Raw genomic sequence first — 121,896 nt, 5'->3', positions numbered from 1 at the left:
AAAGCTATAGGTGAGTGGGTGTAGTGATACTGACATGCAACTTGGAGGCTGTAGTTTACTTCTCTTCACACACTCTTGTAACTTTTACTTCAAGAACTAGATATATTTCCAACAAAAGTGGTCACATTTTGTACCGATGTTAAAACTTAAAAAAGTCTAAAAAAAGTAGGCTACAATATATCTATCCCAGCATTCGTACCGTCAATCAATAAATGACGGTACGAATTAATAATAAATGATCTACCATGAAAGCCGTGTACAAAGCTATAAACTTGACCTTGAGTATTAATACTCCAGAATGCAGCTTTGTTTACAGTTGGATTAGCAAGGACATCTCAAAAATGACTAAGGGACCCATGTTAAAGAGTAGCCCTAAGCCCCTAGGAAGGAACTCATAGAGTAGCACCAATCCAATTCTGAGCTTGTTAGGAGTGGTTTATTCTTTTCTGTTGGATTGACACAATGAAACAAATTTCAGGCAGAAGGAGGAGGAGCTTTAGTCAATCGTCTTCTACTGACAGTCATGGACGACACCTGCTACTATGTGTACAGACAGAATAGGCATGAACCTAAAGGCAGAGGTCAAAGCAGGCATGTGACTAATTCTCAATAAAACATTCTCATTACAGCTTCTTTATCAATGTCATCCACAGCAACCCCTGGCTCATGTTACAGTAAGTAAAACGATCCAAATGAGCTCAACATGATATAGTGTATATAATTGGAATTTAAGAAAAAGTATTAGAACAGGTATTGGATGACAAATAGGTATTAGCAGAAAATTCAGTTATGTCAGTTCCCTTAATTTTCCAATACAGACTAAGTAACAGTTGTGTGGGGAAGATGTATTTTAGGATCTTTTCTTTTTTTTTAAGTATATTTTTGGGGCTTTGTATTGCATTTAATTGATAGGAAGGAGAGCAAGCTGTGAAGGGGGGACAGAGAGAGACTGGGGAAGGACCTGCAGAAAATGGCCACAGGTCGGAATCAAACCCAGGTTGCTGCGGGTTGAGGCCTTGACTCGTTGGGGCGGCACCTCTACCAGGTGAGCTTTACACCCTATTTAGATCTTTTGATAAATTATTTGGACTCCAAATACACAAAAATATGAGCGCACTGAAAGATCCCCACAAACAACACAGCTGTCTGCGATCCAGAGGAAGCTCGGCCTCCACTTCTCATTCCTTTCCCTTCGTCGTACCCTCCCCTCATCGCATTTGCTTCTGTCTATGGAGCCTCCCCCGAGTCTATTCGGACTTCACCTCTACATCACTACTACCGCTCAATATCCAGCCAGGGCAACATTGAGCCGGGGTAATGAAATGGCCACTGGCTGCCAGAATCTGCCTACCGACATCTGTCATCTGATTATAAGGAGGTAATCTCCTCATCTGGCCTCTTTTCTTTTGGATGGCCAAAATTTGATCTGGTCTCATAATGGCTGTGTAGTTCCCTTCAGGGGTAGTGTAAGTCTGCATGGGTTGTTTTTCTGTAGATGATGATCTAAACTGCCTTAAAAAAGGAAGTAAACAGGAAGGAAGAGGAGAGCGTCTAAGCTTGGGACAGTGTTTTCAGTATTATCATGTTTACGTTCCCAGGGCGATTATCTAATCTGCTCAAAGGGAAAACAAAGCTTGTAGAGCTTTGTCATGCTTTCGCACTTCTAGCTTTCCACTGTGTAGGTTGTCTCGCCCACTTTTGATTAATAATAGGCTTGAGCATCAAGAACTGGCTTGGAACATGTGTGAAGAGACAGGGATCGAGCTTCGTTTGACTTGTGCAAAGTGAATGTTGAAATATCCACTCCAATATAATGACTAGTGACTCAGCGGTAGAAATGATCTCATCTTTTTTAGCACAGTGTTCAATTTGGGTATATACTCCTGCCAGTTTCTTAAATGCTGATCATTGAGCATGTTGTTGGATTATGAATTTCTATTTCAAGTGAATTGTGATTTAAAGAGGTTGTAACTGAACGCCTTGTAAGACCATAGCGATGCTTGTTGAAATTAAAGCAATGGTAAACCTCCTCCTCTTCTCTGTTTGGTGATTTTAAAAAGGCTGCACTCCCCTTGGGCATTGTTTAGTATCTCAGATATGGCTGTTGTCACATGATGGTTGCTGTTAACTCTAAGAGCCTGCGAAGAGGACATGCTTTTTTGTCTCTAATACTCTTTGGGCTCCATATTACTCACCTGCAGTCAAGAAGTATAATTCATCGCCGAAAGTAAAATGGCACGGCACATGCATCACAAGGTAATAAGAAGGTTCATAGATGCAGGTATCTGTGGAAAACGTGTGATCCCCTTTGCTCATCCAATCCGATTAGGACAGTAAAGGCCCTGGGTCAGCAAACAGAAAGCGCTTCAGTTGCATAAAGAGGATGAAAATTATCACAAGAGCCAGCATCACTACAACCCTGTAGTAGTAACACACATTCAGCCAAATACTCCTGAATTTAGGGGTCATAAAAAATAATTGAGCCAAGCAGGGGGGTAAGAGTGCAAATTTACATGAAAAAAACTCTGCTATTTACAAGGAGAAACTCAGAAATTCTGAAGTCACAAATGGATGAGACAGTTTGTCGGAACACAATAGAGAGATACAAAGATTTTTTTTTTTTTGAGTGACCTTTATTTCCTCAAGGGTCGTCCTCTAACAAGAAGGTCAACCACATTGTTCCCTTTCTGCAAACCGAAATGTCCTTGGGGAAGATACTGAACCCCAAATTGACCCTGATTGAATCAAAGTGTTTCCCATAGATGCACTGTATGAATGTGTGTCTGAATTGGTGAATCACAGTAAAAAGTAAATAAGAATAAAAGAGCTTTGTGTAGTCATCAAGACTAGAAAAGTTTGTTTACCTGTTTGACTTCCTGCCTTCTTTCCATTACTATGTACACACTGGTCTCCAGGTTCATTCAGCCTCCCACCTGCTCAGTCATCCAGTCCCATTCGCAGCCAGACCTCCCTCTTCACTCTTTGCACTCAGTCTTGACCTGCCAACAAGTCTCCACTTTATTACTTTTAGCTGTGTTCTGCATTCCCCTATTCAAACAAAACCAATTAAGATTCTGGACTAAAAACACTTCCTGCTAAATCAAATTAAAAAGTATACTAATCTGATTAGATAATGCTTGGGTCCCTGCCAAAACAAACACAATTTTGTTTTGTTTTGTATATTTTTGACTATTCTGACCTTTCTCTGACTATTCACTTAAAAATGTATGACTTTACAGTCTGAATATATCATCTATAGTGAATATAAAAAAAATTCCAATAAGTTTATCATTTTAATTCTTTACTTACAGGCGAACCGTGGTCTGAATCTGAACCCTGACACCTTTCTATCAAGACGTTAACCTTTTCAGTAATATATTTTTTTACAATTTGTTTAATGTGGGACATAATTATAGTGTCATCAGAGAAATATCTGTTGTATGCTAACATTTTTACACTGCTTCATTTTGGCATTTGCATTATGTGAATTTTGTCAGCCAGTAAATTGGTCAAGTAACAGTCAATCTGCAAAATGCAAAATGATCAAATACACAGTACATTTACATAGATTTCTCTAATCAGGCTGTAAGGGTTTCTCCACAAGATTTTCTGTTTATAATCTAATGATGAAATTGCAAAATGTGAATATACACCACCAATTAATAACCCATTTTCCTCTCATTTATCATTATACTGTTACATGTTGTCGGCATGGCTCTGCTCTTTGAGTGAACCCTGAAACCATCTGTGCAGTGATAAGCATTCTGCTGGAGAACAAAGCCCCAGGATATACATACACAGATTACAGTCCATTTAAATCAACAATAGCAAGAATACAGCACATTAGGATTGGACGTTAGTGCTCAGTTGGCAGCCAGCAAAGCATGAAACAGTAGATGGCAATCAGCTAATGCAAACTCTGATGCCAACACCTTCAAGGCTCCGTTTTGTGATCCTTATATGTGTTCAGACAGAAATCCAGAGTAATTCTCACCTTATGAGTAGGCTTCCAGTCTCTCCTCCTTCCCTCTCATCACTGTTTGTTTATAAAGTGGAGTTGTTAAGCCCTGAAGTACATGCAAATAGATTGTGTGGGTTCCATTCATCAGATAATTAGTGAATAGTGTTTGCTGGGAACTCTTTTAATAACAGTAGACACACGATACCTGATGACGTACCATGAACTTTTTTCAGCTATCATCCTGTCTTATTGTATATTATTTTGGAACATTTAAATGACATGTCTTCCTCTACAACACAAGATTTGATGTGTCTCTCTTTCGCTTAACACCTATTCTCCCCTCCCCAGCAGCGAGCCCCAGTTGTGGCCGGTGGGCATGGTTTTGGAGGGCAGCTCAGAGGCGCTGTGTCCCCCCCCATCTCTGGAGCTGCGCCCATCCTGCAACAAGAGCCAGTCCTCGCCTCCTCTGAGCACCAGCTCACAACCCCACGACGTAGTCTTCCCTGAGGACAAGGAGCCCGTCAAGTACGGCGAGCTCATCGTCTTAGGGTGAGTTACTGTTCGTGTTACTGCTGCTGTGTGTTGTCTGTATATCTGCTCATAACTCACTATATGTTTGTGATATGAATGAGTGGGTGCCATCATAAGAAAAAGTTCTTAAAGACATGCCTGTCTAAATAAAGTGTATAATCTAAGGTTAAATATATAATTAAAGAGACCCAACTCAGGACCCTAATTAAGCCGGATCCAAATTATATTCCATCTGTTTGGGTAGGGTCTCATTGTATTTCTGTGGGCCTTAGGACTATATGTTTCTACCAGGGTTCCTTCTTCTTAGTAAAAAGCTGCACTTTGGGTCCAGGTTGATTATCCACAGTTCTGCGTTAGATCATGTCCAAAGACCTCTGGAGTGTTTCATGAGTGCTTGCATTCAGTAGCGCTGAATTCTACTGAGGTGCTGTAAATATAGGTCCTCGTACATCCACCTCATTTCTAGTACCTGTGTGTGTAAGTGTGGGTCTGTGTGTGTGCGCGTACATTTTAAACTGCTTTACCAACTGCTATACTCTCATGCCTGTGCTGTAACATTCCTGCTACTGTCAAGTGTTTATTAAAATGTTACTTTCTGTTTATTTAAAGTGCATATGTTATAAATCAACCTGAATGTGTAATAAACCACACATTCATACCAAGATTGGCATCAATCTTTTCATCCATGTCTTGGTAGAAAACTGATTGGGATGATTTTGGTATTTGTCAGTGAGCTTCAGAGGTGCTGCTCAGGGTATTTGTTAGGTGTTTTTGTACTTGCAACTGAAGCAAGCCAGGTGTGTACCCCTGCTTCACTCTTTAAGGAAAGCTAGGCTAACCACATTCAAATTTTTGTGTCTGATCTATTCCTTTACAAAATTAGCAATCCAAGTAGTCTGCAAATGCCAGTGACTATAGCCAAACAGATCATATTCAATGTCGGTTTTGGCCCAACAGCCTAATAACTTAGTTTGTAGAGCAGATCACCCCAACCGGACGAGGCAGATGATTTCTTCCAGGTAAAAGGGAGTTTTCTCTCTCTCTTGTGTTGTTATGGTTTCTCCATAATGTTGTAAGGTCTCCACTCTACTACTTGAAGTACCTTGAGATAATGCATATTGTGATTTGTTGTATATAATATTGAATTGAATTGATTCGATTCTGTGACGTAGGCAGTTCAGGTGAAGGACTATATTCATCTAAGTCAGTTAATCAGAGGCAAAAGGGCTTATTTGACTCAACACAAAGAACAGTGAGCCACAGTGGCAAATCCAGCGTTAAACTCCAGGAGGAACCACCAGAGGACAGAAAAAAGATGTGATAGATTACACACATGTGTGAGAGAACGATATGTCTCCCACTGGGATGCTGTGGTGCTATTCCAGGCAGAGACACAGACATATGCTTCCACTCCTCCACCTATTGATCCATGCATTATTGGATGATGAGCATATCATGCGTCTGAGGTGAAGTGATCACAAGTGGACAGCTCTAAGTACATCGGTTCACATCGAGCATCAGATAGTGTCTCTATACACATCATCTTTATCTGGGAACGGATCTGACTTCCATGCACTACATGCAAAGCAATATATTTCCAAAGACTGTATTAATCCAACTGTATTGTTCATTTTAGCAAGCCTGACAAACAGGATGTTCAGACCTGGTATGTATCTCTAATCACGGGTGGACTCACCATAGACACATTGAGGACACATTTGAGATCCGATCTCTCAGACCACATTCATTTTGTTTTTTTTTCACGATATGATGGTAATTGTGTCCTGGGCCACATTGAATGATCGCCTGCTTATTAGTCATCCTCTGATCCACTATAATTGTGTGAAGTGTGAACTGACAATTGAGAGTTGTACACTTGTGATTGGATAACTCTAGATGCATGTTAGGCAGGAAAGAAACCAGTATGGAAATAGCTATAAAATGAATTCACACATGCCACTGTAATAAAGTGAAGTCAGTTTGGCTATGACATACTGATCTCAGTCGCTCAACATACACTGAAGAAGGACAGCTGTATCATTTGTTGTTTAAAAAACTAGGAGACCCAAATGGCAAATTACAAGTAAGTGAAATCTATTAATGAGTGAAAATGATACTTTTGAATGATAAATTTAGGAAATGTTATTCCTATACTTCACAGGCACAATGGTTCACTGGCCAATGGAGACAAGGGTCGTAGAAGAAGTCGTCTGGCCCTTTACAAGAGACCCAAAGCCAATGGGGTCAAACCTGATGTTATCCACAATGTCTCAACACCTCTGGTGTCAAAGGTGAGGAGTCGTAACACTTGTGTCCTCGACTAGTCTTTAGTCGAGGACACAAGGAAGATCTACTATGAAGTACATCTTGTGAATTTATGCATGATCTTTTTTTCTGACCTTTCTGACATTGTGACATCACTATGAAGTCACAAAATGATGTCATATAGTGAACCATTAACGTTTGGAACTTATAACAGTAGAAACACAATGTTCAGCTTATTGAGATCAACCATGCATCGTCTCATAAAGAAAGACGGAGAGTATTGTATTTATAATTCTGTACCACTACTTTTAGGTATTGTAAAAAGCCGTCATACAATGTCTTGTTTCACTCCGTCATAATAATATGTTTTAATTATAAATGATGTCAGTGAGAGGGGTTGTTCTCCCAGAATAGGAAATATGCTCTGGATACATTTTCCTGGAGGCCAGACCTTCACTTCTCCTTGCCATAATGTCTTTTCTATTGGCAGGCACTCAGCAACAAAAGCCAGCACAGCATCTCCTACACACTGTCACGGAGCCACTCTGTCATTGTGGAGTACACCCATGACACCAACACAGACATGTTTCAGGTTAGTGTCTAAACACACACACACACACACACACACACACACACACACACACACACACACACAGACACACACACACACACACACACACACACACACACACACACACACACACACACACACACACACACACACACACACACACACACACACATACACACACATGCCAACTCAACATTTTAACTGTGTGACCTATTGTATAAATATCCCTCGGAGTCAGATAAGTGAAAAGTTGTCGGATGAAATCATTTAAAATGGTCATTATGAAGAAGGAATCACACCTTGAAACTGCCTTTTACTTTTAAGTCCTTTACTTTACTTCTGGAGGGGCTGTAGGTGAGAAGATGTTTTAGTGAGACTCTTTTCGGACATTCACCGGAGTTTCTAAGGCCAGCCCCCTAGTAAAAACTCTGGTGAATGTCTGTAGGAGCCAATGTCACATGGGACAGACGCAACAATTGAAAAAAAACTCAAGAAAACAAATATCTCTGCAGGAAAAGGTGGTGCCATAGATGTAGAAGACACAGATGAAGATTTCAAGAGAGCTCTTGTGCCCGATCCCTGTGTTGATGTGAAAAACATGTGATCTCTGCAGCAGAATTAATACCCCATCATGCCTCTGGCTGCTGCATCCCCCCACACTTGAACGCCCTGGAGATATCTCTATTGTTCTAAACCCCTCTCCTGCTGTGTTGCTCATGTGTGAAGGGCAAATTCCAGAGAATGTCCAGGGCCACTTGTCCAGATTATGTCTGAAAATGGCTTTTGGTTGAGTGCTCAGTACTCAGTAATTCATACCCCACGACAGTAGAGAACTGCTCCTTGTGGTAGATCATGTTGCAGTGTGAGAAACACACAAACAAACAAGGTAAAAACAACACCTGCTCCACTCTCCTAGGTGGTAAAAATTCCCTGTGGCCCTAATGCATTTTCCCCTTAGACCTCAATTATAAAGGAGACGTCTGCACAGATGAGTGAGTCTAAGCTTTAGGCTATAACCAAGTGCTGACAAGCTCTGTACACACAGAGATCTTGCATGAGATTTATATAATCTTCATTGTGGAGGTAATCTGTAAGCAGATTTGTCAGCCTACGCAAGAATGCAGCCTCATCAGAGAGCAGTGAGGGACAAGAGGAAGCCCAGGAAAGAGAATATCTGTCAGGAAAGAAGACAATAGACTCAGGAGATAAAATATACAAGAGAGGATGAGTCAGACTCGTCTGCCCTCAGCTCACAGTTGTTTTTAACGGCACCTTATTCTCTCATCATCAAGGAGATCCACACAAAGCTGAGACTCCAGGAGACAGAATCAGCAGGGCTTCAGTCCAGTCTATCAATGTGTGTTATCTCACTACTGTGTTAAAGGGTCAGGTCACCCACAGACAGAACATATACTTTCTCTCTTAACTCTGGTGGTATCTGTCCATGCAGATTGTGTTGGTCTCACTTTTTTACGGTATGAGATAACTACCTCAGCTAAATTAAATTTGTCCTGCTCAGGTGAAACACAAACGCTGTTAGATTAATTCTAGTTTATTTACCTTTTTAATGGACTTTGACTGAAACCCCCCACAACCTGGTGCTACCCGTAGCATAGCAAAGACTGTTTATCAGTTCATCATACTTATAGCCAACTTGCTAGCAAGGTGCATCTGTAATTCACCTATATGCTACAAATTGTGATGCTGATTTTGACTAGCAAAAAACTGCCATAAAATGTAAGGGAAAAACTTTTTTGTATTATATTTTTGTACAACTCAGCAATTATAAGACATTTTAGATAAACAAAATGTCAATATTAATCTACATGAGCGGAAATAAAATGACAGTTAAACATTCTTAGGTGCATCCCTCTTTCCTGGATGATGTCTTAGGTGGCACAGAATCCTAACATGATTGAATGTTGTTAGTCATCGAATAACCCTAAATGACAATCTCTGCCATCCAGCTGGCAGGGAGTTAAACCCAGTTGTTAAAGTGATCATCATGCTTTACTGATGCAGTGATCTGAAAATAATGAAAAGAGAAAACCTTTTCCCTTACATTACAGCTGCTAGCCCAGCAGTCATTCACTAGACTTGGCTGAGCCTGAAGTAAGGCGAATTTCAAATACGTCTGTAATAGGCTAACATCAACAGGTTACGGAGGTTAAGAGCGACTTCTGATCAAGTCATTCCGACCACCTTCAAACACAGGCACTGTCTGGCAGGGCACATTTCCAAAGGCTCAAGTTCTATATTTTGGTAAAATGGCGTAACACTATATACTTTAGGATGAAATTACCAAAGCCCAGTAATTCCTCTCTAACAGCCACTCCTGTCTGAATCATGGCATGTTTTTAGAGCATTCACCGTTCTTCAGTAAGCTTTTAATCACACAGTGACTGCAGTACTGTACATCACAGCTGAACTGTCAATAGCACTTTGAGTCACCAGTGAGAGGAGCTTACCGGTTTGGCTCACTATAGCTACGGACATGGTTCATTATTCTGAGGGGGGAATCCACTAAGTTCCTCTTGAGAATTCAGTGTTAAAGATGTGGTTGATCATTTACTGACCACCTTTAGAACGTGGTTCCATCACAAATCTCAAAACTGGAATAATTACAACCAAAATCTATCTTCATAGACTGTTACAACAAAGATAAAGGGCAAGATCTGTGTTTGTCATTTGAATGAACTGAAACAGATTACTTAATCATTAGTGTTAATGTGTCTGCGTGAGGATTCTTTAAAGCTGTTCATCTTTGATATCAGTGTTTCTTTGTCTTGGTCCTCTCTCCTCTTAGATTGGCCGGTCCACAGAGAGCATGATCGACTTTGTGGTGACGGACACGACAGGCAGTGGCAGCAGTCAGGGTGGTGGTGGTGCGGGTGGGGAGGGTGGTGGCGGAGGACAGTCAGCTCAGAGCACCATCTCCCGCTACGCATGTCGCATCATGTGTGAACGCAGCGCTCCCTACACAGCCCGCATCTACGCTGCCGGCTTCGACTCCTCCAAGAACATCTTCCTGGGGGTGAGTGTTTTTCCCACTGGGTGACCGGCTTCTACTGGTTAACTCGACCATGGTTACCATAGCAACCATAGTAAGAGCAACAGCAGGGACGTGACTGTGCCACCCACGGGTGACATCATAGCTGTGATGCTGGGTGTCAGTGCATGTGACCTGGCATGGGAGAGGAAGGAGCTTTTTGCTCCGTGTGTGTGTGTGTTTGTGTGTGTGTGTGTGTGTGTGTGTGTGTGTGTGTGTGTGTGTGTGTGTGTGTGTGTGTGTCTCTGTGTGTGTGTGTGTGTATGTGGTGAATAGATGTGGTGGTGATAGTAGTCATGTGTGTTATGAGTGTCTCATGTGGTTACTGCTTATGGTTGTCATGTTACTGTCAAAGTTACCGCAGAGCCATGTGCGCTTACATAACCAGTAGACATGACACATGTGATAACATACACTCTATATCAGTACGTCTTATAACACTGTATTGATGTTGCTGTATGTAATAAACCAAATACAGTTGTTCAGGTGTTTTGAAGATACGTTTTGTCCATTGTTACAGTTAAGATAATATCATACTGACCAAACTGAATGTTGACATCTTTATTAAACCACGGTGTAATGATCCTTTAAGGTGATTTGTTAAAATAAATTTGTCATGTCAGAAAAATAACATGGCACTATGATATCTATATGTCATGACAATAAATTGCATCATTGGTAATGTGACGTACGTGCAAGCCAATAATAGCTCCATTCTCGTGGCAGCATGACTTCATCCAATGCAAGATTCATCAGGACCTCCGACAACTAGGTCAGACATAACACACAAACATGCAACTGGGGTGTTACTGCCCCAGCCAGTGAAACTTAATTTACACTGATTTGGAGCAAATATTTCCTTTTATTCAAGATCAGTTCTCATTCGGTCTCTGTTCTTCACCTCTGAACTCGACGATGGATGTGATGCAGATAAGACAGTTGTTGTGAGCCATAGATAACTTATGCATCTGTGTATTAAGTAAGACCTTAACATAACAGTAGCCAGACATATGTCCATTCTGTATTTGATTCCATAGGCCTTTTCACAGCAGACATTCAAGTCAATTTAATTAGTTCAGGTCCAAATCACAACCGAGCCAGCATTTGCTGACCGTGGAGAGTAAAACAAGGCAAATGAAAAGCTGACAATGTCTGTTGAATTGTAATCCCACTAAACCACAATGACTGTAAATTGTCATGATTTACAGTCATTGACAATTTACAAAAATTACAATAATTCTTGAGGAGATTGCCCCCTGGTGGCTGGCTGCAGTATAGGTCATACACCCCACCCCCTCCATGTTAGCAGTTGCAAAATTAGCATTACTCTGATGAATGTTCCATGTTCAACTGTGTCTGTCTGTTCGCTGCTTGTCAGGTGGAGCACAGTGGGTTTTTATCAGAGTTGCTGGATAAAAAGCTGATGAGAGTAGCGAGGCTCAACCAGAAGAATAGGGTCGCCGTTTGTAAAACCAAAACAATAAGTCGAAAGGTGCTACAAAGCTCTGTACAGATTAGAGGAGATGTAGAGTTTATGACAATGGTGGATTCATCACAGGAATGAGCCCTTTCCCATTACACATCACCATTTGAACCATTCCTGACATTAACACACTGATTAGTACAGCTTAACATTTGCTCTTGTCTAAATTATGATTTTTCTTTCCTCAGCAGCAACAACCTCAAAAATATGTTTCTATATCTAAATCTCTACGTCTAAATCTGCATGTTGCAATTTTCTAAATATTTGACTAAACATGCCAGAAATGTGTTGTTACCTCATGAGCTAATTTGTGTTCGTATTACACCCGGTCTTTCTCTTAGGAATGGGATTATTCTTTGGCGAGGGTGCTCTGCTTTGCACTAGTCAGTACAGTAGTCACTCTGTACTGAGCTTAATATAGAAGCAGAACAAAAGCAACGTAGGCTGTTATTTTTTTTCCGCCTGCCACCTCTGACATCCACCTCCACTGTATCCCTCCGGCACCCCATCACTCCCCTAACCTTTACGTCTGCCTGCTCTGTGTGTGTGTGTGGGTGTCTCTCAGGAGCGGGCAGCCAAATGGAGGACGTCGGATGGCTTGATGGACGGCCTTACCACCAATGGGGTGCTGGTGATGCACCCAGCAGGGGAGTTTGTGTCTGAGCCGGCTCCAGGCGTCTGGAGGGAAATCTCAGTGTGTGGCAACGTCTTTGCCCTGAGAGAGACACGCTCTGCCCAGCAGAGAGGAAAACTGGTAAGAGCAACAAGGTTTGGTGGGAAAAGTTCTGTGAAAATTGGTTTGTCACAGCTGCACATACCAGAATAAGGATGAAGAACTAAGATCGGTATTTCATTAGTATGATGGTATGCAGAAAAGATTCGACATTTAACACTGTGTACCATTTTGTGCATACCATTACAAGGACAGAGTACTGAAAGGAAGTTGTTGTTGTTGAAAGAGCTTTACAAGACGTGCAGAAAGTAATTACATTTGTCATGTCAACGAATCGGTAGATCTCCATCAGTGGACTATCATGAACATATGACCTGGGGTTAGTGGGCAATGGGCATGCCAAAATATTAACTGTTGTGCAGCACTAGTGTAAATCACGAAAAAAATAAAGAATGTCATTCCCTGCAACAAGTTAGCTTCTCTAGTTTTCTCAGAAGACACAGGAAGGTTTGAGCTCCTAAAACGCCTCAGGGCCTTATCTTAAATCCTACATTACAGCTGTATCTTCAGGGTGTGAATGCATAGAGAAGTGCCAAATGAATGCAGTCCATTTACCATATCATACCTTCACTCACTTCAACAGAAAGACCAACAAATAAAGAATAAAAAGTGTGAGGTATCTGGGAATGGTGTACTGCAATATCTCTACTTCAATAAAAGTTGATTTTCTTCTTAATTGGACAAAACCCACCATTTCTAGGGATGCATGCATCTACACTACTGGACTGTTATCTGGAGTGAAAAGTTGGATCAATGTATCCCCTCTTTTTTAATACCAGTGATGTCATTGACCAAAATTGATGTACCCTCTATTTCTATCCTGCTACATCTACTTCTTCTGTACTTCTCTTAAGGTTGAAAATGAGTCCAATACCTTACAGGACGGTTCACTGATTGATCTGTGTGGGGCTACCCTGCTATGGAGGACCCCCGCCGGACTGCGCCACACCCCCACTCTCAAACAACTGGAGTCCCTTCGCCAGGAGCTAAATGCTGCCCGACCACAATGCCCCGTGGGTTTCAACACCCTGGCCTTTCCCAGCCTGGCCCAGCGTGAGATTGTTGACAAAAAGCAGCCCTGGGTCTACGTTAACTGTGGCCATGTGCATGGCTACCACAACTGGGGCTACCGCAAGGAGAAGGGCCCAGCCGGCCCTGGGGGCACTGCACCGGCCAGCACTGGGGAGAGGGAATGCCCCATGTGCCGGCGAGTTGGCCCATATGTGCCACTGTGGCTGGGCTGCGAGGGAGGATTGTACCTGGACGCCGGGCCGCCCACTCATGCTTTCTGCCCCTGTGGCCATGTATGCTCAGAAAAGACAGTGGTGGGGTGGAGCCAGATCCCATTACCCCATGGCACCCATGCCTTCCACGCTGCCTGCCCCTTCTGTGGTACCTGGTTGACAGGGGAACAGGGCCACATCAAACTCATCTTCCAAGGCCCTGTCGACTGAAGCCCTGACCCGAGAACCACTCAGAGGACAGTGATGTTGGATTGGACAGAGGTGAGACAGAGTTAAGACTGTGTGCTAGAACAAAAATCTGAACATTTCAAGTATGAGGTAAAAGAGAAAGCACTGATGACAAGTACAGTGAAAGGACTGTTGATATGATGAACTGAAAGCGACCTGCAATAGTAGATGCCAAGGCTTCACATGGACTAAGAGGTGTATGGAGGAGATGTAAATAAACTGTGTTGAAATGAAAATGTCTTTAGTGATCATTTCTTCTCTTTCAGTAGCTGCTTGGCCTCAGTGTTTAAGTAGCTGGGTTGCTCATCATGTTGATCTACAGTAGATATGAATGAGCTGTCAATTATAATTCTAGCTTACTACAGGAGGTCTAAAGCTAACATACTTAAACAACTCGCCAAATGAATTAATGAGAATCAGGAGCACAACACCATTACGAAATGAATCTTGAATCTTGAAATAGAAAGGGGGAAAGAAACAAGAAGGCCACATAGTCTGGTAACAAACTCAAGTGGTTTGTCAAACTTAGGCCTCATTCCTCATTCATTTGAATCATGAGGGAAGTGCACTGATGCAGTGGGAATCCAGGGTGTCATTCGGACATGGTTGAGAATGTGGACGGATGTGGAAGAGAAAATGAACGACGGTGGTGAAATGATAACCCAAACTGTCCGCTGTAAACACCCATCAGAGTGTAACCATTTAATATGAATAAAAGGCAAAGGTACGTCTACGCATCTTCGCAAAGAATGTAAGTTTGAAGTCATGCGTGTCAATCAAGCAAAGTTGTTTATGTCAGGAAGTGGATTGAAAACAGATACACTGATTTTAAGGGGCCAGTATACTCTTTTTACTTTTTGTCCACTGTCATTCCTATTTGAAGCGATACTGCAGCGGTCATCCTCTGTGACAGTGGCTCTTCAACCCGACTCGAAAAGACAACTTGGTCAACTGTGAGACATTTGCTTGGCTGTTGCTTGCATGCAGATGGAGAGATCATGTTCCAGAGGTTACTACCTGGTTCACTACCTGCGAGGCCTCAACAATCCAGCAGCCGGGCTGTTCTATACCCATCCCCATAAAGTGCAGGCTTGCTCTCAGCTGGATGAACATTGAGGCCTCTGCCTGTTAGAAGCCCTCCATCTGTAGGTGCGGCCAACACACCGACTACGCAGTAGTAAGCTGCAGACTCCACAGTGTCTCTAAGCCTTGCTCCCAGTTTGCAGTGCCCCCATTGTGCTAAAAATAACTCAAGGTCGCCAGAAGCCCCATGCCTCCTCACCGGGAGAGAGGGAGAGAGAGGCAGCTTTGTGATCAGAGAGGCTGCACACATCACCTATTCATCACCTCCGGAAATGTTACACCAACACATATTGAAGGCTTGTCCAGATTCAAGAACTCCACAATGATGTTGCACAAACTGCACTTTTAAACATGTTTTCACAGATGTCGATCAACATGCTTTTCTGCTCTGTAAAGGTCTCAATGCATAGTGGATACAGAGACTGTAGTCTCACCATGAGCTGCCACAAGGTTTTTATACCAGTGCCAGAAGCACAGCTGGGACAACTGGCAATATTTAACATCCAGTGTGTCTTCATTTGTCTTTAATAACATCTCCATTTGACACAGTGATGCCTGCAGCTACAGATCATCTGCTCACTGCTGTGTGTGGTTATTTAAAGGCCCAGAGGGAGAGGGAGAGGGATGGGGTACAGATCAAGGGCGTTCGCCACATGGATGGCAGGAAGCAGAGCAGATCTATAGTATGTTCAGTGATGATATGTTGAGCAGGGACATGTGTCCTGTGGGCGTTCCTGACAATATACAACAGTGCACCCCTATGGAGAGGACATACTCTATGTGTGCATGACCCTGACACCAATTAAGAAAATGACTGGGATTTCGTTACATTCAGTCAATGCAGCTGAGATCAAATATAATATAGTAAAAGAGCTAATCCATCCAGATATAAAGGGGGAGAAACTTAAATAACTATAAACAAATAAAACATTATTTACTATTGTTTTTCTTTTACTGCCTGGAAAATAAAATCCTGTACATGCTCTTACAGACTCTAACGCCACCTACTGGCCTGGCAGGCTTGTCTGTGTTTTTTTGTGTATTTGGAACTGAATGTCCTGATTTTCTGTGAATCAAAGGTCAAAGGTCGTGTGGAGATGTTTTTTTCAAACAGAGCGGCTTGGTTTAAAATAATTGTATTCGTGTGAACAAAGTCTCAGGCAGGTTTTATTAAACCTCAGGACACCAACTTGAAAATGTGCATAGTTGCAGCACAACATTAGGGTTAAGTAGGAGAATGTTGTTTGGCCATTTGGGTGAACTATTCCTTTAACTTCACACTTAATCACCGGAGTAGTATTAGCTCATTGACTCCCCCACCGTGGCCAGAGACGGTGCTGAGCCTCACTGGTGTCAGAATAACGCCCACCACCATAACGGTGCATCATCTTCTATCAGTGCGTTTTTGTGTTGCATTGTGTGTATGTATTTCTCTGTGAGTCATATTGTTGGTTGTCTACCTGCAAGCAAACAAGCAAGAGGATGACACCATAAAATCCATCATAAGAAAATGGAAAGAATATGGCACAACCGCAAACCTACCAAGAGGAGGCCGTCCACCCAAACTGAAGAGTCGGACAAGGAGAAAATTAATCAGAGAAGCAACCAGGAGGCCCATGGTTACTCTGGAGGAGTTGCAGAGATCCACAGCTGAGGTGGGAGAATCTGTCCACAGGACAACTATTAGTCGTCTACTCCACAAATCTGGCCTTTATGGAAGAGTGGCAAGAAGAAAGCCATTGCTGAAAGGGATCCATAAAAAATCCCGTTTGGAGTTTGCCAGAAGCCATGTGGGAGACACAGCAAACATGTGGAAGAAGGTGCTCTGGTCAGATGAGACCAAAATTGAACTTTTTGGCCTCAATGCAAAACGCTATGTGTGGCGAAAACCCAACACTGCCCATCACCCTGAGCACACCATCCCAACAGTGAAACATGGTGGTGGTAGCATCATGCTGTGGGGATGCTTCTCTTCAGCAGGTACAGGGAAACTGGTCAGAATAGAGGGAAAGATGGATGGAGCCAAATACAGGGAAATCCTTGAAGAAAATCTGATGCAGTCTGCAAAAGACTTGAGACTGGGGCGGAGGTTCATCTTCCAGCAGGACAATGACCCTAAACATACAGCCAGAGCTACAAAGGAATGGTTTGGATTAAAGAATGTTAATGTCTTAAAATGGCCCAGTCAAAGCCCAGACCTCAATCCAATAGAGAATCTATGGCAAGACTTGAAGATTGCGGTTCACAGACGGTCTCCATCCAATCTGACTGAGCTTCATCTTTTTTGCCAAGAAGAATGGACAAACCTTTCCATCTCTAGATGTGCAAAGCTGGTAGAGACATACCCCAAAAGACTTGCAGCTGTAATTGCAGCGAAAGGGGGTTCTACCAAGTATTGACACAGGGGGGTGAATACTTATGTGTGACGCTCAGTCATTTATGTTTATGGTTTTCTATTTCCTGTTTTATTTTGTAGCCCCACTGTCACTGTCTTGTTTCAGCTTCTCACTTCCTGTCGTTAATTGTCTTCTCAATCCTCATGTGTTTCACCTGGTGTAATTGCCCCGGCCTTCCTGCTTGGTATTTAAGCCTCTGTTTCCCTTTGTCTGGTGTCGGGTTGTACTAGTTGTTTTCTCCCCACGTCTTGAGAAATGGTTTGTTTGTTCCTGCGGTTTCGACCAGCTTCTCCTGCTTCCTCGTTCCTTGTTCTCAGTGCGCCTTTTGTTAGTGTTCTTGTTTTGTTTTTGTCTTGTTAAAGACGTTTTTGTATATTAAATCCCCTTTTTGTTATAACCTCTGCATCCTGGGTCCATCTCCCCCTTCAAACCGTAACACTTATGCACCCAACAGATGTCAACTTTTTTGTTCTCATTATTGTTTGTGTCACAATAAAATTTATTTTGCACCTCCAAAGTACTATGCATGTTTTGTTGCTCAAACGGGAAAAAGTTTATTTAAGTCTATTTGAATTCCAGTTAGTAACAGTACATAATGGGAAAAAGTCCAAGGGGGGTGAATACTTATGCAAGGCACTGTATGTGTGTGTGTGTGTATATATATATATAATATGTACAGAAAAAAAACATGATCAAAATCAGCAGGAGACAGCACCAAGGTCAGCAAGCCGAACAGAAAAAAGACAGAAGGTGAGTGACGGGCATACTCCTGCCCAGTGCCTTTTATTAACAAACACCTAGAGAGTGCCTTTATTAAGCCATTGAACAGCGTCGAACAAGTGTGCAAATGACAAACAAACCCAAATGGATACAAAAAGAGAACTAAAGAAAATAATGTCAAGCATTGTTTCATCAGAATCACATTCATAAGCAAAAGCCACACCCTACATCTGTTCAATCCCACCCAAAGCAGACATCCAATCCTACCCAGTATCCCTGCATACTTCCATGGACTAGACAACACAGTATAGAATACATTAAAATCAGTAGAGTATCAAGACATGTCGACAGAAAATTAAAAAAAGAAAAAGGAAATCAGTCAAAGCACAATTTATCCAGTATGTATATATATATTTATTTTTGTGTGTGTGTTTGTGTGTATAGGTGTGTTGGTGTATGTGAGTGGGTTTGTGTGACTTGAGTGTTCATTTTGAAATGATTGCTTGTTTTGCATCTACTCAAGTGAGACTGGCATGATACCAGGATGTGTCCAAACAGCTTGGGAATGTTACACACATCCCTGCCCTGTTCCACACACACAAACAGACACACACATGCTGCCTTCCCTCCCCCTTAATGTGAGAAATCCCTGCACATCAAACTACTGTGTTCCAATTTTAAAAGACATTAGTGTAAAAAGATGGCGAAACACACTCGAACTGGTGCTGCCACCATTACCAGAAGTGGTCACACCTGTATAGAGGCTTTCCGTCGGAAAGTCAGTTATGGGGCATCACTAATGGAAGGCTATTGTTCCCAAGACTAAACTGATCCCTCTGGAATTGCACTTTTTCCACTGCATTTGGGACACAGCACCACAGCCCCAGGTGGCGTTGTACTTATAAAAGGGGCAAGGAGAGGAACCAAAGCCCAGGTGAGTTTCTCTAATTTGAATAGATAAGCCAATCAGACGGGATCTTCAGGAATTGGTTAAGTTGCAGTGACATGGTCGGCTGGAGGAGGAGAGGAGGGAGTTCATATCCGGTCAGAAAACCAGACCAGTCAGTCCCTGAACTTCTCAACAAACACGACCACACTATGGGCTGCAGCAGGACGTGCATCTCCCTGCTGCGTACTACCACACCACAGATTGCTAGGAAAACTAAAAGAGTGAGGTATTTGAAGGCCCTAACGTTACTCCAGTACAGTATGTATATCATCTGAAGTGTAACCAGCTTTCTACATTATCGCCACCTCGTTTTACAGTTCTTTTTAAAACAGGGCAAAAAGTTGCAGATTCTGATAATATTTCATGTACAAATGCTAAGGAGTCGTTCGAGTGCGGAGGCCCCTCTTTTTCTTTCACATTCCTTTCTGTTCCCGGGAATACCAGAGCTAACACGCATGTACACAGACTCATACTTGTCTCTGATTTCAGCGTGACCCTGCCAACCGTTGACAGTCATGGTGAACAGCCTGATACCAATAGACAAATGTCCAATATGTAGTCGGATTTATACTACTGACAAAAATATCCTGATTTTTGATCAGTTTCTGATTGAAATTCCAACTTTGATAGTTGTACAAAAACCTCTTAACTCAATGTCAACTTACAATCCTCTTCCAGAGCTTTAAGTCACATTTACGTAGTAGAGCTGTTGGTTTGTAACTGGGAGGGGTGTGTCTCTGTTTTAATGCCATTTCGTACTTAAGAAGCCATTCAGTGGACAACGTGTTGTTCTACTAATTTAACCACTTTTAAACTATTTTATTTTGGTCAAGTTCTTGTTTGGCTTTTTGTTGTGTATAGGTGTCAATATTCCAACACTGTATCAGCACTAGAGCCTAACATGTAATCATCATATTTTCCACTTGATGCTTTGAAATTGATTAGTCATTTATTCAGAGAGGTTTGCCATCATGTTCATTAAAAATAAATACACTTAATGGGACAAAAACACCCAACTCAATGTCCACTTACTAGCTTTTTCCAAAGAGAATTCTCTGGAGAATAGACCTAAACTTCAGATAAACTTGACATCAAGAATGAACTTTGAGAAGTCAAATAGAAGATTGACTTGATCACACCCAATCACATTTGTAGAATTTGAAGGAGAGGGGAAGTTTTGCATTGTCCGTGTCTGTATAAAGATTATGGAAATGTCTTCTAAACCTCGCCGAATGTAAAGGCATCAGTAATCTTCAGAACAATGTGCTCATTGTTGAACTCCTCAGGCAGGTGGAGCTGTGAGAGCAGGCATGGTTTGAGCTGATGAGGAACCAGAAACATGGAGGACGGGTGTCAGGATATTTATGTTTGACGAACAGGTCCTTCTCGGGGGAGAACAGCAGCTTTTGTAAGACCTGTAAGACCCCCCCCCCCCCCCACCCTCTTAGCCAACAGACACACCCACACCACATCTCTACCCCAGCTTCATCTGCAAACAAGCATGAATGAGACCACATCCTAAAACATTCTTTGTTGTTTACTGAATGAGACTTGAAGCGACGTGTACAAGTTGTCTCCTTCAGAAGCATCAATGAAAACATAAAAAAACAATAAAACGACAATAATAAAACAGTAATTGTAAGATCAATGCAGAATATTGCAAATAGTTCCGTTTGTCAGAACTCAGTCCCCACCCCCCTCCCCATTTTTGAATCATACTTTGTCATCTGTGTCCGACGCTATCTGCCCTCTGACTGTAATATTTAGTGTCATTCCAGCAGGTCACTGTGCTAAGTGTTACGTTTCTTTCAATTTTAAGTGAAATTATTACTGTGAGGACTAAAGAGAAAAACTAACAGTATATTTAAGTTCTCAAAACAACTGCCTCCATCCCAGCTCTATTTATATGAGGATTTAACTGAGCCTCCAGCTCCTCTTCCACCACAAGCGTTGAGCAGGGAGTTTGGTTAAGGAATCCCTTGATTAATATTTCTATCATGCTGTCTTTGCATGTAGATCTTCCTTCAGTGAGATCTCATTTCTGGCTCATACTTCGGTCACTAAATCACTATGTTCCTTTTGAGATAATGCAGAAAATGTCACTGCGCCTCTTTCTTTTGTGTAGAGGCACTCGAGGCCTCAGTCAAATTTTACAGAGTGGAATTGCATATAAAATCAATGAAAAGACAAGTAATGGCAGATAGATGAAAATCTGTCACAAACTTAGCAGAAGGCGTAAGTTGAAAGTACTTGAGATTGAGCAAAAGATGTATCTGCTTCATAAACATACAGAGACAACAGAGGTACAGGCTGAGAAGCTGAAAAGAAATAACAAAAAGAACAAGAGTTCCTGCTGAACTCTGAAATCAGTCAGAGAGGGAGCTGAACACAGACACACACAAGCACATTCCCATACACGAAGCCGGCGCATCTACCTACAGCTAATGTCTGTACAGCTGGTATATTGGATGGTTGGGGCCAATCAACATGGACTACACTGACGGTCCGCTGATCACATTCACACTAATGAGGTGAATGTTCCTCAATTAATGACAATGATGAGTCACTGTTAGCAGTGAGCACTTCCTACTGTGTACAGAGCATCTACAGAGAGCGACGCAAGCACACTACACCTGGTGGTGTGTTCGTGCAGGTAAATGATTCCAACAACCAAAAGTTTGGGCCGTGGGTTGGGGGGCACATAAGATGAGATCAGCAAAGATAGATGCAGTCTGAGGAGAGAAGTATTTGACAAAAAGGCTTATATTTCTTAACCCCATGCCATGTGAGTGTATGTGTGAGTGTGTGTGTGTGTGTGTGTGTGTGTGTGTGTGTGTGAGTGGTATCTAAACTTCATCTTCCACTGCCTCCACTCCACTATAAATCAATATCAATTTGCCCCATATCTGTTTTCTTTCTGTCCTCTTGGCCGAAAGAAAAAGTTTCCCTGGTGTCTGTTTTTGTTCCTCCCTCACACACTGGTTGTTGTCTTCTCTCTGTTGTTTGTTGCGCATACAGGTCTGAATAAATCCTCACAAACTTTAAATCGGTTCTCTGATCTTAACACTCTTACAGTTCAGTCCGTTGTTTGCCTCAGCAATCCTGTGTCTCCAGGCAGGCTGGCAGAGGGGGGTCAGAGGGCTGGGTGTGGGTTACAGGGTGGAATGGTGGGTGTGGGAATGGCTGAGATGATGGCAGGGGAACACAGAGGGAGAGGAGAGGGATATGTCGAAGTGGAGATGGTGATTGTGGGGGTCCTTTAGCAGCAGCCCCCTCCAGACTGCCTGACGGGAGTGCTCTCGATTTTTAAGTTGGGTTTGTCGCTACCAGCTGTGGCCCCGGGGCCCATGCGCTTCTTGATCTCTGCAGCCATGGTCATGAAAGCCTGCTCTACATTGGTGGCGTTTTTGGCGCTTGTCTCCAGGAACGGGATGGCCAAAGAGTCAGCAAACTCCTGTTAGAAAAGAAGAGGAGAGATTTAATAGTCAATCCTATCACTCATCTCACAGACCTGGTTCTGGAGTTTTATTGTTTTGCTGACAGACCTGCCGGCAACATATGTCTCTAAACATATTTTATCAGATATCTGTGTGCACAAGTGAAGTGTGTACAGACGTTGCAGTCATAATCATTTTAATTATTGATAAATAAAAACACCTATCCTGCTCTTGTTCCAGCTTCTCAACACCAAAAATCTTTGGTGATTGGACTTGTCAGATAAAACAAGGTCACAGAAGAAAACTGTGATGGGTATTTTTCACCTCTGACATAGAAGGTGGGAGATATGGCAAAAACATATCAAATTTTTTTCAGGCAGGATGAAGATCCACAATCTTATCACGATTACATTTTTTTGTTGATTTAAAAGTCTATTTTGCTAAATACTCAACATTTCAATCAAATTTCCCCTACAAAAAAAACAAACAGGCCAACACGAAAACAAACCATTTGAAGGTAAAAAGAATAACAGACCGTTTAAGCCAAACTGTTGTAATTAATGTAGTAATTTATAATTACAAGATTTTTGCTAACTTTTGTAAATCAGCTTCTTTGAGACAGATCTAAATGTCTCTCTTAACAAGCAGATGTAGAGACATTTACATTTTTCACAATCTAATATAGTCATATTGCACACCCCTACTATGACATTTTGTACTCCAAAAGATAAGTCCATTAAATTACGAAAAAATGGACAGATAAATCTGTAATGATATTAAAAATCCTTGCAGGCAGATGCAGAAATTATCATGGGTTTTCTAACACCCTGTGTGTGTATTTCAAACAATGGTGACTGACACTGAGGAGATCCTGTTTGAGATGGAACCGATAATGTTGAACAAGCTACTTCTAGAGAGAGAAGACGTCAGAGGAAATTATGTGTTAGACCATTGAACTGAATAGGGCAGGGTTTTTTCAATTCCTCATCAATGAATTTGTTCCCATGAAACTAGGAGAAAGGAGCATTACCTTGGCTGTTGTGTAGTCCACTACTTTCTTGGTGGTCAGGTCACACTTGTTGCCCACCAGAAGCTTGTTGACATTTTCACTGGCATAGCGGTCGATTTCCTGAAGCCACTGCTTGACATTGTTATAGGACTCCTGCCAAATAAGAACAACAATATTACCATGACGCTCCAGAGAAAGTGCGGAGAATCTCTGGAGTTCAGCGCATGTCTGAAAGCAGCTATAGTAGCATTATTGTTGTATATTCTTCTGCATTATTGCCACCTTGTAGACTGGAGTGAAACAGTTTGTTGGAGTTGTTAGTTGTTCATATGTCAGCAGGCTATATGCCTAATCTCCTCTGGTCTCTAGACCACAGTGGAAATACAGGCGAACAACAGCCTGCAGGAACTTTTAGTTCCTTGAAAAAAAGTCAAAAATGTCTGTGGCGGAAAAGCCTGATCTGGAGCTGGCAGGGTAGGATTAGGAGCTTTCTTCGACAAAAAGTAGCTAAACGTCAAGTGTTGTTAGGTGCTTTTTTTTCATTTTTAAAGGACCCATTTACATGTCATTTAGCTGACGCTTTTGTCCAAAGCGACTTACAATTAGTACACTCAACATTTATGAGGGGCCATTTAGGGGTTCAGTATCTTGCCAAGGACACTTCGGCATGCAGATGGGAGAGAGTGGGGTTTGAACCGGCAACCTTCTTGTTGGAGAACCACCACTCTAACCACTAGGCCACACACCGACCCATCGTATGCCCATTTTACCACAACTTGATATGGTTCCTTGGGGTCTTAATGAAACGTCTGTAACACATTTTGGTTGAATTACCACAAGGATCATTTAAAACAGCACCCTTTTAACCCTGTCTAAAACAGATTGAACTGTTTTGAGTGCCCCGCCCCCAAGCTTGCGAGCTAACCGGGCCGGTAGAGCCCGGGCTCCACTGTCTCTCCCCGAGGGAGACGGAGGAGTACGTTAGCTCGCGAGCTAATGGGAGCCGGGCCTTCTCTACCCGGAGCCGGTGAGATGATGGTGGGGGGTGGTCCAAGGCCAAGTAGTGACACTCCCTAGATGGGCATGGTGTGACTGATGTATTTTTCGCTCGTAATCCCATTAAACGCACTCTAGCGTATAGTTTCTGACATAGAGGAACCACAACAAATCGCGGGAGTTATTTTTTTCCAGAGTTTTTGGGACGGTAGACATGCCAGATAACCAAATTAATGTGTAGAAGCACTACAAAAGTGGAATTTTCCTAATATTTCCCCTTTAAGAAAAGATTCTCTAAAAGAACCTGAAAATTGTGAAAAACAATTGTAGAACTTCAGTCAGTCATTCAGTGACTATTTCATTTATAGGGCTGGCTCCTCTGCTGTCTAGCTAAGAGCTGGTTGCATCCCTTCACTGAGGAATCAGTCCAGACCACCGACTCACCTGATCTGTAACATCATACACAACTATGATTCCATGGGCTCCACGGTAGTAACTGGAGGTGATGGTACGAAACCTCTCTTGACCTGCAGTGTCCCACTGTCACAGACACACAGAGATACAAAGAAAGGGAAAGAGGAAGGTGTTAGAAGTCTGTTCATCAAAAGTCAGCCAATTTGATAGTAAAGAGCAGTTCAGGGAGAGTAGGATATTTACATAAGAATTATATTTGACAATGCAAGATCAAGAAAGTTTTTTATGGTCAAGTTCAACCCATTTTAATTCACGGAGACAGATGGATAAGTTGTTTGAGCAACATTAGTAGCTCAGTCAATCCACCCCTGAAAAGCCTGAACCTGACAACTTCAAATCAATTTCAATTTAAAATATGAATTCATGAAAACCTGTGCATCTTTTTTACTTTTGTTCGTCTTGCCATTTATACTGGTGAAAATTGTTACATCCTTCATCAGGATTAAGATCAATATGTGTACAGCAATCTCAATCAGACTTTCAAACCGTTCTAAACCTCTCCTAGGCTTTCAAAGTGAAAAATCTGTGGACAGGTTGAGTTTCACTGACAACACTTTAACAAGAGAAACAATAGAAGTGGTTAGAAATAATTTGTGGATGACAAAAGCTTGTGTTAAAGAAAACTAGGGGCAGCAGATTGTGAGCATGACATGTCTCTGTTGTTCATCATACTGAACTTACCATTATGACTGAAGCTGACAGAACAGTTAACTTCACCTCTGTCAATGTTTTTATTAGCAGCCTTTCTTTGTTCATTTTGCCATAACTGGATGATCGGCATTGTCTTATTTTAAGCATCTTTTAAAAAAAAGATTAAAGAAACTACTTTGAAGTGTCTGGCAGTTGACTGGGGGGCTACATCTCTGTGCGGGTATATGCCACATTCTGTATTATTACTCTATTTCTGGGCCTGTGACAGACAGTGGATTCTTTTGTAGTTTTCTCAGAAGGGAAGTTAGCATTCCTCTACACAGCATGCTTAACCCAACTCAATTAGCTTATTTTAGTCAAAACTATCTAAGCCAGAGTAAGTCATGCTTAGGGAGAAAGGTCTTCCATTGCCAAGTCCTTACTGCCATGGTGTCCTCGACCATTACAAATGGCAGCATTAAGACTCAGTAAATCAAAATAAAATTGTAGATGGTCTGTATGTATATTACTAGTCTGGCTGACCACTCAATGCGCTTCAAAGTACAGATTATTGCCATTCACCCATTCACACACACATTCATATAGTGCATCTATGGCCAGTACTTTTTCTATGAGGGGCAATTCAGGGTTCAATGTCCTGGGCATGCAGATGGGGAGGACTGGCATCGAACCGCTGACCTTCTGGTTAAAGGACGATCGCACTACCATGTGTATTTCTTCATTTAACATACATTATTGCAAAAATATTATTCTACTTTGTGGTAATTGAATTGTAGCAGGACAACATTTTAAGTTAAGAAAATAAAGTTAATGATAGATGCTATGTACGAATAAGGTGGTGGGTTTCATTATTTGCGAGTGGAAAACCAAGTGGAGGGAGACAGGCAACTTCAAAGACGTCCTCAGAAGTTTAACATTTGAGGCTACAACAAGCCATGAAATGAACAGACTGGACTGATGAAATTGCCCTGGTTGGTGTCACACAGAAGCTGAATCAATGATGTAACTACTAACTATAATAAATACTAACTAAATTAGTGACATCAGCAATCACAAAGCTGACATTCTCAGTAGATTGTTTCATAATAGTAAGCATCATCAACATAAGCAATATTTGCATGTCAGCAGAAATACCATGTATACAGATCAAAGCATGTGTAAGGAACATGACACCAGATACTTTGAAAAAGACAAACCCACAGGTCTCAGCTATGTGGGAAGAGGAGGCTGAGGTCAGGGGTTATAGACTAAAATATTGCTAAGCAATATAAAAAGGCTAGGATAAAAAACTACAAGATGGTTTTACATGCTGCACCCCATGTTCAGCTACAGCTGTGCCATGGGCCAATGTACATTTACAATTTCATCAATATCATCATACACATAGTGAATAAAGTTGGAACACAAGAGGAACCTTGTATCAAACCAAGCCAAACCTAGGATCTTCAGGCTTTAGGGATATCCAGGTTACTAGTAGTCAAATTTAAAAAACACCTACAGATGCTCCATTTATCTCCAGGTGTTTAGACTGACTTATAAATAAGTGAAAAACAAGAGTGTGCTGTGAAATATGTGCTTTTGTGCTAGTGAATGAATTAAGGAAAATCTACGTCTGCCTTACAAACTACTGCATATCTCTTTCAGGAGGCACAGCCTGTTCAATTACCTAAAACAGGATCCAGTTACAGCTTGCTCTGAATGCACAAGCACACTCGCACAGGCACGCACGCTCAGTCTCTCATGTGTTTGGATCTACACCCTGGCTCATATTGGGGTAATAACGTTGGTTGTGTGTATGCTCACAATCTGCAGTTTAATGGTCTTGCCATCCAGCTCAATGGTGCGGATCTTGAAGTCCACTCCAATGGTGCTGATGTAGCTCTCTGTGTAGGTGTCATCCTGTAGGAAGAGTGAGGGAGAACAGGAAGGGATCGGTTCAACAGCAGTTTGAGGAAAGACGAAATGTTTGACCTGGTACAGAAACGGAAGGACATGTTTTTGAAGTATGACACTACTTACTGCAAATCGCAGCAGAAGACAGGACTTTCCTACTCCAGAGTCTCCAATCAGCAGGAGCTTGAACAGATAGTCACTGAAAGAAAAACAAATCGGGTCAGAACAGGGAGGGCACTTTTAACTCTCAGTCTCAGTTATAAAAACAATCAGAAACTGACTGAATCAAGCTTTGAAGCCACCCTCCTGACACAAACCGGATTAGACAAACCTACACAACACGTTATACCGTATTTTACTAATCTTTGAGGAACATGTTTTACCGTTTTTAAAATAATCGACCTCCCAGCTCAGAGCTTGCATGTGTGTGAGTGAAAATAAAATACAGTGTGTATGAATGACAATAAAGGAACAAGTCATTCATTGCAGCAGTATGGCTCACTGAGATGTTTACATAGATTTTAGAACAATGGAGCTCTGTGGCTTAGAGGAGAAATAAAGGTCCACAATATTTGTAAATAGAATATAATTATTATTGGTTTTGGTGGGAGATTTAAATTGCATCAACCTGTGTGCATCATAAGCTGCAAACTGGGGTCAGTTATGGTTGAAAGCTCCACAGAAGTGAGTTATACAAGACCTACTTGATAGACAATACCATTCATAGGTAAATAAGTTTATTGCTTATTTGGTGTTTTATTACATTATCAAGTCTGGAACTAATGATCATTCATCAGTCCTAACCAATATTTTTTTTTTTAATATATATTGAAAGTTTAGCTTTGCCTCTTCCTGAAACACAAAATAAAATCTGAAAAATTGTGGCATATATGTTAATGAAGGAATTATTTTGTTTAACTTATGTATACTTTACTATTCATCACAAAGGTTAAGATTTTAGTCAGTTTTGTTAATTTTCTCCCCCCCAGCTATAGTTTCACTTATGCATCTCTTGCACTTAAACAGATGCACACAAACACACACTTTTGTAATGTATTTTGATATCTATCCATGTTATCTATAATGCTGATGCATTGTTTCAACCCTAATTATCAAACAGCAATTCTAAAACCACTAAGTAACAAGTATTGCAGCATTAGAAATGAGTGGGAGCAATGGGTGCAGTAAATAGAGGCTGGCCAAGCAGGTTAAACAGGGATGGGGTTATAGCTGGGTTTGAGACATTTCATTTTAGTGCCCATACCTGACCACTAGTACTGATACCTAAAAAATACTTTATTAAGCCTTGAGGAATATTAACTGGTTTTAATGTTGAGGTTTGTTGCTCGTGAATAATACTTACAGGATCTCCCAAAAATAATAAAACATCCCGCACCTGCCGCCACAACCCTGAATCACTGAGAGGAACACAACCTAGCAAGAATTTCATTCACAGCAGCACTGACAGCCAAGGAGAATTACCCAATGAGCATGCTATTCTTGTGTCTTAGGAAACTGAGACCTGCCATGTATCACAGCCTGACACTTGTCAACTGACAATATGTCATCAACACTAGATGCAGCAACAGCAGCAGTGTTGCAATCAGCCCAGTTCTTATTTCAACATGGCTCCAGCTTGTGTTGATGTGGCTTGATGCTGGGGGCCACCAGGACTGCTTATCATTATTTTGCAACATACAACACAAAGACCACCTTAATGCACAACCTCATATATTCTTCAACTGATTACTACGAGATATGTAGTTAAATTGAGACCTACCAGCTCATAGTGGCCATTGTAATAGCATTACTTAATTAGCTTACAGCTGAGGTTTTTCTCAAAACACTTTTCCTATTATAACCAAAAAAGCTAAAGATCTTCAATGTTAAAAAACAAACAAATAAGGCTTCCCAAAAACTTTTCAGAAAGTAAAGTGTAACATTGCAAAGTAATGGAAACAAAATAGGGAACTAGCTGATTTTGTTCTAATCAGACATGTCATGATCGTCTGAATCATAAATGTACAAGTAATTATGGTTAGTAAATGCTTTATAAGTATGTCAGTTATGTTGTTAATAATTAGACTGTGGTGAAGGGTAGCCATTTTCTTTATGTCAAGTGATAACTGATCCTTCCTGATGGGTGATGCTGAAGGAGGACAAACACTGTTATATTTGACAAGCCAAAGGGTGTTCCTAATACATTTTAAACTGTTGTATAAAGTATTAGTAAATAATATGTCAATAATAATAAAATCATTATAATTACAACTTTGACAGTGTGCCTTACTTGAAAGTTTTGCCAAAACCTGGTGGTTGTCTACCACGATTCAGTGGATAAAGACAGGGAATAATCAGGCATTTTTAACCAGAGCAAAGTTCATACTGTGTATGTAAACATAAAGGTAAACAAAGATTGTAAGCCAAGGGTGTGGGATGTTAGCTAAGCTAGTTTGACCGGGTTCTACGTGGATTCAAAGGCAAAGCCTCAGCTGTGAGCCACAGGACGCTCGGTGAAACACTGGGCTGTTCAGCCCCGACAGAGGGATTCGATGTCAGGCGGGTGTCCTCTCGTTTCAGGGCTGCGGGTTAAACATCTGCTAGCTGTCGTATCACCTGACGTTAGCCCCGACACGCACCGCGACGGAGAGAATCATGTAGTAGCGTTTTGTCTGCGAAATTACACGGGATCAGGACCCTTCACAAAATGGATGGTAACCATGTTAAAATGCGACACCAACCACACAGGTATACATGTTCACTGTTGTTGGATAAGTAACGCATACAGTCAACTTTGCTCGATGGTAAACGGATTTCTCGAAGCTAGAATTTGGGGTGAATTTATTTTAGGGCCAAATTATGTATATACAGTATGTAGAAGGAGGATAAATTAGACAGACACGGTCGTGTGAAGCAACAAAAAGGCTTGTTTATCGAGGTTACAGGTCAGCCATCCCACAGACGTCGCTTCACTACTTCGCGTACCCGACCTGTCGAGCTAACGCTAATCGTGTACATTCTGCTTCACACGGCGAACAATGTCAGCACTGTTCGCATTTCTCCGGTTCCACAACTGGATCGCTCGTCCACTTTGTCCCGTGGAAGGTCGCGTGTCACAGCACGAGCAAGCTGTCAGCTGACGTTCACGGAAAAACACGTCCGCGAGACTGACACATTAAAGAAGCTGTCCGCGCCCTGTTCGCGAGAGCAAGCTAGCCCCTGTTTGCCAACACTGTTCAACCACATAGCAATTAGCCTAGCGTTGTTTAGGAACGATTACACAGCAGATAGCACAACGTGTAACGATGCGTTCGAGCTGAACACAACGGAAGCGGCTTTACAGCTGATGTCAAACTCACTATTCTGGATTCATGGTTTCACTCTGGATGTGTTTTTCAGTCGGTGACTCGACTCTTCCTTCCTACTCCGGCAAAAAAAAGATAAGACTTGAAGGTCCGGGTCTCTGAGGCACTTAGAAGGCTGTAGTATCGTCTCCGCAGCTGTTCCCTAGTTTGAATTCAATCTTAGCTCGTTCGTATATCCTCGATTCTAGTGGACATGTCCGTGTTTCGTCGCGTTAGCTCGGCGTATTTAGGTCCGTTTTCTGCTTTTCTGTGTCCGCTGCTGACAAGAGGTTCAAGATGGCCGCGCAGGTGCGGTAGTGACGTGTGGTGACGTGGCACTACAGAGAAGTCGGGAGCGCGTTCAGGTCCCGGAAAAAACGTCGGAAAACCATTTGGCAATGTCCGTCTTTGTGGGCAGAACGGTTATCTAAGTGAAAACGGCGGTGCGTTCACGAACATGCGTCGAACACCCTGTTGTGTTGGACATGCGCACTTAATTTGAATACGGGTATTTGTGACGTTTAAGGATTTTGCAATGCGTCCGATGCGCCGTCCTCCGCCCTTTCCACCCAGAGGGTTTAAAGCTGGGGTAAGGTTTAACTTTCATTTCAAAACACACACACAGAAACATACTCAACAGTCGCAGAGAGCAAATATCTATAGACCAAACTGTGAAACATGTGAAAGGTGGACATGTCTGTGGCTAGGAGCAAATACTTATTTATGATTTAATACTTACTTATATTTACATAGATACTGGACATACAAAAGGGGGGACAGGGATCAAAATAAAAATAATTTGCACATGTACTTAATTATATTTATACATTTTTAAATCATTTGTAAAACATTCAAAAGTGAGCTTGGGATCTCTCCATTTACTACAAAGAATATGATACTTACCCAAAATTATTATCATGTTAACCACGTCCGAAACAGATGAATTAATATGATTAATATGATTCATATGATTATACAATAACAACAAGAACAATGTCAATAATAATAAAAAATAATAATTAGAAATTAGAAAATAGAAAATAAGGAAAGGTCAGACTGTCCTTTGCTTTTAGCGATAACAAGTTTGTAATGTCTAGCCAATTCTTTTTAGGAACATGGAATGGGAAATCTTATATTCTTATGTTTTGTCTGTGTAAAATATACAAGGGTACCTCTCAAAAGTGAAGCTTTTTTTAGAAAGTCTGCGACTGGGTAAACCTTACGAATAAAGTGGTTCTCGTTGACCTTTGGGGAAATAATCTGATTAATTTTGAAAATGCCTGATTCATACTGGACAAGTATTTAACTCACTACATTTGTAGGCCTCAATTATAATCATTAAAAATGATGAGTTTAAAACAGTACTAATACATGTGTTGTTCATTGTGGTAAGGTTGTGTTCAGGTGAAGGTGAAATCCATCTTGATAGGGAAACAGACTCAAACACAACACCAGGGTTTCTACATCTTGCTTCCAACTTTAAGTTTTTTGAGTCGCATTTTGAGGCTACACTACAGTCCAGTATTTTGTCATATCATCTTGTGTTCCATGATCAAATTTAAACTCAATATATTACATACTTATCCCATAACCTTTTCACAGCATTTTAAATGTTCAAACCATGATATCAAACAAACCCATGGAGAAAGCTACAATTATTCCAGAGCAGGGATTTGTAGTTTATTATAAAAAAGTCAAGTTGAAACAGTTACCACAAACTAAATCCTCTGCCCTAAACACGCAACAAGAGTAAGGAAAAACTTGATTTTCTGCTGAACCTTTACATGCAATGAAGCTTTACTTAACAACTTACAAGTGGCCACATAGTATTTAGTGCAGATGTGCATATTTACTGAGAAAAAGAAAAAATACAAAGATCATTATTGGTTTTTTAAGAATCCATAATAAGACTAATCAGATAATTTTTAACTGTGAAACTTTAACATATTTCATTGTAAAGCTGTATGATAGAAGGTGTACAAACTATTGTAAAAAATGCAAAAGACAGTGCCATTTATATTTTAGTCACTTGACTTTCAAATTTGGCATGAGGGCACACGCAGAGGCCAATTCGATTCCAGTGGCCGCCAGCCTTGTATGCCTGAAGATGCCAGTGAGTGGTTAATACACATATAAAACATCTTCTTCTCTTTTTCACTCACTCTCTCTGTCACACACACACTCTCTCACTCACATGCAATGCCAACTCCACATTCTAATACAGAATTACTCTTTGTGACTTCTTATAACTGTTGAAGCAGTAAAATCATTAAGGTAGCCACTCTCTTCTTCATCATCCTCATCTCTGGCTGCAGAAGCACCCATAGGTGCAGGCTGGTAGTCATTTTCCAATCTTCCCTCAGAGTATGTCTGGTGTTCCTGAGTGGCAGCTACTGCAGCAGCAGCCTCCAGCCCCTGGTTGATGTAACTGGCCTCCTGGCTGGCCTCCAGGACGGGCAGCTCCAACAGAAGACCTTTCAGTGTTTCACCCAGTTCCCTGAAGTCAGGTCTCCGATTCGGCTCCTTATCCCAGCAGCTCCACATGACTTCATAACTGAGTTTGTGAGATGGAGCAAGGAGAGGCAGGAGTCAGGGTGGGGTATGTGTAAAATACCTTTTAGCAATAGCTTACTGTAAAATCCAGCAATGTCAATGCCTCTTTACAAGTTTTACCTTACTAGATCTCCTCAGCTCTAACACATGTTCCCCTTAATGTTCTAAAAGTAAACATATATCATATATGAATATTTAAATGTAGTACCATTATATAAAACATTAAAGTTGTTGTCTAAGCTATCTTCGGGATACACTCTGATTAGGTGGCTCTGCCCACTAGCATCCTCAGCTTTCTGTTCAGGTTAAGAAACAAATCCAAAAACAAAAGGATTCTGTCTCTGACACAGACACTCACAGTTTTTGGTCACACTCCTCAGGTGGTTTGAGCCTATGTCCAGACAGCAGCAGGTCCAGCAGCTCATGGTTATGGACTCCTGGATAAGGAGTCCTCCCGCGGGACACAATCTCCCACATGGTCACCCCAAAGGACCACTGAGGGGATGAGGGCACAAAACCAAATTAGATCATTTGTTATCTTATCATCTATCTTTAATTGGGAATATATTTCATTACCAAACAACAAGTCAAAGTATATATCAAATGCATTTTTCTCAGAGACAGTTGCTGTCATTTTAGGTAGTTTGCATCGTACTGTTGTATATCAAGGTGCTGATTTTCCAGTAAGATTGGATTTAATTCAATTTGTTATCATTATAAACATTATTGACAGCTGAGACTGACTCACGATCGGTCGATTGGTGGGGCCTCGCTACCTCGGCTCCATTCCCTGATCGCCATTGCACAGACAGTGGCTGCACTATAGCGTTCAAGTATTTTTGCACCATATCGATATAGTGGAAGGGAGTGGAGACATGTTGATCATATTTATATAAAGTCCATGGCTTAAACTATGGGCAGCAATATGGGCCCCATTTCACTTGTTTAAAAATCTTGCAGAATTAAATATTTGTTAGGGCTGAATGTGATCTACAAACGCACCTTGTTTTTAAATTACTTTGTTGAAAACAAACCAAAACTAATATGTCGAAGTTCCACAGAATGCTGAACTCACCACATCACTTTTGGTGGTGTACACAGACTCCGACAGGCTCTCCAAGGCCATCCACTTGACTGGGATACGGATAGCAACTTTTTGACGATAATAATTGCTGCTGTAGATTTTCTTGGACATGCCAAAGTCAGCCACAGACACCCTGAGATCGTCACCCAGCCTTGTGTGAAAAAAAACATGCAAATTAAAGTGCATTTGCATGATAAGTAAGGCATGATAAGGCACTACTTTCTAGACTGAGATAAAATGTTGTCCCAACACACACACACACACACACACATACACACACACACAGACACACACAGAGACACACACACAGGAGTAGCTTCCTTTCAGGATACAAGCAATGGTTGAATACCAATAGCTGAAGACAGAGACACAGTCAGAGATAAACAAGGAAGCCTTGATTTCAAGCCACCCCTTCCTGCTGTGATGTTTCTTTCCCCTCTCAGTGTCTCCCTCTAGAGGACTTACATGCAGTTGCGTGCGGCCAAGTCCCTGTGCAGAAACCCCTGTGAGCTCAGGTAGGTCATCCCTGCTGCAATATCAATCATGAAGCGCAGGAGACTCTGATGGGGCACAAACTGGAAGGGAGGGTGTTTATTTTTAATTATTTGTGAGTATAAAAATATGCATCGTGTTGTGGGTAGTTTTAATGGAGGTGTGCAAAAATAAAGATCACACAATCTACTGTCTGAGAAATCAGCATTAATTCTGACATATGACACCTTTTTTACTATTTTTTGATGAAAATCGTAAGTCACTTTTTCCCCAACCTTGGTAACAGGTTGGTTGGTTCTCATCTTCCAGTTCTCTAAAGCACAACCAATTACTTTGGTGTCACTTAAGGTGCATTTGTAAAACATTGGATTACACATATTTAGATAGTATGGATGAATGATCAGATAATGAACGTTTTAGGAGCTATGACACGGTGTGAGATTCTGCATTTTGTTGGGTATTATTAAGGTCAGAGGATGTCGCACCTTGTTAAGCCCTGAGACGAATTGTGATTTGTGAATATACCAATAAAAGTTGATGTTTGAAAGTATTAAAGTTTTTGCCTGTTTATCATGTGTGAGTGTGCCGACATACATTCAACAATACGCCCCATCTGCACATGCATGTATGTACTGACCATTGCAATATCACCATAGCGTGTTGCAATAAGGAAGCGACGCAGGTCTCCATGTTTCATGTATGGCAATATGACGAGGGGAACCGGCAGAGGAGAGTCCTGCTCCCTCTGCAAAGTGACCCCTGCAGGATAAAACACACGCATCTCTCACAGGTCAATGCTGCAGCAGCAGAAAAGAGATGAGTCTGTGGGTTGAGCCTCTACAATCAGATACAAACAAACATCTGATTTACTGTAGTTTTCATAACTTGAATGATAGTGTAAGTGGCAACAGTGCCAGCTCAGAAATTGGGTTTGCTGTGAAGTGATCCATTTATGGTTAAAATTTGTTTTTGAATTAGGATTCAAAATAATTTACAATGTAACTTGAGCATAATCATCAACCTGAGTTGCAAGGTGAGCAGTTTTAAGAAAATACCTTCTGGTAAAATGGTCCAATGTAATGAGCTATTGATTTACCCAACAAAGTAAACCAAGCGTGCTCTCTGTATATATGCATGTATATGGACAACCATGTTGTGGCTGGCTGGATGTTTTAGCTTTCCAGTTGCACACCGATTAACCCTGTTTTAGGATTAGATGTGATTAGCTTACCGAGTAGTTTGACCACATTTTCATGATCAAAGTTCTTCATGATCTCAGCCTCTCTCAAAAACTCATCCAAGTCTTCCTGTCTGTGGATTCCAACTGTGTTTGTGAAAGATAAAAATTTAAAAAAAAATAAGAAAATGACAGTAGAGTTTGGATAAAGACTGTTCTCTTTAATTTTGTACACACCTCTCATGGTCTTCACGGCCACTTTGATGTCCAAATTTTCCTCTGGTGTAAAAACCCCTTCACGAACTGAACCAAACTCCCCTGTAAAAAAAGGAAAGAAAGCTCAGTGTTATCATGTCCAGCGCAAAAAAAGTAGATTTTAGTAGATAAACTAAGGCTGCATGAGAAATGGTTCACTCCATTATTTTGAGGCTTTCAATGCTGATGAGTCTATAGAAAATGCCTCTATACTATTTCTGGAGTATCATCCAAGCGTCCCTAAACCCCAACATTCATTCATTTACACAATTTTTTGCCTAGATGTCCTCTGACATCCTCCTCTGCAGCTACAAGTGCGTGAATCAATCAATTAATCAATCAATCTTGACTTGAGGTTGAATGATCATCTGTTCACATTTCACTTTGTCACAGTTGTTGGAAAATTGCAATGGCATGTATCACTGCTTCTTCTCATTAAGAACTTATCCGGGTTCTGAGAATGCTGCCCATAATTAACAAGTCTGCCTCTTTCACATAAACCCAGGGTATGAGACGGTTAATAAGTAGCTTCCTGTTACAGGTCATCCAGGACGGCCAATGTCAGATTCATATCCTCGGTATGTTGAACTTCATAGTAAAAACCAGCTGTTGCTCCCATCCAGATTTGTTTTCCTGTTTGGTCTGCTCTGGCTGTTTTTTTTACTCTTAATGCCCCAACCTTCCATAAGCCTTGTCCCTTTTTTATATGAAATCATTGAAATGAACAAGCTGTTTGAACGGCTGCATCTAGGTGCTTCCCCTGTGTTGGCCTGACAATAATCCCCCAGTGTACTGGCCTGCTTTGTCAAACCGTAGGAGCGCATTTTGATGTATAAACAGAAGTGACAGGTGTCAGTCAGGTCTCAATGATCTGATGAGTATTGCATCCTAGTAACAGTCTGCAGCCAAAGCCCGGCATCGTGGGTCTGCTAGGATTATTGATGAGGAATCATACTGACCTTTGCCAAGCTCCTTGCCCAGGGTCAGCTTGTTTCTCTCTACCAGGACCTCCTTCAGACTGGCAAGCAGGCTGCCACTGAACCCCTCCAACATCTCGGTAACCCCTGCCTCCCCTGGAACTCAAATGGAAATCAAAGCATTAACTTTTCAGGTGTAATAAAAAAAAAAACGTATCCTCACAGGCTTTATTTGTAGCATTTCAACTGAGGCTTATTCGATTTGTTATCGTTATACAATCCAGCTTCCTCCTCCGCCCAATTCCTTTGTTCACCTGTGATTCATCTACTCATCACCTGAAGTCGGTTGCATAAAAGCGCAAATTCTTCACACAGTTATTTCCAAATGCTTCAGGTAACTCAAGTACGGCATCAACGGGGCTACTACTTTTTTGGTTGAATAATCTATTCTTCAGGGTCAATAATGATTAAATGAAAAAATGATGAAGTAATAATCTATTATCGTTCAGATACTTACTGTCGGCCTGCATGGCTGCAGCTTCCACCACCTGTGGATGTCGGTAGGATATTCCAATGCTCACTGACCCAAGCTCAATTTCTGGCTCTGTTCTGTAGGACAATTAAAATGTTCATATAATTCAAAACAAAAGTGTCATCAAATGAAATTAAACCCCCAAAAAATGTTGACTATATAATTATGACTATAAAGTATGTTTTGTTTCTTGTCACCCATGGACAGTTCAGCATGCAGCTGGGGAAGACTTAATAGCCTATGTATGGTACTCCGAGTCAGGGGCGGTTCTGGCTAATTGGAGGCCCTAGGCAAAGAACAATTTTTCTCATCTCCAGCTTGGTACTTTTCAGCAGATGCTGTGTGCTTTCTCTGGAAATGTCTTTCAACATGACATTTCTTATTGTTTGCTAATTCCTCGCCACATATCAAGCATACAGGTAAACCTGCATCGTTGGAAGTGAAATCAAATTAATCTGTCCAGGCAGAATTAAACTCTCTATTTACCTCCCAGACATTTCTTTTGGGGGATTTGTCCCTGGTTAGTTTACCGAGGCCAGGGGTCGGACACTATAGATTAGCAACCTGCAGGAAAGAGCGCCAGGATGTAATAGGATGTGACGCATATTTTAGTTGACGAAATATTAAAACAAAACATGAGACCAGGTCAGACTGGAGGCGGACACAGACACTGAAGCTTGGTACAAACCAAATGCAGCTTCTGCTCTGATCAAGAAGCTGCAGCTCTGATCTCTGATCAGCTGTGACCAGAGAAACTCTGTGTTTTCACTGTTTCCACTGATAAGAAGCAGCCGGTAAATCACTGAGCGGCTGCTTCACGTGTACGAGCTCTGATCTCACTGAGTCTCTCTGAGTGAGCGGGGCGGGGGGCGGAGCCCCGGGGCCTGTGTGTGTGTTCGCTATCTGGGAGCACGCACCCACACATTCACCCGCTCCTGGTATTTCATGACGGCCTGATACGATGATGATTTAAAAAATGAACGTGAACATGACGTTCACTCACGTTCATTATATGACAACTTATTCGTTAAGTTCACCGTTGGCGAAAAATATGCGCAACATGCATAACACTGTACAGGGAGCCACTGCAGAGGGGCTCCGGAGCCGCATGTTGCCGACCCCTGCACTAACCAAACACACACAAAAAAAAAATCATCTGGCCCGCGAAGCGGTTTTCTATTATCTATCATATCACTGTGTGGGGAATTGGCAACTGCAGATGCCCCTGCTTGATGCTGTGTGAGAAGGGGGAAGGGGAGGGGGCGAGGGGGACAGTTCACCTCTGGGTCTCCCAAATGCAGTGATTCTCAAACTGTGTCGCGCGCCCCAACTGCGGTAGGGGATATGTGAGGAGGAACTAATGTTTTGAGTCAAAACTTTTGACGTCCGCATCTCATTAACGGTGGAACTGTAAACAAATCGTTCTTTCGCCGTAGGCAGGGGTCGGCAACCCGCGGCTCTACAGCGGCTACCTGTACAGTGTTGTGCGGGCGAGTGTGTGCGTGTGTGTCCCCAGACATCACACACACACAGGCCCCGGGGCTCCGCCCTCTCACATTCGCTCAGAGACACACATTGAGATCAGAGCTCGTTCCTGTTAAGCAGCCGGTCAGTGACAAACAAGACACAGTGTTCAAAAACCAAGTTGAAAAGAAAGTATAATGAAGCCTGTCTTGCTATTGGGTTCATATTGAATGAAGGAGGACTTGAGGAGTGATTTATTTGAAAAATAAAGAAAAAAATCATAAATACGACGAGGCCCCCTGGTGGCCGAGGCCCTGGGCAACTGCCCGACTTGCCCAATGGGACGCGCCGCGCCTGCTCCGAGTCCGTTACGGACGGGCGGACGGACGGACCCGACGGACTCTTTTTCATTTATGGTACTCCGAAGGCTTTGGGTGCTGAAAACAATTCACCGCCAGAACAGTAGGGGGCGCCACAAAAGACGAGCTAAGAGAAGCCTAACTCATGCAGCTTCGTATGTAGTCCACAGGTGTTTATTTACATCCTCCCGGCTTTCCTCAAACACAGTGAACGATGGCAACTAACAGACAAAAGCTGTTGATGGAGCTGGAGCTGATTGACATGGAAGAGCACTTGCTTGTAATGTATTTTGTGAGATGAGAACAACATCAGAAGAGGAGACGGAGCGAATGAAACAGGAAGTGTTCGGTCAGGAAATGTGAGATTCCAGAAAATGACGTTGTGCAGAAATGATGTCGTTTGCGGACCAATCACAACCCAGAGCTATCCCTAGGCTATCCGAAATGCCGACGGATAGTTAGAAAAATCAGAGGTGCACGAAGAGCTCTCCGAGGTGCTCGGAGGGCTATCCACGGCTGCGAAGCCGTTCCCATGTGTCCGTCAAAACGGAGTAGCATATATCGGCCTTTAGGATCAAACCGCCAACCTTCTGGTTGAAGGACAACCACTCTTCCCCCTTAGCCACAGCCGTCCTAGTAGTATGGTATGGCAACAGAAAATCCAAGGTAAAAATGAGTTAAGAGGGAAGAGGCTTTTACCTGAGTTTAGTGTAGTTTCGTCGGATGATGCAAACAGCTAAGAGGATGACAGCTATGAGGAGTAGGCTACCAAACAGAGCACCAACAGTTGGCCACATGTTGACGGGTCTCTGGTCCTGAGGAACTGCTGTCATTTCAGGCTCTGAGATGTTAAAGCCTGGGCTCACAGTGATCACAACAGATGGAACTTTCCCTGAAAGAAACATAGTGTTTTGAGTGGCTCAGAATGAATTCAATCAACTCTAAAATGCACTTATTGGTTTTGGTATGATATCCAGTGAAGCTCCCAACATGTTAATGCAGCTCTAATCAGTATTTTTATCAATGTCTCGGCAAGAGTGCAAAGGCCAGCTAAGCAGAACTTTTCAGCATCTTTCTTCTATGTTTATATCGTCTGATAAACCCACAGCCAACTAAATCACGAGCCCTGCTCATACCTGCAAAAACATTTGTCTCTGATGATCAGATCACAAGTGGACAGCTCTCTCTTCATTGGCTCACACCAATCTGGCAGATCACTTTTCTTCTCTATATGCAAATGGCCATGTACTATCTTTCTCTGCAATGGCCAAATTATGTTGTTTTTAGCCAGTTGGACTATACAGATGTGTCTTTTGTGAATATGTGCGTGTGTGTGAGGGTGTGTGTGATAGAGGAAAGATCTAATTTAGCTCAGTGGAAAGAATGTGGCCACTTGTGTCCCAAACCACCTTCTGCCTAGCGCCGTTGCCTAGCGCTGTGAAGCGATCGTTTCGGCGTCGAGTCTATTTTTTCCGCTTGACGCGAGCGTATCGCGCCAGGAAACACACTGAAAAAGGATTTTAAACGATATTTTATATGATATAAATGATCAAATATGCATCCCATACTTTGTATTCACCTTCTGTTGTCTTGGAGTTTTAATTTTACCACTTTTACCAACCACATTATTAAATGTCCCCCTCTGCCCATCCACTACAGCCACACAAGCAGTGATAAAGATAAAAAGAGAGAGAGGGGCGGGTTACGTATTCTCCACATAGGCTTGAGTGGAGAATACGTAATTTACCCTCGACACCCGACATTTAACGGAGCAAACAGCGGAGAAGGAGCTGAGCCTGGCCACAGAGCAGCATTTACAGGACAAGTAGCACAAGTGAACTGATTAAGACATGGCACTTACAAAAAAAAAATCTATTTGTTGATATCAGCTGATATTAGTCACTGTTACCTACTATTCATACCAGAGCAAGAAAGAATGTATCCATAGTCAGGCTTACATACATCTATGAATGTTAACAGTGGCGGTGGATGCTTGGTGTGCCCCTTGTTGGATGGATATATCGTTCGAGGCTTGCACTGACAGTCTGTAGTCCCGCTGTGGGTTTAGTCCCATGATGCTGACCGATGTGCTGGTTAGCCCTGATGAATCTGGCAGGAAAATGACATGGTCCTCACATGACTCCCACTGACCACCAGCCTCTGCCTTCTCCTCACACTCAACGCCATATATCACTTCCTGTCTGCCTCCCCGGTCAAGAGGAGGATCCCATGTCACCGTCAGCACTGAGTCATTATGAGAATGGGCTGTTAGATTCACCGGAGCAGAGGGCGGCTCTGTGACATACACAACAGACAAGCAAAAACATGCTTACTGTCAAAATCCATTAAAATGTGCAATTACATAGGTACACAAACAAATTGTATTCAGCCATTTTTATAATACAAACACAAACAATCTATATAATATCTGTGATATCAGAAATATACAACAGTTTCGAAGCCAAATTCTCCATTATCTTTTCCTTTAAAGTATTTTCCCTTTTGAAATTTTAAGGTTGTAGCATTTTCATATGAGATTGATAACATAACAATAATTTAACAACAATCAAATGAGCGAGAAAAGTCTTTTCTGACCAGTTGAGGGTGCCCAAGCTGGCCAATTTAATTGACGTAGGGACTTTAATTTGTAATCCAATAAACTACAGTTATTATAGGAAGACACCTGTTAATTCCCAGTAAACCTGCTCGGTGTCTTACTGGTGCAGCTGAAGTCTGTGGGGTCTGTTGGTAGGCGGCTGAAACCCTGCAGACAGTCACATCTCTCCGATCCTTCCCTATGTGTCCCGGAATTAGCGGGGCACAGCCGGCATCCTGCACTGTCATTGGTTGGTTTGTAGGAGCCCATCTTACATGCTGGTGGAATAAGAATAGTCATTCATACAAAGGGTTCTGTGCTCGGCCCAATTTTATTCTCATTATATATGCTTCCACTAGGAAACATTATCAGGACACACCCGGTAAATTTCCACTGCTAAGCGGATGACACCCAGTTATACTTATCAATAAAACCTGAACAAAGTAATCAATTAACTAAACTTCGAACATGTCTCAAGGACATAAAAACCTGGATGACCCGCAATTTTCTCTTATTAAACTCAGACAAAACAGAGGTTATAATACTTGGCCCCAAACACCTTAGAGATACATTATCTAATGATATAGCTGCGCTAGACGACATTGCCCTTGCTTCCAATGAAACAGTCAGGAACTTGGGAGTGATCTTTGATCCTGATTTATCCTTTAATTCTCACTTAAAACAAATTTCTAGGACCGCTTTTTTCCACTTGCGTAATATTTCAAAAATTAGACATGTCCTTTCACAAAAAGATGCAGAAAAACTATTCCACGCCTTTGTTACATCGAGACTGGACTATTGTAATTCATTATTATCAGGCTCCAGCAGTAAGTCTAAAGAATCTACAGCTTGTCCAAAATGCCGCAGCACGTGTCCTGACGAGAACAAAGAGAAGAGAGCACATTTCTCCAGTATTAGCATCGCTACACTGGCTTCCAGTTAAATCTAGAATAGAACTTAATATTCTCCTCCTCACCTTCAAGACCCTTAATAATATAGCGCCTTTTTACCTTAAAGAGCTGTTAGTACCTTATAAACCCACTAGAGCACTCCGCTCCCAGAATTTAGGCTTACTTGTCGTCCCTAAATTCTCTAAAAGTAGAGTAGGAGCCAGGGCTTTTAGCCATCAAGCCCCTCGGCTGTGGAATAATCTACCACTTTCAGTTCGGGAGGCAGACACCATCTTTTCGTTTAAGAGTAGGCTCAAAACCTTCCTTTTTGATAAAGCTTATAGTTAGAGCTAATTAGTGCGCCAGAACGTTACTTGTTCTATTTTATTACACATGACACACGGAGCTTCTCTTTCCAGCTTCTCCTTCCTCTTCTCCATCCCTATCCCCCTTCCCCGGAATCCCTTTGCTTTATCACCCGCAGATCCAGGGCCTCTGTGGCCGCACCATGGATTGCGGTTTGTGGATCGCGGTGTTGGATCCAGTGTGGCGGATTCTGAGTCATGTGGGCTGATCGTGGTGCTGGTGGCGGACCCTGTGTCGTGTTGGCATTGGGCACGGGCGGTGGACCAGGACCGCGGTGGTGGCTCGTGATGGGTCCTGGTGGGCGGCGGTGGACGGTGACTGAGGACTGGAGTGGCGTCTGGTCTGGATGGTGGATCGTGGTCTGGATGGTTGATGACCATGGACTGTGAATGCAGCGCGACTGCTTGGCATATCATGTTGGGGTTGTCCTTCGGGATGTCTACCCTCATCAAATGCTGCTAGAGACTTTGATTATTGATGATGTTCTCCTACACGTGGCATCTATTGCACTTCTGTCCCTCCTGGGACAGGGATCCCTCACACGTGGCTCTCTCTGAGGTTTCTACGTATTTTTACCCTGTTAAAAGGGTTTTTAGTAGTTTTTCCTTACTCTTGCTGAGGGTTAAGGACAGAGGATGTCACACCCTGTTAAAGCCCTATGAGATGAATTGTAATTTGTGAATATGGGCTATACAAATGAAATCTGATTGATTGATTGATTGATTGATTGATTCATATCTTTCCCAAAAAATGTTTGTGTGTTGAAATAGCGACAGGGTTCGATAAAGCTGACGCATTTGTCCAGACATGTTCATGGTCCAAAGAAGATAATTATTTACTACAGGTGCTCTAGTGCTCTCTGTATAGCTGGAATCCAGTAGGACTAATATTTTACTAAACTGATTTTGACTGACATATACAGTATTAATTCCTCATAGATTTCCAAAAACCTATAATCTAATACAGTATATGGCAATAAGCAGGGACTACTATAAAAGGTTAGGCCCAGGCTCCTCTAACACATTGTTTTAGCTCCAACAAAGCAATGGACAGGAAACATGTTAAAAATAGGGAAAGAAGAGGATCATGAGAAAGGGGATGTGAAAGTCTTGAGTTGTGGTTACAAGAGTCAAGATTAAGTTGCTCAAGATGGTCAGCTGGGAATTTTTTGTGTAAGTAGTTGTCACATCATCTCTCGACACAGGGCAAATATAACATTTTCCAGGAATGCTCATTGCTGAGTTCAGTTTTGTTATTTTTAACCTTTAAAATCAGAAATTGTACATTACCTAAAGTGACAAAATAAGTGTGTGGGACAACTGTTCGTTGTAACATAAGACATTCATTGATCATGTTGCCAAATGTTTTTAACTTCTCGATCCTATACTTGGCTCAGTTTTAATGCTGGAGTTATGTAGGGTCTTAATGATAATAGTGATATAGATTCTATCCAAACTCAAATTATCATGTGTTTTCTACGGGTTAATACATATATATACTTATAAATATTTTTTAGGAGTAGTAGTCAGGCATTGTTTGACAGAGATGTGAAATAATGTCTCCCAAACTGTCTTTCAATTACACAGTCTCTTGCTTCAGCATTAATGAGAGTTGTGGCATTGCACATACACTCCTGATCAAAATCTTAAGACCAGTTAAAAAATTGCATGAATTTGCGTTTTGCACTGTTGAATCTTAGGAAGGTTCTAAGTAGAGTTTCAAAATGCAAAAAGAAGAAATGGGAACAAGAGCCCAAAAGTTGTGAGCAGGCAATTTATTGAAAACAACAATTTAACTGAAGTAGGCTGTTCATCAGCTGATCAAACGTTTAAGACCACAGCTCAAAAAAACCCCTCCTAAAACAGAAATTAAAGTGTCAAAAACTGACTCAGTAATGAGTAGCTCCACCATTATTGTTGATCACTTCAAAAATTCGTTTTGGCATGCTTGATGCAAATGTTTCCAAAAGGCTAGTGCGAATGTTGCGCCAAGGGGTGAAGATGGCTTCACGAAGGGCATCCACTGTCTGGAACTGAAGTCCATTTTTGAAAACTTCCCTTGCCATCCATCACCAAATGTTCTCAATTGGATTAAGATCAGGGGAACACGCAGGATGGTCCAAAAGAGTGATGTTATTCTCCTGGAAAAAAGTCTTGGTCAGACGGGCATTGTGAATTGGAGTGTTGTCCTGCTGAAAAACCCAGTCGTTACCACACAGACGAGGGCCCTCAGTCATGAGGGATGCCCGCTGCAACATCTCCACATAGCCAGCTGCTGTTTGACGCCCCTGCACAACCTGGAGCTCCATTGTTCCATTGAAGGAAAAAGCACCCCAGATCATGATGGCGCCCCCTCCACTGTGCCGCGTAGAAAACATCTCAGGTGGCATCTTCTTGTCATGCCAGTAACGTTGGAAGCCATCAGGACCATCAAGGTTAAATTTTTTCTCGTCAGAGAATAAAACTTTCTTCCACCTTTGAATGTCCCATGTTTGGTGCTCCCTTGCAAAGTCTAAACAGGCAATTTTGTGGCGTTGAAGGAGACGTGGCCTTTGAAGACGTTTCTTGTTTTTGAAGCCCTTCCTTCGCAGATGCCGTCTGATGGTTATTTGGCTGCAGTCAGCACCAGCAATGGCCTTAATTTGGGACGAGGATCGTCCCGTGTCTTGACGGACAGCCATTCGGATCCTTTTTTTGAGTCTACCACTTGATTTTTTTGTTCCATAACCCTGAGGATCTTTTAAGAAATGCAAAATGACTGTCTTACTGCGTCCAACCTCAGCAGCGATGGCACGTTGTGAGAGGCCTTGTTTATGCAGTTCAACCTACCACGTTCAAAGAAGGTGAGCTTTTTTGCCTTTGCCATCAAGAGATCTTCACAGTGTGATTACTTGGCTTGTAAAGGCTGTGGTCTTAAACTTTTGATCAGCTGATGAACAGCCTATTTGAGTTAAATTGTTGTTTTCAATAAATTGCCTACTCACAACTTTTGGTCTATTGTTCCCATTTCTTCTTTTTGCATTTTGAAGCTCTACTTAGAACCTTCCTAAGATCCAACAGTGCAAAATGCAAATTCATGCAATTTTTTAACTGGTCTTAAGATTTTGATCAGGAGTGTACTGCTCTCCTTGATTCACTGAGCATCAGTAAAATGCTTCTGCATAAGACATATGGGTCTCCTGAACCTGAACCAAACTTAGCACTGCCCCTTTCTTGTACAATATATAATACACGTGCAAAGTGTGAAGTCGATAAGATGAAATTTTGAAACACTGCGAAATCTGCGTTCCACAGGCAGACAGAGTCCTCCCGATCTAAGTGGACTGTTTGCTTGGCCCGTGGTAATGCAGCGGAGCTGCTTCAGAATTATTACTGGTCATTAGTGAATCCTTCTCAAACAGTTCTACAATATACTGTCACCCTTCATTGTTTGTGTGCTGGACATTAATTATATAATCAATGTTATTCATGTAAAGAAACTGAATTTGCTTTGTTACTCTTCATCTATAAAAGTAACAAAAATAGAAAGTGAAAATGAAAATTGATAAAGATGATGTTTAGAGCCACATCTGAAATTAAAGCCAGAATTTAGATATACAGTAAAAGGTTACATCTTTGAACTCTGAATTCTGACTTTTCTAATGGTGATATTGTAACTTCAATCTCAAACATCTTTGGACTTTTTTTGTATATGTCATAAATCATAAATTAGTTTTACATAAGATGCACTTACTCTACGAGTATGTGTTTAAGATTTTAAGATTAATTTCATATGTAGGCCTATATTTAATGCTTATTGGCTTTCAAAAACAGCTGCTTTATTCAATACAAGTGTGACATAAATATGAAATGTGAACTTGAAAAATCACCATGTCTCCATACCTTGACAGCTGCTGTCCATGACTTGATGCCCAGGTTCACAGGTACACCCCCCCTGCAGTGGGCCCCACACTCCATTTAAATTACACTCTCTAACTGGTGGAGAAACCTTCACTGCTCCCATCACACATGAACCTGTCAGTGGCTCAGACCCGGCCCCTGTTCTACCGAAAAACGCCAGGTTGGCCACTGTGTCCGGGCACCTCTTGTAGTAGAGTCTTATTGACGTTATAAACACGCATGTCCCTGAGTAGGAGAAGGCAAGCTGGAAGCCTCTGCGGCTGACTGAGCCCAGACTCAGGGCCACGCTGCGATTTAGGTAGCTGGGCATTTGTTTAGTGTCTCCAGGGAAAAACTTCGAATTCGTGATTTCTAGGACCATGAAGCCATTCTGAAACTTTCTGATGGGTGTGTCTATATCAAAAAGATGAACTCTCAGTGGGCTAAGCTGACCAGGTGGCTCCTCTTCTTGAGCAAATGTAATATCCATCATTAGATAGTGAGCTTCTTGGCGCTCAATCCACTGGCTTAAAACAGTTCTTGTAATTCTGCTTCCACAAGCTTGGAGCACAGGCACTGGACTCTGTGTGCCAAGTTTCAGAAGAACGTCAGTCCACTGTATTGACAAGAAGACAAATTTGTGATCAGCCACATACTAAACTTACAGAAGCATATAAAAAGGAACATTTATTGGATTAAACCTAAAATACCACTGGAATATTCAAAATATGACTAAATATTTAGACAAAGATTATAATGTTAACATATGATTGAGACATTTTAATCATCTGGGGTACCCATGCCATAATTAAACTGAGCCTACTGGTAGGCCTCATTTTCAATAATTTAATAATAATACTAATAATAATAATAATAATAATAATAATAATAAAAACATCAATTAACCCTTATTATTATTAATAGAAATCAGCCAAATTAAATTATAGACCTCAAATAGTAAAGTAGCAGCGGTCAGACTACTAACAAACCCAACAAAAGATAGAGATACAGAGATCATGTTCCTCCCCCTTGTATCTACATTGGCTACTAGTTTATCAAATAATCCATTTAAAAGATTCTATTCATGACATTAAAGTATCTCATGGAGTATTACTAAATTACTTTCCCCTTATCAAGTAGCTGGTAATTTCCATTTCAGGAGCTCGAATCACTTTTGAATAATTTATTTTCAACAGAACGTAGTTTATTCTTGTTTGAAATATCATATATTTTTACATTTCATAATTGTGCCCCTTAAGTTTTCCTTACCATATTAATCTTTTTTTTTACTTGTTTGTTTGTTTCTTTACCTAATCGAGTAATTAGGTTGCATTGTTTGTACTGTTTATTTATTTAGGTTATTTGTACTCTCTGGCTCTGATGCTATATTAGTCATTATGATAATGATTAGGTAAATGAGTCAGCACAACTTTGTACTGTGATTTATAACAAAGTTAACACACTAAAATTGTAGAGCTATGCAGAACAAAGGCAAAGATCTAAAAACTATTACACAGTTTGTAAATTTAAAAAAATGAAGAAAAAATGTTATATTAAAATGTATAATTCTGTGAAAGGTTACACTGCATTTTTCCTGTACATGAAAACGTGTCCCTTAAACATTTCCCTTGATCAATCTTACTTGTGAGGGTGGTCCAGATGTCCAGCCCAGTTTGGCCTGTTTGTCAGAGTGGAAAATCTCCACTGAGCAGAAGAGACGGGAGAAAGTCAACAATGTTATTCTGCTGAACCCTGTTGGACCGCTTGTTACAGAGACTTTCACAGACTTTGATGGGCTGAACCATGAAGTGCTTTTTAAGTAATTAGTCAAATCTTTTTCAAATTATTTCAAAACTGACGTGTAACCAATGAAAGGTAGGCTCAACCCTGAATACATTGAGTTGCAGTAATTTAGTTTGGACATAATTAAAGCATAGATGATCTTCACAGGATCAGTCCTGGAGGGTGAAGATCTGATCATGATGAGATGTTTCTAAACTATTTGTCCAAAGAGAGATCACTGTAAAATATCCCAGGTCTTAGGCAATAGGTTTGGTATTTGAAGAGGTTTCCCAGATGTGTCCATCCGAAGGGTTCACAGAAGGGTTTACAGAAGGGTTTTGTGCCATTTTGCTTTCATCAGCGTGGTGACTCAAGTTATTTCCTCTTTCTTAAAAGGAACATTAACATAAAACTAGGGCTACGTTGTAGCACTTGCGGGCCCGAGCACCCGCACGTTGAAGCCTGTTGCGGTCGGTGGAGAGAGCGATCGATGACCAAGCGCACATCATCGATCGAGCATGCACTTCTCCACGTTGCATGCGTTTTGCGCTCTGCGGCAGTAGGTTTGCCAGTAGGTGGCGCCATCACTATTATTACGCACAGACATATAGATCTGTTCAAGTAGGCGCTCTGATGTAGCGTGAGCAATTTTGTGTCAATTGGACAATGTTAACACAACTTAATTTTCACACTAATCAGTAGGTGGCGCTATGACCCTGAACTAATATTTATATGTGGAGCTGTTCAGATCAGTATTGTGATCATAGGTCAGTAGTTTGGAGCCGGTTGGATAATGCAGAGTGGATTAACAAAGTACTTCCTGTTTCCTGGCGAATCAGTAGGTGGCGCTATGACACTGAGGAAATATTGACACATAGAGCTGTTCAGGCTTGGACTCTGACCATGTGACAGAAGTTTTGTAGTGATAGGACAATGCACAGTGGAGTTATGATAACATCGTGTCCTTTGGCGAAGGAAAATCCTTCGCCGCACATCAATGTTTACACGGTTTGAGGAAACGTCACAATTCTGACCATGATCTAAGGACTTGACTGATCTGATTTGAGCTGTATATTGTAAATCAGCCAGGAGCAGTTCATCAAAGTATAAAACATGTCACTTCCTGTAGCCACCAGGGGGCGCTGTAATTTCAAGTCATAATTTCTGTGTAGATGTCATCAGGATGGCACCCTTGTCTTACATGTCTAGTTTGGACTCGATTGGACAATGTATGTCCGAGATACAGAACCTCGTGTTTTGATGGCGTTTAATCAAACTCAAGACGCCACGCCACGGTCACACGGTGTGACGAAAGGTCAATCTCTTAATCACTTTTTATCTCCATCTTGTTGTGATGGCACTGATCTTAATTTGAAGTTAATATGATGAAAGCCCTGGGACAAGTGCATCAAGTAAAAATGTGGAATATGGAAAAAAAATGGCCACTTAATCCAAAATGGCGGCCTCCCTGTTTGGTCAAGCATACTTATCCAAGATATTTTTTTGTTTGTTATGAAACGACACATGTCCCGATAGATTTGTATAAATGTCGGCCATCGTAGTGCCGGGGTTGCCCTATAGGGGGCGCTGGTCAGTTTTTTTGCCACGCCCATTTCTTAAAACCATATGAATATCTTCAGGGGGGGGCTGTTGTTACACACATGTAGTTTGAGAGAGATAGAATCATGAACACTGAAGTTACAGCAATTTCGTGTTTCACGGCGAGTTGATGAACTTTAATGCCACGCCATTCATATGGCGTTTGACGAAAAGTCACGGTAATCTTATGTCTTCATTGTCAATGTCTTGGGACCCATTTGATACAGTTTGACATGGTTGAGGTCAGTGGATGAGGAGAAATTCATCCAAGTGTAAGACAAGCAAAAAACAAGACATTTCCTGTTGCCACCAGGGGGCGCTGCGGTTTTAAGTCATCATTTATGCATAGATGTCATCAGGCGGGGACTATTGTCTTACATGTCTAGTTTGGACTTGATTGGAACATGTATGTCCGAGATACAGATGCCCGTGTTTTGATGGCGTGTAACCAATTTTTAACGCCATGCCACGGTCACACGGTGTGATAAAAAAAAAATCCCTCAATCATTTTTTATCTCCATCTTGTTGTGATGACACTCATCTGAATTTGAAGTTGATCTGATGAAAGCCCTGGGACAAGTACGTAAAAGTAAAAATGTGGGATATTGCCAAAATGGCCACTAAAAGCAAAATGGCGGACTTCCTGTTGCGTTTTTCATAATGCTCCATGAGACTTTTTTTCATGACTGGTCACGATACACCTATATCCAGATTTTGATGAAAATCCGTTATGTGGAAACCTAGGGGCTGGTTCCAGGGGGCGCTGTAGAGCCATTTTGCCACGCCCAATTCCAATTACTCCAGAATACTAAAATATCCGCAGACCTTGAATTTCCTGCAAAGTTTCATAACTTTTTGAGCATGTCTAGACCCTGAAAAAGCCCCCCAAAGGGAAATAATAATAACTAGGGCTACGTTGTAGCACTAACGGGCCCGAGCACAGGCAATTTCAAGTCTGTTGCGGTCGGGGAAGAGAGAGCGATCGATGACCAAGCGCACGTCTCTGCCTTGCTTGCGTTTTAAGCTCTGCAGCAAGAATAAACGCTTCACTTCCTGTAGCCAGCAGGTGGCGCTAGGATTTTAAGTCATGGTGTCTTTGTAGATGTCATCAGGTCGCGACTCTTGTCTTACATGTCTAGTTTGGAGTTGATTGGACCAAATATGTCCAAGATACAGACGCTCGTGTTTTGATGGCGTGTGATCAGACTTTGACTCCACGCCATGGTAAGAGTTTAGTGTTTTCCTATTTTGTAACAGGTAAAAATAGCAGTTAAATGTCAACAGTTGTCTTTATTGTCGTTCTATTATTTAATAAATGCAACAAACTATAGTTTTTATATATATATATATAACTTTATAACCTGTGTTATCAATAATGTTGTGCGGCACCAGACAGCTTTAAATTGGGGGAAGAGTGGTCAAGCACAGGCAATTTCAAGTCTGTTGCGGTCGGGGAAGAGAGAACGATCGATGACCAAGCGCATGTCTCTGCCTTGCGTGCGTTTTAAGCTCTGCAGCAACAATAAACGCTTCACTTCCTGTAGCCAGCAGGTGGCGCTAGGATTTTAAGTCATGATGTCTTTGTAGATGTCATCAGGTCGCGACCCTTGTCTTACATGTCTAGTTTGGAGTTGATTGGACCAAATATGTCCAAGATACAGACACTCGTGTTTTGATGGCGTGTGATCAGACTTTGACTCCACGCCATGGTTAGAGTTTGGTGTTTTCCTATTTTGTAACAGGTAAAAATAGCAGTTAAATGTCAACAGTTGTCTTTATTGTCGTTCTATTATTTAATAAATGCAACAAACTATAGTTTTTATATATATTGTATGACTATATATATATATATATATATATATATATAACTTTATAACCTGTGTTATCAAATATGTTGTGTGGCACCAGACAGCTTTAAATTGGGGGAAGAGTGGTCGAGCACAGGCAATTTCAAGTCTGTTGCGGTCGGGGGAGAGAGAACGATCGATGACCAAGCGCATGTCTCTGCCTTGCGTGCGTTTTAAGCTCTGCAGCAACAATAAACGCTTCACTTCCTGTAGCCAGTGGCGCTAGGATTTTAAGTCATGATGTCTTTGTAGATGTCATCAGGTCGCGACCCTTGTCTTACATGTCTAGTTTGGAGTTGATTGGACCAAATATGTCCAAGATACAGACACTCGTGTTTTGATGGCGTGTGATCAGACTTTGACTCCACGCCATGGTCAGAGTTTGGTGTTTTCCTATTTTGTAACAGGTAAAAATAGCAGTTAAATGTCAACAGTTGTCTTTATTGTCGTTCTATTATTTAATAAATGCAACAAACTATAGTTTTTATATATATTGCATGACTATATATATATATATATATATATATAACTTTATAACCTGTGTTATCAAATATGTTGTGCGGCAACAGACAGCTTTAAATTGGGGGAAGAGTGGAGGAAATAGTAAAGGTTGCCTACCCCTGCCTTAGGTGACACAATTTGTGCCTTGGTCAAACCATGATCCTACACTGCCCTCTAGTGACTTAATATTGCGGTACAAGTAGGTTGTGCCGGCAATATAAAGCCACTAGAGGTCAGTATAAGACCATGAAACACATACATGGTTGAAATGAAAACAGGTCTTTTCATTTTGCACATCAAGATTTTAAGCCTCACCACGGTCACACGGATTGATGAAAAGTTTAAATTTTGATAACTTTAGATCTTCATCTTGTTTTGTAGAGTCTCATCTAATTTTTAAGTTGATCTGATGAAAGCTCTCCGAGTAGTACATAAAAACATAACACGTCTTAAAAACAAGACATTTCCTGTTGCCACCAGGGGGCGCTGTGATTGTAAGTCACAATTTCTGCAGTGATGTCTTCTGGTCGCGACTCTTGTCGTATGTGTCTAGTTTGGACTCAATTGGACAAACTATGTCTGAATTATGGAAGCTTGTGTTTTGATGGCGTTTCATCAAACTTTAACGCCACACCACGGTCAGACGGTTTTGCTAAAACGTAATCCTTCAATAACTTTAGATCTCCAATTTGTTGTGATGACGATCGTCTAAATTTGAAGTTGATCTGATGAAAGCTGTACGACAAGTACATCAAAGAAAAAATATGGAATATGACCAAAATGGCCACTAAAGTCAAACTGGCGGGCTTCCTGTTGCGTTATTCATAATGCACTGATGGACTTTTTTGTGCATCTAGTCATGATACAAAATAGTCTTTGTTTTTTTTGAAGATCGGTGAATGCTAAATGAGGGGCTTTTCCGTAGGTGGCGCTCTTGAGCCATTTTGCCACGCCCTTTTCAAAATACTCCAGAATACGTAAATTTTCGCCGCCTTCGAATTTACTGCAAACTCCTACAACTTTTTGAGCACATTAAAGCCCTCAAAAAGCCAATTCATTTAAGCTAAGAAAAATAATAATAATAATAATAATAATAATCATTTCAATTTCAATAGGGCCTCCCACCGATTTCGGTGCTCGGGCCCTAATAACTAGGGCTACGTTGTAGCACTTGCGGGCCCGAGCACCCGCACGTTGAAGCCTGTTGCGGTCGGTGGAGAGAGCGATCGATGACCAAGCGCACATCATCGATCGAGCATGCACTTCTCCACAATAAATGCGTTTTGCGCTCTGCGGCAGTAGGATTGCCAGTAGGTGGCGCCATCACTATTATTACGCACAGACATCTATTTATCTGTTCATGTAGGCGCTCTGATGTAGCGTGAGCAATTTTGTGTCAATCGGACAATGTTAACACAACTTAATATTCACACTGATCAGTAGGTGGCGCTATGACCCTGAACTAATATTTATATGTGGAGCTGTTCAGATTAGTATTGTGATCATAGGTCAGTAGTTTGGAGCCGGTTGGATAATGCAGAGTGGATTAACAAAGTACTTCCTGTTTCCTGGCGAATCAGTAGGTGGCGCTATGACACTGAGGAAATATTGACACATAGAACTGTTCAGGCTTGTACTCTTATCATGTGACAGAAGTTTGGTAGTGATAGGACAATGCACAGTGGACTTATGAAAACATCGTGTCCTTTGGCGAAGGATGATCCTTCGCCAAACATCAATGTTTACATGGTTTGAGGAAATGTCACAATTCTGACCTTGATTCAATGACTTGACTGAGCTCATTTGAGCTGTATATCTTAAAGCAGCCAGGAGCAGTTCATCAAAGTATAAAACATGTCACTTCCTGTAGCCACCAGGGGGCGCTGTAATTTCAAGTCATAATTTCTGTGTAGATGTCATCAGGATGGCACCCTTGTCTTACATGTCTAGTTTGGACTCGATTGGACAATGTATGTCCGAGATACAGAACCTCGTGTTTTGATGGCGTTTAATCAAACTCAAGACGCCACGCCACGGTCACACGGTGTGACGAAAGGTCAATCTCTTAATCACTTTTTATCTCCATCTTGTTGTGATGGCACTGATCTTAATTTGAAGTTAATCTGATGAAAGCCCTGGGACAAGTGCATCAAGTAAAAATGTGGAATATGGAAAAAAAATGGCCACTTAATCCAAAATGGCGGCCTCCCTGTTTGGTCAAGCATACCTATCCAAGATATTTTTTTGTTTGTTATGAAACGACACATGTCCCGATAGATTTGTATAAATGTCGGCCATCGTAGTGCCGGGGTTGCCCTATAGGGGGCGCTGGTCAGTTTTTTTGCCACGCCCATTTCTTAAAACCATATGAATATCTTCAGGGGGGGGCTGTTGTTACACACATGTAGTTTGAGAGAGATAGAATCATGAACACTGAAGTTACAGCAATTTCGTGTTTCACGGCGAGTTGATGAACTTTAATGCAACGCCATTCATATGGCGTTTGACGAAAAGTCACGGTAATCTTATGTCTTCATTGTCAATGTCTTGGGACCCATTTGATACAGTTTGACATGGTTGAGGTCAGTGGATGAGGAGAAATTCATCCAAGTGTAAGACAAGCAAAAAACAAGACATTTCCTGTTGCCACCAGGGGGCGCTGCGGTTTTAAGTCATCATTTATGCATAGATGTCATCAGGCGGGGACTATTGTCTTACATGTCTAGTTTGGACTTGATTGGAACATGTATGTCCGAGATACAGATGCCCGTGTTTTGATGGCGTGTAACCAATTTTTAACGCCATGCCACGGTCACACGGTGTGATAAAAAAAAAATCCCTCAATCATTTTTTATCTCCATCTTGTTGTGATGACACTCATCTGAATTTGAAGTTGATCTGATGAAAGCCCTGGGACAAGTACGTAAAAGTAAAAATGTGGGATATTGCCAAAATGGCCACTAAAAGCAAAATGGCGGACTTCCTGTTGCGTTTTTCATAATGCTCCATGAGACTTTTTTTCATGACTGGTCACGATACACCTATATCCAGATTTTTATGAAAATCCGTTATGTGGAAACCTAGGGGCTGGTTCCAGGGGGCGCTGTAGAGCCATTTTGCCACGCCCAATTCCAATTACTCCAGAATACTAAAATATCCGCAGACCTTGAATTTCCTGCAAAGTTTCATAACTTTTTGAGCATGTCTAGACCCTGAAAAAGCCCCCCAAAGGGAAATAATAATAATAATAATAATAATAATAATAATAATAATAAAAATCCTTACAGATTCAATAGGGCCTCTCACCATTCGGTGCTCGGGCCCTAATAATAATAACTAGGGCTACGTTGTAGCACTTGCGGGCCCGAGCACCCGCACGTTGAAGCCTGTTGCGGTCGGTGGAGAGAGCGATCGATGACCAAGCGCACATCATCGATCGAGCATGCACTTCTCCACGTTAAATGCGCTCTGCGGCAGTAGGTTTGCCAGTAGGTGGCGCCATCACTATTATTACGCACAGACATATATATCTGTTCATGTAGGCGCTCTGATACAGCGTGAGCAATTTTGTGTCAATCGGACAATGTTAACACAACTTAATTTTCACACTGATCAGTAGGTGGCGCTCTGACCCTGAACTAATATTTATATGTGGAGCTGTTCAGATCAGTATTGTGATCATAGGTCAGTAGTTTGGAGCCGGTTGGATAATGCAGAGTGGATTAACAAAGTACTTCCTGTTTCCTGGCGAATCAGTAGGTGGCGCTATGACACTGAGGAAATATTGACACATAGAGCTGTTCAGGCTTGTACTCTTATCATGTGACAGAAGTTTGGTAGTGATAGGATAATGCACAGTGGACTTATGAAAACATCGTGTCCTTTGGCGAAGGATGATCCTTCGCCAAACATCAATGTTTACATGGTTTGAGGAAATGTCACAATTCTGACCTTGATTCAATGACTTGACTGAGCTCATTTGAGCTGTATATCTTAAAGCAGCCAGGAGCAGTTCATCAAAGTATAAAACATGTCACTTCCTGTAGCCACCAGGGGGCGCTGTAATTTCAAGTCATAATTTCTGTGTAGATGTCATCAGGATGGCACCCTTGTCTTACATGTCTAGTTTGGACTCGATTGGACAATGTATGTCCGAGATACAGAACCTCGTGTTTTGATGGCGTTTAATCAAACTCAAGACGCCACGCCACGGTCACACGGTGTGACGAAAGGTCAATGTCTTAATCACTTTTTATCTCCATCTTGTTGTGATGGCACTGATCTTAATTTGAAGTTAATCTGATGAAAGCCCTGGGACAAGTGCATCAAGTAAAAATGTGGAATATGGAAAAAAAATGGCCACTTAATCCAAAATGGCGGCCTCCCTGTTTGGTCAAGCATACCTATCCAAGATATTTTTTTGTTTGTTATGAAACGACACATGTCCCGATAGATTTGTATAAATGTCGGCCATCGTAGTGCCGGGGTTGCCCTATAGGGGGCGCTAGTCAGTTTTTTTGCCACGCCCATTTCTTAAAACCATATGAATATCTTCAGGGGGGGGCTGTTGTTACACACATGTAGTTTGAGAGAGATAGAATCATGAACACTGAAGTTACAGCAATTTCGTGTTTCACGGCGAGTTGATGAACTTTAATGCCACGCCATTCATATGGCGTTTGACGAAAAGTCACGGTAATCTTATGCCTTCATTATCAATGTCTTGAGACCCATTTGGTACAGTTTGACATGGTTGAGGTCAGTGGATGAGGAGGAATTCATCCAAGTGTAAGACAAGCAAAAAACAAGACATTTCCTGTTGCCACCAGGGGGCGCTGCGGTTTTAAGTCATCATTTATGCATAGATGTCATCAGGCGGGGACTATTGTCTTACATGTCTAGTTTGGACTTGATTGGAACATGTATGTCCGAGATACAGATGCCCGTGTTTTGATGGCGTGTAACCAATTTTTAACGCCATGCCACGGTCACACGGTGTGAAAAAAAAAAAATCCCTCAATCATTTTTTATCTCCATCTTGTTGTGATGACACTCATCTGAATTTGAAGTTGATCTGATGAAAGCCCTGGGACAAGTACGTAAAAGTAAAAATGTGGGATATTGCCAAAATGGCCACTAAAAGCAAAATGGCGGACTTCCTGTTGCGTTTTTCATAATGCTCCATGAGACTTTTTTTCATGACTGGTCACGATACACCTATATCCAGATTTTGATGAAAATCCGTTATGTGGAAACCTAGGGGCTGGTTCCAGGGGGCGCTGTAGAGCCATTTTGCCACGCCCAATTCCAATTACTCCAGAATACTAAAATATCCGCAGACCTTGAATTTCCTGCAAAGTTTCATAACTTTTTGAGCATGTCTAGACCCTGAAAAAGCCCCCCAAAGGGAAATAATAATAATAATAATAATAATAATAATAATAATAATAATAATAATAATAAAAATCCTTACAGATTCAATAGGGCCTCTCACCATTCGGTGCTCGGGCCCTAATAATAATAATAATAATAATAATAAAAATCCTTACAGATTCAATAGGGCCTCTCACCATTCGGTGCTCGGGCCCTAATAATAATAATAACTAGGGCTACGTTGTAGCACTAACGGGCCCGAGCACAGGCAATTTCTATTCTGTTGCGGTCGGTGAAGAGAGAACGTTCAATGACCAAGCGCTCGTCTCTGCGTTGCATGCGTTTGTGCACTGCGGCAAGGATTATTGCTTCACTTCCTGTAGCCAGCAGGAGGCTCTATGAACTAGAGGTAAGTAGCCTTGAAACCATACAACCAAACCTATTGCTTTAACTATCACCATATACTTACATGCCTCAAGGCTTTTTTAATATAAAATTGTTATAAAAGTTAGTTTATTTAACACGTCTAATGAACACATTGAAGCAAGTTAACTGCAGAGTCGTATGTTTGGCTGTGACTTTGTTTTATTTTAATAAGTTAATATCAATACGCTACATGTGTAAGTTGCATGTGATAATAACTATGTTTCACCATTATTCTGATACAGGCTGATATATCCACCATTACTATTTTCACATCGTTAATTTAGTCTGTCATGGAGTTGTAGAGTCAATTAGACAGTATAGATAAGATTATAATGTCCACACATCAGTGTTGTAAACACTTCTCCAGTTAATTATATAATTATGTTTTCACACTGAGGGAAGTGGAGACTTGATGTGGACTGTTATCAACAGCTCTGTGGGAGATCATCACCTTGAATATTACAGATGAGGTAGAAAGACATTTTATCTATGTGTACAATGTTGTATTTCTTTCTCACGTTTTATCAAAAGCGATTTAAAGTATGTGCAGTTAACCATTAGTATACAAACCCAGACCCCAGTACATCGGTTCTATCTGAAATATGTGGTGCTTCATACACAACACAAAACATTCATAACAGTGCGCTTCTGCTCCTCATTAATGCAGCTCCTGATGTCCTCAGCAGCAACATGGTGGAGATTTGCAGCTTCATGCTGGTCAACTGGAAGACAACTGATTAAGATTAAAAGATTAAGATTAAGATCCATTTATTCGTCCCAAACACATGCACAGACATGCAAAGGCACACTCATGCAGGTAGGGAAATTTAATCTCTGCTTTTTACCCATCTGGTGCAGGACACACAGAGCAGTGAGCGACCATGTACGGCGCTCACGGAGCAGATGTTGGGGGAGTGAGGTGCCTTGCTCAGGGGCACTAGAGAGGGTGGGGAGACTCTTGGATTTTTGGACAGATCAATCCAGGTTTGTCTTGTGTTGTCTCTCCGTGGAGTCGAACCGGAGACGAACCAGAGACCTTCTCTGCCCATAGTCCAAGTTTCTGCCCTCTACACATCACTCCATACGTTGCTCCCTTAACTACAGATGGCCTGCGAATGTCATGGAGTTTGACAGTGAATTAGACAGTTTAGATATGATTTTAATCTCCACACATCAGTGTTGTAAACAGTTCTCAAATTAATTATATAATTATGTTTTCACACTGAGGGAAGTGGAGAGACTTGATGTGGACTGTTATCAATAGCTCTGTGGGAGATTATCACCTTGAATATTACAGATGAGGTAGAAAGACATTTTATCTATTTTTACAATGTTGTATTTCTTTCAGTACTTTTATCAAAAGCGACTTAAAATATGTGCATTTAACCATTAGGATACAAACCCAGACCACAGTACAACGGTTCTATCTGAAATCTGTTGTGCTTCATACACAACTCAAAACATTCTTTAACAGTGCGTTTCTTCTCTTCATAGATGAGGAACTGCAGCACCTGACGTCGTCAGCAGCAACATGGTGGTCAACACGTGGACGACTGCATCATCATCAGAAGCTACACAACACTTCTAAATTCCTCCCTTAAATAAAGATGGCCTGCAACTGTTTGGTGGTGGCAGTCATTGCTAAGTGGCATGGATAAGAATTCATTTCTATCTTCATTATGGTTGGTTAAAATAATAAAAACTTATAACAACAATGTGTATCTTTTGCTTTCTGATTTGATACACTTTAGATAAGAACCCAGTGTTTAATATTTCTGCTTTGCCATAAGAGACAAAACATGGTCAATTGGTCATCACAGCTGTGTCCTTCAGGCTCGTCCGTCCCTAATAAAATGAGAGGAAACATAAAAATAATCAGATCATAATCATTTCATCTTAGGAAATAGGTAGTGTACATCATTTTCAAATTCTCTATGAACACTGTCTGTTCTAGTAAAGTTACAAGGCTATAATGTATTTATATTTAACAAAATAATTCAGGGAAGTCTGCCTGAGATTAACGATGTAAACACTAGTAGACACGGTTATTTTTCACTGTAACACGTGACAGGACATCAACACCGTGACTCTGAATAAAGAGCCTTAGGATACGTAGTGCTCCTTTGCACAGCTGCTCTTACAATGTGTAGCAAGTGCTAAATCTCCATTAGTATAATAGTAATGAAAATCACCCTTCACATAATTGAACATATATTTTCCATGTGAACCGCTTTAACACAGTTCAATTCCGGAGCAAAATATAACTTATACAGTATTTATTAGAGTTACATATGAACAAAGTGTGTATTCTTATTTTCGGTGGATATTCAACTATGTATTTGAATATGCTTTTGGATTAAAACGTGCACTACCATGACAATGAATGTTTAGTATGGAGCTATTTCACATTAAAAGTATTGCATTATAATTTAACACATTATGTATTATGTGCAATACTTTGTAAGTAATGAAAACAGGTCTGTACCTGGAGTCAGTGTTCAGTCTGGTTGGATTCAAGTTGTGTCTCACGCTGGACATCCTAGAGGAACATTGAACACAAATACACAGATATGTTAAGTCATACATGTGCCATGTTATCTGCTTAACAGACTTTTACATGGTAATAATAAAATATTAATTCAAAGTTAATCAGATCATAATCATTTCAGCTTAGGAAATAGGTAGTGCATATTAGCCTACAATTCTGTATGACACTGTCTGTTCTAGTAAAGTTACAAGGCTATGATTTACTCATATTTAACAAAAGAATTCAGTGAAGTCTGTCTGAGATTAACGATTTAAATACTGAAGGTGGGAGACACGGTTACTTTTCACTGTAACACGTTACAACACTACTCTGAAGAAAGAGCTTTAGGACACGTAATGCTCCTTTGAACAGCTGCTCTTGCAATGCAGATGTGACTTTAAACACTCAGGTTTCTCAGGTTTCAGTTAGCATCGCTAGCCCGCTAGCGAAACTAACTTACAAGCCGACACACAGTCTCCTGTCTCAGAGTCATCCGCATAAAGTAACGCTTATATCTGCTGGGTGGACCCGCTCATGTCGTTTCATGTCGGTGTTTGTCGGTAATAAGCCCAATCGAATCGAAGAAGAGTTACTGCACCCATGCGAAGATATTGTTAGCTTGCTTGTTAGCGAGCTAGTTAGCCTCCGGCGCTAGCGAAAAACAAGCCGACACACAGTCTCCTGTCTCAGATTCATCCTTATAAACGAACGCTTATCTCTGCTTAGTGGACCTGGGTTCATGGCGGTTGTTTCGGTAACAGCTGGCATTCGCATCGAACCCGTTGATATACACTGAGCTGGTATGTAGCTCCCGGATTAGCGTCCCGTAGCTATCACGGCTGATTCAAAGGCACCCTGCGAATCACATCGAAATAAAATACTTAACGTGACTTACCACAGAAACGGAGGCGCAGACATCGTTACCGTGACCGTCAGGAGAAGGAGCAGAACATCAAAGTGTCTAATTTATCGGGTATGTGGGTGGAAGCCATGTGTCATGAGGCGTTCACTTGTAACTCGTTAAAGCCGAACTCACAACACACAGCACAGCTCACACTGTGACGTCACGTGAATTTCAAACATCTATATCGCTTAAACGAGGGAGTTAAAATAAAATACACCTCCCTCAGAGTTGTCATGAAGGAAGAACTTAGCGATTGAGACTAAAACCAAAGTTTGAGCAATGCTGTAAAAGGTTTAATTCTCCTCTAAAGTTGGCCACCCTGTAAACACAGTCTGTTAATGCATAGATAACACAAAGCATGGTGTGACACTGCCATCTAGTGACTAAATATTGCAGCACATCTGCCAGATATAGATGTTTTCATTCCTCAAACTGGAAGCCACACCACGGTCACACAGTATTATGAAAAGTTGCAATTTCGTTAACTTTAGATCTTCATCTTGTTTTGAACACATGCATCAACTTTTTACGTTGATTTAATGAAGGCCCTACGAGTAGTGAATCAAACTGTAACACATAGAAAAACAAGACATTTGCTGTTGCCACCAGGGGACGCTGTGATTTTAAGTCACGATTTCTGTACCGATGTCTTCAGGTCGCGACTCTTGTCTTATGTGTATAGTTTGGACTCGATTGGACAAAATATGTCCAAGATACAGGAGCCCGTGTTTTAATGGCGTTTAATCAAACTTTGAGGCCACACCACGGTCAGACGGTTTTGCTAAAACTTAATCCTTCAATAACTTTAGATCTCCATTTTGTTGTGATGACGATCGTCTAAATTGTAAGTTGATTTGATGAAAGCTGTAGGAGGAGTACTTAAAACAAAAAATATCGAATATGACCAAAATAGCCACTAAAGTCAAACTGGCGGGCTTCCTGTTGCGTTATTGATAATGCACTGATGGACTTTTTTGTGCATCTAGTCATGATACACAATAGTCTTTGTTTTTTTTGAAGATCGGTGAATGCTAAATGAGGGGCTTTTCCGTAGGTGGCGCTCTTGAGCCATTTTGCCACGCCCTTTTCAAAATACTCCAGAATACGTAAATTTTCGCCGCCTTCGAATTTACTGCAAACTCCTACAACTTTTTGAGCACATTAAAGCCCTCAAAAAGCCAATTCATTTAAGCTAAGAAAAATAATAACTAGGGCTACGTTGTAGCACTAACGGGCCCGAGCACAGGCAATTTCTAGTCTGTTGCGGTCGATGAAGAGAGAACGTTCGATGACCAAGCGCTAGTCTCCGCATTGCATGCGTTTGCGCTCTGCGGCAAGGATGATTGCTCCACTTCCTGTAGCCAGCCGCTGGTGCTGAACTAGAGGTAAGTAACCTTCAAACTATACAACATAACCTATTGCTTTATCTATCATCATATGCTTACATGCCTCAAGTTTTGTGTAATATGTAATTGTTATAAAAGTTACCGTTTATTTATCACGTCTAATGAACAGATTGAAGCAAGTTAACTCCACAGTCTTGTTTTGGTTGTGACTTTATTTATTTTTTTAATAAGTGACTATCAATACGCTACACGTGTACGTTGCATGTGATAATAACTGTTTCACCATTATTCTGATACAGGCTGATATATTCACCATTACTATTTTCACATTGTTAATTTAGTCTGTCATGGAGTTGTAGAGTCAATTAGACAGTATAGATAAGATTATAATGTCCACACATCAGTGTTGTAAACACTTCTCCAGTTAATTATATAATTATGTTTTCACACTGAGGGAAGTGGAGAGACTTGATGTGGACTGTTATCAACAGCTCTGTGGGAGATCATCACCTTGAATATTACAGATGAGGTAGAAAGACATTTTATCTATGTGTATAATGTTGTATTTCTTTCTCACGTTTTATCAAAAGCGATTTAAAGTATGTGCATTTAACCATTAGGATACAAACCCAGACCCCAGTACATTGGTTCTATCTGAAATATGTGGTGCTTCATACACAACACAAAACATTCATAACAGTGCGCTTCTGCTCCTCATTAATGCAGCTCCTGATGTCCTCAGCAGCAACATGGTGGAGATCTGCAGCGTCATGCTGGTCAACTGGAAGACAACTGATCAAGATTAAAAGATTAAGATTAAGATCCATTTATTCGTCCCAAACAAATGCACAGACATGCAAAGGCACACTCATGCAGGTATGGAAATTTAATCTCTGCTTTTTACCATCTGGTGCAGGACACACAGAGCAGTCAGCGACCATGTACGGCGCTCACGGAGCAGATGTTGGGGGAGTGAGGTGCCTTGCTCAGGGGCACTAGAGAGGGTAGGGAGACTTTTGGATTTTTGGACAGATCAATCCAGGTTCGTCTTTTAAGTACAGATGGCCTGCGAATGTCATGGAGTTTTACAGTGAATTAGACAGTTTAGATATGATTTTAATCTCCAAACATCAGTGTTGTAAACAGTTCTCAAATTAATGATATAATTATGTTTTCACACTGAGAGAAGTCGAGAGACTTGATGTGGACTTCTATCAATAGCTCTGTGGGAGATTATCACCTTGAATATTACTGATGAGGTAGAAAGACATTTTATCTATTTATACAATGTTGTATTTCTTTCAGTACTTTTATCAGAAGGGACGTAAAATATGTACATTTAACCATGAGGATACAAACCAAGACCACAGTACAACGGTTCTATCTGAAATCTGTTGTGCTTCATACACAACACAAAACATTCTTTAACAGTGAGTTTTTTCATCTTCATAGATGAAGAACTGCAGCACCTGATGTCCTCAGCAGCAACATGGTGGAGATCTGATTTGATACACTTTAGATAAGAACCCAGTGTTTTATATTTCTGCTTTGTCATAAGAGACAGAACATGGTCATCACAGCTGTGTCCTTCAGGCTCGTCTGTCCCTAATAAAATGATAGGAAACATGAAAGTATGTCATAATTATAGAGAAAGAGTTACATATGAACAAAGTGTGTATTCTTATTTTCGGTGGATATTCAACTATGTATTTGAATATGCTTTTGGATTAAAACGTGCACTACCATGACAATGAATGTTTAGTATGGAGCTATTTCACATTAAAAGTATTGCATTATAATTTAACACATTATGTATTATGTGCAATACTTTGTAAGTAATGAAAACAGGTCTGTACCTGGAGTCAGTGTTCAGTCTGGTTGGATTCAAGTTGTGTCTCACGCTGGACATCCTAGAGGAACATTGAACACAAATACACAGATATGTTAAGTCATACATGTGCCATGTTATCTGCTTAACAGACTTTTACATGGTAATAATAAAATATTAATTCAAAGTTAATCAGATCATAATCATTTCAGCTTAGGAAATAGGTAGTGCATATTAGCCTACAATTCTGTATGACACTGTCTGTTCTAGTAAAGTTACAAGGCTATGATTTACTCATATTTAACAAAAGAATTCAGTGAAGTCTGTCTGAGATTAACGATTTAAATACTGAAGGTGGGAGACACGGTTACTTTTCACTGTAACACGTTACAACACTACTCTGAAGAAAGAGCTTTAGGACACGTAATGCTCCTTTGAACAGCTGCTCTTGCAATGCAGATGTGACTTTAAACACTCAGGTTTCTCAGGTTTCAGTTAGCATCGCTAGCCCGCTAGCGAAACTAACTTACAAGCCGACACACAGTCTCCTGTCTCAGAGTCATCCGCATAAAGTAACGCTTATATCTGCTGGGTGGACCCGCTCATGTCGTTTCATGTCGGTGTTTGTCGGTAATAAGCCCAATCGAATCGAAGAAGAGTTACTGCACCCATGCGAAGATATTGTTAGCTTGCTTGTTAGCGAGCTAGTTAGCCTCCGGCGCTAGCGAAAAACAAGCCGACACACAGTCTCCTGTCTCAGATTCATCCTTATAAACGAACGCTTATCTCTGCTTAGTGGACCTGGGTTCATGGCGGTTGTTTCGGTAACAGCTGGCATTCGCATCGAACCCGTTGATATACACTGAGCTGGTATGTAGCTCCCGGATTAGCGTCCCGTAGCTATCACGGCTGATTCAAAGGCACCCTGCGAATCACATCGAAATAAAATACTTAACGTGACTTACCACAGAAACGGAGGCGCAGACATCGTTACCGTGACCGTCAGGAGAAGGAGCAGAACATCAAAGTGTCTAATTTACCGGGTATGTGGGTGGAAGCCATGTGTCATGAGGCGTTCACTTGTAACTCGTTAAAGCCGAACTCACAACACACAGCACAGCTCACACTGTGACGTCACGTGAATTTCAAACATCTATATCGCTTAAACGAGGGAGTTAAAATAAAATACACCTCCCTCAGAGTTGTCATGAAGGAAGAACTTAGCGATTGAGACTAAAACCAAAGTTTGAGCAATGCTGTAAAAGGTTTAATTCTCCTCTAAAGTTGGCCACCCTGTAAACACAGTCTGTTAATGCATAGATAACACAAAGCATGGTGTGACACTGCCATCTAGTGACTAAATATTGCAGCACATCTGCCAGATATAGATGTTTTCATTCCTCAAACTGGAAGCCACACCACGGTCACACAGTATTATGAAAAGTTGCAATTTCGTTAACTTTAGATCTTCATCTTGTTTTGAACACATGCATCAACTTTTTACGTTGATTTAATGAAGGCCCTACGAGTAGTGAATCAAACTGTAACACATAGAAAAACAAGACATTTGCTGTTGCCACCAAGGGACGCTGTGATTTGAAGTCACGATTTCTGTACCGATGTCTTCAGGTCGCGACTCTTGTCTTATGTGTATAGTTTGGACTCGATTGGACAAAATATGTCCAAGATACAGGAGCCCGTGTTTTGATGGCGTTTAATCAAACTTTGAGGCCACACCACGGTCAGACGGTTTTGCTAAAACTTAATCCTTCAATAACTTTAGATCTCCATTTTGTTGTGATGACGATCGTCTAAATTGTAAGTTGATTTGATGAAAGCTGTAGGAGGAGTACTTAAAACAAAAAATATCGAATATGACCAAAATGGCCACTAAAGTCAAACTGGCGGGCTTCCTGTTGCGTTATTGATAATGCACTGATGGACTTTTTTGTGCATCTAGTCATGATACACAATAGTCTTTGTTTTTTTTGAAGATCGGTGAATGCTAAATGAGGGGCTTTTCCGTAGGTGGCGCTCTTGAGCCATTTTGCCACGCCCTTTTCAAAATACTCCAGAATACGTAAATTTTCGCCGCCTTCGAATTTACTGCAAACTCCTACAACTTTTTGAGCACATTAAAGCCCTCAAAAAGCCAATTCATTTAAGCTAAGAAAAATAATAATAACTAGGGCTACGTTGTAGCACTAACGGGCCCGAGCACAGGCAATTTCAAGTCTGTTGCGGTCGGGGAAGAGAGAGCGATCGATGACCAAGCGCACGTCTCTGCCTTGCGTGCGTTTTAAGCTCTGCAGCAAGAATAAACGCTTCACTTCCTGTAGCCAGCAGGTGGCGCTAGGATTTTAAGTCATGGTGTCCTTGTAGATGTCATCAGATCGCGACTCTTGTCTTACATGTCTAGTTTGGAGTTGATTGGACCAAATATGTCCAAGATACAGACGCTCGTGTTTTGATGGCATGTGATCAGACTTTGACTCCACGCCATGGTCAGAGTATGGTGTTTTCCTATTTTGTAGCAGGTAAAAATACCAGTTAAATGTCAACAGTTGTCTTTATTGTCGTTCTATTATTTAATAAATGCAACAAACTATAGTTTTTATATATATTGTATAACTATATATATATATATATGTATATATATAACTTTATAACCTGTGTTATCAAATATGTTGTGCGGCTCCAGACAGATTTAAATTGGGGGAAGAGGGGACGAAATGGCTTTTTCAATAGTTACATTTTGTGTCTTGATCAAACCATGGTGTTACACTGACCTCTGGTGCCTTAATATTGGCACTACAGGTGTAATTCAATATTAAGTCACTAGAGAGCAGTGTTGGACCATTAACTACAGACATGGTGTTTTCATTTTGTTTATCAAATTTATAAGCCTCACCACGGTCACACAGATTGATGAAAAGTTTAAATTTTGATAACTTTAGATCTTCATCTTGTTTTGTACACATGCATCAAATTTTTACGTTGATTTGATGAAGGCCCTACGAGAAGTGAGTCAAACTGTAAGACATAGAAAAACAAGACATTTGCTGTTGCCACCAGGGGACGCTGTGATTTTAAGTCACGATTTCTGTACCGATGTCTTCAGGTCGCGACTCTTGTCTTATGTGTATAGTTTGGACTCGATTGGACAAAATATGTCCAAGATACAGGAGCCTGTGTTTTGATGGCGTTTAATCAAACTTTGAGGCCACACCACGGTCAGACGGTTTTGCTAAAACTTAATCCTTCAATAACTTAAGATCTCCATTTTGTTGTGATGACGATAGTCTAAATTGTAAGTTGATTTGATGAAAGCTGTAGGAGGAGTACTTAAAAGAAAAAATATCGAATATGACCAAAATGGCCACTAAAGTCAAACTGGCGGGCTTCCTGTTGCGTTATTCATAATGCACTGATGGACTTTTTTGTGCATCTAGTCATGATACACAATAGTCTTTGTTTTTTTTGATGATCAGTGAATGCTAAATGAGGGGCTTTTCCGTAGGTGGCGCTATTGAGCGGTTTTGACACACCCGTTCCCAAATACTTCAGAATACGTAAACTTGCGCACATTTCTAATTTACTGTACACTTTAGAAACTTTTTGAGCACGTTAAAGCCCTCAAAAAGCCAATTCACTGAGCGAAGAAAAATAATAATAATAATAATCTTTTCAATTTCAATAGGTCCTCTCACCGATTTCGGTGCTCGGGCCCTAATAATAATAATAATAATCATTTCAATTTCAATAGGGCCTCCCACCGATTTCGGTGCTCGGGCCCTAATAATCTTTTCAATTTCAATAGGTCCTCTCACCGATTTCGGTGCTCGGGCCCTAATAATAATCTTTTCAATTTCAATAGGTCCTCTCACCGATTTCGGTGCTCGGGCCCTAATAATAATAATAACTAGGGCTACGTTGTAGCACTAACGGGCCCGAGCACAGGCAATTTCTATTCTGTTGCGGTCGGTGAAGAGAGAACGTTCAATGACCAAGCGCTCGTCTCTGCGTTGCATGCGTTTGTGCACTGCGGCAAGGATTATTGCTTCACTACCTGTAGCCAGCAGGAGGCTCTATGAACTAGAGGTAAGTAACCTTGAAACCATACAACCAAACCTATTGCTTTAACTAGCACCATATACTTACATGCCTCAAGGCTTTTTTAATATAAAATTGTTATAAAAGTTAGTTTATTTAACACGTCTAATGAACACATTGAAGCAAGTTAACTGCAGAGTCGTATGTTTGGCTGTGACTTTGTTTTATTTTAATAAGTTAATATCAACAGCTACATGTGTAAGTTGCATGTGATAATAACTATTCTTCACCATTATTCTGATACAGGCTGATATATCCACCATTACTATTTTCACATCGTTAATTTAGTCTGTCATGGAGTTGTAGAGTCAATTAGACAGTATAGATAAGATTATAATGTCCACACATCAGTGTTGTAAACACTTCTCCAGTTAATTATATAATTATGTTTTCACACTGAGGGAAGTGGAGAGACTTGATGTGGACTGTTATCAACAGTTCTGTGGGAGATCATCACCTTGAATATTACAGATGAGGTAGAAAGACATTTTATCTGTGTACAATGTTGTATTTCTTTCTCACGTTTTATCAAAAGCGATTTAAAGTATGTGCATTTAACCATTAGTATACAAACCCAGACCCCAGTACATCGGTTCTATCTGAAATATGTGGTGCTTCATACACAACACAAAACATTCATAACAGTGCGCTTCTGCTCCTCATTAATGCAGCTCCTGATGTCCTCAGCAGCAACATGGTGGAGATTTGCAGCTTCATGCTGGTCAACTGGAAGACAACTGATTAAGATTAAAAGATTAAGATTAAGATCCATTTATTCGTCCCAAACAAATGCACAGACATGCAAAGGCACACTCATGCAGGTAGGGAAATTTAATCTCTGCTTTTTACCCATCTGGTGCAGGACACACAGAGCAGTGAGCGACCATGTACGGCGCTCACGGAGTAGATGTTGGGGGAGTGAGGTGCCTTGCTCAGGGGCACTAGAGAGGGTAGGGAGACTCTTGGATTTTTGGACAGATCAATCCAGGTTTGTCTTTTGTTGTCTCTCCGTGGAGTCGAACCGGAGACGAACCAGAGACCTTCTCTGCCCATAGTCCAAGTTTCTGCCCTCTACACATCACTCCATACGTTGCTCCCTTAACTACAGATGGCCTGCGAATGTCATGGAGTTTTACAGTGAATTAGACAGTTTAGATATGATTTTAATCTCCACACATCAGTGTTGTAAACAGTTCTCAAATTAATTATATAATTATGTTTTCACACTGAGGGAAGTGGAGAGACTTGATGTGGACTGTTATCAATAGCTCTGTGGGAGATTATCACCTTGAATATTACAGATGAGGTAGAAAGACATTTTATCTATTTTTACAATGTTGTATTTCTTTCAGTACTTTTATCAAAAGCGACTTAAAATATGTGCATTTAACCATTAGGATACAAACCCAGACCACAGTACAACGGTTCTATCTGAAATCTGTTGTGCTTCATACACAACTCAAAACATTCTTTAACAGTTCGTTTCTTCTCTTCATAGATGAGGAACTGCAGCACCTGACGTCGTCAGCAGCAACATGGTGGTCAACACGTGGACGACTGCATCATCATCAGAAGCTACACAACATTTCTAAATTCCTCCCTTAAATAAAGATGGCCTGCAACTGTTTGGTGGTGGCAGTCATTGCTAAGTGGCATGGATAAGAATTCATTTCTATCTTCATTATGGTTGGTTAAAATAATAAAAACTTATAACAACAATGTGTATCTTTTGCTTTCTGATTTGATACACTTTAGATAAGAACCCAGTGTTTAATATTTCTGCTTTGCCATAAGAGACAAAACATGGTCAATTGGTCATCACAGCTGTTTCCTTCAGGCTCGTCCGTCCCTAATAAAATGAGAGGAAACATAAAAATAATCAGATCATAATCATTTCATCTTAGGAAATAGGTAGTGTACATCATTTTCAAATTCTCTATGAACACTGTCTGTTCTAGTAAAGTTACAAGGCTATAATGTATTTATATTTAACAAAATAATTCAGGGAAGTCTGCCTGAGATTAACGATGTAAACACTAGTAGACATGGTTATTTTTCACTGTAACACGTGACAGGACATCAACACCGTGACTCTGAATAAAGAGCCTTAGGATACGTAGTGCTCCTTTGCACAGCTGCTCTTACAATGTGTAGCAAGTGCTAAATCTCCATTAGTATAATAGTAATGAAAATCACCCTTCACATAATTGAACATATATTTTCCATGTGAACCGCTTTAACACAGTTCAATTCCGGAGCAAAATATAACTTATACAGTATTTATTAGAGTTACATATGAACAAAGTGTGTATTCTTATTTTCGGTGGATATTCAACTATGTATTTGAATATGCTTTTGGATTAAAACGTGCACTACCATGACAATGAATGTTTAGTATGGAGCTATTTCACATTAAAAGTATTGCATTATAATTTAACACATTATGTATTATGTGCAATACTTTGTAAGTAATGAAAACAGGTCTGTACCTGGAGTCAGTGTTCAGTCTGGTTGGATTCAAGTTGTGTCTCCCGCTGGACATCCTAGAGGAACATTGAACACAAATACACAGATATGTTAAGTCATACATGTGCCATGTTATCTGCTTAACAGACTTTTACATGGTAATAATAAAATATTAATTCAAAGTTAATCAGATCATAATCATTTCAGCTTAGGAAATAGGTAGTGCATATTAGCCTACAATTCTGTATGACACTGTCTGTTCTAGTAAAGTTACAAGGCTATGATTTACTCATATTTAACAAAAGAATTCAGTGAAGTCTGTCTGAGATTAACGATTTAAATACTGAAGGTGGGAGACACGGTTACTTTTCACTGTAACACGTTACAACACTACTCTGAAGAAAGAGCTTTAGGACACGTACTGCTCCTTTGAACAGCTGCTCTTGCAATGCAGATGTGACTTTAAACACTCAGGTTTCTCAGGTTTCAGTTAGCATCGCTAGCCCGCTAGCGAAACTAACTTACAAGCCGACACACAGTCTCCTGTCTCAGAGTCATCCGCATAAAGTAACGCTTATATCTGCTGGGTGGACCCGCTCATGTCGTTTCATGTCGGTGTTTGTCGGTAATAACCCCAATCGAGTCGAAGAACAGTTACTGCAGCCATGCGAAGATATTGTTAGCTTGCTTGTTAGCGAGCTAGTTAGCCTCCGGCGCTAGCGAAAAAGAAGCCGACACACAGTCTCCTGTCTCAGATTCATCCTTATAAACGAACGCTTATCTCTGCTTGGTGGACCTGGGTTCATGGCGGTTGTTTCGGTAACAGCTGGCATTCGCATCGAACCCGTTGATATACACTGAGCTGGTATGTAGCTCTTGGATTAGCGTCCCTTAGCTATCACGGCTGATTCAAAGGCACCCTGCGAATCACATCGAAATAAAATACTTAACGTGACTTACCACAGAAACGGAGGCGCAGACATCGTTACCGTGACCGTCAGGAGAAGGAGCAGAACATCAAAGTGTGTAATTTACTGGGTATGTGGGTGTAAGCCATTTCATGAGGCGTTCACTTGTACCTGGTTAAAGCCGAACTCACAACACACAGCACAGCTTACACTGTGGCGTCACGTGAATTTCAAACATCTATATCGCTTAAACAAGGAAGTTAAAAACAAATTTACCCCCCTCAGAGTTGTCATGAAGGAAGAACTTAGCGATTGAGACTAAAACCAAAGTTTGAGCAATGCTGTAAAAGGTTTAATTCTCCTCTAAAGTTGGCCACCCTGTAAACACAGTCTGTTAATGCATAGATAACACAAACTATGGTCTGACACTGCCATCTAGTGACTAAATATTGCAGCACATCTGCCAGATATAGATGTTTTCATACCTCAAACTGGAAGCCACACCACGGTCACACAGTATTATGAAAAGTTGCAATTTCGTTAACTTTAGATCTTCATCTTGTTTTGAACACATGCATCAAATTTTTACGTTGATTTAATGAAGGCCCTACGAGTAGTGAATCAAACTGTAACACATAGAAAAACAAGACATTTGCTGTTGCCACCAGGGGACGCTGTGATTTTAAGTCACGATTTCTGTACCGATGTCTTCAGGTCGCGACTCTTGTCTTATGTGTATAGTTTGGACTCGATTGGACAAAATATGTCCAAGATACAGGAGCCCGTGTTTTGATGGCGTTTAATCAAACTTTGAGGCCACACCACGGTCAGACGGTTTTGCTAAAACTTAATCCTTCAATAACTTTAGATCTCCATTTTGTTGTGATGACGATCGTCTAAATTGTAAGTTGATTTGATGAAAGCTGTAGGAGGAGTACTTAAAACAAAAAATATTGAATATGACCAAAATGGCCACTAAAGTCAAACTGGCGGGCTTCCTGTTGCGTTATTCATAATGCACTGATGGACTTTTTTGTGCATCTAGTCATGATACACAATAGTCTTTGTTTTTTTTGAGGATCGGTGAATGCTAAATGAGGGGCTTTTCCGTAGGTGGCGCTCTTGAGCCATTTTGCCACGCCCTTTTCAAAATACTCCAGAATACGTAAATTTTCGCCGCCTTCGAATTTACTGCAAACTCCTACAACTTTTTGAGCACATTAAAGCCCTCAAAAAGCCAATTCATTTAAGCTAAGAAAAATAATAATAATAATAATAATAATAATCATTTCAATTTCAATAGGGCCTCCCACCGATTTCGGTGCTCGGGCCCTAATAATCATTTCAATTTCAATAGGGCCTCCCACCGATTTCGGTGCTCGGGCCCTAAATAATGCCTACAATTTCAATAGGGCCTCTCACCATTCGGTGCTCGGGCCCTAATAAAAATCCTTACAGATTCAATAGGGCCTCTCACCATTCGGTGCTCGGGCCCTAATAATAATAATAATAATAAAAATCCTTACAGATTCAATAGGGCCTCTCACCATTCGGTGCTCGGGCCCTAATTATCAAGACTTTGACAGTGTTAACAAAAAACAAAAAATGTCAAGCTTTATAAAAGCTGATAGGAATACATTTTTAGGATAAATAATAGGAGTTAAAGATGTGTTAAAAAAAAACGTAAAGACAAAGTACCGTCATGTGCAATGTTTAGGCAGTATACTTTAATTGAGGTAAATATATATTTTACTTTACTTTAATCTGTCTGACGGGTTCAAATTTACTTCCACAATAAAATAATTGAAAGTCTACATACAGAAACATTATTTTATTTCTTAATGTTACACATTTATCTACTCAGCAGAACTTGAAGACGGTAAATCCCAGCTACAACAAGAATTGCTCAATGGTGATGTATCAATAGTAATAACCCGGCTTGTTTTTGACTTTGTAATGAGTACATTTTCTTGGTAACTTTTAACAATGTTGAATGCAAGTCTTGTATTTTCATACCATAAATGTTATTTCTACCCACTTAGACATTTCTTGGTTAGAGGATCTGCACTTGAACACTGCCATTTGTACAAAATTAAATCACACTCTTGATATGTATTATCATATTTGGACTGTACCATTGTGGACTTCAAACATTACTTGTATCACTAAGTTATCCTGAGCAGTAGGTTCGTTTTTCATCCATTTAAACTGAGGGGAAAATTACAACAATTGCCTAAATATACACAATACCTTATATCCCTTGTAGTGAATTTATTCAACTGTAAATCACCATATGCTTTCCAGGCACACTTCTTGACAACCCCTTCAGAGTTTAAAATACCATCATATTTTCTAGCCATCTTATATAACATATAACATCTTAAACTTTTACACAATTACAATAAAACCTTTTTTTTTTTCCATGCTGAAATTCAAAGCAACTGAATTCTCACCCTCCTCTGCTTGATCTTGTGTTTCACAGCCAGCATCCAGCATCCACATCCACAATAAGTAGACAGCCACAGGCCACATTCTACAGTTACACGCAGTCATGTTTAAATGTTGTGTTATAATCCACTGCTGCCTATTCACACCCAACCTGTCATTCAGTGTGGTCTCTGTTTACATCTACTCATCACACAAATGTCGTAAGCGAGCCTCCCTCCCCTATGACAGCTGAGTTCCTGTGCCGCTACTTCACCTTTTTAGAATAAAGTAAAACAGGAAAAACTATAGAATGCAATGAGAACCTGTCTCTGGTCTGACATTCACTTGGGGCTCTGGGTAAAGTTAAGAAGGACTTTCTCTTATACGAATCAATCTCTCCATTAATGAAGAAAATAATCTGCTGCAGTTTAATGACAATAATCTTTAAATAGTTCCAAATTAGCTCCACTAAACCAGAAAATCCTGCTTTTACATCAGAACAGACAAATGATAATAATCTTATTGAAATATGTCCACTTTGTTAACACATGGCATAATGCTTAAAGAACATTTTCACAACTAAATTTATGTACACTTTTTCTAATGTAACATTTTCATATGCACAGGAAAGTGCAGTGTTGTTACTTTACTTACTGAAAACTTTCTCCACCACTCGAAAACAACTTTTTGCTGCTCACATCATCAATTTTGGTGTTGAACTGTGTGTGTTCAACACCAGGGGGGGGGGGGGGGGGCTGTGTGTGTGTGTGTGTGTGTGTGTGTGTGTGGCTGGAGCAGTGGTTCTCAAACTTTTCTGTCATGCCCCACTTTGGAGCTACAATATTTTTCATGCCCCACCCGCTCCCCTGCCCCATCAAAATGATGACAAAACGGGCCAAGTCTAACATGTGTATTTACATAACATACACATGAAAATTTAATTCACATTACTGTCAAGAATTTATGATGTGCAAATAAATAACCTTTTTCAAACAACTTTTTGTGACATTTGTTGCTTTTTTCAAAAAATAGTGCAATAACTTTGCTTAAATTCAACTTAATTGAAGTACTTTAGGTGACATTTATCACTACATTCCTCCATCAGTCTGCATTTTTCAAAAATAGAGAAAAAATAAATTAAATTATAATCACTTTATTACAAAGATGATAAAGCTCATCCAAAAAGAACACATGCATGAGACTGGGGTGTAATGTTTCCAATAATAACATGTTATGAGAAACTGTTATTTGATTTTACTTGGTGCAGCCACATTAGAATCTACTGCTGTCTCAAGCTCAAACGTAATTTTCCATCCAGTGTTGTGCAAGATTTTCTCACTTCCTCCTTCTATTATATCTTTCTTTAGAAATGTTGACACTTCAGAATTTTTGTCTTAAACAGGTCATCGAAACTGATATCACGGTCACACAGCTGTTCATAGTCTCCCCTCTTTCTCGCTTGTCACCACTCCTCTCCCCCATCACTCCAACCTGTTGGGGCAGAAGGCCGCCCCACATTAAGTCTGGCTCTGCTGCAGGTTTCTTCTAGTTAAAAGGGCGTTTTTCTCTCTCTCCTCAGTCGCCAAAGTTCTTGCTCATTGTGGTAACTCTATAATTTTGTAAGGTCCCAACCCTTAGTGCCTTGAGATAATGTGTGTTGTGATTTGGTGCAATTGAATTGATTTGAATCTATTTTTAAAAGAAGATTATGTAATTTTGGTTAGGATGACCAAGTTCTTTCACATGACTTCTTAAGGCGCCCACAGATTTTAGTAATCAGTAACATTTTGGATTACAGACCCAATGATCAGTGTAATTGTAGCTATATATATATATATATATATATAAAGCTGCAGTTATATATAATATAAAACTATTAATGATGAAAAGGTTATGTGCCGGTTGATTTATGTTTGTTTATTTAACATTTATGATGATAAAGGATTTTGAGCAGATGGACAAGTAAATGGTTCTGCTGGGAGACCCCCGCGTGGCAAGGGACTTTGCCGAAATTGCAACCAACGTGGGACCTAACACAGCCAATAGAGTAATACATGTCTGCATTGGCCAAAATGATGAAGACGTTTTCTGCGATGCAGAGGAACCAGGTGGTGGCAGGCAGACAGCAATGGGAGGCCCTCTAGTTACAGGCAGAGAGTTGCAGCAAGCTGCTGGAGGGACTCTTGGCCCGGTCAGGATCTGTGTCGAGTCTGCCTCCGTTATCCTCCTCCATTGGCGTCTCCCACTAGACAACCACAGCGGGGAAATCTGAAAAAAGTGAATCATTCCTGACTGAGTTTAGGAAGAGGTTAAAGTTTATTTCTTGGTTTTGTAAGTTCTCCAGTGAGCATGTTTGTGCCAAAACCAGTTGAGGTGCTTTAACTGCCAAAGGTTCGGCACAGCCAAAAACTGAAAAGAGAAGAAGAGGTGTACCTGGTGTGGGGTTGAACATGAGTATGGAGCAGGCCGGGGTGCATCCAAAAGGCTGCAGCTGTGGAGGAACCCATAATGTTGCTTGTGATGGGTGTGAGGTAATGATGGGAGAATATAAGTGGGAAGAGGGATCACATATAAAGAGGCTGTTGAATATCAGGTTATGCTTAGTGACATCGCCACTAATGGTCGAGGAATTTTCAGGACTCGAGATCTGCAGCCAAGAGCAAATGACAGGATTTATGTGGACAAAAAGGCTCTAGCTGTCCACGGGTCCTGAGTTTTCCCTTTTCTCTATGAACTCTTCCTATTCACCTCCTTCCCTGTGTGTGCATGTGTGAGTACAGCATTCCTGGCACCTGGCTCGAGTCCAACATCTGCCGCAGTCACCTCATCAGCAGCCCTACAAGAACGTCTTCTCTCCACTCATCGTCAGATTGCTCACTTCAGTGGTGCACACTCTCAGGCCGATCTAAAGACGACCTCTAGTGGAAATTATTTTGTGATTATTTAGAGAATCCTCCTAATCCTTGTTTCTCTTTTTGCCTCAGGATGGCTAGAGCCAACCCGCCGGCCTGTAAAAGATAAAGAGGATCTGATAGGGGATAGTTTTTTTTAACAGGTTTATACAGATGGTGTTAAGAACCCTGAGTCAGGGATGACTGGGTGTGGTGTGGCAATACCAGTATTTTGCTAGTGGAAATGTTGGCAGTATTGGTAGCAATAACATGGGTAGAGAAAACCAGACAAGATGAGATTTTAATTTGCTCAGATTCATCTTCACTTTTAGCTAGTCTCAGGTCTTACAATTCAAACAGCCATCACGTTGCTCACAAAGATAGTAAACCAGGGAGATCAGGTTAAATTGAACCAATAGCAAGAGCATACAATAGAGCTTATAAGAACTATAATAACCTTCCCGCTTGAACCCACCACTGCACTGCACTCTCACACTACAATGCTATGACTTCTCAGAAATACATGCTATTAAAAACCCTAAAGGCTCTACCTAACCATATTCTATATGACACATTCTGCTGGACAGTTACACCTGCAACCACTGATTGATCTCATACCGGTTATTTTATACCGTAAGTCTTTCCCCCTCTGAATGTCTGTTGAGCTGTCTGTATTGTCTTCATCTCTATTGATGTCCCTATCTGGATTTTTTCCTGGTCTTTGTATTTCTGTCTTTTTCATTCTGCAGAACAGGTACCTGCTGTAAACCAGTTCTAGCTGAGTCAAGTCCATTTAAATGTAACTGAGACGATAATTTTAATAATTTCTGTATAATAAAGAGATTAATGAAATGAAAAATATCCTTTGGGTGCGAAGGAATGAGAGAATGGATCAGCTAGCAAAGAAGGTGTTAGAGAATGATAACATCAAATCGAAAATTGCGATCAGCAAAGCAAAGGCTCAAATTGTAAGTATATCAAACATTTAATAGTGGGACAGAGAGGAGAAGGTAAGACATTTTACCAGTTTCAAAAGAGTGAAGTTACTAGAATAGGCAGTGGCAACTGGAGAGAAGAACTTGTCTGTCACCCCTCAAGGATGTGTAGTCACTCACTCCCAAACACACTCTATCAATCTGTCTTTTACTGTTTTTAGCACACCTTAATCACCTTTCTACCTCAGCTTATCCCTTTTATTTATGATTAAAACGTAGTTTCCAGTGCATATATTTAAATGTTTCTATTTTTCTTTGGATGTTTCTAGTTTTTTTATTTATAGATTTTATCTTAATAAATGGCGACACCAGGCAGAGACCATGGAACTAAGAATTTCCTTGCATTGATAACTTGTTATTTCTGCATATGACAATAAAGCCTTTGATAGTTTGAACCTGTGTTAAGTAGGTTAAGGTTCAAGCACAAACTAAACCTTTACACTAGTTGGGAAACACCAACTACTACTCAGCATAGAAGAGTAAGTATAGAGCATGTGATTTTGAGTTGTAGGTATGCTTGGCAGAGGAAGGTGATAAGGAATATTCTGAGGAAGTTAGGGGAGAAGGAACTGTCTTTAAAACGAACACTGACAGTTCAGGGCTCTTTTTACTTTCTTAAGCGCCACATGGGTTGTGTATAGGATATAAAGGGTACACATAAGATAGGGTATCAGAGTTTTTTATTTATTTTTTATTTATATTCTGTAAGTCTGTTGTCTGATCCACACTCCTGTGCGGTAGGTGGCGGTAATGCACCATAAGCTGGATGTCAGACAAGTAGCGGAAGCAGCTGCCACCGAAAGCGTTGTTGCTAGTTGTCGCCGCCAGAATTTGAGCCAGTTTCTTCCTTGCAGGTAAAACACAGAAAATTTAGACTGAAGTCTCAAAATGTATTTTCTGCGGCGTCTGTAGCATTTGTGTCACGAGCTGCGTTTCATGGAGTCGATGTAAAGCCCTCAGCTGACGTACATCGCCACATCCGTTAGCTGTACCGTGCTAAAGAATATCAACGATGTGTTACTTTGAGCTAACGCGGTGTTTTCCGTTCAGATGTGTAAACACATTAAAAGGCAATCATCGTTCTGGATTCTGCGGAAGTGCATGTCCTGAGACAGTCTAGCACGTATTCATAGAATGTAGCTAATACAATACAGAAAACGTTAGTATGCAGCATTGGACCTATGAGTACCTACAATTTCTTCCAAATTCCTCTTTGTCCGTAATTAGAATCACCACTCAATTTGTCTCATAAGGTGTGACATCCTCTGTTGTTAACCCTCAACAAACTACCAAAGCAACGTGGAAACCTCAGAGAGAGCCACATATGAGGATCCCTCTCCCAGGATGGACAGAGGTGCAATAGGTACCGCGTGTAGCAGACACATCAACAAAATAACAGTATTTACATCATTGCTTAGTGATCAGCAGGAAAAAGCAGATTAGAGAGATCTAGCACGATTCAGGGTTTACATGGGGAAATATGAAGTGCGATCGCTCATGTGTCGTCTTCGCTGTCATACCATACTTAAAGAGGTGTGTGTCTCCCCCCCCCCCAATCTTTATTGATAGAAACAATGAACATAGAACTTCATTTTCAAATTAAAATGGCATGGTACAATGTGAGGCATTCTTTTTCATAGATAAAACAGTAATGCTAATAATATATTATATAATATAGTGATGGGGGGATAATACAATTTTAAAATGAATAAAATAATGAAAGTAAATAGATCATTCAAAAACGATTAGGGCTATCTTCTAGTTTAAGCTTCTCTATTAAGTTACACATTTTTAAATCATTTGTCTCCATAAGTTTCAGAGATGAGAAGTAGTAGTACTGTGAAATTTGTTATTTAAAAACATTTCTTTTGTAAAAAAAATTTAAAACAAGTTAACCATATGATTATGTTATTGTATGACTATTGTTGTGTTCCATCTTTCATACAAAAATCTCATTTTCATTTGGGATCTTTTAATTTAGGAAATAACAAGAAATGCAAATCTTTGACCAAGAGACTTCAACATGTGTTCATAGCCCAAGAAACATTTTCATAATGTATGGCCAAACAGAACCTTCAAAATTATCTTGAAGGATATATTCTATTGATGATTTAAAAAGTGGACTTCCTTTGCTTTAAAAAAATTAAATAAAATGAACCCGCACTTAAGTTATTTTTACATTACAAGCATTGCTACAGTTCAGAGCTCTTCTTTTCTCACCCTCACCAGGTTGCTGATTTGTTTGAACTGGTGAATCTCTGAAAATGAGTGATCAGAAAAGTGACCAAAGTGATGTGGACAGTCTGTCCGACAGTGAGGAATCCGAGCCAGAAGAACAACCAAATACAACTCCCTTTGACCAAGAGCTGGACCATGATGACAATGAGGACGGGGACTTCGGAGGAGTTGTCGTCTCTGCTCCAGCTGCTCAGATGTCATTCAGTCTGAGAGGAGGGGGCTCAGCTTTCTCCAACCGCAGCCAGAGTATCTTTGACAAACTGGACAATGCGGTCCAGCGGACCGCATCTTCTACGAGCCAGGATAACATTACAGATGGAGTGTTTGCTTTGCCTCAGCCTCCGTGTCCCAGCTTGAAAAGGAGCCAACCTCAATCCACCAGCTCCACACCCCCAAAAAAGAAAGAATTCCCAGACTACGTGGCGCACCCTGAACGTTGGACCCACTACAATCTGGAGGACGTGACTGAGACCAGTGATCAAGACAACAGCAGGGTCGCTCACCAATTCCTGTCCAGTCTGAAGAAGGACAGAGAGTGTGATTCCCCCTGTAACATCCAGGAGAAGATGATCTTCTCCAGACCAAACAAACTGCCTAAGGACCAGACAGCAGATCAGCCGTCAGCTGTCAGAGCAAATGCGAGGGGGATGCATCTTAGTCATCTGGAAGACGAAGAGGGTTGGATGGAGGCCAGAAAGAAAGAAAAGTCTGGAGGAAATGGAACAGAGCAGGAGGAAGAAGAGATCAAGGAGAGAAAGACAGACAAGGAGAAAAACATTAGAGTTTTGGGTCAACCAGAGGAGGAGAAAAAGAAACAGATGCCTAAAGAAAGAGAGGAGGGGACGGGGGTAAAGACTGAGGATGCCAAGCCCAGCTTTACCACCTTCAGGAAACCTAAGAGTAAAAACTACAGGAAGAGTACAGAGCAAGAAGACAACTGACCGTGATACAACTATCACTTCTTCACTGTCATGATGATCCAAGTAGAAAACTCCCTGTTGTACAGTCACGTGTCAGAGCTCCATCACCAAACCTCCTGCTCTTTAGTTCATCAGATATTCTGTGGCCTTGCTGGTAGAAAGTTTCAGGTCATGAACAGAATAGAACAATCCAGTAGATTTACACTCTGGACAATGAGGATGACAATTTTGAGTCAACTAAATTCCAGGGCAAAAGCCATCTCTGAGGATCAACACCTGTACAGTCCAATACTGGCAAATCATTGTGTTGTGTCGTTAACTGTTGTAAAATGTTTAGTTTGTGTTCCAGGTTTGATCAATAAGCTTATATAGTGATGGTGGTGTACTGGACTGCTGTGTATTCAGAGGTTGTTCCTAATGTAAATATTAGAATGGACTCTGAGTATGATGTCATCCTATATAACAGCACCTTTAAACAGAAAACTGGATTCACACATTTCGGGCAATATTAACAACACCTCAAACTTGATAAAGAGAAATGCTGTGACAGAACTGGTTGATGGCTTGTATCATACATATAAACCTAATAAAATGGACCTTGTGTTTATGTAATCTGTAGTTTGTGTACGACCAAACAAGAACTGAGTTCAGTTACTACACTGTTGATTTTATCAAGGGAGCTTGATAAACAAAATGTTGAACTGCAAGTTACCTTTTTTGGAGTAAATATATGAACTGTAAGGTTTTCTAACTGATAGATGGATTATTCCTTGGTTTCATTGGGCTTCCCAAACCTTAAACATGGAATTCAAGGACCCTTTGCCCTGTTAACTGTTTCATTAAATGCATTAATCAAAATGACAGCCAATTAAATGGCATCTGTTAGGTGTGTGAAATGTGAGGTAGCAGCTTAGTGAACAGTTAGTTTGCAAATTTGTATGTGTTTGAAGCAGGAAATATTTAAAATTACTTCGACAAGAGCCAAATGGGGATGTCTCAAAAATCATTTCTGCATTTAAAAAGGCATCTATGACATCTAAGCGGAGATCTGGCAACATTGAGGATAGTTAATGAAGGTTCAATAGTTGTCAGGCCAAATACTGCCTATAGCCATTCATTAGATGGCTATTGAACAGCAACATAAATGTCTGATGGTCACCAAAATAATAAATAAGTAAAATAAATAGAATTTTAAAGTAGTAAAAAAGTTTGATGCAAACATTGGTGTAGGTCCAATATTCAATATAATTTTCATATCAGCTTGCCTGCATCCTAGTTACTATTCATGAGTTTACAATCAAAATACAAATTATACATACCAAGCTGTAAAGAAAATAAGATTGAATTAAAAGTGGGTCGCCCCACACCAGAAGTTTGGCAGCTTGATTCCAGTCTTCCACATGCATGGGCAAGATACTCAACCCTTATTTGCCACTGACAGCTTTAAAAAAACAAAAACATTTTCAATAAATTTGAGAAGATTAATAAAATGTTTCTAGATACTTTGTACGACTTGATACTTTATACACAAGGTCAAAAACACAGATCCTCTTCTCTACAAAGTAAACACTTATTAGCACCTCTAACGACTGAAGTATGAAGTTTAACTTGACACATAAAGTGAAAGGTCCAAACTACAGATTGAAATACAAACCCCAATTAAAGAGACTTTGCTGGTTTGTGGCTCGAACAACAAAGACATGCTTTAGCTGGCATCAGAAATGCAGCTAGTTAACTTGCTCTTTAATTGGGCCCACTAAAGAACCAGGTCGCCAAGTGGCACATGAATTCTATTTATCTACTCCAGAGCAAAGAAACCGGTTTAGCAGCAGTGACAGCTTACACCATGTCACTCGACTAATATGGATGGGTTAAAGTGTATGACCTGTACTTCAATCAGCCACCAGAGAGCAGTCAAGACTCTAAACTCTTTTCATTCTGTGGGTGTGAGAAGATCTGTACACCGGTTACTTCGGCCAGTGTTTGCAAACCACACATTTATAACTGAAACCCTGAATTATAAACTGAGGGAGTAAAGTTTAAAAGGAGGTGGAAGTTATCAGGGGCAACGAAAAATGCTTTAAAGTTGCATTATGGGAAATGTAGGTCACAGACAGTCCTCCCTTGGCCTCTGTTTCCATGTTAGTTTTGTAAATAATTGTCTCTGTCATCAACAGTCAAACCCATGAAACTAGAACTTTATAATGAAACAGGAAGTTAAACAACCTCACACAAATAATCTGTTTATAGAGATTAGGAAACATACAGTGCTCACACAAAGCCCTCAACTTTATGGCGTTACAACACTCAGTTACTGGAATATCCCTGGGATAGTTTTACTGATTATCACTAACACATAGAATCTTGTTTTTATATGCAGCTAATAAACAGAAAGACTTTCTACATGTTTTTTTGGATTATTAGTGTGTACTCATGATCTAGATATGTTGGTTGCTTCCACACGTCTTTAGGAATATACTCTACTGAAAGCACAGTTTACATGTAGAACAGTTAACCCCTCCCTCTCTTACCTTCCCTGAAGCCTCGTGGGGAAGGAGCGTCTCTTACAGATGTTACAGTAGCACGTTGGAGGCCCAGTGCAGGCTGCAGGCTCGAGCCCTTTCTCCATCCGAGAGCTTCCAGGCCGTGATGACCAGGGTTTTTACACACAAGCTTTTGTTTGCGTGTTTGAGTATGAACTGCAAATACAAAAGGAGACAATCAGTCTGAAGGTTTTTTTGTATTATATGATGTTTGTTCCTCTAATATATTATTATTTATGTATTTGATTTCTATACACTCCAAAACATTATTCAAGCCCTTCTTAGAGGTGACACATTCAAATATACTTTGCTTTATTAATATATAGCCATGTAAATAGTGTACATAAATATTTTAACAGATGTAACACAAAACATTTAAATTGTTTCACTCATCACATTCATGACCTAAAAATAAATGACTTTAATTGGGGGACCGCCTCTGGTTGTTGATTCTCCAGATTTTCTTTGGCGGCCAATTTTTCAGTCTGCTTCGAGCTGCAATCCAGAGTCACTGCTGCAGGTGGAAGAACAAACCTTGATGAGTAAATATATTTAATGTTTCCTGCTGTCAAATAATGTTGATTCTGTAATATTGACCGGAATATGCGAAACAGCCGTCAAAACTTAATCCAGGGAATTTTTGCTCGTTTTTTTCGTCAGATCGGAATTGGCGTGTAATCTGGTTAGCTAGCTAGTAATGTCCGCCTTTTCCTCGTTGCAGAGTGACAGTGACTGTAACTCACTAAAGGTAAAAGTGAGTTACAGTGGTGACTTGCCCAGGTCTATAACCACTAGTCTATAGTCTAAAGCCACGGGCATTTTTTGCAGTGACAATGTGTCACATGTATAGGAATTATGAGCTCATATAGCCACACTGCCTGTATAACATCCGCACAACATCGCCACCGCTGAAGGGCTTTGTGTCATGGTTGTCAGTTGTTCACACCGGCAGCGGCTCTGTATCATCATTATGACTTAGTATCTCATTATTATCAGATACTAAGTCATAAGAATGAGAACCAGGATTTTTATTTTTTTCATCACGTTGGAATGAGCTTCCATAGATTCTGATCCGACAACTGATGAACTTCCTTCTATGAAACTGCAGTTCATGTAAGAATTCTACTTTATATTTTTGTTTGTATTTTTCTATTGTGTTGTTCAGCATTGTACTTAGAAAGTATTTTTGTATTTGGGTTGTTTAGGCCTCCGCCACTGAGGGTGCAGAGAGGGACATTGCACACACAATCATGAGGACATACACTGTCCGAAGAGATGGAGATGTGGAGCCAGAGGACTAGGGAATCGTGATTGAAGGCATCTAAGTCATGGACAACTTAGGACGGGTGATAATTGGGTTCATCATGCTGTTTGGGATCATTAATGCACTTGATCAGAGCTTTCCAGACAACCTCAAGTACACTTTCGAGTTTATTCAGAAATTTATTTGAATTGGCACAAGCTCAATGCAAAGATACAGCAGCTGGAAATCAAGTTGTTTGCATGAGCAGGAAACACAGCCAACAAAGTTCTGTGACCTCAGTGATGTTTTTCCTGGGTATGATATTTTTAAAGACTGGATTTCCATGAGATGGGAGAAGTATGTTCACATATGGAAATTCTGTCCAACTAACTTCCCCTTTCCGACTATGTGACTTTGACTCTGCTCTACACCACTTGTTTACTGCTGCCAGTCACTCTGTTACAGATTAAAGGCTACATTTAAATTATTGCTTTAATGAGTTATAATGAGTTAAAACCGGATTCTGTTGGTCTGTTAATGTTTTCCTTTACAGATCCACAAGTTTATTGCCTCGTTGTTTTCGGACTGGGGGATTGCTAGGCATTTATTTTCCACCAGCTACAGAGCTAGGCATGAGAGTCAAACTGGTGAATGGCTATTTCTGAACAATTTCGATCAATATTGCTCGATGCATGGAACCAAGTGGAGACATTTCTTTGTAAATTGGCTTCTTAATGGCTGAATGAATGTCATGATGAATATTAGGAGAACACTGTAGTTTTCTTGGCCTCTTAATAGTGCAAGTCACTCTGCTACAGAGTTGTTAAGATTACCATTTGTTTCCAGTGCACATCAACAGGTTTTGCATTAAAGAAAAGTGTATTCAAGGAAAAGTTTATATATCATAAGTATAAAAATGTATGTATTTGTATTGATGTTGAATTCAGGATTACTGAGGGGATTGTGTTGCTTTTATTTCCTGATCAGTTGGTTTCTTGATATTTGTTGTATTTAAAATAATCAAAAACGTTTTCAATGTTGGTTGGTTTTTACTATGCCAGTTTCTGAGCATTTAAAAATTTAAAAAAAATCAAACAAGGTTTTGTCTCATGCGTCTAAAAGGGGGATCAGATATAGAGCAATATTACCTTATTAATTTCCAATAATTTTTTGAGTTAGACTAACTAAAATCAATTTAATATCATCTATGTAGATATTTTACTTTAGCTGCCTTTAAAAAAGATAAGTTGGTTTTTAAGGTATTAAAAAAATACAGTGATTAGTGAGGGATTTGGAACACAGCCATAGACTCACAGATGAACTGATTAGATTTCAGTTGGTGGTGGTTAACTTATAAAACATGTTTTGGCCTCTTGAACATGATATTTCAAGTCTGTGGTTCGATCATTTCCTCACAGTTTGAGTAGTTCTCACTTGAAAATGTTGAAGATGAACAGATTCGATTTCAGTGGTCAAAGGTCAGGGTGACCTCATATGAGTCCAGAAAAAAGAATGTATGCAGAAATAAACTGCACAGGTTGAAGGTGGCAAACCACCACTGGATGGAAGTTTATATCTGAGTTGCTTGTTTTTGTGAATTGTCAGACAGGCCTGATCAAACTGTCTTGTGGGAAACATGCAGCCTGGAGACCAGAGGTTCCTCACTGTGTTGTGAATAAAAGATCCAAGTACTTCTCACAAAGCTAGTACCACTGTAAACATGTGTTTTCTTTCTCTCCGCGTTCTTGAGGTGAAGCTGCAGGACTCCTCTGGACCTGAATGACCCTGCTGTGAAAGCAGACATTCTGAAATCAGCAAGTTTCTAAAATCCACCCTGAAACACATTCATAGACCCAGGAGAGATATAATACAGAGTTTGATGACATCAAATAACCCTGGGGGAGATGAGTGAATACAAATAACTGCTGCCAGAGAGGATTTACAATGCAAAACAGCAAGACCAATGGAAAGAAGAGTTATCAAGTTGACTCCTTTGAATTATTTTTATAATTCTTCCAGTCATTGCTGCTGTTTTTGGTTGAGATCAGGAAACACACAACATGCTGGGGCTGAGTTGGTGCTCAGGCCTAAAGGACTGGATCTGAGACATGTGGTGCAAATTGTGTCTCCATGAACACATCCATGTTGTGAAGATGAACACTGGATACCTGAAGGCAGGCTTACAGAATGGTTGTTGTAATGAAAATAACTTTATAGATGATAGCATTGTATTAATAATAAAAATAATAATAATATTTTGAATAATACTCAGCATTTATGGTTCTTCTCTTTTCATCTGATCTACATTTTGGATGGAATTAGATGTTGTTTGCATCTTTGCCTTTTTGCATAAAGAGTTCAACAACACTGTCTATTACCAATAGAAGAGGAGGAGCTGGTGTTACATTTCCCTAAATCTGCATTAAAACTGGTTAAGTTAAGTGTTAGTGGTGAACACTGGCACAGTCTGACCACAGAGCAGCATCAGGATGGAAGGGATCTTCATTGGTTTCTTGTTTCTCTCAGGTCAGTGAATTTCATTGTTTGTATGATGTCTAACAGGAAATCTGAATATAGAGATTAATTTGAGTCCTCATACATAACAAAAATAACTGGTTTCATCCTCAGGGTGCCTCACCTTCTCCACATGCCTCCTCCATCAGTACCACTTTGTGTCTGATGCAATGAATTGGACTGAAGCTCAGAGCTACTGCAGAGAGAAGTACACAGACCTGGCCATTATTGAAAACACTGAAGAAATTAAGAAGCTTAAAGACACAGTTTCTGCCGCTGGTAACAGCTCTGAGGTTTGGATTGGCCTGTACAGTCATGTTGACTGGAAGTGGTCAGATGGGTTCAACCAGAGTGGAGCTGATTATAGGAACTGGAGGCATCCTGACCCAAACGATTATGCAGCCAATCAGCTCTGTGTGAACATGACGAACCGTGGAACCTGGTTTGATGATTACTGCCATAAAGAGAATCAATTTGTCTGCTACAGAGGTAATGATGTGCTTTATATTGATATTTACTTTACAACATAATGCATAAGTATGATTTTGAAAACCATTGTGTGATCTCAACAATCTCTCTTTTGATCTCAAACTTAACTGCAGGAACATTAGAGGATTCTGACTTTGTGCTGGTGAATACAACAAAGAATTGGTCTGAGGCTCAGAGGCACTGCAGAGAACACTACACAGATCTGGCCACTGTGCGGGACGACGCTGACAACAACAAGATATGGAAGTTGGAAGAACCTATCAAATGGGCATGGATCGGTTTGTACAGAGATCCTCAGATTTACTGGTCCGATGGGAGTAACTACTCATTCAGCTCCTGGTATCAGGGTGAACACCCACTTGGCTCAATGAAAGTCGTATGTGGTGTTGCAGACTTGGAGCAGGGAGGAAACTGGAGGTTATGTTCCTGTGAAGAAAGAAAACCATTTGTCTGCTACAGCATGCGTGGATGGTGCTTCCTTGAGTGAAAGAGAGAGAACACATCCTGACATTAGAAAAACAGTTATTGTCTCAAAAGTCATTCTTATAACATTAATTTATTTATTAATATTTGGATAATGTTTGATCTGTCTATTGTTTCTTTACAGTGAGAGAAACAAGAAATGTGTTGTGATTTTCTTGTATGTTATCACTTCATGAATCTGCTCTGTGATGGTTCTTCAAGACAAACTGACACTTTGGAACATTTTGACTCTGTCTGGTTTCAGACTCACTAATTCTCATTGTGAATGAGATTTCAGCTCTTAGCTCCAAGCAGTTTTTTTTGTCAAATTTAAAAACAAAATTACAATTTTTTTTACAATTCCCTGGTTTTGATTTTATGGAGAACCCTGTCTTACAAAAAATAGATTAAATAGATTAAATAGATAAACAAAAATGGTTAATTTTATAAATGAATCAATAAGAATATGTATATGCAACATGAATAAATGACAGATGTTCTTCTATTTTCTTTTTGATTTCACATACCTTGAGCAGCACACATAAGGAGCTTCATTAAATATATTGTATTGAAATAGTGACCAGCAGAGGTCGCTACTTGTTACCAAGTTTCTCATATCTTCAAACATGATCATCTAATTATAACTTTTAATGGACATCTTCCTTTTTGGTGAACTGTGACATTAGTTAATAGTGGACAAATCAATTTGCCACGGCAGTATTGATCATCTTATTTGCAAGGAGCAGGCTTTGTAGGCTATTTATTTAATCATTAGTATTTAATGATAATGCTGGATTGCTTTGGTAGTGAATACAATAAAAAATCAATGTAACAATAATATTTCACTGCTCACTGGAAAACACAGAAACATAAAATAAACGGAACACTTGGTTATATTGTAGTGTTGGTTCTCTGAGTGAAGAGACTACCTCTCCACTCTATTACATATTCTATATGTATGGGGAATGATCCCCCTCTCTCAAGGTGCATAGACATTTATTTTATATACACCAGCTTCCCCGGCCACGCCCTGCAGTTCACCCATAAAACAACTGTGTTGGCGTGAAATCCATTGATAGTTTGATTGACACATGTCTCCGAGAGGCCTTAGAGTGGAAGAGATAGTCTCTTCACTTACAGAACCAAGGTGACAACGTAACCGAGCATCATCTGTTGCATCGAGATTATCTCTAAAACATTTTCCATACGTAAGGGGCAACTCTTTTAGATACCTTGCAAAGAGACAATACATCCCACAAGCTGGTATTTGAAAAATGCACAAATTCATAAATATCAGTCCCCTAAACATGTCTGTCAGTCATCAAGATCCATGAATCATTTCCCTCAGAAATTAACTGAATAGTTGCAAAACGCCCTATCTCCCGGCATTCTGCATTGCTGCTGTAGAGCTGCTGTTTTCGGTTTAGATCAGGAAACACACAACATGCTTGGGCTGAGTTGGTGCTCGGGCCTAGAAGGACTGGATCTGAGACATGTGGTGCACATTGTGTCTCCAAGAACACATCCAGTGGTGTATAAAGTACTTGAAAACCATACTTGAGTAAAAGTTCAGATATCTTACCTGAAATTGACACCGGTGGAAATAATAGTCACCCGTAAGAAAATAACTTGTGTAAAAGTCTTAAAGCAGCTCATATTAAATGTAATAAAGTATTAAAAGTATCGGGTGTTGAAATGTACTTAAGAATCAAAAGAACAAGTACCAAACTTAAAAATGCAAAGGTGCATTTTATAGTAGGCCTTTATAGACACAAAACAACCCAAAACATTTTTCTCTTCAGGCTTTATTTCTCCTGACTGAAAAAGTATAACAAAAATATACATATAATGTATAATTTGACAAATTTTGAACCCCAGATGCTGAGGTTCAAATAGCAATGGACTAGTGCATTAGAACTTCTAGGGAAGAATGCCTTTTGGAGGAAACCTGGTCTAGAGGTGTTCATCCTACGTGGGATGGAGCAGCTCTCTTATCTAGGAATATTACTCAGTTTATAAACCCCAAATGACGAGTTGGGACCAGGACGCAGAGCTGCAGTAATACACACTTCTCTGCGCTCCCTCTGGATCAGTCACACAACCAAAACCCCATAGAGACTGTGTCTGTCCCCCATCCCATTAAATTATTTTAATCAAACATAAACAAGAGAATTCTATATAAAAAACACATAAATGAACAGAACCTCTGCAACAACTCAACAAACAGACTTTTAAATGTGGACTGTTAAACATAAGATCACTTTCATCAAAAGTTATTTAAGTAAATAGATCCAATAGTTGATTTATCGTCCCTCACTGAGACCTGGCTGCATCCCCATGAATATGAGATATTAAACTAAATCACTGGTTTTGTCAAATCTAATGTCAATAATCTGCATTGTAAACAATAAACAAGGTGACACCACATCCTTCTGCTCTGTCAGTAAATTAACTTTACCCTCTGTATGAAATACATTGCCTTGAATATCCCATGGTTGTAGCAGTTTTGCAGCTGAGGCATCTTTAGTCTGCTTGTCTGATGGTCTTTTTCTTTTTCTTAAATGTGTTCATTTTTGCCCTTAGCAGGAGGTAGCTAGCTATTTCTCAGGCACACAGCAACTTTCTGATACAGCGGCTGCTCTATTCTGATTTGATTGAGCGATGTGTGGTTTGGAAGAAAAAGAGAGGACACAAAGATTTCGATATATTCAGTGATTAATAACATCTAAAAAAATATTGAATTTAATAATTTTATTTTTAATGTCACATGTCCCCCCTTTTCCCTCACAGTTTCCGCGCCCTCCCCTGGTGCCCCTTTAAAAAGCAGTTGTTTATGCAAGTGGCCAGTCTGGTACAGCAGCTGATAGGAAACACTTGTTTTCCCAGTCAGAGGCTGCTTTGCTCTGGGAGCTGAGGAGAGACAGAAGAGCACAGGGAGGATGGACCTGGAAGACATTGAAGAAATTTCCCATACCACAGAAAACAGTGTTGGACAGGCTGACAGTGCACATGCAGCAAAGCCACATTGGAATAGATACACTCCTGATCAAAATCTTAAGACCAGTTAAAAAATTTCATGAATTTGCATTTTGCACTGTTAAATCTTAGGAAGGTTCTAAGTAGAGTTTCAAAATGAAAAAAGAAGAAATGGGAACAAGAGCCCAAAAGTTGTGAGCAGGCAATTTATTGAAAACAACAATTTAACTGAAGTAGGCTGTTCATCAGCTGATCAAAAGTTTAAGTTTGCTTTATTAATATATATATATATATATATATATATATATATACAGGGGCGGTTCTGGCTAATTGGAGGCCCTGGGCAAAGAACAATTTTGAGCCCCCCCCCCCCCCCCCCCCCCCAAAAAAACAAACTATTTTGACTGTGTGTGTGTGTGTGTGTGTGTGTGTGTGTGTGTGAGAGAGAGAGAGAGAGAGAGAAAGAGAGAGAGAAAGAGAGAGAGAGAGCGAGAAAGAGAAAGAGAGAGAAAGTGAGTAAATAAGTGTGTGTGAAATGGAGACTTGTGTGTGTGTGAGTGTGTGTGAGAAAGGGAGACATACGAGTGAGTGAGTTAGTGTTTGTGTCATACTAACCCAGGGGTAGTCAACCTTTACTATAGAAAGAGCCATTTTGCCCCCTCTTCCCCCAAATTAAATCTGTCTGGAGCCAAACAAATATTTGATAACACAGGTTATAAAGTTATATATATAGTTATACAATATATATAAAAACTATAGTTTGTTGCATTTATTAAATTATAGAACGACAATAAAAAAACTGTTTAACTGCTATTTTAACCTGTTACAAAAAAGGAAAACACCAAACTCTTATGAAGAGGAGAACATAATACATGTGTAGGCCTACTTTGAAATAAATGAAACACAGAACTATGCCTTTTTTTGCTCATCTCCAGCTTGGTACTTTTCAGCAGATGCTGTGTGCTCGCTCTGGAAATGTCTTTCAACATGACATCTCTTATTGTTTGCTAATTCCTCGCCACATATCAAGCATACAGGTAAACCTGCATCGTTGGCAGTGAAGGCAAATTAATCTGTCCACGCAGAATTAAACTCTCTATTTACCTCCCAGACATTTCTTTTGGGGGATTTGTCCCTGGTTAGTTTACCGAGGCCGGGGGTCGGACACTATAGATTAGCGACCTGCAGGAAAGAGCGCCAGGAGCAGAGCACCAGCTGCAGCACTGATCTCTGATCAGCTGTGACCAGAGAAACTCTGTGTTTTCACTGTTTCCACTGATAAGAAGCAGCCGGTAAGTCACTGAGCGGCTGCTTCACGTGTACGAGCTCTGATCTCACTGAGTCTCTCTGAGTGAGCGGGGCGGGGGGCGGAGCCCCGGGGCCTGTGTGTGTGTTCGCTATGTGGGAGCACGCACCCACACATTCACCCGCTCCTGGTATTTCATGACGGCCTGATACGATGATGATTTAAAAAATGAACGTGAACATGACGTTCACTCACGTTCATTATATGACAACTTATTCGTTAAGTTCACCGTTGGCGAAAAATATGCGCAACATGCATAACACTGTACAGGGAGCCACTGCAGAGGGGCTCCGGAGCCGCATGTTGCCGACCCCTGCACTAACCAAACACACACAAAAAAAAAATCATCTGGCCCGCGAAGCGGTTTTCTATTATCTATCATATCACTGTGTGGGGATTGGGCAACTGCAGGCACCCCTGCTTGATGCTGTGTGAGAAGGGGGAAGGGGAGGGGGCGTGGGGGACCGTTCACCTCTGGGTCTCCCAAATGCATTGATTCTCAAACTGTGTCACGCCCTCCAACTGCGGTAGGGGATATGTGAGGAGGAACTAATGTTTTGAGTCAAAACTTTTGACGTCCGCATCTATTTAACGGTGGAACTGTAAACAAATCGTTCTTTCGCCGTAGGCAGGGGTCGGCAACCCGCGGCTACATGTACAGTGTTGTGCGGGCGAGTGTGTGCGTATGTGTCCCCAGACATCACACACACACAGGCCCCGGGACTCCGCCCTCTCACATTCGCTCAGAGACACACATTGAGATCAGAGCTCGTTCCTGTTAAGCAGCCGGTCAGTGACAAACAAGACACGGTGTTCAAAAACCAAGTTGAAAAGAAAGTATGATGAAGCCTGTCTTGCTATTGGCTTCATATTGAATGAAGGAGGACTTGAGGAGTGATTTATTTGAAAAATAAAGAAAAAAATCATAAATACGACGAGGCCCCCTGGTGGCCGAGGCCCTGGGCAACTGCCCGACTTGCCCAATGGGACGCGCCGCGCCTGTATATATATATATCCATTTAAATAGTGTACATAAATATTTAATAGATATAAGATTAACATTTTAATTGATTCGCTCACCACATTCATGAACGCAAAATAAATGAGTTTAATTGGGGGACTAGTGGTTGATTCTTCAAATTTTCTTTGGCGGCCATTTTCTCAGTCTGCTTTGGGCTGCAAGCCAGAGTCACTGCTGCAGGAGGGAAAAATAAACTTTGGTGAGTAAACATATTTAATGTTTCCTGCTGTCAAATAATGTGCATTCCATAATACTGACCGAAATATGCGCAACAGCCATCAAACTTAATCCAGGCAACTTTTGCTCGGTTTTTCGTCAGATCGGAATTGGCGGCCAATCTGGCTAGCTAGCTAGTAATGTCCACCTTTTCCTCGCTGCAGAGTGACAGTGACTGTAACTCACTAAAGGTTAAAGTGAGTTACAGTGGTGACTTGCCCAGGTCTATAACCACTAGTCTTTAGTCTTAAGCCACGGGCATTTTTGGCGGCTACAATGTAACACATGTATTGGAATTATTATTATTATGAGCTCATATAGCCACACACCGACCATACAACGTCGGCACAACGTTGCTACCGCTGAAGGGCTTTGTGTCACGGTTGTCAGCTGTTCACACCGGCAGCAGCTCTGTATCATCATTATGACTTAGTATCTCATTATTATCAGATTCTAAGTCATAAGAATGAGAACCAGGATCTCCTTATTTTCTTCGTCACGTTGAAATGAGCTTCTATAGATTTTGACCCGACAACTGATGAACTTCCTTCTATGAAACTGCAGTTCATGTAAGAATTCTACTTGATATTTTTGTTTGTATTTTTCTATTGTGTTGTTCAGCATTATGCTTAAAAGTGTTTTGTATTTGGGTTGTTTAGGCCTCCGCCACTGAGGGTGCAGAGAGGGACATTGCACTCGCAATCATGGGGACATTCACTGTCCGCAGAGATGGAGATGTGGAGCCAGAGGACTAGGGAATCGTGATTGAAGGCATCAGAGTCATGAACAACTTAGGAAGGTTGACGCTGAAGCGACGCTGAACCGCCGGGCATCGCTAATAATATCTCCCGTTGATCCAGTAGTATAAAAGCATATACTTACTTGTTATACTTACTGTCCAGCTACAACGGGCTAATATGAAGCGCGTATCGAGGCTTGTATTGATGACGTATGTGATGACGTTCGAAGCCTCGCAAGCCGGCCGAGCACGTCACTGATTCAGGAAAGGGTTCACGGGTTTGGTGTGCGATTCAAAATAAAAGGGGCCGCGAAACGCAATGGATTCCCCCCCCCCCACACTACTTGTCTTGGGGCTTTATTGTGCGTTTGTTTGCAATATATTGCAAACAAAGAGTATTGGAGTGAGAAAAGGAATTTATTTCCTAACTTGTATAAACTTGCGTTATCTTTTCTTTGTACCCCAGCCTTATCTGTGCGCTGTGAAATGATCATTTCTAAAGCAGGCGAAATTATTTCTAAAAAATGAAACCGCCTGAAACCCAGCACTGTTGAGAAGCTGTTGTTTCTAAATAAAAATAAATTAACTGTTATCCATTTTGTACGTGTACGTGTATTGGCATCACAAACATCATTAATTTGTTTATTCAATTCAAAGCTTCTGACCAAAGCCATGGTTTCATTATAATTACATTACATTTAATGGCCACTTGATGGCGCAGTAAAGCCAATGAAGCACCATGAAGCTTCGGCCCATGGGCGAACCAATTGGATGGAAAGCTTCAAGGCTTCATGAAGCTTCATCTCGCCATCACTAACACCAGCTACTACCGAGGCCCGTAGCAGCTACTACAGCCGTGGAAAAAAAATCAGCGGCACAGTACTCACGGGAGGACACGCGAGCGGAGGGGTGGAAAGCGCGTGGAGAGCACAAGACTCACAAACCTGCCGTGCGAACACCATTCACTTTGGACTCCGCCGCCGTCTTCTTGCTAAGACTCAGGCCGTCCATGATTAATTGTTCAATAACGTTATTAATAGTCGAACATGAAAACTTCTGTAAAGTCTCTCCCTATCCCCCATTACTAGCCCACCACCCCCTTACACACACGGCACAACATGCTAACATCACTAGCCTCCACACAAAATGTCTAAGAAGCAAACACCAGAATTATTTAAAAAAAAATACTTACATTTCCCTCGTCTTCAGTATTGCGATGGAAAGATGGCACCAACCCCTCTTTCAATAACAACCTTTTCGAGAATCCGGCGTTATATTGACCCAGGTTGATAAAATAGTCTAACACTGCTTCTTTGATATAATCTTGATCTACTTTAGAATTGTTATTAGTGAGACCTTTTCAAACAGTTGACAATTTACTGTCATTTTTTGCGTGCTGCAGTGTTAATTCCGTTGACAAAAACTATGACCAAAAATATTGGTTAACGAACTTTTTCCCATGACTAAGACGAGACGAAGACGTAAGGAAAACGGATCTTTGAAAATAAAAGCGATGACTAAATCTGCCATCATATATGAACTCAATCCATCTCAATCTTGTGTCTTCTGAAGCTGGAGTCACATGAAGACATGTGTTCAGCTGACCACTGAGCATCTCGGTTGTCGAATTCATTCATGCTGCTAGTTAGCTTATCCAAGTGTTCCCAAGGCTTGCAAGAATGGCCGGACACCGATAGACTGTCTAAAAAGTGGGTCCATCTATGGGTGGGTCGAGGGGTGGTGAGGGAGTGCATAGATCTATGGGGGAGTGTACTTCGTGCGACTATGACGTCTATTTCAGTCATAATCCCATTGGAGGCACTCTAACATTTCGTTTCTGACATAGAGGAACCACAACAAATCGCGGGAGTTGTTTGTGTGGAAGCACTACAAAAGTGGAATTTTAATAATATGTCCCCTTTAACGTAAAATCTTTGCCCACAAGGGGTCAGTGTCACACTCTTTGTCAAAACTGCAGATTAAATGCAATATAATAGATTTATCAGAACTGTCTACTGTCAGTTCCAGGATCAAACATTCTTCTAATGCTTTCTTCCATACTGGTAAAACAATTGGAAGATATTCTTTTCCCAAAACGGAAAAAAATTATTAAGTTACATGAAACAACTTTTTCCTACTGGTTTGGATATTGACCCAACAATTGTGTTTAGTGTGTTGGATTGGATTTTGGACTGGTATTCTGGCAAAAATGTTTTGTATATAATTTAAAAATATGTTTTTAAGCAAAAACTGGAAAAAATGAAACCCACTCAAGATGTAAAAAGAACAAAAACATTTTAATGATGCAGGCAATATTGAGAACATTTGATTTAAAACAGCTGAAAATATAAATTAAAAAATATCAGTAATATATACTGGGGTGTTGCCAGAGCACTTTATTTATATCTAACTGTAACACGTCTTTATGATAGTGAGTTCTATAAGGGAGAGAAGTTCACTGGTTTCACTTATTTCAAGGGACTTTGAAAGACTTCCAATCCATGTATGAATGTGTGTCTCCTTCCAATGTGGTCCCGACAGAGGAACGACTTCGTGAAAGTTATAATAAAGAAAAGAAGCAGCCAAGCAATCAGTGGTACCATATAGATTGAAAACACTTAGCATAATCCCCCAAATATCTCTAAACAGAGAAATATCACCAAATGAGCAGTTGAGGCGAGAAGCTTGAGTCCAAGAGGAGGCACTCCCTTTTTCCTGAATGTTTTATCTTTACCCTTCGTCCCAATATCTTATTTTTCTTCAGCATCAAGGAGCAACCGTCCTTATGTGCTATCTAGTAACACCAAAGATTATAAGTCCGATAATGACAAATGTTGCTACGACTCCGATGCCAATCAATACATATCTCATTTTGTTGTCTTCCTCTGGGATCAACTTACGGGTGTTCTTTTCAAACTTTTTAGCCTGTGAAAAAATAAAACACAATGAAGAGATTACATTACGTTGTGTAAATGTGCATATAAGTGATATTCATACACATATGCCAGGATACAACAGTATAGGCCCAAAGTCAACAAACTAACTTGTATAAGAATTCATAAGACAAATTACAAAACATATCTAGTGCATGAAAATCATTTTTCCATGGATCTTTTCTGATACTTACTACATACCCATTTATAATGAACTATAGATTGAACTTCAAAGGCAATTCTGTAGTTTTCCTACATATTATGTAGAGTATACTACTATCAAGAGTACATAGAGTATACATTTCAGACATTTTCAGACATTTCTCTACTTTGCCTTTCTTTACCAATTATATACATTTTTTGTATATTAACAATGATTGACCCGACTACTTTAGTCTGCCCACGGATCAACATAAAAAGGTCAGATCATTTTCACATTGCTCCGTTAACTTGTGTTAGGCTGTTCTTATAGTTCAGTGAAAACTAAATAAAAAAAGCTGCTGTTGGATGCTCACGGAACTTCAACAATGGATACCATCACGTTATGTGAAGTGAGCTGTTTGTAATGATGAGCCCACAGAAAATTATCACCAAACACAAAGTTTCTTGTGTTTTTCAGTTTCTTAATTGTTGTTTTTTTGGTCCTCACCTTTTTTGTACACAACCTGCTCAGTACCAAAGCCAGTCAGACATTTAATAGCCACATTCAACTCCTTTTCTTCCCTTCTCAGGCCAAGGGACCCCCTGTGTTGTGTCTACAACTGCATAATAGTCTAGCTTGCAGTACTTAGGTTGTCCATTAGATATCCCTCCTAGCATAGGTCTATAGCAGGGGTCGGCAACCTTTATTATCAAAAGAGCCATTTTGCCCCCTCTTCCCCCAAATAAAATGTGTCTGGAGCCGCAAAACATATTTGATAACAAAGCTCATAAAGTTGTATATAAAGTTATACTATACTAAACTATAGTTTGTTGCATTTATGAAATTATAGAACGACAATAAAGAAAACGGTTAACATTTTATTGCTATTTTTACAATGGAAAACACCAAACGTGTGTAAGTGTAGGCCTACTTTGAAATAAATTAAACACAGAACTATGTAGGGCTATTTGAGTCCTTATAAATGTATGAAATAAGAAGCACCCTATTTTGAAATAAATAAAAACATATAGCTACAGCCTAATAGCTTAGAAATATATATTTTATAGGGATGCACCGATATATCGGCCGAACATCGGTAGCGGCCGATATTCGCCTCCTTTACTGATATCGGCTTATCGGTAATAAACTTGACTTTCACCGATATCATTGGCCGATGTTCATATTTGTGGTAAAACCGCTGGGCACGTGCCGCGGCTGGGGGAGCAGTCGCTCCGTCGCCCTCCTCTCCGCGCCGCCGGAGGCTCAGTGTGCGGCACCGGGAGGTCCTCATCCGGTGGCACCTCACGGCGCCGGCGCGGAAGGCGGGCCGTTGGAGGGGACCGGGTACGGCGGTCAGCGGCGGCCACTCTGGACGCGTGTCGGGCCCTTCTCGCGGATCACCTCAACTACGGCGACCGCTGGGGGAACCCTCTGGCTGGCGCCTAGCAGCTGACTGAGAACTGGTGCGGACCAGGGGAATCCGACTGTTTAATTAAAACAAGCATCGCAAAGGGCCACGGTGGGTGTTGACGCGATGTGATTTCTGCCCGACACTCAAAACAGGTAAAACTGAGGAGGGCTTGTTAAGTTATCTTAACTCACGCAGTGTAACTTGGCGTAAAAAGTATGAGCGTAGCGTCTGTTTAAGTACTTTATTCTCATGTGCATCGGCTCTATTCATCCGTCTCATGCACAGGTAACAAGGGAATTGACAACATACGTTATACACACAGAAGCCGTAACACATCTAATAAACGGGCAATACTGCTACCGTAAATCAATGAGAAGAGCGTTCTCTATAATGATACTTTAACAGGGCTGTTTTAGACAGGGTAAAAAAGTGCTGTTTTAAATTATCCTTGTGGTATTTTGACCAAAATATGTTACAGACATTTCATTAAGATCCCAAGGAACCATTTCAACTTGCGCTAAAATGGGCATAATATGTCTCTGTTAAATAAAGTTTAGTTAATTCAGAGATTGTTTCATAAATCTGATTCAATTTGTGCTCATTAAAAGATAAGAGTGATGAATAGTGCTTTTTAAATAATGATTTAATTATTTTTCTGGCACAAAAGGGTGAATGAATAACAACAAAAAGAAAATAAACAAATATCGGTATCGGCATCGGCTATCGGCCAGATTGTTATTTTAAATATCGGTATCGGTATCGGCCAAGAATTTCCATATAGATAGATAGAATCCTTTAATAGTCCCACAGTGGGGAAATTTGAGGGTTTACAACAGCAGCGCATGTACAGTGCAACAAGAGAAAAAGAAAGAGCAAAAAAAATTAATAAAATAGTAAGAAACAAAAACAACAACAATGAGCAACAAAAAGTAAATAGTAAATAAATTGTAAATAATAGAACAATTAAATAATAATAATTAAATTAAATAATTAAATAAATTGCACAAATTGTGTTGTGTGTTAAATGTTAAATTGGATCACAGCTGGTTGTACAGTCTGACAGCAGCAGGAAGGAAGGACCTGCGGTACCTCTCCCTCACACACCGGGGGTGAATCAGGCGGTGGCTGAAGGAGCTGTTAAGAGCTGCCAGGGTGTCCCGCATGGGGTGGGAGGAGTTGTCCATCAGGGAGGATAGTTTAGCAACCATCCTTCTGTCTCCTACCACCTCCACCGTATCCAGTGGACACCCCAGCACACTGCTGGCCTTCCTGATGAGCTTGATATCGTTATGATATCGGTGCATCCCTAATATTTTAGTTGGCGAAATGTGAAAACGAAAAGTGAGAGCAGGTCAGACTGGAGGCGAACACAGAAACTGAAGCTCGGTACAAACCAACTGCAGCTTCTGCTCTGATCAAGAGCAGAAGCTGGCTCTGATCAAGAAGCAGCCAGTCAGTGGCCGGCTACTTGACGTGAACAACCTCTGATCTCACTGTGTCTCTGAGCGAGTTTGCTGGGGCGGGGGGGGCAGAGCCCCAGGACGGGTGTGTGGCGCTATCTGGGAGAGAACACACACACACTCGCCCGCTCCTGGTACTTCATGACGGTCTGATACGATGATGTTTTAAAAAAAAAAATTGTGACTTAGTCAACCACCAACATTTTCGTCTTGTCTCGTCAACGAAAGTTTAAATAGATTTAGACATAGCTTTTATTTTCAAAGATCCGTTTTCCTTACGTCTTCGTCTCGTCTTAGTCATGGGAAAAAGTTCGTTAACCAATATTTTTGGTCATAGTTTTTGTCAACGGAATTAACACTGCAGCACGCAAAAAATGACAGTAAATTGTCAACTGTTTGAAAAGGTCTCACTAATAACAATTCTAAAGTAGATCAAGATTATATCAAAGAAGCAGTCTTTTTATTATTAGAATACATATATATATATGGAAGGGGAAGATAAAACATAAATTGTTAAGAGCATTATATTTGAAAATAATTCAAGAAGTCTCTGTCTGTCAGAGATCTTTGTGGCAAAGCTTAAAGGTTCTATGGACTGAGCAGGTCTTTACCACAGCAGTTAAATTACTGTAGGTCACTTTTACAGTTTCAGAAAGAAAAGCTGCAGCATTAACAAAGGCAAAGTAAACAGCCCTGTCAAAACAGGCAGGTTTAGAACAGGCACTGCACTAGTTAGACTTTAATTTATTACATTTCTACATAATGACTCCTGTATTTAAAGCTGGTTTTGCTGCCACCAACAAGAGTTTACATTTTTTAGGCCACTTGGGAGCAGCGGGAAAGGTTTACACAATCTTGACACATTACTACTGAATGAACTTGTTATAAACTGTTGCAATATTTCAAAACAATATTCGATCAGCATTCAGATCATTAGCGTTTATTTTCAGGCATGGCTCTAAACATTGTAAGTGTGTCATTCCGTGCTTTGTGGGTAGCAAATTTTGCTTTTATCAGAGTCCTCTGCTGGTGAAAAACCTATTACATAAGAGTCAGAAAAAAACAATAACAAGGTGGAGATGCACCACAGCGAGCTAGAAGATTATGTGGGGAGCTGCAGCGTCTGATAATAATTATTAACTCAGATCCCATGTAGTCAATTGAGCCATTGCAATGAAAGCAAAATGTTGATTGGTACATCATGGGGCCACATTTCTATGGTCTCCTTAAAAACTTCCATGAGGGAGACTGAGCTGAACATTAGCTTGAGAGCTGCGTTCCTACTTTGTCTGTCTCTTACCCACGTTATCTGAAAGTGTAACAAGGTCCTTCTTAAGAGATGCTGTTTTGGAGAACTGCTTAACAATGTGATATAACACAGGCTGATATGGCACTGTGAGAATGATGTGACCTGCTTTCTGACCCCAGACGGACATTTATCTCGTGGCATGTCCTGGACTCACTCTGTCATATCAGGGAGACCCGCTCACTTCATTCATGTTAGGCAACAATAGGAAATACCTTTCTAAAAATACCACCATAAAACACAATCAGGATGTAAATTGTACATTTGTTTTCCTCTCCAGCTCCACCTAAAGTGTATTTATAGACATCAATATGATCAGAATCAGAATCAGGTTTTATTGGCCAAATAAGTTTGCACAAACAAGGAATTTGACTTGGTAAACAGGTATATATCCTGTTCAATTCCTAGAGTCTAGGGGTAGCCAACACGGTAGCCGCGGGCACCTCGAGTCGCCCGCAAGGCATGCTGTGAATGACAAATTTAAAAATAAAAAAAATAAAAAAATGATGGAAAATAATTACATTTGAAATTAAAAATAATAAGTCAAACCGCCATCTCACTCTATGCCAGTGATTATCAAACTGTGTGGCACAGAGGCATAATAGCTAGGGCGTGCGACCGGAGGGGGAAATGTGTGTGTGTTTCCAGACAGCACACACACACAGGCCCTGGAGCTCCGCCCCCACTCATTCGCTCAGAGAGACACAGTGAGATCAGAGCTCGTTCACGTGAAGCAGCCGGTCAGTGACAAACAAGAAACAGTGTTCAAAAACCAAGTTGAAAAGAAAGTACGATGAAGCCTGTCTTGCTCTTGGGTTCACAGTGAATGAAGGAGGACATGAGGAGAGACCAGTGTGGAATTTAGGTCTGAAAACTCTGGCAGCTGACAGAATGAGACCCAACTAATTAAGAGGACACTTAGAAACATTACACCCCAGTCACATGCATGTGTTATTTTTGTTTGAGCTTTATCATCGTTGTAACAAATTTATTATAATTTTAATGTAGTGATAAAAGTCACCAAAAGTGCTTCAATAAAGTTAGAATTTAAGCAAAGTTGAAACAGGTATTCATATATCTGTTTCCTACCATCATTGTTGTGGAAATCGTTGTTAACAATTATTTTGAGGAATATTAAAAGGTGATCTATGCAACTTTGTTATTCAGGAAGTTTGTATCAAACAAGTAGCCCTTCGTACTCAGTACCTGCTACGAAGCAGCATTCAGTCTTAAAAAGGTTGGTGACGACCCTATAGAAATGGTGTGTTTGTGCCATTTGCTCCACTTATTCTGCTTATCCATCAAACACAGTCACTTCTACTTAGTTTAAAGAGTAATTTTAATCCTCCCTGCATACCTCTTCCAGCAGCAACTCAGCCCTAACCACCAAATCTTCCAGTTTGACAGATCGCTCTTCAGCCTTGTTTATGTTTTCCATCATGATGTCTTTCAACTCCTCCACCTCATCCTGGGTCTGCTGCAGCTTCTCATTTGCCTGTCCAATCAACACACGCAGAATAAATTCATCTGGCAGCCTTTTCACATTAATTAACATTCTCACATTGTGTGGGCTTTAGAGAAAATAAGAAAAACATATTGGTAATTTCTTCTGCTAACACCCAGTGCCAGCTATGTGTTTCATGAGAGAATTTTCCCAGCCGCCCCGGACGTGACACGTTTTATGCTATAGTATAAACAGAGGAAGTAATTTAACAATGACTGCCTGAATAGTCATTAGTACCTCAAGTCAGGAGAGTTATATTGATTTTGACAGTTGTTTTAAATCAGTTTCTTGTAAGCCTGTCAAAGTTCTTTTTTCTTGTCATCTGTACTTTCCCATACAGAACAAGTAGCTCCGGATAAAATAATAAAATACGTGAATCTTTTTGAGCTACATAGGGCATAGATTTCAACTTTACAATACCACTGTGGTTTGGATGACCCAATGATTATGTGAAGTGAGTTGGATTTGATTTTAGACTATGGTATTCCGGCAAAAAAACATTTATATAATTTAAAAATACGTTTGTAAGGAAACAATATGGAAAAAAATAGTATGTATGAGAAACATTTTTTGTAACTGAAACTCACTCAAACTGTCAGGGCCCCTGCCTCACCCGCCTTCTAGTTTCTCTCTCTCTCTTTCTCTCTCTCTCGCTTGTTGCAGGTGGCGTCACTAATTATTGATGAGGTCCTGGTGTGCTGGAGTTGGGGCCTTGATTGACCAGCTGCCTTTATAAGCTCCACTCCTGCTCTCAGTCGGTGCCGGACTATAGACTAAGCTTAGTCAGTTTATACAGCCAAAGAATCAAGTTAGACTCTGAAGCCTGTTTGTTCCCTGTCTGACCTCCTCTGTCTCCCTGCCCAGGACCAGCAGCTGGACTATTTGCCCCGACTCCAGCCCCAGCCTGCCTGCCTGCCTGCCTGCCTGCCTGTTATTTGACTATTGGATTCCAATAAAGCATCCTTTAACTTTACTTCTGCCTCAGCCTCTGTCTCTGCCTCTAAGTCCCAAGACCTGGCCTTAACACAAACATAAAAAAAAAAACACAGTTTAATGATGCAGCTGCAAGTTTGTGATACATTACTCTTTCCCATCTGAAGCTAATGATTGTTCATATTGACCAAATCCATAAAATTTGTGTTCTTTTCTGTCCTCTTGTACAAACAAGTGTCTTTCCTCAAAACCTTGTTTAACTTGTCAGGGGACATGGATTCTGTCTTCATGATGTCAGCTTGCTGCCCCTCTAAAGGGCGCTGCACTGGAATGTGAACAAGTATGGACAAGTAAATACGACAACAGTAGCAGCGTAATGATGTCTGGTAAAAATATCGGTTATTTATAGTGGGGTGATGCCAGCACACTTTATTTATATCTAACTGTAACAAATCTTTATAGTGAGTTCTTTAAGGGAGAGAAGTTGACTGGTTTCACTTATTTCACCAGTTCACACCAGTGTGGAGCTATCCTGGATGCCAGACGAACTTAGCCCCGCCCACAACATTTTTGGTCGGGCAGTTCGGTCTGGAGTCGCTCCGTTGGGAAAAAATTATGCCCGACCGGGCCAATCAGATTGTCAGGGCGGGCTTTATACGATGATTGACAGATGATCAACGGTAACGTAATCAACCACGTCATCAAAGTGCCCTCGGGTTGAATTCGTTTTCAACAAACATGCCTGCCGCTGGCGAGCTGAGATGTGTAGATGCTGCCATTGAGTCTGTTTTAGAAGACATCGACAGCGCATTCATTTTGAAAGAGGAACAGAGAGAGTGGAGGCGACGCCAGAGCACCGCGCTAATCCCTATCGCCCCGGCGCTTGGCTGTTCACACCGGACACTGAAGCGACGCTGAACCGCCGGGCAGCGCTAATAATATCACCCGTTGATCCAGTAGATCGCTGCACGGCTTTGTGCCGGTCACACCGGAGGCTGAAGCACCGCGCTGCGCCAAGGCTGCCTCGCGGTGCTTCAGCCTCCGGTGTGACCGGCACAAAGTTTTAACATGGGACTGGATGGGAGCCAGCTGTTATTTAAGGCTTGGCGCTGCGCTGAAGCGTCCGGTGTGAACCCGGCGTTAGTAAATAACTCACAATGCGTTGCTTAGCATACGTCACATACTACGTTGCTCTGATTGGTTGTAGGTCTATCCAATTGAGCGAAGAAGAATTTTACTTCCTGGTCAGTTGAAACACGCCCCATAATCACAGCCCAATGGAGCGGTCTCAGACTCACATTCTGACTAGAATTGTGAGTCTGACAACGTCAGGCTAGTGTGGAGCGACTCCAGACCGAACTTCCCGACCTCAAATGTTGTGGGCGGGGCTGAATTCGTCTGGCATCCAGGCAAGAGAAGTGTTTGACAGCACAAGCAAACAGCCCATCCAAACATACACCTGCACAATTATTATTCAACTTATTTGCATGTGTTTGATCCATCACTTAAATACTAGTCTTGCTACAGCGTGATTTAGATCACACTCTATTTAAGTAGTCAATATGATCACACAGCCAACAATAAATACCTTTGTCTGATTAGAACTTTTTGTGTGTTGCTTTATACTGAAGTTATGTGTTCTATATTAATCTTATTCCTCGGGGGATTTCCACCTGTCACAAAGCCATCTCTCACAAACAGTCTTCGTTGACTGGAGGAGTTGACAGCAGCTACTGTGTCTCATGCCCCATGTGTGCAGTAGTGTAACCTTACAGGACTTTGCCCACTGACTTGAGTCCGTGTCCAGACTTTGTACCGGAGCAGACTTTCCCCCTCTGTTGCCCCTCTCCTCTAACCCAAGCCCTTTCTGTGAGATGGGTTTAACCCATTAACCCACAGCAGACTCATGTTTACTCACCATGTCTGTCAAGTCTGTCGCTGTGCCTGTGTTCGAAGCTGTCACCAGATCCAATGCATTTAAAAGTGCGCCCCCGGTCAACTTTAGAAAAAGGAAATGCAGAGAGGCAGCTCTGCGCGTCTGCACCTTCAAGCAAGCCCGTGCACCATCCTGCGCTTATCAATTCAATGTGCTCTTCTAAGTGTCCTTGTCTCTTCTTCCTTGTCTGTTACTGTGAACTCTGTCTCTCTCACTTTCCAGAGATCCGGCTCTCTCCTCCTTTATGGACGGGGGCGTCTGGAGCTGAATAAACTTCTGCTTCCATTCTGACTATGCTCACTGAGAAGTGATAGTCATAACCAGCTTATAATGTCTCATTATTTGGTGTTTGGTGTGAGCATGCTCCTGTCTGTTTTCTGGTACTTGTACAAGAACTATATGAGTAGCTCTGTTTTATATAAGTTATATACAGGTGTATATATATATTTAATGTTCAGATTATCAAAAACCAGTATAGCTGTTAACAGTAATGTGTTTAACTACAGGCCAACTGACTTTCTGAGGTCTGGGATGGTTCCTTGGTTCACCCATCCTGGTGCGAAATATCTGAAATATTTGAGAATTGGCCAGTTGCAGCTTTACCATTAAACCCACTTTTTTGTCCCCTCAGTGACAGAGTAATAATATCCAATACAATGAATATCAAACTCAGTATTTTAAAACCTGGTCTTATCACGGCTGAAAGATTGGATAATGAAATTATTAAGATTTCATCATATTAACAAATACTGTTTTCGAATTAATAATGGAGGGACATTACGTCTGATTTCATGTCAAGCTGAGCCTAAAACTAAATGTATATGTAAATTTATGGCTATACAGTGTCCATAGTTTATTATTTTCTACGGGGGGGGCGTCCCCTCTTGCATAAATCTCTAGGGTTTCTACTATTTGGCATGCTGCACTTTTTAGTTGCGCAAAAAAAAAGAATTAAAAACGTAAAGAAAAAACGAAATTGGGTTGTGAAAGTTATTATTCTGTGGTTTTGTATGTGCAGTATTCTGGACCTGGTTAGTTTGTAAACCATCATTTTTTTTAAAATCATAACTACAGCAAAGGCCAAGCATGAATTTCATAAATGTCTAGAAGTTCCCGATAGTCTATGATGGGGCAACAACAACCTTTCAATATGTCATTCTGCTGCTTGCGATACGGTATCAAGCTATTTCACCATATTTCAATTCACCTACAGTAGTAAAAGTCCAATGAAGCTCCTTTTTCATATTGATGTAGGCGACATGCAGAGCTTGAACTCTGCATCACCATCTGTTGATAATAACATGCTTTGATGTCAATAAGAATTCCCCTCTCATGCAATTTCCTTTTTTCACATGTATTTCCATTTTGTCCCCTGGAAATTACGAGGGGCACCTGAATGCAGTACGGATACTCACTGTTCTCATTATCTTGGATGAAGTGCACGGCACCCACATTCTAAATATACATATATATCTTTGTTTGTGGTCTGTTCTGGTTGACTGGTAGTAGCCTTCTCATCCTTTCTGTAAAGTTCATGTCATGAGCGTAGGGTACGTCAAGCAGGCCTCACTGTGTAGACCATTGTGTGCTGTGCATGAGCACTTAAGGGTGTTTCCCCCTTATGGGCTGTGCACAATGTTAAGAGGGTAGCAGCTGATCCACCATTGTGAGAAATATGTGCAATATTCATACAATATCCCCAAAGGGACTTTGAGTTTGTGGTACTCAACTTATATCGTAGCGACTGGCTTTTATTGTTCTTTTTTATTTCCTTCAGACAATTCTCTCATGCAATGTTCGACCTATTGTTTTAATAATGTTTATAATATCTGTTTGGAAAAATACAATAGTGCTTCTAAAATGCAGTTCTTACTTTGTGTGTTTGGTGACATGGGCAACAAAGTGCCACTGAGTTTTCCTAGGGTGGATGGTCGGTCATAAGTTATTAAAGCAACTGCACGGAAAACTACAGACTTTGCTGTTGTGTGTGTATCGCATCATTGTACCTCAACTACATCACTCAAATGGGCAATTCAAATTCTTTCTTACCGTCGTCTATTCATTCACTGTGGATTAACATGGCAAACAAGACAACCTCAGACAAACCTCATCCATTTATGGAGAAGGTACAGAAATAATTGGTAAAGTCAAAAAGTATCAAAAACTGGAAGTAGTGCTGTTCACACGTTACACCCGAGACCAATAAGAGGAAATCACTTTGCATGTGAACCTTTTGTGAAACTTCGAAATCCACCAATCTTGGTTAAGGTGGCTGAATGAAACACTGACTTAGTTTCAATTTAATTGTATTCATATTCTGCCAAATTACACCTTACATTATCGAAAGGCACTTTACACAGTTAGGTCAAGCCCTCACTATGAGGAAGAGAGACCAGGGACAGCTGTGTAACAGCCGCAGCCGCTCTAACAAGGCGGACGCCCATGTTCGATTTCGACCAGTGACCATTTCTGCATGTCCTCCCCCACTCTCTCTCTCTGTACCCCCTTCACAGCTTACTCTCCATGCTATCCATTTAATGCAATAAAGGCCAAAACAAATAAAAACATGTTTCTTTAACTTAACTGTATTTTTTCAAGGTTAAATGTCATCCCTTATGAGGCAATATGATTCTGAGTAGCAGGTAGAATGTGAGTAGAGACCACCAGGGATTTGAAACTACAGAATTAATGCTTTGATAGGGAAAAGGTGTTTAAAATGTAAAGTGAATTTCTCCCATGGCCTTCAGATAATCAGATGGAATTATTTGTTTTATTACAAAACCCTTTAAATATCATACTATAAAAGAAAAATAATATAATTATGTGATTCTTTGTTGCAGGACATGGAGCTGCTCTTTATAGCTATGTACTTCGTGACATTGTTTGCAGCGTTGGGGAAGTACTGGTGAAATTCCCCTTAAATAACCGTTAGAGACACTGTCAAGAGATCGATCAAGAGAGTCAAACCTTGTGTCAACACAGAATAACAAATGAGCAAACTTCTGTTTATCTTCTGTTATCAGCCTGGTCCTGTGACAGCTTCTATTTACCATGTCACAATTCACCGTCAAACCCCAGGTAATGCTGATGATCAAAGAAAGTCATGTTCAAATCAATAGTTTGAAATGGTGCCAGTATGGGGTTTTATTGTGATAGAATACATTTTACCATATAGTATACCTAAATATACAATAGAATTATATGTGATAACATAGATAGATATATAGATAGATCTTTTGAATACGGTTAGGATTTATGAATGTAAGGCAGGTATTTAACTCCAAGCACAGCTTAAAGACAGCAGAGGTTAGCTCCATATGGACAACCAGGTTAACAAGATTTTCTAAAACCGAAAGGACAAAAGGTTGGCCCCTGGGAAGCATTTGCACGACGAAAGCGAACCTGCACTCTCGCACAGTCTTGGTGGTTGAACCTGCTCTACTGCAAAGTCTTGCAAAAAAAAAAAAAACGCCTAAAACTCACAGCAGGAAAACCACAAAGTAAAATGAAATAACAAAATGAAAATGTTACTATGTAAGACTGCAGAGCAGTTTGGCAGGATATAACATGTATTCAAGGTAAGTCTGGTTTATTAGAATATATAACATATTGTAGTATTGCAATAGTATATCAATTTTGTGGTAAAGGAGATGAAATAGATTTTGGACTAAAGTTGCTGATATTCCTATCAGTACTAACCTTGTAAACCTGCATTAGCCACACATATATACCTTCAATTCCTTTGACATGCAGATCTAGTATTTTTCAAATCAGGGGCAATAAAGGGGCCACAATTTACACACAAGGGACAAATTGGATCACATGATCAGAGTGATATCATCATAACACAGAGAAGATGAAACATTGTAAACTATTCTAATGAAGGCAGCACATGAGATTATGTTAGTGCAGAGCTGCAGGGGTCAAACACCTGGTCAACAATGGCTGCCTTTTGGGAAAAGCTTTGCTGATACGAAGGCCCACATTCAGCACGCTCAACACCCTCCCTTCGCATCATTGTCTACTACTCGTTCATGGACAAACATCCGCACGACCACAGCGGGCTGAGTCCGGGTTGATTTCCCATCAGAGGCAAATAGGCTTTCAGAGGTTTGTCTTTGTGTTTGTGTTTGTCTAAGATGCTGCTGTTCCAAAACTCACCAGACCTTTTCTCAGGGGGATAAACCCCTGAACGTTTAGTCAACATTCACGCTGATTAGATGCAGAGGTTCACCGACGTTGAGTCAACAAGGGAGATGAGCCTGTAACCACCAGTAGACCTTAATTCTTGTTTTGCTAAGTTTCTCTACAGGTTGTCTTGTATGAATGCAGTTTGATATGTTTCAGATGTTTAGTAGGCATATATCAGGTTTTGAGCTCAGTGTGATTCCCTCTACTCCATTCAGTAACAGAAGGTCATTGCATTCTCCTCGTTATTAGATCTCAATCTTAGAATGGAAAGATGTGACTGTTCCAAATACCAGCCAATGGATCAGAGATGTGATGCGGAACATTAAGCTGGAGGGAATCAGATACACCCTCAATAGATCTATTTAGAAATTCCATAAAACCTGGGACCCACTAATCAAATGTGTTAATAGTCCACCTAGCATGGAACTATGACCTCACACCTCCACATTTGATCTTGTAAGATGGAATGTGACTTAATGCTGTGACTTAAAAAATCTCTACAAATAAAATTCAAAAAATATATCTTTAAAGGCGGCTAAAGTACGGACATTAAAAATAAAAAGGAATGTTTGGATCAAAGTTGTAACAGTCTACATTTATCTGAAAACCTGTGTGCAGTGAAGGCATGTTGGCACCTCGACTCAGCAACTGGGTCTTATTTGTAGTGAATTCCTTTTCCTGTACTAGATTCTTCACAGCACTCAAACTTACGTGACCCACTTTTGTTTTCGTGTTGGCAAATATTAAATGAGCAGTTTTTTAAAAGTGATAGCAGTATTTCAAATATTTGTTGAAGATGCCCACTATTTCCATTAGTGTTAGAATCACTAAAGCCTGGAAATAAACTGAACAAAAATGTTCCATCTTTACCTCCAGCTGATCTGAAAACTGGAGGAGAATTCCCCTCATTCTCTCCAGCTTCTCCCTGTGGCTGTTCAGGAAACAGCTTAAAGTATTTACTTATTACAGTGGCTTCAGAGAGTATCTTACCTTATCTTATCTTATCTATTCTCATCTTACGAGATAAAGATGTGCATTTGGGTTTTGGACGATATTAAGCCCTAGCTCACACTTGTGGGGTAGTACTGGTGACTCTCCACTATTGAAAGTAGCTAAAGTTTTTAAAGTTGTATCTTATCTTATCTTATTATGAGTTAAAGCTAAAGAAGTGCTTGTGTTTCAGGGATATTTTCATGAGCACACAGACAGTCAAAAGATTATGGCCACTGTTGACCTCTTGTGCAAGATGAAAATGAGTATGTGTTTTGGAATAATATTTTTATATATATTTTTTACAAAAACATTTTTTCGTAGTTATAAACTGTTTCTTTGTGGAGACCTATTGGTTGTCATGGTCCCAGCAGGGGTAATCATGGGGCCTGTAAATTATCTTTCTCAGATGGCTCAAAGAGCCGGATCCTCCAACACTGCAGGTGTGGGAACAGCCCCTTCACAGCTGATCCCTGGTGGTGTGTTTATAGTACCAAAGCCCTCCAGTTCCTTAAAAAGTCGTGCTTGTTTTCTCAATCGGCTCTCCAGTGTCCTCTGTGTAGTCCCTTTCTCATCTGTATTCACAAGGGTGGACTCTCATTTTGAGAGCTTTGTTTCTTCATTTCATGGCAAGAATTTATAATGTCCCTCAGAACTCGGCCCTCTCTCTAAAGTATAGTCCCTGCCCTAGTCAAAATATGGTCAGATATACTCTTGCTGAACAATTATCCTGAACTTCAGTTTAAGTCTTTCTCCTTCTTCTGTTAAGGCTGTGTCTCTGTGCTTGCCAAATTTCTGCTCTCAGATTTCCGTTCTGCCCAGATTTTTTTTAAATGACCCAGGCTAAAGGGTTTGTCACTGACAAAAGTAACAGTCATGTCCTCATCGCAGGCGTGTTTGCGTCCCTTACAGACGGTCACCATTTAACTCCTTTATGTTTCTGAACAGGTCAGAAAAATGCTACTCCAGTTCTGTTTGCATCTCATTGCCTTCGCTAACAATGTTATGGTTTTCCTCCTGTCTGTTTGTCCATTATTTCATTTCCAGCTGCATTACGCAAAACTACAAATGGGATTTGTGTGACATGTATTCAAAGGATGCAGCATTGGCCAAGAAGGAGCCTATACAGTTTTGGAGTGGATCTGGATTTGGATCAGCATTGCAAGATTGGGCGTTTTTTGCCAGTTTCTTTATGGATCGTAATGAAAAGTAATCTGTCATTTTCAGGAAACTGCAATGTGGTGGGGCTTGATGAATTTACTGTCTTGGCTGAGTTATGAGCTCGACTGAGTAGTATTTCAATACTGCTTTATATACTATTGACTGAGTATGAACCTCCCATCAGGCATGAATAGACACAAATTAAGTAGCTCATTACAACATAATATTTTTTAACTGTTTACTTTTTATATCAAATCAATTGACTGTTACTGAGTCCCTTTTTCTAAATGTTCTGATTTAGTTTGGATTATTGCATTGATGGCAGCATGTGCAGAATGCTTGATTACTTTCAGACCATTTACACTTGATCTGCACTGATGTTCTGCACTAATAATAGCACAATGATCTGTGTGCTGCTTTATGAGAAGGGACTTTGAGGTGTCAGAAGGGCACGCCACATTTGGACAAAGTGTTAGTAAAGGGAAGTGGATATTGGAATGGGCATGCTCTTATACATGTATCTCACCTTAAGGATCCATCTTAAATAAAAAAAATCTGATATATATGACCTGGGCGAACGTTTGCTCTCTAACTTGTGTCCCATTTACCTATGACTCCAGTGGCCAGCCGGTGGACGAGGTGGACAAACACAACATTGACCATGATCAGCTGGATGTCCTTCCTCCAGATGGAGTGACCCACTTTCAGCGACATCAACAAGTGTCTGAGAGGAGAGAAATATGAGATGATCCACTGACACAACACAGCGTGTATTCCTGTCACACTGTTTCAGACAGTGAGAACACAAACCATGAAAAGGACCCAGAGAGTTGATCAGCCACATCCTTTGTCCCTGTGGTTCTGAGAGCATCAAGCCACATTCACCTCCTCTGCATTTGAGGAAGGTAACAATTACAAAATCAACAATAATTCAGCAACCAGTTTTTGCCGAAAGACCAAGGTGGCTTGTTCAAAACAGATGTTATTGTAGTGGCTGACACACTTGCAAAGATAAATGGAATGGAGCCATAATTAATTAATCTATTTATTGATTGATTATAATTAATATATTATTTATAATAATTAATATATAGATGGCTGTGCTTTATGATATTTTAATTAAAATGTCTGTGGCTGTTAGTGCCCAACAGCTTACATACTCTACGTATTGTAATGATAAGAGTCCTTACTGAAAATCACCCATTTCCTGGAATGAGAAGACAAGAATAACAGGTTGTGCACTGTAGCTTGGTAAACTCAGACAGAACAAAAGGTTGTTGGATTGACAAACTGAATTACAGTGTAACATATGAAGTCACTGTGATGGAAATTCATCTTGAGATTTGAAATAATGAAATTCTCAGACTGGAGTTGCCATTGAGTCTTTATAATAGTAAGCTCTGCAGAGTTTACACGGGTGCTCAGGATGGAACAACTGGCTGCGAAGGTGAAAAAGCCAGGACTTATACAGAGAGGCGTTTCACAAGACAGTATGAAAAAAAGAAGACATGCCAGAATTAATACAAAGAGGTGCTTCATAAAACGTAATATGAAAAAGATATGAAATCCTCCTCAGTGCCTGTCTGCTGTGTCCGTCCGCTGTAGCAAACTCCCTGTTTGCCAAGGCCACTGTAGTGAGACAACTGGTCAGTTGAATTTTCCCTTACACTCCCCCATTTGATCATCAATACAAATATGATCACTAACGAAAAATAATCAAGAAACATCATAATCATTATCAATAACAAACATCAAATCATAGAAGAAAAATCGACGAGTCTGCAACCCTGGTACTTTGCGTACATACAGAATCACTGGCGATGAGGCCACAATAGGTGGCCACTGCTGTTTTTGTGGAAAGAAAGAAAAAGTTATCTTCCTGTAATGGAGCAAGCATTTAAAATGAAAAAAAATATGGAAGGAAATCAGGTCAAACAAACATCATCTTCTAATAAACCATTATCAAAATTGTACATACTGTATTGATTGGCAAAAGTAACTTATATTAAAATATAATAAAACGTTAAATGTCAACATCAAGTAAAAATAAAAAGTGTAAAATAAAAATAAATTTGAGTATCGTCATCAGAATCATCTGTGCTGTCAGTGTCCAGGTAAGGAGGGATGGGGAATAAGTTACAGATCAAGGAGACCTGAATCACTTTTATGGGTCTGAGAGGACACTGTAGGAAAAGAGGAGTTCGTTAGTGTTGGGCCAGAGCCCAGCGGGGGGGCCGCCAGACACTGGAGCCGAGAGGAACAAAGGGTTGTTAAACTTTGGGCGGGAAAACATCCTCCTGCAGGCTCAAGAATCTCCCCCTGGTGGTGGAAAAATGTCCTGGGGTTTTCCCAGAAGCCCCTGCTCAGTTCCAAGCCCCGCCCACTCAGATCCATTTCTGACACTCAATTGGCTTAAAGCCAGCATCATCCTATGACCAACTCCTCAAGGAGGAGGACCTCTCAGGTAGAACAAAACCACTGAGACCCCAAACATCGCTGCCATTTTACCCTGCTCTGAAGACAACACCAGGCCCCCTTCGGGGCCTCCCAGCTGATTTAGGTGCTAAAGGGGGCAACCAGAGTTATTTTATTTCATTTCTTTTATTTCTTTATTTAGTCGACGTTTTTATTTTCAAAAGGACTTTTGTTATTTTAACTTGAAGAGGCCGCGCACAGGAACTCGCTCGCCGGTCGAGCATCACAGACTTTCTTTCCAAATCCACAGCGGCGTTACCGCTGTTCATCCCTGCAGAAGAGACGAAGCTGAATTCCATTCCAAGAGCAAGAGAAGTTCGCTCGATTCGGCCCAGCGCTGATCTCCGTTGCAACCACGAGACCCACCGGAGCACCGCTTAAGAGGCCAGGACACTGATTTTGTTTTCCAGGAATCCGCCCGTTCGCACGCATCCTGGGGTTTAACGAGACATTCACTGGACTCCCGGGAATCCGCGCCCCACGCGCAAGCAACACCGCGGAGGTCACAGTAAGAGGCTTTATTGTCTGGGCAGATGTTAATCTAATACGTAGCGTATTGTTTTAATACTTGAATGTATTTGTTTTGTATGAGACCGCCGAGTCTCTAATGTTTAGCGGCGATTCGCCACTTCCGGTTTCCGGTTACGGCCTTGTGCCACAGTTTTTAAGCGCCGTGAGCAGCGTCTCCAGCTCATTGTGACCGTTTGAACAACTTTAAAGAGACTTTACCGTTCAAACCTCAGCACACAACGCCACTTGGGTGCTGAGTGGTAAAGTAAATGTAACTTGTCTCTGACGGTGCTTTTAAGAGCTTTGCTCTCTGAGTGAACTCTCTCTCTCTCTCTCTCCTTCTAAACCGACCTATACACACATCCGATCTGTATTTAGAATACAGTTCATGTAACATAGTTAAATCTATATTCAGAGAGGCCGGACACATCTGGAAGCCATGCGGCCGAACGCCAAAGCAGAGACAAAGAATTCTCTTTGTCTGAAAATCCCTTTGTGTAATTCATGTGACGACCACCAGTGTGAGCTCCGGCCACATGGTGTCATTAACATAGACTCCATTTTGGATAACGCAAGTTAACCACCATTTTGAATCTATTATTGCCACACCTCCTCTCTCCCTCTCCTCCCATTCTGGCTCTAAATTCATAACGGCTCCGCCATCTTGTTTTGTAGTCAATCCGCCATTTTGAGAGTTTTTAGGCCTTGATTCCACGAATCATGATCGGCCGCCATCTTAGATGTGACGTCACCAAGTGACTGCGTCATCGCCACGCCCCCCTTCTTTTTCTCTCTCTCTCTCGCTCTCTCACACACCCACACACACACACACACACAGACACACCCACACAGACACACATTGATAGACACAGACAGATACACACACAGATACACATAGATGAATACATGTGTTTTTCTAAATTGTGATAAGCGGCTGCTGTTGTTATCTTTGAAATATGGGAGTTTGTTAAAATGATGAATCATTAAATAACACTAACTTTATTTCACATGCATACACATAGACATACACACACACACAGAGAGACACTTTGACACAGACACACACACATACACATAGACAGACATACATAGGTAGACCGCCGGTTTTACATGTATTTTCTGAATTGTGATAAGTGCTGCTGCTGTTGTTATCTTTGAAATATGGGAGTTTGTTAAAATGATGAATCATTGAATAACATTAACTTTATTTCCCCTTTTTAATAAATGCTTTTGTAATTAAAGTATCTGTAGTCTGTGATTATTTGTGCATATGTATGTGATTGCAGCTGGATTATGATTGCCTGTGCTCGAACTTAGTAGCCTTCACTGTTAATTAAATAATTATTAATATTAAATATTGAGATTATTGATTTGACATTTATCATTATGAGACTGATATTTATAGATTGTATCGTTGGTCCCTGTAACCAGGGTGGTGCCCCGCAACAATAAGCAATGATTACAGATTTGTATTATTCTTAATTGATAATTTTATTGTTTTCATTAATTATTTTAACTATTATTAATGGATAACCGTATCATTTCTAATTAAATGTGTTACATTTCTTAATTAATAGCTTTATCATTTTTGATTATTTTTAAGAAATAATTGTTATTTTAATAATCATATTTCATGATTATTAATAATTAGCCAACGTCAATTCTACTCCTACTATTGCACAACATAAATGGTGCCCCCGTGTGAGGCATTCTAACTCCAGCTGTATCATAATACTGTACAATAATCCAGATTCATTTTCCCCCAGAAATTAATTTTTGAAGAAAAAGATATTAATTAATTTTTTTTTTCCTTCCAAATTTTTTTTTTTTATCCCTCACAACATAAATGGATCCCCGTGTGAGGGCGGAACGCTTCACGCATGCAACATAAATGGTGCCCCTGCGTGAGGCTATCTAACTCCAGCTGTATCATAATACTGTGTACAATGATCCAGAAATAATTTTGAAAGTTATTTCTCTGCAAATCATTTTTTTTTTTTAATTTCTAAATTCCCCTGCACCTTTGCAACACAGGTACACTCATGCCTTGTGTATCTGTGGTTGGCTGCAGAGTGCAATCGGTGGTTGTGTATTCGCGATGCACAATATTTATGATTAATTTCTTAAAGAGAAAAATAATTTTGGAAATTTATTTCTCTTTGAATTTTTATTTGTAATCCCTTTGCACCTGTGCCAAACAGGTATACTATTGCCTTGTGTATCCGTGGTTGGCTGCTTATTGCATATTAGTGGTTGTGTCATCTCAATGCACAATAATTATAATTAATTTTCTTAAGAGAAAAATAATTTTGGAAATTTATTTCTCTTTTTGAATTTTCTTTATTCTTAATTCCCTTTGCTAAGCAGGCGTTGTGTATAGCTATGGTTGGTTGCTGACTACGTTTCAGTAGGTTAGTAATATTTTTATAGGAGATTTTCTGCATGCTTTTTAATTTTAAGGAAACAAACTAGATTTGAGAGACTAGTTTTGTTGAGACTTGTTTGTTAACCAACTAGGTCTTAAGGATTGAGCCATCGAGCTATCCTACATAGCGCCACTATATAGACACAGAGTGAAGCTCACCTGTGCATCTTGTGTAGTGTTTATTACATTTTTATCCGCTTTTAACCTAAGCAAGCTTGAGCGGCCCACCAGGTGTTTTTCGCACTCAGAAGATGAGTAGCATGGACCACACTGGGGCAAGGGCTCCCTCAAGGCCAGACGACCTGTCAGAGACAGTCGCCAGTCTGAGCAATTTTTATAGAAATGCTATAATTAAGTTTTTGTCCGCTTTTATCTAAGCAAGCTTGAGCAGCCCACCAGGTGTTTGCGCACTCAGAAGATGAGTAGCATGGACCACACTGGGGCAGGGCTCCCTCAAGACCAGACGACCTGTCAGAGACAGTCGCCAGTCTGATCAATTTTTCTAGTGATGAAGTGAGTGAGTTGAGTGAGTATGATTTAAGTACCTGCGATCGTAAGATTAAAGAACTGTCCATTCACCTGATCAACCCCACTGGCCCGCATCCAAAAATACCCCATGCTCTGGGTCAACTGACACTCCTCTACCAGCAGAGAGCCGAGCTGCAGGCCCAAGAACATGCGAAGGAGCTCCAGGCCATGCAAGCAGCATGTCGAGCGGAGCAGGAGACAAAACTCCCACCTGCGGCATATCATCGAGACCCGCACAGAACAGGACCAGGCGGTGCAGGAGCACGAAGCTCTGCACGGAAGGTCAAAGGTCAGCAGAAAGGGGGGCACAGTCAAACAGAGCTGCCCCCCCCCTCGAGCTGATATCCCTGACGACAGGGCCAGGAGCTGACGTCATTCCCGGTGGAGCCAGCGGAACAGAGACACTTGGAGAAAAGCTGCGAGCACAGCTACGCAACCCTCTTGCAGAGGGAGCTTTGCTCTGGAGAGCCAGACACACCCAGCAGTCGACCGCTCCAACCCCCTCAACACCAAAGGGGGGGCCGGACTCAACCCCTAGACGTGCAGTGACCTGGGACCGCTATGAGGCACTCCAAATGCCTTTCCAGCGGACACACAGCATCCACTCCAGCCAGAAGGAACACATCCTGCACGGAGCCATGCTGATCCACACCACAACGACGGAAGGAATCCGTCCTGGAGGGCTGAAGGAGATTTCCCAGTCTGCCACTCAGGCAGGGGCGCACCATGACTCACGGTCGCGTCCTGGATGGTCCTCCACTCCCGGTGCAAGAGATGGTGGCCACAAAGATGAATACTGTGGCACACACAATTCAGAAGACCCTGATGACTCAGCACCCCCTCAAAGAGAGGAAATCTGCACCCGGCAGCTAGAGCCCCTTAAAAAAAAAGACATTTATCGCTTCGACCCAGACAACCGAGGGTTCAACGAAGACGACACCGTGGTTCTGGCAGTTCAAATCCAACTAAATGTGGACCCGGCGCTGGAAGATGACAACTTTCCCCACGCCAAGATGAACCCCAGCAAAGAGAACCAGGAACAGCGACCCTTCCAACAGGGCGCCCCACAAAACCAAGGGGGTGAGGATTTCAACCAGCCCCACAAACAGTTTCGACCTCAGCACCTGAATCCCTCTCAACAGAGGAGTAGGGGCTGGAACAGACGGAAACCCTATCAGTACCAGGAGTATAGATGTGGTGACCGAAATCCAACACATGGGATGCATCCTGGGACAGAGGAGTAAATACGGAGATGTGTGGATGAAGCAATGAGAGACATTGTGCCACGTGTTCCTCCAGGCTCCACTGAGAGACCAGACACTGAACCCCGTTGGCGAAACTAGGAGCAGACGCCCTCCTTCTCCACTCCCAAAGATGACTTCAATGACGGGGAAGGACCAAGGCGCTGCCAGAAACCCCCTCTCACCTCCACATCTGAAAAGGGGGGGAAGAAATCCCAACTTTAAAACAAAAAAACGCTCAAACCACTCACTCCATCAATAGCTGCATGCTTTAGACCCTCTGTCAGTAAATTGTATAACGTAGTTCAGGTAGAGAACCTCCTTAGACCTCGTTGAGGATTTTGAAGTCGTTACCACTACGGTTGTGCAGCCCTCACGGGTACACGTGGCAATTCAGTCTTGGCAGTGAAATTCCAATATCTGTAGATCTGAAAACCTAGAAATAGGATTTATCATAAATTCACAGATTAGCGAACAACAGAACGTGACTCGCCGTTCTAAATGTGTTGGTTTGACAGGATAACACACATGTTTACCTCAAAACACCAGCACCTACTCAAACATTTTCTT

The 121,896-nt window shown here is 40.8% G+C and overlaps 5 protein-coding genes and 2 long non-coding RNA genes across 9 annotated transcripts; 3 read left to right on the top strand and 4 right to left on the bottom strand.

Annotated features, from left to right (window-relative positions):
* Positions 1 to 4,313: 4,313 nt before the first annotated feature.
* Positions 4,314 to 14,301, top strand: peli3 (pellino E3 ubiquitin protein ligase family member 3). Its single transcript, XM_053416181.1, has 6 exons — positions 4,314 to 4,510; positions 6,654 to 6,783; positions 7,248 to 7,349; positions 10,135 to 10,362; positions 12,426 to 12,614; positions 13,448 to 14,301. Exons 1-6 carry the CDS (start codon positions 4,338 to 4,340, stop codon positions 14,045 to 14,047), a joined length of 1,422 nt encoding a protein of 473 aa, XP_053272156.1. The 5' UTR covers positions 4,314 to 4,337; the 3' UTR covers positions 14,048 to 14,301.
* Positions 14,302 to 18,295: 3,994 nt separating this feature from the next.
* On the bottom strand, positions 18,296 to 31,377 carry rab1ba (zRAB1B, member RAS oncogene family a). The gene is made up of 6 exons (XM_053416182.1): positions 31,033 to 31,377; positions 27,800 to 27,872; positions 27,584 to 27,679; positions 25,100 to 25,195; positions 23,681 to 23,812; positions 18,296 to 22,667 (listed from the first exon to the last, which is right to left on the bottom strand). Exons 1-6 carry the CDS (start codon positions 31,044 to 31,046, stop codon positions 22,473 to 22,475), a joined length of 606 nt encoding a protein of 201 aa, XP_053272157.1. The 5' UTR covers positions 31,047 to 31,377; the 3' UTR covers positions 18,296 to 22,472.
* Positions 31,378 to 32,672: 1,295 nt separating this feature from the next.
* Positions 32,673 to 75,886, bottom strand: si:ch73-40a2.1 (tyrosine-protein kinase receptor TYRO3). Its single transcript, XM_053416180.1, has 15 exons — positions 75,654 to 75,886; positions 49,223 to 49,284; positions 47,584 to 48,196; positions 42,569 to 42,724; positions 41,813 to 42,145; positions 40,550 to 40,742; positions 38,013 to 38,104; positions 37,538 to 37,657; positions 36,561 to 36,641; positions 36,378 to 36,470; positions 35,784 to 35,905; positions 35,120 to 35,229; positions 34,646 to 34,805; positions 33,929 to 34,065; positions 32,673 to 33,571 (listed from the first exon to the last, which is right to left on the bottom strand). Exons 1-15 carry the CDS (start codon positions 75,751 to 75,753, stop codon positions 33,244 to 33,246), a joined length of 2,700 nt encoding a protein of 899 aa, XP_053272155.1. The 5' UTR covers positions 75,754 to 75,886; the 3' UTR covers positions 32,673 to 33,243.
* On the bottom strand, positions 59,250 to 62,690 carry LOC128430200 (uncharacterized). The gene is made up of 3 exons (XR_008333972.1): positions 62,531 to 62,690; positions 61,594 to 61,647; positions 59,250 to 60,953 (listed from the first exon to the last, which is right to left on the bottom strand). It is a non-coding gene; the product is annotated as an uncharacterized LOC128430200 (long non-coding RNA).
* LOC128430199 (uncharacterized) lies at positions 64,080 to 66,810 on the bottom strand. Of its 3 annotated transcripts, XR_008333971.1 has the most exons (4): positions 66,679 to 66,810; positions 65,742 to 65,795; positions 64,790 to 65,490; positions 64,080 to 64,677 (listed from the first exon to the last, which is right to left on the bottom strand). It is a non-coding gene; the product is annotated as an uncharacterized LOC128430199 (long non-coding RNA). The 3 variants fall into 3 exon arrangements; XR_008333970.1 differs by lacking the exon at positions 66,679 to 66,810 and having other exon boundaries at positions 65,742 to 66,470; XR_008333969.1 differs by lacking the exons at positions 65,742 to 65,795; positions 66,679 to 66,810 and having other exon boundaries at positions 64,790 to 65,731.
* A 4,350-nt stretch (positions 75,887 to 80,236) lies between the features above and the next one.
* Positions 80,237 to 83,283, top strand: tssc4 (tumor suppressing subtransferable candidate 4). Its single transcript, XM_053416487.1, has 2 exons — positions 80,237 to 80,367; positions 81,743 to 83,283. Exon 2 carries the CDS (start codon positions 81,778 to 81,780, stop codon positions 82,690 to 82,692), a length of 915 nt encoding a protein of 304 aa, XP_053272462.1. The 5' UTR covers positions 80,237 to 80,367; positions 81,743 to 81,777; the 3' UTR covers positions 82,693 to 83,283.
* Positions 83,284 to 88,849: 5,566 nt separating this feature from the next.
* Positions 88,850 to 90,816, top strand: LOC128430275 (lymphocyte antigen 75). Its single transcript, XM_053416306.1, has 3 exons — positions 88,850 to 88,983; positions 89,086 to 89,460; positions 89,574 to 90,816. The coding sequence occupies exons 1-3, from the start codon at positions 88,947 to 88,949 to the stop codon at positions 89,945 to 89,947; spliced, it is 786 nt and encodes a 261-aa protein (XP_053272281.1). The 5' UTR covers positions 88,850 to 88,946; the 3' UTR covers positions 89,948 to 90,816.
* Positions 90,817 to 121,896: the final 31,080 nt, after the last annotated feature.

This window comes from Pleuronectes platessa, chromosome 23, assembly GCF_947347685.1.
Source record: "Pleuronectes platessa chromosome 23, fPlePla1.1, whole genome shotgun sequence".
Classification (NCBI taxonomy): Eukaryota; Metazoa; Chordata; class Actinopteri; order Pleuronectiformes; family Pleuronectidae; genus Pleuronectes; species Pleuronectes platessa.
The sequence above is the reverse complement of the archived record's forward strand: the minus strand, read 5'-3'. Positions and strand labels throughout refer to the sequence as shown.

What these genes read in the sequence shown, in the direction of transcription:
- rab1ba (XM_053416182.1), bottom strand. An exon ending in AGACCATTAAACTGCAGATT is followed by an intron (nt 25,196 to 27,583) that starts GTGAGCATACAC and finishes TGTCTGTGACAG; the next exon opens with TGGGACACTGCAGGTCAAGA. An exon ending in TGTATGATGTTACAGATCAG is followed by an intron (nt 23,813 to 25,099) that starts GTGAGTCGGTGG and finishes CTTATTTGGCAG; the next exon opens with GAGTCCTATAACAATGTCAA.
- si:ch73-40a2.1 (XM_053416180.1), bottom strand. Translation starts at nt 75,753, where the DNA reads ATGACTGCGTGTAACTGTAGAATGTGGCCTGTGGCTGTCTACTTATTG. An exon ending in GCTATGGTGATATTGCAATG is followed by an intron (nt 35,230 to 35,783) that starts GTCAGTACATAC and finishes CCTCCCTTCCAG; the next exon opens with TTTGTGCCCCATCAGAGTCT. An exon ending in ACACCACCAAAAGTGATGTG is followed by an intron (nt 34,066 to 34,645) that starts GTGAGTTCAGCA and finishes TCATCCCCTCAG; the next exon opens with TGGTCCTTTGGGGTGACCAT.
- LOC128430275 (XM_053416306.1), top strand. Translation starts at nt 88,947, where the DNA reads ATGGAAGGGATCTTCATTGGTTTCTTGTTTCTCTCAG. An exon ending in TGGTTTCTTGTTTCTCTCAG is followed by an intron (nt 88,984 to 89,085) that starts GTCAGTGAATTT and finishes TTTCATCCTCAG; the next exon opens with GGTGCCTCACCTTCTCCACA. An exon ending in TCAATTTGTCTGCTACAGAG is followed by an intron (nt 89,461 to 89,573) that starts GTAATGATGTGC and finishes ACTTAACTGCAG; the next exon opens with GAACATTAGAGGATTCTGAC.
- tssc4 (XM_053416487.1), top strand. Translation starts at nt 81,778, where the DNA reads ATGAGTGATCAGAAAAGTGACCAAAGTGATGTGGACAGTCTGTCCGAC.
- peli3 (XM_053416181.1), top strand. Translation starts at nt 4,338, where the DNA reads ATGGTTTTGGAGGGCAGCTCAGAGGCGCTGTGTCCCCCCCCATCTCTG. An exon ending in GGCGAGCTCATCGTCTTAGG is followed by an intron (nt 4,511 to 6,653) that starts GTGAGTTACTGT and finishes TATACTTCACAG; the next exon opens with GCACAATGGTTCACTGGCCA. An exon ending in CCCAGCAGAGAGGAAAACTG is followed by an intron (nt 12,615 to 13,447) that starts GTAAGAGCAACA and finishes ACTTCTCTTAAG; the next exon opens with GTTGAAAATGAGTCCAATAC.